We start from the raw sequence: 144,179 nt of genomic DNA on the forward strand, positions 1-144,179 counted from the left end.
GTGGCAGGAAGAAATTATTTCTTTGTTCTGCCTTCTCTCTTTCAGAAACCCTAAATAAACTGAGAACAAGTTCTTCAGGCTTCAAGCTCTAACTCATTAGCTGTAACAAAAAAATCTCAGATAATAGATAATTAAAAATAAATATATAAATATGACTAGATGCATGTTAGTCTTACAGATCTTGACCCGACAGTGGCAAGAAGGGGAACAATTAAATTAAATTTTTAGTTTGTGTGTTATATTTAGTCCCATTATTGAAGTAGATTTATAGGAAAGCATAAATATGAGTGCCAAAACTTAAATTTATAAAAAAATCTCAGACTTTACAGTGCACCACACACACTGATTTAGTATTTAGTAAAATATAAAAACAATATTCCTTCAGTCCCTCCCCAAAAAAGAAAAAAGGGAAAGAAAAGGTATAAAAAGAAAAAAATTAAAAAGAAGAAAAAAGAAAAGTGCTCTATTAATTTCAGGAAGTTATTACTAAGATTATTTTTACTCAATATAATCCAATTTTATGTAAACTGAGTTTCTTCTTCTCTCTGAATGCTATGAATAGAGTTTGAATTAAGTTTTCATTGTATAGCAGCTGTATAAGCTCTTTGTGCTTTTTCTTTTGGTGTACTGTTTTTACATTTGAGGATTGCAAGTAAAAGCAGAAATGAAGTAAACAGAGTGCAATGTGTCACATTCTGCTTCACAAAGAAATTCGCTGCTGTATTTAACTCTTTGGGATTGTTCCTGGAGTTTATTTTAGGAACATATACCTCTGGAAATTGCTTCCACAGATTTTCAGCAGAGGTACAAGTTTAGCTACTAGTGTTAAGGCATACAGTACTATCTGTGGAGAATCATTTACTTATGGAGATCTAAGATCTTTGTTTCACAGTGGAATTACCCTTTCACTCTTTGATGCAGTGTACCACTTTCTGCTGCCTTCAGAAATCTATTACATTTCCAGATATTGATTCAAGTTTCTAGGTTTAGCTACAGTTTACCTGTCCTGAATCTGTCCTAAAATGAGTGCATGGTCATGGGATATGTGTGCCTCAATGGCAGAGAGTCTATACTTATAACTTAAGGCTAAAGAATTTAAGGTAATATTATAACTGTTGGGGACTTATGCTTTCAAAAATGTTCTCTTGAAATGTTATCTTGCACAGAAAATACGGCAATATAATTATAATTACACAAACTGAAATAACAAAGAGAAAGGGAACAACTTTAACACCTGTTGACCTGTAGATGGGCAAATGTTTAAGTAAAACATAAGATAAGGATCAGATCTTAAGCAGCTGAGTTAGGTGAGAAACTGCAAAACACTTTCCTAGAAGATGAAGTTATATGCCTAAATGGAAGGTTGGGCAGGAAGTAATATAGAGAGAGGATGAATTCAAAGGCTGCACTACTTGTTTGTTTATTGTTTTGGGCCTTTGATATAAAAAAAGACAGCAGAGACACTGAAACATGATAAAAGAAGGGAGAGAAATATTAGTGGAGGAATTTAAAATCAGTTTGGCACTATGAAAGCACATGTAATTTTTTGTTTCTATTATTATTATTATTGTTACTATAATTATTGATAACTTTACTGTATAGTAATAATAATGATGATATGATGATGATTATGACAGTGATGATGATTATGTTGTCAGTAGTAAAGAAGTTTAGCTAGTAGTGCTAATTAAATCTATTTTAAATGAAATTATGCTGGCTGATTTGCTCAGTAAATTTCCTGGATTACTTAAGATTACCTTTACTCTTGCTGTAGAGAACAGCTTCCTTCTCACAAATCATTGGTGAAAAAGTCAGATAACAATAACTGGAGTGGAGGCAGTGGGGAAGAGAACATATATCTACAATAATTCATATATATTATATTGAGTGTGGTCACATCCTAAATATCATGTTCACTTCTGGTTTCCAGAGTACAAAAAAGACAAGGAATTACTGGAGAAGGTCCAGGTGGGCCACAAAAGATGATGAGGGGTCTGGAGCATCTCTCATGGAGAGAGACTGTAGTACCTGAGCTTATTTAGTCTAAAGAAGAGAAGACTGAGAGGGAATTTTGTTAATGCACATAAACATCCTGAAGTCCGGTGCTGAGAGGAAGGTGCCAGACCCTTTTCAGTAATGCCCAGTGACAGGATGAGGAATAATGGCCATAAAGTAAAACACAAGAAATCTTATCTCAACGGAAAGAAGAACTTCTTTACAATGGGGTTGGAAGAGCAGGCTGTCCAATAAAGATGTAGAGTCTCTGTCTTGAGATATTAAAAATCCACCATTGCCTTGCCTTGGCAGGGAGGTTGGATCTGTAGAGACCCTTTCCTGTGTCTGTTATCCAGTTTGGCTTATGGGTTAATAAGGTGAGGAATTCATGGATCTTTCATTTCCTCTGGAAAGCAGGTACATGGATTCAGAGCTATCACACATACTAATTGTTTATCTTTGGGGTTACTTTAATAATGGTATCTACTGCGAGGAAATGACACCGTGGAAAACTTTCTCCCAATCTTTTAACCATCTTTTTGGGTCTGCTCCACCAGTTTTCAAAGGGTTAAGATCCACTCTAAGTGCTAATGATATCATACAATGGGTGGTGTTGCTGATATGCCTGTTATATTTAGCACTCATATATAACAGAAGATTAACCTGGACAACTACCCTGACACCTACACCAGAGACTAGCGATGCTGCTCCAGAGCCTGACCCTACCCCACAGCCCACCTCAGAAATGAACCACCCAGATTAAGTGAGGGTTCTAGTTAAAGAGATACATGAGATGCTGAAAGAGTGCATTTTTCTAGCTGGTGAGAAACCTGCCCTTTGCCTTGAAAAGGGTCAGTCTAATAGTACAGCTGTGGAACCCACAGATGTTACAACTCTCCAGGTTCCAGCTGAACAACAAAGGCAGTCACAGCCAGCAGCAGTTGCCCTGGTAGAAACAAGGACGCCTAAGATGAAAGCAGAGCACCCTGCAGATAGGGACAGGAATGGAGGAACCTCACAACCCACAGGGGAGCCAGAGGTTGCAATCATCACCAAGTCCCTGATGTATGAAAGTGTCTGTAATCTGCACAAAGACATTGTGTGACAAGGGTGTGAGGCTTATACTACCTGGTTACTATGAGTCTGGGACCTTATGGGTACAGGTGTGCAGCTGGATGGTGGTGAGACAAGGAACTTGGGACCCCTGACCCAGGACTCAGGTATGAATCAGATTTTTGTAAGGGAGCCAGGATCCCTTTCTCTCTGGGAGCAGCTTTTAATGAGTGTAAGAGAGAGGCTTGTCCACAGGGAGAAAATGCAGGAGCACCATCATAGAATGCGCTGGAAGACCCTCGAGGAAGGGATCCAACAGCTGAGGGAAGTGGCAGTATTTGAGGTACTCTTTGGGAGGGATGGACAACATAATAATGACCCCGACAAGGTCAGGTGCACAGGGCAAATGCTGTGGAGTCTAGCAAATCTTGGGCCATCTCAGTACACCACTTTCATTGCAACAATCAATGCTGACACTAAACAAGAGACAGTGGGCTCTGTTGCCAACAAACTCAGGAATTATGAGAGTATGATTAATGGCCCAATGCAGGCTCATATCTCAGTTGTGATTAATAAGTTCAAAGAGGATATGAGGGAGGAGATGAGGAAAGTTAATGCAGCACCCGTGAGAGTCTCAGGCCCCAAAGTCAGAGCCTAACATTCCCAAGCTAGAGAGAGAGGGTACACCCCAAGGGCTAATCTGTCGTTCTTCCTGTGTGACCATGGGGAAGACATGGGGAGGTGGGATGGGAAACACACTTCTGTCCTGGCTACACGTGTCTGTCAACTCAAGGAGGGAAACTCTAACCGGGGGAGTTCCACCAAAGTGAAGGTAGCCTCAACCTCCCATGACCAAGCTTTTAGGTACAATCTGTCAGATCCCCTTGAAGGGACCTCTAGTATGTATGCCCAGGAAAGAAATAATAACCAGTGTTAGAGGGACCCTGTATCTAGCCAGGGAGAAGCATGGGAAAAATGGATCTTCTGGACAGTGTAGATCCGATGGCCTGGCACATCAGAGCCACAAAAATATGATGCTTTAGTTGATAGTGGTGCACAGTGTACTCTCATACCATCAGGACATGTTGGGGCATAGCCTATTTCCATTGCTGGTGTGACAGGGGGATCGCAGCAATTGACCCTGGTGGAAGCCTAGGTCAGCCTGACTTGGAAGGAGTGGAAAAAACATCCTATAGTGACTGGCCCAGATGCTCCATGTATTTTAAGCATAGACTTCCTCCGGAACAGCTATTACAAAGACACAAAGGGACTCAGGCGGGTTTTAGAATAGCTGTTGTAGAAGCAGAGGACATTAAGCAATTAAACACCTTGCCTGGACTGTCAGAAAACCTGTCTGCAGTAGGACTCCTAAGGGTGGAAGAGCAGCGCGTGTCAATTGCGACCTCAACAGTGCACCGCCGGCAGTATCGGATGGATCGAGATGCTGTGATCCCCATCCACAGAATGATTTGTGAGCTGGAGAGCCAAGGGTTGGTCAGCAAAACCCACTCACCCTTCAACAGCCCCATCTGGTCTGTGTGCAAATCTGACAGAGAATGGAGATTGACTGTAGACTATCGTGGCTTAAATGAAGTGACTCCACCACTGAGCGCTGCTGTACCAGATATGCTGGAATTCCAGTACGAGCTGGAGTCCAAGGCAGCAAAGTGGTATGCCACTACTAATAATGCTAATGTGTTTTTCTCCATTCCTCAGGCAGCAGAATGCAGGCCTCAGTTCGCTTTCACCTGGAGGGGCATGCAGTACACCTGGAACTGACTGCCCCAGGGGTGGAAACACAACCCCACTATCTGCCATGAACTGATCCAGACTGCACTAGAAAAGGGTGAGGCTCCAGAACACCTGCAATACATCAATGATATCATTGTGTGGGGGAGCACAGTGGCAGAAGTGTTTGAGAGAGGCAAGAGGATCATCCAGATACTGCTAGAAGCTGGCTTTGCCATCAAGAAGAGCCGAATCAAGGGACCTGCCTGAGAGATCCAGTTCCTGGGAGTGAAATGGCAAGACGGACAGCGCCAGATTCCCACTGAGGTCATCAACAAGATCACAGCTATGTCCCCACCAACCAGCAAAAAGGAAACACAAGTTTTCCTAGGTGCCATAGGTTTTTGGAGAATGCACATTCCTGAGTATAGATAGATTGTGAGCCCTCTTTATCTGGTTACCCGAAAGAAGAATGATTTCCACTGGGGCCATGAGCAGCAACAAGCATTCACCCAGATCAAGCAGGAGATCGCTCATGCTGTAGCCCTTGGCCCAGTCAGGACAGGACCAGAGGTCAAGAATGTGCTCTACTCTGCAGCTGGGAACAATGGTTTGTCCTGGAGCCTTTGGCAGAAGGCTCAGAAGGTGAGACTCAAGGACAACCATTGGGATTCTGGAGCCAAAGTTACAGAGGGTCTGAAGCCAACTACACCCTAACAGAGAACGAAATCTTGGCTCCCTACAAAGGAGTTCAAGCCGCCTCAGAGGTGATTTGCATGGAAGCACAACTCCTCCTGGTACCCTGACTACTGGTGCTGTGGTGGATGTTCAGAGGAAAGGTTCCTACTACCTACTGTGCCACTGATGCCACATGGAGCAAATGGATTGCCCTCATCACTCAGCGTGCCTGTATTGGAAACCTGAATCACCCTGGGATTTTGGAGATAATTATGAACTGGCCAGAAGGTGAAAATTTTGGTCTCACTGATGACTAGGAGCAGGTACAAGCGACAAGGTCTGAAGGGCTGAAGAAGCTCCACCATATAACCAACTACCAGCAGAGGAAACTCACTGAGGTCTTTTCACTGACGGCTCCCGTCGCATCATAGGGATGAACCAGAAGTGGAAAGAAGCCATATGGAGCCCCACACAACAGGTTGCACAAGCTACCAAAGAAGAAGGTGGATTTAGCCAACTCACTGAACTCAAGGCCGTTCAGCTGCCCCTGGACATTGCTGAAAGAGAGAAGTGGCCAAAGCTCTACCTTTATACTGATTTGTGGATGGTAGGCTTAGAAGGTGGAGAAAGGCCAACAGGCAATGTAGAGGAAAACCAATTTGAGCTACTGATATATGGAAAGACATTGCCTCTCGGGTGGAGAAACTAACATTGAAGGTCCGTCATGTAGATTGCCCATGTCCCCAAAAGTCGGAGCACTGAATGAAGAGCACCGAAACAATGAGCAGGTAGATCAGGCAGCAAGAATAGAGGTGTCAAAGATAAACTTAGATTGGCACCATAACGTGGAGTTGTTCCTGGCTCAAGGGGCTCATGATGCCTCAGGTCATCAAGGCAGAGATTCCAACTAGGAGTGGGCACAAGACCGAGGGGTGGATCTAACCATGGACAGTATTTCTCAGGATATCCATGACTGTAAGATGTGTGCTGCCATCAAATAGGCCAAGCAGGTAAAGCCCCTATGGTATGGTGGGCAGTGGTCCAAGTACAAGTATGGGGAGGCCTGGCAGATTGACTACCTCACACTGCCTCAGACACACCAAGGCAAGCGTTACGTGCTGACCATGGTGGAAGCCACCACTGGATGGCTGGAGACCTACGCTGTGCCTCATGCCACTGCCCGGAACACCATCTTATGCCTGGAAAAGCAAGTCTTGTGGAGACATGGCACACCTGAGAAAACTGAGTCTGACAAGGACACCCATTTCAAGAACGGCCTTATCAACACCTGGGCCAGAGAACATGGTATTGAATGGATATATCATATTCTCTATCATGCTCCAGCTGCCAGCAAAGTTGAATGGTGCAACGGACTCCTTAAGACTACCCTAAAGGCACTTGGTGGGGGAACATTTAGTGTGGGAACTCAAAATGTTTCTCAAACATTTTTAGAGGTTCCAGGCCGTAGTCAGGCGCAGTCTAGACCCCAGCAAGCAGCTGGATTTAGCTGTAATTTCGAGTTTAAACCGTGGAATGAATTACCAACTTTGTAGGTAAAACAAGCAGTCACAAAGTGCTAAATAATATAGTAAATGTAGTCACAAAGTAGAGAGAAATATTTTTTAGTAGTGTACAGGAGGGTTTTAGTGCATGTACAGGGGGGTTTTTACTTTGTACATGGGGGTCAAAAGTTCTAAGATGGAGGAAAGTGGGCTAAACCCATCCTTCTTCTTTCTTCTTTCTTACCTCCATGTTCTTAGTGATGTTAGCACTCACAGATTGGTTTAAAATAGAAAAACACTTAGTAACGTAGGTAATAGGTATTGGGAAATAATTGTAAACATGTTATACGTAATATATCTTATAAAAAATACCAGCAGCCCTAAGCGGGGAGAGAAAAAAAGAAGACACCAGACAGTCAGGGTGTCAGGAATGTGTGCCTCTCTGCCTGGGCCACTGACCAAAGGGCCGCAGCCCGAGAACTTAATCTGTTAGATAACTAGCAATAAAACATCTTAAAACCAAACAAGAAGAGACTGCAGAGTTTTCCTTTGGGAACACGGATTAGAAGAGAAGCTCTACCACCACATGAGAAGCCCAGCCAAACCCAGAGTTCTCACAATTTAGAAACTGGGAAATGAACCTGGCAAAAGCAACCTGGATGGTCAACACCCGAGGGTCCATCAATCGAGCTGGTCCTGCCCAGTCAGAACCTTTGCACACAGTAGATGGAGATGAAGTCCCTGTGGTACATATGAAAGGTATTTTAGGAAAAACTGTTTGGATTAATCCCACCTCAGGCAAAAACAAACCCATCCATGGGATTGTTTTTGCTCAAGAACCTGGTTACACTTGGTGGGTAATACAGAAAGATGGGGAAACCCATTGTGTGCCACAAGGAAACCTGGTCTTAAGTGAGAACTAGGCATAAGATTTCATTGTGATGCACATAGAAATGCAGAATAAGGGGTGTATAATGTCCTGGCTTGTAAGATAAGCATGTATTCTATTTGCCATCTGTTAGAGGTTGGGCAGTTTTCTTATCTCTTCTAAGAACAATGTCTCTCTTCAGGGAGGTATCTTCTGTTAATGGACCATTAAATGACTCACTGCATGACTGGTAAAGTTGCATCATCCCATTGTGAGATGTTTAAGGATGCAAGCATCGTTACCTGCATAAAATCAGCACTTTTTTGGGGCACCAGAGCAGCCTCTTTGCTGTATTCCCAGAGGAGCAGCTTTCTTCTCTCTGGATTCCCAGAGGAAGACCAGGCCCAACTACTCTGTTCCTAACATGCTGGCATGGTAGTGTGGAGGAAGGGTTTTAGAAAGGCCTTGGGAATGGGAAACTCAGAAAAAGATACATTTATGTATGCCCCCTTGTTTTGGGAAAGTTTCACTTCAGCATTTTTCTGTAAACCTCCTTCTCCCCACCCCTGAGCAGTTCCCATTGGACCTGGCCCCTGGGGTGGTTCTGATGTGCCCAGGCTGGACACTGTCTGTATTGTTTAGACCTTATCTCTTAATTTTGCTGTATAAAACTGTATCTGGGCAATAGCCCAGGGCCTTTGGTCCCTGAAACCATTCAGGCAATACAATCTCTCTGGACTGCATACCATTGACCTCTCTTCGTCTCTTTATCTCGATCCATTGTGGCAACCGAGGTGCACTGCTGCTCAGACTGTGCTAACCCAGACGCTGCCTGGTAAACCCAGTGCAGTGGGACCGCAGCAAACCCTGGTCCCCGGAGGGGACAGCTAGCCAGAGGGGTCCTGGGGGGCCAGGGAGGGACAGGGGACAGCTGCAAGTGACCTCCGAAAGCTGCAAGTGACGCAGCAACATAAGGGCTTTGCACCAGTTCGAGCGGGCAAGCCCCGGCCACTGCGGTCAGTTCGCCGGTTAAGAGCTTTTCCGGACGCTTTGCGGTCAGTGTCGCTGCGAGCGACAGAGCGGTGAGCGGTGCGAAAAATCGCCACACAGGCTGTCAGCTCCGCGGGGAGAAGCTCTCGGATCATGCTGGTGGTGGGGCACTCGCCCTTCCACGCAGCTCGGCAGGACTGCCGCCCCAGAGACAGAGACACCGATTTCTGTTCGGCGTGGTTTTCGCGGATGTGGATGGCACCTTCCTAACACCCGGAAGACTGTCTGCAGGAGTCGGGAACTGTTTCTGCAGTGTGTTGTCTAAAGAACAGCAGTGGTAAGTCTCGGTACTGGCAGGGAGGGGTCCAGCCAGGAGACTGGAGGTAGGCTCCCGTGCTCCCACGGAGGGACACGCCAGCACGCAGGTGTGGTAGGGGTCTCTGTCATGGCTTTAGAACTTTGGGGTTTTTTGCTGCAGTAACTGGGTGAGATTTTGCTGTGCAGCCAGCAATGGGTGTTATGCTGACTACACAGCAGAAAGAGATTTTTAAACAAGTTCAGGAACCCCTGCAAAACTTCCTAAGAGCCTTGTGAAACAGTTTGTCAAATGGGTAACAGTAAGTTTTTCGGAGGTAACAGAGCAAGAAGTGAAAGAAAGACAATTTTGGAAGCGTGTGGATGCAGTGTTGAGTGAGAGACAAAGGCAGGAGATCCTTCAGTGAAAGAAGGTTTTATGAGAATCTTTTTGTTTGTTTATGACTTTATGAAAGAAAGTACAGACACTCAGGATGTGTGGGGAACAAAAAAATGTTCAGTTGTGTCCCCTGTGACCCCCTGCATCCCGTGCTTTGAAAAAACTAACCGTGCAGATGTAGATTCAGTTCCTAACCCTTCTCCATCTCCTGATTTCGCTCCCGCAGCTCAAAATCCATGCTTTGCACACCCCACCCCCCTCAGGCAGCCACCACAAGATGGAGGTGGCCACACAACATTCCCTTCTCTCTCCCAGAATTCCTTGCTCCCCGTGCCAGCCCAGAACACACCCCCAGCCCTCGTATTCTTCCCTTTGCCAATGCCCCAATCCCTACCCCTACTCCCTTGTGGCGGTTCAGCCCACAGTCCAGCCCACGGTCCAGCCCACAGTCCAGCCCACAGTCCAGTCCACAGTCCAGCCAACAGTCCAGCCCTCAGCTCCTCCCCTCGCAGTTGCATCACCACCCCCTGCTCCCGTCCCGCTCCAAACGGCCCCGCCACACAAGCCGACCCCTCTCTCACTCCTGGTTCCCTTGGCAACGGCAGTTCCCAGACTGTCAGCATGGGGAAACAGAAACCAGTCAGAGACACCGACCCTCCGTTCCTGTGATTCCAGTGATTTATAATGCCAGAGGACAAACCCCTAGATGGGAGCCCCTTTCATATGACAGTACCAGGGAACTCTGCAAAACAAAGTGTGAGTTTGGAGAAAGGAGTGAACTTTTTAAGAGCATTTTAAAAGCTACTCTAGGCTCCAAAACATTGGTCCCTGCTGATTTGAGACATCTTTTTAGTTGTTTGCTCCCTCAGTCTGAGTTTAGATCGTGGGAAAGAACTTGGAAAAGGCTTATAGGAGATCTCCTTCCAGAGATTTTTCAGAGTCCAACCCATTCCACAGATATAGAGATGAGGAAATCACTTTAGAACATCTAGTGGGTGAGGGTGAACTGAGCCAAGCTGAGAAGCAAGCAGCAGGTATTCCCAGAGCAATGCTAGGCCTGTCCAGGGATGCAGCAGAATGTGCATTTTTTAACATACCTTCTAAAGAACCTGTCATTTCTTATACAGCTTTAAAGCAGTCTGTTACAGAGCCATTCATGGATTTTGTTGATCGAGTGTGAGCTTCGGTGGAGAAAAGGGTGCAAAATCCAGAGCTCCAAGACCAACTTACATTAGAACTTGTCACCAAAAATGCAAATGAAGCCTGTCAGCAAGTCATCCTGGCCCTACCAGCATCACCTCCACCCACACTCGATCAGCTCATTGAAGAGTGCATGAGGAAAGCTACACTAATGACAGAAGACTTGGTGTTAAAACCACAGGAAAGGGTGGTTTCTTCAGCAGTAGCAACCCCAAGGACTCCGGGGTCTGCAGGACCTCCTCCTTCACAAGAGGGGAAAGTGGGAGGGGGAGGAATATTTTTCCTTTATACTGGCAGAGCAAATTGTAGCTTTTTAGAGTTAGTTTACCTTGTTGTATGATTTTATCTTTCTTTCAGACTAGCAGAATGTCAATATCCACATTCCTGCTCATCATTTTGTTCCAGAAAATGGCCATCTACCTGTCCACAGTGGATGAGTGGATTGTTCCACAGCCCAAGAAAAATGTGTGGGTCACACTCACCCAAGCCTTGCAACAAGATCACATGTGTTTGTCTACTGGCTCAGCAGAAAATTTGATGTGCACATGTTTAGTAGGAGTTACAAGTAAGGGGGATGAGTTCCCAATCGGTCTAGTCCGTTTGCAAAATCAGGAGAATGAAAATAAAACACCTGAGGAGTGGGCAGAGTTCTACAGGCACCGAGGAGTCATAGAACAAGTTAAAGCACCAGTGCAAAACTCCCTCATTTTGTGGCAAAGATGGGTCCCACATTTGCCCACTGCCGAGGGGGAGCCCCAGGAATTAGAACTCCTAGGCTCTGCAAAAGCTGAATATTGCATTCAATTTGATTTTTCCCCAATCAAAGAAGTAAAACTAAATGAGCAAATCAAACAGTACAAGGTAGAATTCAGGGCGGGTCAATGGTGCACAGCTGTCTATAAGCTGAGATTTGCATCCACCACTGATTTCCGTCCGCACAAGCTGGACAAGGGAGTGTTTCTTATCTGTGGGGACAGAGCATACCCAGGAATCCCCTCTTGTCTTATCGGAGGTCCATGCACTTTTGGGCATCTGACTCTTGCTTCCCCCAACATGACCCAAATGCCAATTGGGCAAGAAAAAGGTGAGACAAAAATTACTAAGTGAAGTGCAAGTCAATTTGATGAACATTGTGATTCAGAAATTTACCATTGGGCAAAATCCAAAAGAGTTGCCGTCTCGGTGTTTTTACCATGGGTTGTGGAAGCCAAAGCATTGAGTGCATTAGGCAATCTAGAATGCTGGGTGACAAAGCAGGCAAATTTAACATCAGCAGCCCTGAGTGACCTCCTAGAAGACGAGGAAATAACCAGAAAAGCTACCCTCCAGAATAGGGCAGCTATTGATTTCCTGCTGTTGGCACATGATCATAGATGTAAAGAGTTTGATGGGTTGTGTTGTTTTGATCTGTCATCTAATGGTCATTGTGTCCACTTGTCCATTCAGGAAATGAGAAGCCTCATTGGGAGTGTGAAGCAGGAAAATGAGGATTGGTTTAAAAATCTATTCAAAGACTGGAACCTTTCTGGGTGGGCAGTGTCTCTTTTAAAAGACATCTTTTACTTTCTAGTTGCACTGTTTTTAGTTCTGTTAGCATTCGGAATTCTTAAGGGTATCATCTCCAAGGTCAACACCTCAAAGCCGAAGGCTTCTGCACTGGTTTTCATCGCTGCTGCCGTCACAGAAGGCGATTGGTGGGAAGACGACAAGCAGAATGACACCACAGCTTATAAGCCACAGTTTTACCTTCTCCCAAGGCAACATTCATCTTATTAAGTAAAGAAGAGGGAGATGTTGCTATCATGCTGGCATGGTAGTGTGGAGGAAGGGTTTTAGAAAGGCCTTGGGAATGGGAAACTCAGAAAAAGATACATTTATGTATGCCCCCTTGTTTTGGGAAAGTTTCACTTCAGCATTTTTCTGTAAACCTCCTTCTCCCCACCCCTGAGCAGTTCCCATTGGACCTGACCCCTGGGGTGGTTCTGATGTGCCCAGGCTGGACACTGTCTGTATTGTTTAGACCTTATCTCTTAATTTTGCTGTATAAAACTGTATCTGGGCAGTAGCCCAGGGCCTTTGGTCCCTGAAACCATTCAGGCAATACAATTTCTCTGGACTGCATACCACTGACCTCACTTCATCTCTTTATCTCGATCCCCTGCGGCAACTGAGGCACGCTGCCGCTCGGACTGTGCTAACCCAGCCGCTGCCTGGTAAGCCCAGTGCAGTGGGACCGCAGCAAACCCCGGTCCCTGGAGGGGACAGCTAGCTGGAGGGGTCCCGGGCGGCCGGGGAGGGACAGGGGACAGCTGCAAGTGACCTCTGAAAGCCGCACTACTCCATCACCAGACCTTCAGAGAAAACTATACCCTTCTACCGATCACCACTTTGGCAGCATTTCAACTGCCACTCCAGGAGGAACACCCACCATCTAACTGGATTACTACCAACTACTACTACAACTACTACTTGACTCCTCAGGATGTCCGATTTCTGACTCTATCACTAGTTTTGTTTGTACTAATTACATTTTAAAAAAATATTTTTATTTAGTTTTTCTCCCAGTAAAGAACTGTTATTCCCATTCCCATATCTTTGCCTGAGAGTCTTTTAATTTTGAAATTGTGGTAATTTGGAGGGAGGGGGGGGTTACCTTTTCCATTTCACAGGAAGCTTTTGCCTTCCTTCACAGACTCCTGTATTTTCAAACTAAGACACACATAAAAGTTGTGGTCTTTCATGAGGAAATGTTAAACCTTTAAAATTGCATTTTGAACTAAATAGGAGAGAAAACTGAATACAAAATCCACTAATTCTCTCCCCAGTGAAACACTGGCATTTTTCTGGAAGATACGCATAACCAAAAAAAAGTTACTAAGGTTTTCAGTGAAAAATAATACCTTAATTCAATGGCATAATAGCTGATAAATGACAGGTATGTAGAACACTAAGAATACTTTGTGTTTTTACTGAGAATTACAAAGCTAATTTAAGACTATCCCAAATAAGGGAATGAGCTAATACATTAACTTTAGTGATTGTTTCCTTACTGATAGTATGGGATATGGTTTTGTCAGACAAATGCCAGAGGGTCAGCAGAAAAAAGTCTTAAACACTTTTATATCAGTCTATTTTTCAGTCCGCTCACCTTCTACACAGGAAAACTTCACATGCTTCCCCATTTTAACTTCAATGGAGTAGTTATATTGAGGTATAGCCAAGTATAAATATACATATGAAGTGTGTATACATGTTTAGAGATATAAACATGAAATATGTATAGACAAGAGCTAAAGAGAACAAATATAATGTTTTTTGGTGTAATGTGATTTTGCCAGAGTGAGAATGCTTAAAACACAATTCCATGTAACTGTTAGCATCTATATGAAGTAATTGCAATAACACATTTTAATTTAAAAATTATTCCTACCTTTCAATGATCAAAGATGAAGTATTGTCTCTCTTATGCAACTAGAATTAACAAAAGCAGAAAATTAACTTGATGTTAGTAATTCAAAATATAAAATTTTGTTGTTCATCTTCGAATAGCAGCACACAGATTTAAAGCATTTTATCCAGTCTCTTCATCCTCCTCACTTACTTCCTTTTCATGTTCATCTCATAGCTATTCAAATGATAACCATAATTTTATGTCGCCCTGTTATTTTAAAAATTTTAAAGTTCCTTTAAAAGTTTTCTATGCCTTCTGACATTTACATATTTCTACTGTAGTTTCTCACACATTGTCATGTAAATAATGATTGTTTTGCATTCTTCTTTGTGAGAAGAGAGAATTGATGGACTGTTGGTTTGACCAGTGTGGTTGGAGAGGTGGCAATTTCATCCTCCAATCCACCGCCACTTTTGGAATTTTATATATTGCGAGGTCAGAAATAAAAGTTCCTTCCTTTTGCTCTTTTGATCTTAGAGGGGGGGTGTGTGAATTATTTCATGTCGTAGTGCGACATCTGGTGGCCGATGTAGGATAGCGGTGGGTGAGGTCTTTTAGCTCTTGACCCCCTCCCTGCCTTTCTGCCTTCCTGTCTGCCTACAGTGCTTGTGGTCAGGGCAACCCCTGTGATTCCTATGGAGGACTTCCTGGTCTTGGATGTGTGGAAAGCTTTTCTGGAGTGAAAGAGAGCTTCTGTTCAATTGGCATGGCTTTAAACTACTGTTTTACTGGGGCAAAGATCATGGGTTCTTTTCAGCCCCTGAGGCGGTGTTCTCCAGGGAGGCATGGGGTCTCCTGGGAGAACATCTCATGGGCTCTCTCTCTGCTGGTTGTAGTGCAGGCGTGGTGGCAATGCTGTTGAAATGGAGACAAATTGATAAACTTTGGCAGGACTCCAGCGCCCCCGCCTCTGAACAGTCTGACGCTGAAGTCTTTTCAGAGGCTGAGGTGATGTTCAGCCTCTGCGCGGATCGGAACCTTCCCCTTTCCCCCAGGACGTTGTGCTGAGCGATGTTCCGGCTCGGATCGCAACCCTGGTTCCTCCGGGACGGATTTGGCTCCCAGCCACCAGATAGGCGGAGCCCCATGGGCTTCTGGGGATCCTGCAGAGTCGGTGGTGCCGACCCCATCCGTTCCCGCACCCGGGGGTGGGCAGTGGAGTGGGGCAAGAACGCCCTTTCTCTGTGCCTTGCCAGTGCTCGGGGGCTACAAGGAGCCCCTGGCTCAGCCTCCGCCTCTGCTGGAGCCTAATTCGGTGACAACACTTTGCCCGAACTGCGGGGTTTCCACAAAGTATCCCTTGGGGGCGGTGGGAGCTCAGTCATCTGCTCCTCCTGCCCCCACTCTCCCATTCGGGGTTGACGTCATTGATTGATTCTACGTCTGCACAACCTGCCGGGCATGTGCAGGCGGAAGAAGTCGCCAGAGGCACGACGTTGGTCGACTTTTTGTCGGACCCCACCCTGGTGGGCGGGGAGCCTGGTCCGCTCCTTCCGCGTGAAGCGCGCTCTGCTGCGGGTTTCCATGTCATGGGCGGGATTCTTTTGGGTGCGGTGCCTGATGGCCCCGTCCCCGCGCAGCCGGGTCCCGAGGCCGGTGCGCGGAGCGATGGCGCGGCTCTGCGAGCTGCGTCTCTCTCTGCATGCTGCTGTCCCCCCATGCCAGGGCAGGGTGGTCCTGGCGGGGGCTGGCCAGTGTCCGCTGCCTGTTCCTCCTGCAAGTACCGGGGCTGCAGCGACTGCGGTGTTCACCTTTGCCGCGAAAGGTGGTGCAGCCGGAGGGAGACCTGTGCTTCCCCGAGTCTGTAGGTTTTCTTCCTCGGCCATGTGGACAGTTTCACTGTGTCAGGTAACTGTACGTCCGAGGGAACATGAGTGGTTTTGTCAGTAAGTCAAAGCTAAGGACGAGGATGTGCTTGATTGTGCCTCTCTGTGTAACTTCCCGGGGTGTGGAGATGGCTGCTCTGGCCCTGCTGATGCTGCAGGGGACATGATATCAGGTGGTGTTGAGCCGACTCCCAGTCAGGCATCTGCTTCTGTCCCTGTGGAGTCCGTGGGGCAGGACTTAACAGGTGCTGCCACCTTACCAGGGGGTCTCCAGGCTTTCCCTGTGCTCAGGGGTGTTGCTCGTAACGCCCATCATCCATTAACCATTGAAAGCTTTGATGGAAATCCGTGATAAGGTTGGAAAATATGGTCTGTGGTCTGTTGAAGTCATGCAGATGCGTTGAGTGTTTGCTGCTGATTTACTGACGCCTTACGATATTCGAAGTTTGGCTTATGTTCTTTTTCAGCCTGTAGAATATGACCTTTTTGAGTCTAAATGGACTCCGCTGGCAACCCAGCTATGTTGGGCCAACAGGATCCCAGACATGTGATTTGTACTGATGTACTGGTAAGCACAGGCAATTAGGTTGTTCCTCATGGGCAGGCTGGCTTTCCTCCCCTGGTGCTGGATCAGTGCCAGACAACAGTCATGGCAGCATTGTTTCAGACCGTAGAAGTGGCTGCTCCAAAGGAGTCATTTGTGACTGTTGTCCAGGGAGTCTTTGCTATGATTTGCAGACAGGCTGTCTGCCTCTGCGGAGAAGCAGGTGGGAGATCCTGAGGCAAGGAAGCTTTTGCTTAAACACCTTGCGAGAAGTAACTGCAATGCTGATTGTAGGAGAATCATAGAGGCTCTTCCTGGTGGTCCTTCTGTCCCTCAGATGGCAGAGACCTGTGCAAAGGTAGGCACCTCAGGTCATAAGATGGCTGCCTTGGCTAGTGCTGTGCAGTCTGCTCTGGCTACTGCTGCAGCCTGTCTGGGCACTGCTGCAGAGTGGGCAGCAACAGCAAGGGAATGCTCAGGCCAGCAAGAAACGGGGAAAGAAGGCACAGCAAGTCACAACTCCCTTGTTTTTTGTGGTCAGTGTGGAAGGCCAAACCATACTACAAATGTTTGGAAGGCTAATGGCCAGGATTTGCTGGGCTTGGGAAACAGGAAGCAGAGTGCGAAGCTGAGACGTACACAGACACAAACTTCTCTCCAAGCCCCGGTGCTGATGGAGGCCTGCTTAGCCAGCTTCCAGCCAGCACCCATGCTCAGCAGGTGTTGATGTCTGCACAGCAGCAACAGTTGTCATAGATTCTGGCAAAATACACAAGGTTCCCCTGGATGCCTTTGTTCCCTTTGTTGTGGACAGGCTTACAAAGAAAATTTTAAAGTAGCAATAAAGGAGGCCAATTAATTAAAAACAAGTAAGCCTGTTTATTACAAACCAAACAACTGGAAGCAAAAGCCTCTGCCTAGTCCGGAGACTATTTCAACAACTTAGTAAGTGAACCTAGGGTATTTCCAAAGAAAGTGGCTGAGGAAAGACCCATGTGTCAGACACCCCAGTCCTTTTAAAGTCTCTCTCTTGTTTCCTGATTGTGGTGCTCAGGATCCATGCTGTGATGGGTCTATGTCTCTGTTGCTGATTGGCCCAGAGTTGGTGCAGTCTTGGCCAATTGTTTTGGGATTTTTGCCTTGTATTGGTTGGTCTCCCTTCCAATCTTGATTCAAGCTGTGGCTGTGCTCCATGATGCAATACTTCTGGAAGCTTCTCTGCCCTCTCTACAAAGATTGGCATCTGCTCCCTGGTTCCACTCCCATTTTATACATGCACAACAGTACATGTAGTTTTAATATAACAGTACATGAGTTTTAATATAACTAATCACCATTTGTTCGTTGTACCCACAACACCTACCCTGTACAAACATTGTTAATTACATTTCCAATCACAACCTGTAACTTGTATCAACAACATCCAACCTTGTACATACATTGTTAACTACAGTTCTAATCACATTTTTTACTTGTACTAATAACATTTAACCTTGTATATACATTGCAAACTACATTCCCCAAAAGTTTAAATTTTATTTTTGTTTATGACACCTTGGGTGAGGACATGAGTGCTCTCCTTATCGGGAGACCTAGTGCCACCCTTCAGGGCATCATGGTGCACATGGTGCATGTGCAATGTGCACATTGTGCACATTGATGCAGATTTCACGGGACAGATTTGTGCAATGGTCTCCACACCCGCCCCCCCCCCCCATCCCTATCCCAAAAGGGATGTGAATTGCTCAACTTGTGCCTTTTAAGTCTTTTGTTCACAGGACAATTGATTGGTTACAAGGTGACAGCAGCTTTGGATCCACTGGGCTGCCTCAAGTTCACTGGTCTGCTGTCCTGACTGAAAAACATCCTGAGATGCTGTGTATCCTGTCCATACTTGGCATGACGCTGATGGAGATCCATCTCCGCAGGCTTCTTAACAGTGGCGTGGGTGTCACAGTTCTCTCCCTTGCCACCTGGCTCCCAGAGTAGCCCTTGGATCTGGTGGAGACACCTATTGTGAGACTGGGAGGAGCAGCACATTGCTACATGAGCCAGCAGCCCAGGCTGATTGCGAACCGAGAGGGACAGATGGCCATGATTCAGCCTCATGTTACTTCAACTAGTGTTAACCTCTGGGGGAGGGATGGTCTGTCCATGTGGGGGGTGTGCATCAGGATGGATTTTTATGGTGGCCACTGTGATGAAGGGCAGAGTGTCCTACGCCACCTTTACGATGGCTGGTGGACAAACCCATCTGGGAGAAACAGTGGCTCCTCCCTCAAGACAAATTATTTGCCCTTCAAAACCTGGTGCAGAAGCAGTTGGACCAGGGTCATCTGGAGCCTTCTACCAGTCCCTGGAACACTCCTATCTTCTGCATCAAGAAAAAATCTGGGAAATTGAGGTTGTTACAAGACCTCCAAAAGGTCAATGCCATGATGGAAAGCATGGGAACATTGCAGGCGGGCATGCCGTCGCCTACCATGCTTCCTGCAGATTGGCTAATCCTCATTGTGGATTTGAAGGATTGTTTTTTTACAATTCCTTTGCATCCTGATGACAGATCAAAATTTGCCTTCTGTGTGCCAGCAATCAACAATGCTGAGCCCACACAGCGATATCAATGGAAGTTTTTGCCTCAGAATGCACAAAGTTTTCCTGCCATATGCCAATGGTATGTGGCCCGTGCCTTGTCTGGAGTTTGCAAGTAGTTTCCTGATGCCCATCTTTATACGGATGACATTTTGATGGTTGCATCCACCCAGGATGAGCTGCTGAGGATACAGTCTCGGTTACTCAATGCTTTGCATTCTCATGGGCTGCAAGTGGCTCCAGAAAAGGTTCAACAACTTCCTTGGAAGTATTTGGGGGTCAAAATTCTGCAATGGACAATCCAACACCAGGAGGTGCAATTTGTGCATTTGGTGAAAACACTGAATGATGCCAAGAAATTGGTAGGTGACATCACTTGGTTACGTACATGGGACTGACCAATACACAACTGTCTCCACTCTTTGATTTGTTAAAGGGAGACTCTGATTTAAAGTTGCCTTGCACATTGACTCCTGAGGCACATCAGGTGCTGGAGGAGGTTCAGCAAGCTGTTTCTGCTTGCCAGGTTTATCACATTGATCTTTCTGTTGATGTCACAGTGTTCATTACCATGTTAGATTTGCATCCCACAGGCATCATTGGCCAATGGAATGACAAATGGTTCAATTCTTTGCACATCTTGGAATGGGTTTTCCTGCCCCATAAGCTGCAGAAAAGGGTAACCACATTGTTTGAGCTAATAGCTTGCTTGATAATTAAATCCTGGCAACAGTGTTTGCAATTGATGGGTGCGAATTGCGCAAAGATCATACTCCTAGTACACAGTATGTCCCTGCAAAGAGCTCTGGAAATCTTCTCAGGGCAGATCACTTATCATCTGCCTAGCCACAAGCTACTGCAGGTAGCAAAAATCACACAAACCTCTTTGTGATGTAAAATTAGTCAGAAGACAGTGCTAGGACCCACTGTCTTCACTGACGATTCAGGGAAAACAGGGAAGGCCATTGTTACTTGGAGGGATGGATCTGAGTGTCAGGTCCTGGAAGGTCATGAGGATGGGTCAGCCCAATTGGTTGAATTGAGGGCTGCTGTCATGGCATTTGATAAATTTTCCCAGGAACCTTTCCATTTTGTCAGGTGTCACAATCTGTGATATTTAAATGATCCCAAGATTATAGAAAGTCTCTGTTTTTCAGCCCAACTTCCAAAGAAGTTGTAATTTGTCTGTGCTGGTTTTCAAGTTTGTTTATTCTTGCTTGTCTATAAAATGTTCTGTCTGCCTGCAACAGGTCTGTCCTGCAGGACAGCATGTGCAGCTCTGCCCCTCAGTGGGACGTTACAAACATTATATACCAGAAACTATGTGTGCTATATTTACAATAACGTGGCAATATTCACCTACGTTGAACACTGTGTCACCAGTCTAAACCAATAGAAAAATGCCAACACTACCGTGAAACATGGAGGTCATGAAGAAGAAGAAAAAGGAAAAGGCACGTCCAATTTCCTTCATCTTGCCCCCTTTGAAACCCTAATCTAGAATCCTAAAATTCTACTTTTGCACCCATGCCACAGTAATTATTACTTATATCAAACACTCAGAACTTGTAATTAATCCTGTAAGATGGAAAACTCTTCCATGGACAGAGATCAGAGACAGTGTCTCTCAGGGCTCTGTACAGGGGAATTCCTGACCCCCTTGCCAGGGTCCCAGATCTTCCAGGGCAGCCAGAGGGATCCCCTGGATTCCCACAGTCAGGAATTCTTGCCTATGTTGCCGACATCGCACAGCAGCTGGGTTATTCAGTTTTGAAGGAGGTCATTGATCCTGCCTTGTTTCATTTACTGAAGACCTTGTGGTGTGCTGTTCATCTGTACTACATTCTGCATGTAAGGAGTCACACCATTTTGCCAGGGTTTGTAGCAGAAGGTAACACAAGGGCTGATAAGTTGGCTAACCCAGTGTGGGTAGCACCTCAGCCTGACACACTGCATAGGGCAAAGCATCGCATGGTTTATTCCATCAGAATGCACATACCTTGCAGAAACAGTTTCAGTTTATGCCAGCTGAGGCTTATGACATTGTTGAGTCATGTGATGACTGTCACACACTTGCTGTGCCTTTGCTGGCAGGGGTAAACCCCAGAAGCCTTAGAGCCTTGGAGCTTTGGCAGACCAGTGTCACCCAGATTGCAGAGTTTGGCTGGCTCAAGTATGTGCATGTCACTGTGGACATGTTCTCCTCTGATGTGGGCTTCTGCTCACACTGGAGGAAAGGCCCGCTATGTCCTTGCCCACTAGGAGCAGGCCTTTGCCGGTCTGAGCATACCTTCTGCTGTGAAAACTGACACTAGTCCTGCTTATGCATTGCAGAAGGTGCGGCAGTTCCTGCAGTCAAGGGGTGTGTCACGTAAGTTTGGTATCCCTCATTCTCTGACTGGTCAAGCTATTGTAGAATGTGCTTATGGTACTCTGAAGTGGGTTATTCGAAAACAAAAGTGGGGAATGCAGGGTAAACCACCTCACAGTCAGTTGGCAAAAGCTTTGTATAGCATCAATCATCTTACTGTGCCGCAGAATTCAAATAACCCTGTCATTTTGAATCATCACCTTTTGTTGCAGGCTTTGGACAAGACACATCGAAGGTTTGGTAATGGAATTTAGTCACCAAACAGTGGGAAGGTCCATATGACCTTATTGCTTTGGGGCATGGGAATGCATGCGTATCCACAGATACTGAGGTACGCTGGGTCCCTTCAAAGTGTGTTCAACCTTACCTGCGACCGCAGAGACAGAATCCGGCCAACTGGCAAAATGGAAACTGTGTGTCTTGGTTTGAAAAGACAGGAGTCTGTGAAGGAAGGCAAGAGCCTTCTGTGAAATGGAAAAGGTAAATCCCCTCCTTCTGAATTACTACAATTGATGTTTCTCCCCTCTCAGCCCCTAAATTATCAGGTTAGCCCAGAGATCCAAGGCTTTGAGGGGAGGAATATCAGGAGATAGCAGAGATTTCCAAAAGAGGCTCTTACCCCAATATGTGATGGTGCAGCTCTCTTTATTCTGTGATGTCCAAGGGAAAGAATGGGGCAAAAGAGGACGAACATGAAATGTCAGGGGTTTATCTAGGCTTTAGACAGGGAGGGCATCTTAGCTCTCTGCCAACCCTGTCAGGGCAGGAAGGAGGGGTCCAGAGTTATCTGATCAGAGTCACAGGGGTCCCAGGGAATGGGGAAAAGGCATGTCCGAGGCGCAATGTAACATCCAATTTCAATATTAAAAGGCTCTCAGGCATAAATATGGGAATGGGAATAACAGTTCTTTACTAGGAAAAAAAAAAATTTAAAAACTACTGATAGAGTCAGAAACCTGACACCCTGAGGAGTCAGGGTGTTGGTAATAGTCCAGTTAAATGGTGGCTGCTCCTCCTGGAGTGGCAGATGAAATGCTGCTGAAGTGGTGATCTGTAGAAGACTGTAGTTTTCTCTGAAGGTCTGGCGATGGAGTAGATGGGCCTGGTCTTCCTCTGGGGATCCAGCCAGGAAGAAGCTGCTCCTCTGGGAATCCAGCAAAGAGGCTGCTCTGATGTCTCAAAAAATGCTGATTTTATGCAGGTAGGGTCCACCCTCTGGGTGGAGCATCTCACAATGGGATGATGTAATTTTACTAATCATGCAGTGAGTCATTCAATGGCCCATTAACAGAAGATACCTCCCAGGAGGGAGTCATTGTTCTTGGAAAGAGATAATAAAACTGCCTAACTTAACAAGAGATATCTGCCCCACCTCCAACAGATGGCAAACAGAATACATGCTTATCTTACAAGCCAGGACACTGTGACTAAACTGAAAGTCATCAAGTGGATGAATCATTGAGTGATGACTCAGATGCAGATGATGAAATTGATCATTCCGATGATTCGTCCATGAGTGGACACTGAATGTGGTTCCTTTAAAGTTCCTTTAAAAGTTTTCTATACCTTCTGACATTTACATATTTCTACTGGAGTTTCTCACACAGTGTCATGTAAATAATGATTGTTTTGCATTCTTCTTTGTAAGAGTAAGAGAATTGATGGACTGTTGGTTTGACCAGTGTGGTTGGAGAGGTGGCAATTTCATCCTCCAATCCACTGCCACTTTTGGAATTCTATATATTGCGAGGTCAGAAATAAAAATTCCTTTCTTTTGCTCTTTTGATCTCAGAGTTGTGCGTGAATTATTTCGTGTTGTAGTGCAACAGTTTTACAGATTGGTTTTAGGGAATCTAGCCTGCTCTTAGATGAACATTTCAGTAGACTTTAGTGCCATGTTTCACTGCACAGCATATGAATGTTTTCACATAAATTAGTTGGGGGTTTTGTTTGCTTGTTTTTTAAATAGATGCTTGCACTCAATTCCATATTTAAAGGAAAGACTGCAATATGGTAGTTCAGATGGAGCATTTGTAAATTTTTCTTCTAGGCAGTATTTAGTATTATTTCAATATCTGCTCTCCCAACTATCTCCTCTTTTGTTTCTGTGTAAATGCCAGGTGATGTGACATGTAGGGAGACATATTCATGGCATACTACCAAGCAGTTTGCATACTCTGAATAAGAGATACACTGATCTTCATCAGTGTATGGAAAAAAAATCCAACCAAAAACCAAAAAGCATAATTACACATTCAGAGTACATTAGGAATTGTGCAACACATCCTCTCTGTGAGTTAAATTGGATGTGGTTTTCACTACAGAGAGCGTGTAGTGAATCAGATCCCGTTTGAAAAGTTGTGAAAACAGCTTATATCCGGGTGAGACTATAATGACATTTTTATGTATATTGAGTAGAAATCTGAAAAGGCTGAAATGTTTCTTAAAATATTGTCCTAGACTGCAAGGCAAGATGTATTCTATTTACCATCTGTTAGAGGTGTGGCAACTATCTTCTGTTAATTGGGCAGTTTTCTTTATCTCTTCCACAAACCAATTGTTCCCCTGAGGAGGCATCTGTTGTTAATAGCCTATTGAATGTCATTGCATGACAGATAAAAGTTACAGCATCTCATTGTGAGATACTCCACCCAGAGGGAGGAGCCAAGCATTCCTAACTGGATATAATCTGAGTTTTTGGGGCACCAGACTGAGCCTTTCCACTGGATTCCCAGAGAAACAGCTGGTTTGTTCCACTGGCTCGTCTGAAGAAGACTACACTTTTCTGAAACATAAATTTTAAGGAATTTAGAGATTTTAGAAGAGCTAAGATTTTGGTTAGAGATAAGCCTTACTAGAGTTAATTCAAATAAATGAGTAGGCTTTAATGAAGTTAAGAGTTAGTAGTTAACTAATAATTGATTGCTTGTCAACACAATGTTTAGTTAGCTGGGTTTATAATGAAGAATATAGAAACTGACAAATAGCTTTTAGGAACATAAGACAATTGTGGGCCTCCTCTGTTCTGAAACCAATTGAAGACAAGGAACGTGAGTCCTACCAAGAGTTCATTTGTCATATTTGCATTGAAAAGATAGAAAGGCCAGAATGAGGAAGACTTCATTTACTTCCTCAGTTTGGGACCCATACCCATGAAAGGGACCACCAACCCATTTCAAGGAACAAACTATGCATGCTTAATAGCTTTTGAAATTATTAGCATATGAAACAAGGAATGGGATGTACCAAAATTATGAATATGTATTTGTATTTTGGGTAGTCAATACTTGTATGGATAAAAGGACTCTGTAATCACTTGAAATGTGTGGTGTGTATTTGGGAGCTATCCTGCATGCTGCCTGATGTCGAATAAACATACACTTTCTATCTTTAAACTGTTAGAGAGTTTTTGGCTGTCACAGTTGGATATTGGTACTAGATCAATATCCATATTTCTTTAATAATTCACTTCTACAGGATCACTGCTCCAACAGAATGACACCTGCCACTCCAGGAGGAGTGCAGCCATTCCAATCTGGGCTGCTAGCAACACCCTGACTAAAAGAGTGTCAGGTTGTATTCTGACTCTGTCAGTGGTTTTTATTCTGTGTTATTGCATGTTTTTTGGGGATTTTTTTTTGTTGTTTTTTTTCCTTTTCCTAATAAATTATATTTCTGACTTGGAGTCTCTCACTGGTTTTGCTTTCAAACCAGAACAAATATATAGAGGCTTTGGCATTTGGCTTTGTTCTGTGTTACCCTCTCAAAATATCTGAAAAAGAAAATTCAAGGGACTGAATTAATTTTTAAAATTTTGAGAAAATACTAAATATGTAACATGAAATTCAGAACTATTTCAAACTAACACAAACATATCTTTCCCAAAGCAAGAGAATATTAAGCAATCAAAACAAGGATGATTTGATATTTCTCCTTTATTCCAGATCTTGAAAATGTGATGCTCCTACAAGCTTTTAAAATAGTTCAGCATTGACTTCTTTGCATTACTGTGATGTTCCATTGAACTCTTCTAAATTGAGTGTGTCTGTTATTGAATGGGAACACTGTTAGCAGGCTTTGCTTCTTATCCTGCCTAAATAGGTTTTAAGGAATGACACATCCCATCTGGAATTCTTAGGTTTCTTTCACCCTTCATCCTCCATTTCTATGAGCAGAGGGAATCAGTTCTTGAAAGATGAGATTACTTAGAATAGGCAAAAAAAAAAAATATATATATATTTTCCCCCTTTGCTCTGTTCTGGTGAGACCTGCCTATAGTACTCTGTTCAGCTCTAGGGTCTTTATTATAAGAAAGATATGGATTTGCTGGAGCAAGTCCAGAGGAGGCTGCAATGAGGCCTCAACGAGAGTCAGAGGGCTAGAGCTTCTCTACTATGGAAACGGCTGAGAGTTGAGGGTGTTCAGCCTGGAAAAGAGGAGGCTCTGGGGAAACCTTAGAACCCCTTCCAGCACCTAAAGGGGCTCCCAAGAGCTGGAGAGGAGTTAGTTATTGGCAGGGGCATAGAGTGACAGGACAAGGGGGAATGGCTTTAAATGTTCAGAAGGCAGCGTTAGATTAAATATTAGGAAAATATTCTTCAGTGCAAGGGTGGTTAGGCCCTGGCACAGGTTGCCCAGGGAAGCTGTGGTTGCCCCACCCCTGGCAATGTTCAAAGCCAGGTTGAACAGGCCTTGGAGCAACCTAGGATAGTGGAAGATGTCCTTGCCCATGGCAGAGAGGTGGAATTAGATGATCTTTGAATTCCCTTTTAACCTAAACCATTTTGTGGTTCTATGATTCCATGAACTGCTGAGTTAACTTTCCATTTTCTTAACAATTTTCAGTATTTCTATTAGCCTTTTATTTCATGCTGTTGCTTTTAAAAACAAAACAAAGTAGTGAGCTACAGTTAACATGAGTGACTTTCTGGATTTGGAGAACAGTCTGCAATATTAAATTTCCATAACACTAAAGATTCTGGAGAATGTTAGTACAACTTCTGTCTTCCCAGATTACCATTTGTGTTGTTCAGTTTTTTGTTTGTTTTTAAATATTTGAGGTACACCCCTTTCTACTTCTCTGTGTATTTTAAACCATGCTGTGGGGCCACCCATCTCAAGAGATACCTCCATTGGCAGAGTACAGCCTATGTGCCATATTGGATACACTTGCTTATAGATGAGCTGTTCTTCATTTAAAATAAGGATACAGAAAGATGGCATAGGTCTCTTAGTGCTGTCTTTCAATTAAAAAATAATTACAGCATGGTATTGAGTTAAGAGGAGTTTTCCTTTTGAGGCTTGTTTAATTCATAATTATACATGATTCTTAATATTGAAATGTATTTTGTTAATCTGGGCAATAAAACAGCCAAGGAAAATGTAACTCTTCATGAAGGCAGAGGAAGACATGACAAAAAATATAACTGAAGGTACAAAATATACAAGCAAAGGTACAGAAATAAAACTTAGAGAACAATGTTTCCCACCTCCCTTCTTCCCCCTCTATTGGAAGAAAGTGTGATAATGGGTTTCATTATTGTGGTGTGCTTTGTTTTAATGTTCAGTTTTGCCCCGTTCTCCTCCCTAACCCCCTCCCCTCCCCAGTTTCCAGTCTTCCCAAGTCCTTACCTAACCTCCTCCCTTCCAAGTTCTACAACCTCCCTATCCCTACCCCTTTCTCCAGAACATTCCTTGTCAATTCTCCTTGTCCTAACCCCTTCTCCCAGAGTGTCTATTTTGTAATACTCAACACTCCATTTGTTACTTTGTATTCCCCTCCCCTGTTCTCCCTGATAGGTTTATAAAATGTTATTCCCACCTTTGACCCCTCCCTAGCCTTACCCTCATTGGTTAATGTTTCTACACCCCTCCTCCTGAGTTACTATATAAAAACTTCTGTTCACACCCCCCCCCCCCCCCCCCCCCACCCAAGCTTGGTCTTTGGTTTTACTTTTGTCCTTGTAGTAAACTCATCCAGTCTTTACCCCAAGGCTCTGTGTCATTGTTACCTGTCCACGTGCTAGACCAGCGGTTACTAGGAATTGCAGAGCTAGCAGGGGGGATGGTTGTGCCCCTGCTGCAGCCATTCAGTACACCCTGCATGGCATGCTGCAACATTTCGTGACACATCCGAGTAGCCCTCCTTCCAGGTATGGTCATGTCTTAGCCCTTCATATAAATTGCTGTCACCCTGGAAAGTATTTGACATAGCAAGACAGTGGTAGGCAGTTCCTACTGCTTTAATATAGCAAATACAGCAATTTTTGCATCTGAAACATGGTATTTTGTACCCTGTGGCTGAATTAAAGTCTGTGTTAACAGGATTGCTGTTTTTCAATGAGTCTCAGCATTTTAAAATCTTAAGCAGCTGGCAATGTGTAAAACCCTTGATGTGACACTGATAATAAAGTTTTCATATTGCTGCTTATGGAATTGTTGGCACAGTACTCTCACAATTAGCACTGCAGAGCAATTCATCTGAGACCTTGCTTCTCCACTGACATGGAACTACTCTCAAATAAGCCATATTTTCTGTACCTAATAGGTAGGATTTACTTTAATTTCTTCCTAGAGTCTGATATCCATGATCTTAAGTTAGATGTTGAGGCATAGTAAAGCTCTAACAAAAATAGTGTATATTCTTGCTATGCTGGCATCCAAACTGAGGGATAGAAAAAAGCAGAATATGGCCAAACACTGGTATTCACACAAGGAGGTAATGTCAGGCATTCCTGTTGTCCAGGTACTCTATTCCCTGGGAAACAGAGGTGATGCCAATAGGTAGATTGGTTGGTTAGGACAGTAGAGTGGAAAGGTGAGAAATCAAAGGAGGAAGGCAATGCAGAATTACTAGATTGGCACAGATGTAACTAAAGAAATTTATGACTATGCAAATTTTCATTCCCACAGGAATACATTATCCAGAGGAAATCTGAGTTACAGATACATGAGTTCAGTTGTAGACTGGAACGGTATCATGTGCACTGCTGTAAATCACATACAGCCCATTACTTTTTCAATTATTATCTGTTTTAATTGAGGCATGGAATAGCCAGGCTTTCAAAGGCAAGCCCAATTAAGAGTAGTACCATAGGAGGTGATCTGTCAGTCCTCCACTCCCCTGCTAATACACAAAACCTCAGAAGTATCAATACTAAGAAACATTCTTTCTGGGTGAGAAGGGACACAGTCTCCTCTTGTGCAGATGTGCTATGAGCTAATCTGCTGCTACAGAGAGATCTCTCCCTGCAGTGAAAACCAGATTTAAAAGATGGAGCAGTAGGCTCAAATACCTACATAGTGAAGACCAGTGAAGACCGCTGCCAGCTCTAAATCTATTAGAAAGGGACTGCAACCATGTCTGAAATCTGCCAGTCTGACTTTGTTCTTTCTGGGAATTGCTGACCACCATCTGGCATGAATTTAAGCAGAAGCCAGAACCCTTTATTCCCATCATGGTGCCTCTATGCTCGCCTGTTCCTTGTGTATGCCAAGGCAGCTCCTTGTTCCCTTTTTACCATTTATACTGCAATTTCTCATTAGTTAGAAGGATACTAGTATTTAGCCTTCCCTAATTTTCTATTCACTGTGCTAAAACCCTGCTACTTTCATAAGCACATATACTGCTGTTTACACAGCACAATTTCCAAAATACAACCAAAGCTTCTTGTATTCATATTATATACTCTGTGATTGATGTACTTCTCCAAACAGCTCATCTTTCACTGTTTTTCAGAAAAAAAAATCAGAAAAATTAATGTGACATTGCTCATTATGAGGAAATGGATATCCCTGCAAATTGTGCAAAATCAGTGAAGGTTGCAAAGCTATTCACAGGTGCTGAAAAAGCAGCAAATGAACAACTATATACCAGCACATCCTGGAAAATCTTAAATTAAATTTCACTGTTAATGAGTTACCATTTAAATGTCAAATGAAACAAATATTATTGGTAGCTAACTGTTGCTACAGTATTGCCCTTGTATAGAGGTGCCATATATCAGATGCAATGTTTGAACTTCCCCTTTTTCCTAATCATCATGAATTGAATATATATATATATTCAATTCATGATGATTATGAAAAATATATATTGAAGCATATATATAAGATTTCTATACCTTTCAAAGTATTATTACCATTAAATCTTTAGGTACCTCTGATTTAAATAGAACAGTGAAATGACAGCTAGTTTAATTGTTTAATACCTTTTAGAATTCAATCCACAGTAAATTAAAATTGAATAATCACTGTGTGAGTATGTTTAGGTTATTCTAGAATGAGTTACATCACTCCTTAAAACTACAGACTACATATGTTCCTACTCCTAGTTTCATGCTCTGGAACTGATTTCAGAGTCAACAACACAAATACAACTAGCTTAAACAAATTGTTTCATACAAGTAAATTCTATCACAAGCAATAAACACAATAGTAATGGAAAAAAAGTGATAAACACACTATGTGAAAAGTAAATGTTTAAATTAACAGATTATAAGGTCAAGAAGTTTATATGTCTGGGCTGTTACATTATATAAATCAGAGCATTTTACCTATTAAATCTCGCAGTTAGATTAATTTAGTCTCTTAAGTCATAGAATCCTACAATAAAAATAGCTAAGGATCCGAGTTACCATATCGGATTTTGACAATCAATTTCTTCTTTCTTATTGAGAAACATATCTTAATGGAAAAATTCACCCCATGGTGGAAGACATATAGAAATGAAACTGTAAGTAGAACAATAGGACACCTAAACTATCCCAGTATAACATATGAGGGAACTTGTTCCGTGTGAGTATATACATAAAGAAATAGGAATCTTCATATACAGAAATGGATGGTTTAGATGTGTATGACCATAGAAAGTTACTAATTTTGCAAATACATTTTATGGGTTTTACATGCAAATACTATTTTCTGTGCAGTCAGTAAGTGCATACAGAAGATTTGATGGCATCACATGAGCAGACTTTTTAAAACATAATTGGCTTCATATAGATCTGATGTCCAGGAAATTATATCTCATTACACTTAGATAAAAAACTATCTGTTACATGAATCAGCATTTTCTCTCCTTACTTTGTTGCTGTTGAGGCAGGACAGGAATGAGAAACTGACTCAGAAGGCTGCTGAGAGTAAAACTCCGGTTTATTCAAATACACTGCTCTTTTATACAGAGCTTTGTGAGGATCAATTCCATTGGTCCTGAAGTGGAAACAACTCACACCATTGGTGCAGAGTGCTTGATGAACAGTGATAGAACTTAACTATAAACAATGTGAACAACAAGAGAGTTAAAGAATTATTTATATTCTTCTTCAACTCTTTCCCAGTCTTTTGCCTGGATAGAAACTCTCCATTTCTCTCTTTGACTGAATCTAAAACCCACATTACTTTTCAGTTTTCATTGACACAATGCATGGAAACATTAATTTTAAAATGTAGGTCAAAAAGATTTTTTTTTCCTGGTAATTTACATGAATTTTTTTCCCCTGGAAACTTACATGAAAATTTTAAATTCAAAATAACTTCCACTATTATTATTTTATAAGCTTCATTATATAAACTTGCCTTGAAAAGACCAATCTATACCTTATATATTACACTACATTATATTGCAGCTACAGTTAGAGTTTTGATCTTTAATTGTTCTATTAAGCATGACATCAATTTCTATCATCAAGGCAGAATATGATTAATATATGCATTAAAGAATTATGCTGATTTTTATGCATTATACATATAGCTGTGCCTGACAGAAATATCCTTTATTTAAATACAAAATATAGGCAGACGGTTTATATTAAGCCATTGGATCTAATAACCACAAATTGAGAAATTATTTTATTGAAATGAGTGAGAATGATGCATGAAGAAGGCCCATGGAGAGCTGGCCAGAGTAATGACACTCAAACCAACATGGCTAGATGTCATCCTCCTTTATTGTCTAATTTATCCATGTTTTATACCTTATTGCCTTACATAATACAATAGCTAATTAACATTCATTGGCTAGCGTAATGTAGTTACATATACAAGTCACTTATTGATTGGCTGTTATACTACAAGCATCTGATCAGGTTATAGTTTGTGACAGTTTTCTGTGTCCAGCATTGAGTATTGTATTTGTAGAAAGCTTATTGTCTTTTCAAGGATGTCCTGAATACTTCTAAAGTAACTAAAGTAATTCTGTAATCTGCAGGCCAGGGTTGTCCAGTTCCTGCAAAGAAATACCATCAAGGATATCATGTCCTTGTTCCATGAGAAATTCCTCTACAGATGCATTCCTCAATGGTGTTATTAACTGTTTCTTTTAAAAGTTCAGAGTAAACAGCACAAAAAATTAGCCAAATTTGAAACAAAAGACAGTCTGGGTTTATCCTGTGCAGGCTACATCACTCAAAGGAAGTTCTGTAGTATTAAAAGTATGTTATATTTTCCTGTTTGTTTGTTCTTAAAATGTTTTTTTGTTTCCCCAGCTGCTGTAGAAGCACTGTCCAAAGGATACCTAAGCAGCTGCAAAAATATGAAGATGTTTGTCAACATATAACTTTTGTCCATGAACAGCCAGAGATATACTGCAGAAACCTAAGCTCCATCATTACTGAGAACCCTTATGGAAGTTAGATGTAATTAACTAAGCATGGAAATTATTACATGCAAATATTTTATTGTTTTTTGGTTTTTTTTAAGCTGTCCTTTGCAACTCAGTTTTTCATTCCTTTTTACAGAAAAAACTCAGTAACTAACAAATCAGCTTCCAAAGTTGAGGATAATTTTAGTGTTGCTTAAAACATTACATCATTGTTCAGTGTATCTATATTTGGAGTCAGTATATACAGGCTCATGGGAGAATGCAAACATGCTTTTTATGAAGCCATAAATAATAAATATACATAAATATAAATAGTAAGGTTTCTCTTGCATTTAAACACAGACAATAATAATATGGATTTTACAGAATGGATCACAGACACTAAGAAAGACTGACAGAGCAATCATGTAGCACTTTTTTATATACTACTACAGTTAAAGAGGTGTTGGATTGACAGGGTGTCATGGTTTAAAAGCCCAGGCAGAAACCAAGCTATAGAGACCTGCTTGCTTACTGCCCCACCAGTAGGACTATGGAGAGAAATTAAATTGTAAAAGCCAGAAAACTCATGGGCTGAGATACAGTTTAAGAGGGAAAGCAAAACCCATGCCCACAAGCAAAACAAGAAATCAATCCACTGCTTTCCAAGGGAGCACAGTTGTTCAGCCACTTCCAGCAGAGAGGGCCCCATCACATGTAATGGTGACTTGGGAAAAAAATGTCATCACTCCAAATGTTCTCACTTCTCCTCTTTCTTATCTCTATTTTATATATTGATTATGATGTCACATGGTCCGGAATACCCCTTTAGTCAGTTGGGGTCACCTGTCCTGGTTGTGTCTCCTCCCAGCCCCATGCACCCACAACTTCCTTGCTAACATGGAAAGTGTATGAAAAGCAGAAAAGAAATACATGTAGCATTACAGCTATGCAGGCAGAAAGAAGCAACACTCTGTAACTGTTTTTTTTACACTTGTGGGAGTAGAAGGGGAAGAACTGGAGTAGTTGGATCATTCCAGGTTCTTCATTACAGGAAAGCTGCTTTCTTAACACTGTGTCCTATGACAGAAAGACTGAAAATTCTTCTGATGATATTGATTTCTGAAATGGGATAAAACTTTAGAAAGGTGGAAATAAAGTGTGCTCAGGCAGAAGAGGGAGGCAGGAAATAAGGACTGGAAGGGAATGTTTTGTGGTATTTGTATTTACTATAAAAGTAACACTTTCCCTTTTAATAACTGAAATATTGTGTCACACTTTATGTGGCTTTTCACCCTAATAATTAGGGTGTCTAACAGCTGTCAAATTTTGTAAAAAATCCCAATTGATTCTCTGACATATCTGTGAAATAGCTTGTTACTTTACTGATGGAGAAAGAATAACTTTGCTCAAATTACTTGCCAAATGCCATATAAATCAGTGACAAACCCAGCCTGAATACCTGAGCTCCTAATCAGGCATATACCTGCCTGCCCTGCCACTGTTCTTGAAATATGTACTATTATATTAGCTCAAACTAGGCAACATGGAAATGTACTTTTCAGGGAATCTAGCCTGATACCATTCTGACATAGCAGGGATGAAGGACTGACTATCCTAGTGTCATGTATACCAGAGATTTCAGAATAAGACATATTTGCAGAAGCTCAAGAAGTATCAAGAAAAATATTGTTATACTTTATTATATGTGTATATGATAATTTGTGCAAATAAAATTGTCATATATTTTATAATTATGTACTGTTAATATATACTCTTATAAGAAATTTTTAAAATGCACAAGTCAGTGACAGGGATTGTAACACATTGTCAAAACCACCTGGAAAAAGGAGGGAGGACTTCATTTACAATCAAATGAATGTGGCCAGCCCAGAGATGAATCATCCATCAAGGTGGTCTACCTGGATGATGAATATGCGATAAATATCTGAGATTGAGATAGCCAGAGCCATCAGGGTGATACATCTCAATACTGAATTCTGGGAACATGGTCATGGGTGTTCATCACTCTCTGGACATGTTTTGTTCAACTTGCCACATAGACTCCACATGAATATGTGCAGTCTGAAAAGGAAGAAAAGGGACTCTGCCTCGGGCAAGAAAAACCGTATAAAAATTGCTCAGACAGGACAGTCAGTGTGAAGCATAGGGGACCCTCTGCTGTTAGCAGTCAAACCTGTGTCTCACCCAGTACTGATACCTGGGCTCAGCACTGACCCTTTTTTTTGAGAGGGGCTTTTCATTGTTCTTCTCTAAATTTAAATTTGGACCATTTAATGAATTTTCTTTAATTAATAAATTGGAAAATGCATTTATAACAACTTGCCCCTTCATCCAAATACATCGATTTATAAAAAAGTCCAATAAAGGCTTGTAGCTGTACTTTTGAGTAGTACTGAGTGGGGCAGGGAGTTGGACTCAATGATCCTTATAGATCACTTCCAATCCGAGATATTTCATGATTCTAAAGAGGCAGTCAGCTTCAAAGGTTTAAGAAGTGACACAGGTTGACGTGTAGAACCTCTAGCACCAAATAACTCAGGATGGCAACTTTGCCTGCAAAGTGAACAGAAAAGGTGTGTTGGGTGCTCAGCTGATATTACTAGGAGCTCTTTCTCTGCAGAGTCCTTTTCAAATTTAAAACTGTTCTCACCAAAACAAATCTCTTGAAAGAGCATTGTAGACACATTACCCTCTCCTGAATAAAATTCTTAGTACAGCTGTCCTTCTAATTCCCACGCCTCCACACACATACTGCTGCCCTGAAAGGCACTTAGAAAACCTGCCTCATAAAGGGAATATTTTAAATATTTACACTGCATTTCTATATTTAGGCTTATTGCTACTACTAGAGTAACAAGGATAAAATTATTTTGTTTTGAAATCTGTGAGGGAAGCAAGAAGCAGTAAAAGGGAAAGCAACAGGGAGAGCAGCCTACAATATTCCTTGAAATTAACAATTTCAGAATGGTAATACTGCAGAAAAACAGCAATATATGGGTATATTACAATGGTGTAGACTGAGGGCTAGAGCCAGCTTCTCTTTTCACTGTGACCCTAGGCACAAACCCAGCATAATTCCACATGTCTTGAAATGATATGTGGAATAAATAAATAGACTACACAACTTGGGGAAGTTATGAAGTGGGTACGTATTGTCAGCACCAGGCACAAGTGAGATTGTTCTCCAAGACTTGTGCATCGAGCCTTAATCTGACTCAAACTTTTATTTACAAAGGTGTTCTATATGCAACTTTTTAATGCATATTTAACCCCTGGCCCCGCTTGTCCTCTCCTTTCATGCTAAATAAATCTACACCCTTCTAGGCATGTGTGGTTTGCTGTGGTGGTCACACAGGGGTCTCTCGGTGGTCCTGAGGCTGAAGATTGTGGTCTTCCTCATGATTGAATTTTTCTCCTTTGCACGTGCTCTGTCAGTCTTTTGGTGCTTATCTGAGTACGTCTATCAGTCTTGATAAGCTTGGAGAAAGAGCAGCTTCTTTATCTGGGTTCTTTGCATTCTTTGGTATTGTTCTTTATGTAAGAAGCTTCAGAAATTTGCATTTTCTTATGGCCTTTGTACCATGGCAGAGGTTTTTTAAGTAAAAGGTTAATATTCAACACATAATTCCACAAGCTAAAATTTAAATGCTCAATTAATTTTGTTAACTCAAGAGAACTCTAAAAATCTCTGTTTCAGTCTTAGTAGTGTAAATTGGAAGCAGAGTTTGCCCTCAGAAGGAAAGATATGAAACAATTTCAGCAGATAAAAAGAGCTTGAGAGCTGTGAAAGTGGGAGCAGTAGATTGTTCTAATTGCCTCAGGAAAAATTAACTTAATACTTTTGGGTAACACAAAGCTTTGAAAACCTGAATGTTTAGATGCTTTTTGAGAACTGCAGAGAAGCATGCAAGTGTAAACGTGCTGCTATTTGTCAGCTCTTTTAGCACTGGGAGGAAAAAAACAAAAAAATCTGAAGATAGCTACATACTGTACTGCCGGGTAAGGGCCATCACATGATGTCTTCTTGATCCCAGAGGTATGAAGTGAAGCTGATGTATGAAAGAAACCCACTTTAGGGAGAAAAATGGTTGATAGTGAAGTTTAGGTATAGATTTGCTTAAGGTGGGATTGAGAGTTTGCAAGCTTGAGTAACATGACAAAAATACAGTTTCAGAGAAGTACAGAGTAAAGCAGACTCTTAGTCACAGTTCTTACAAGGTAAACGGTACCACCAGGATGTATTTTTAAAATCCATAGTTAGAATTGAATCAAAGTCATTAAGGTTGGTAAATACTACCCATATCAAATCTAACCATGAACCTAACACTGACAGGTGCTGCCCCAGGAGCCTGTTCCAGTGCTTGTCCACCCTTTCAATAAAATATTTTTTCCTAACATCCAGTCTAATGTCCCCTTGACAAAACCGTTTCCACTTGTTCTATCAATACTTGAAGGAAGGGCATAGAGAGGTAGGGACTGGTTTCTTCTACTGTATCTGCAGTGGCAGGATCAGGGGAAATGGCTTCAAACTGAGACGGAAGAGATTCAGATTATACAGAATCATACAGAATAAGCTGAGCTGGAAGACGCCCAATAGCTTTTCTTCACTGTTAGGGTGGTCAGGCATTGGAACACGTTGCCTAGGGAGATAATGAAGTCATCATCCCTGGAGGTGTTCAAAAGGCTTCCGGATCTGGCACTGGATCATACGGGTCCAGAGTTACAGTACTTATGTTGGGCTGAGCTAGTGAATCCGACCCTACCCCCGCACGTTCCCACCCACTCGACCGCGGAACGAGCCCTTTATTTCCCTAGACCGCATAACCGTAGCTATCCGCAGCTATCTGCGCCCGGCCGGCGCTGTACCGCCCGCGCAGGCGCAGAGGTGCCGCGCAAGCGCGGAGCTCCCCAGGAGGGCGGCGCTTCCCTGGGGCGGTCGCGGACCGAGGCAGCCGCGCGGGGCCCTGTGGAGCGGTCCAGCCCCCGCCCAGCCGGGCATTGTTCCCGGCCCGTCTCCGCCGGGAAGACTCAGCCGCCTCCCGAGTCCGCTGCCTGCCGCGTCGGGGGGAGGCGCGCTGGGGGCAGGGGCCCAGAGCCCCTTTGTCGCCTCCTCCCCGGCGTGAGGCCGTTGGCGAGGCTCAACATGATGGCGGCCGAGGCCACGGGTGAGGAGGGAGTCTCGGGCGCTGTCGCCGGGACGGCGGGAGCCGCCGCAGCAGGAGAGCTGGGGCACTGCCCCGCCTTGTGCCGTGGCCGGGCGCCGGAGCCGCAAAGCCTCTTCCTTGTCGGCGGCGGCCCCCCAGGCGGGCCGGATTTGTGCTCGGTTCTGGGGCTGCTGGAGCTGGGCGCGGGGCCAGCCCCTCCAGCGACCGCTGGGGCTGCCGATCTAGGCTTCCCCCCGCTGCCGCCGCCGCCACCACCGCCCCCGCTGGCTGGGGGGCTGGGGACAGTGGACGAGGGAGACTCACTGGACGGACCGGAGTACGAGGAAGAAGAGGTGGCCATTCCGCTCAACGCGCCCCCCACCAATCAGTGAGTACCCACCGCCCCCGCCTCAGTCATTGTGGGGAGTGGGTACCGTGCTGTCGACCCCCCACCGCTAGCCGAGAAAAGTGTATGTCAAACTCGGCTGGAAGTCTCGCAGGAGCTTTGCGTCCCACCTCGTCACCTTCCCTCCCTCCTCTGGTTCCGTTCCAGCAGGAAGTTTGCTTCGCGGGGACACTGCCCGTAGTCTGCGGAGCGCAGCCCACCCGAAAGTCGGGAGAGTGAGCGGCAGCAGCAGGGAGGTTGGACTCCTTCCCCTTCACGGGGAGCTGGTCCTCCTGTACTGAGTGGGATCAGCTTACGGGAAAAGGGCGACTGAGTTAGTTTTTTGCAAGTTTTCATAGCAGTACTGCAGAGGCTGCCAGGAAGAGTGAGGTATTCTGCTTGTGGTTTAAACTACCTGTTGGGGAGACTTTTCCAGTCACTGGTATCCCCTTCACAGTAGAGTCATAACCTTAATTTCTAAAGAAAAACAAATAAATAGTAAATAGAAAAAAAAAATCCATGGCATAAAAGACTTTATTTACCATGTCATCATTTTGTATTGTATTGCTTTCTGCTGAAAAAAAAAAGATAACTTACCTTTTCGAATTTATATATAATCAACCAAAGTAATGTCCACATGTTCGATCTTTTTAAAAATTCAGGCAGTTCAATTCTCGCATCATGGATTTAAAAGGAATTAAAATAATTTCTTAATTTTAAAAGTGTTAACCGATTGGTATTTTTATAAATGTTTTAACTACCTTGCTGCTCAACCAATTTAGAGTTGTTTTTATATAGGTTGTGCTTGGAGAGAGGAGACATTTGGAATAAACTGTAAACTTATAGTTAGGTTTTATTGTATTTATCCGTACATCAGGTTAATTTAGATTCCTTTAGTGGTAGTAATAGAATCTTCCACTAGAGGCAGACTAGTTCTTTGTTGAAGTTGTGTGAAATATAAGATCGGGTAATGTTATAGAGAATCCATGAAATTAGTAAGTACTCTAAACACAGCCTTTGGATTTCACTGTAGAAGATTTACAGGTTTACTCAAAGCATTTCCAAGGTGTGTATTAGAATAGAGAATAAATCTTTTCTTCCATTTCCTTATCATATTCTCCCCAAAATGAAATGGTTCAGAGGCTTACATTTTTTCATTAGTATAATTTCTATAAATATGTTGTTCTTGTAGTTCTTACAAGTATAGTGGATAATTTAGGGAGTAACATACATTTGTATTTAAAGAGATATATATAGATAGGTCAGAAAGTTAACCTAAAAATCTGTGAAATTTTGGGTTCATTCCTTATATTCTGTCATAACTTGACTGACAGAGTTAACTTCAGCATTACGTTACATACTCTTAGGATTTCAGGAGCCATTGTCCTTTTAAGTAGGACATAAAATTGTAATAGCTTCTATAACAAGCTTCTCTGAGCTTGTTTTGCAAATTAAAAAAAAAAGCCCAAAGCAAACAAAAAAGCTCGAACACAAACCAAATACAGTATGAATTCCTCGTCTTCTAATTTTTAGGCTGTAAAGATGTTAAGAAGTGCTTTTTTAAACATGAGTATACTTTTAAATAGTGTAAAGTTGGCCATCTGGCTTTCACAGTGACTAGTATGAAGAGATGGGAAATGAAGCACCTGCAGGTTCTGCAGTTCGCATAAGGATGTTGTAATATAGTTTGCTCAGGGAGGTTTGGGGAATATGTGTTCTTTTAGTGTGTATTCTTTAATATTCAAACCATGGGAGGATATTAACATATAAGACCTTCTCTTTATTAGCAAACTCAGAATCCCCCAGTAGGGTTGATTTTTTAAATCTCTGACCTAGAGTGAAACTAACATGAGGCTTGTCTATTCAAGTGTGGCGGGGAGTTTTCATTTTTATGTAGCACAGCAGTGGTGTGTTTATATTGCAGATTAATGGTAGGTGGGACGCACAGGATACTAGGGAATAAAGTGGGCAACTGTTTTAGGTAATTTTTTCCCTGCTTTCTGCCCCATTTGCAGAGCTCAGTGACAGAGGTGCAAATAGCTTAAGAAAATGCCTTTGGATTTAATGAATAAATGAATGCTGATTGTTATGTATTTGACTTAAAATCTTAGTTGACAAAATTATTTTCTGTCCTAACATTGCATTAATGTGGCAAGAGCTGTTCTAGTATTGCAGCAAAACTGGCATTTTCATACAGTATTTTTTGAGCAGTGCTTATTAATTTGAAATGGAAATCAGTTGAAATCTGAAAGTGATCAACCACACAAAATGAAATAGACTGTCAAAAATGCTGTCTGATTAAAACAAATCTTGCCCAGAGCAGATACATATTTTTACAGTCGCTCTTGGAGCTTGTTCAGGCAGCATAGTAAGAAAAAGCACTGAAGGTGAAGAAAGGTAGAGGAATACTAAATAAGAAGGGATTGCATTAAAGTAGACTTTTCCTGCCTGATCATAGAGTTAAATTCTGATATCTTCACATGAATGTTCAAGGTGGCAAGCTGAGAGTTCTTCATTTGTTTCAGTAACTCATGAAAAAAATTTTTTCTGAATAATTGCAGGCAGCCTTTTTCCAGACTAATGAATGAATCTGTTGCACTATAAGCTATGAGGAAATAATGTAGGCATGTTTGGTTAGGTACTGTATAAAGAAAACAAAATGTCATGTCAATAGATTTTAGTGTATGAGGTTTCTTTGTTTAGCAGTTAATGTAGTTAGGATAGAATATTGTATTTTTTAGATAATTAATTTCTTCATCAATTCCTGTTGTGCGTGGAAGACAACACCTTATTTTTCAAAAGTTGGTGGGTACTCTAGCCTGCTTCCAGCTGGATACGTGGTGTTGGAAGTACTGTCTTAAATTAGTGGTTAAACACAGCAAAACAATATTGTACCTAACTTGTTAGAGGAAGTGAAGCAGTAAGTAAATGTGTTAGTTCATAGGTAAATGAAAAGTTCAGATAAATAAAACCAGGAATAGGACAGCATTTGGAGCCAGAAGTTTGAGGATGATTTTTCATTAGTTTAGTCAGTGTTTTCTAGTTAACATTAGATAATGTAATTTTGTTTAAACAGTTACTAGAGTCTCTTGATCTACTCTTATTTAGTTTTTATGTTATGTCGTTGATTGAGTTCCATAATACCAGTGTGGGACTTTGGAAGTTCACCTAGTAGCCTACCCCATTGAGAATTGTAATACTGTGCTGTGTTTTTTCCTGCTTTTTTTGTCTGTATGTTCCGTGATTGTGAAGGGAATATGAACACAAATTTTCTAGTGAGGGCTTAGGTCTCTTCAGAATAGGACTCCATATTTTGGTTCAAGCATAAATTTCTAAAATTCCCATAGTTTTCCAGTTTCTTTCATAACTTTTTCCCCCAAACAATAAGCATCTTGTAATATGTCTTGCTGGTAGGCATAGTAGAAGGGAAGGCATTGTAGTGATATGCAGAATAAATAAATAGACTCCACAACTTGGAGTAGTTATGAAGTGGGTATGTATTGTCAGCGCTCGGCACAGGTGAGATAGCTCTCCAAAACTTGTGCCCTGAGCCTCAGTCTGACCCAAACCTTTATTCACAAAGGTGTTCCATATGCAGGACATTACACAACTTTTCCATGCATATTCAACCTCTGGCCCTGTCTGTCCTCGCTTCTCATGCTAAATAGCCTCACGCCCTTCTAGGCATGTATGGTTTGCTATGGTGGTCCTGTTGGGGTCCCTGGTGGTCTCTTAGGCTGAAGATCCTGATCTTCATGGTTGAACTTTTGAACTCTTCCTCTCTGCATGTGCGCTTTTGGTCTTTTGGTGCTTATCTGAGTACCATGTGTCAGTCTTGATAAGACAGTCTTGGGAGACAGAGGAGCCTCTTTATCTGGGTTTTTTGCATTTTCAGTCCTTTTTTGGTATTTTTCTTTAAGCAAGAAGCTTCAGTAATTTGCATTTTCTTATGCCCTTTTGTACCTTGGCAGAGGTTTTTTAAGTAAAAGGTGAAAATTCAACACATAACTCTACAAGCTAGAGTATAAATGCTTAATTTATTTTGTTAACTTAAGTAAATTTAAAAAAATCTGTTTCAGCATCTTGTTTTAATATAGTCTTTGTGCTGCACATAAATATTGCAGGGTTGATTCCTCAGTGTCTCTCCAGAGTATGGTCAGTACTAGTAAAATACAACAGTGCTTAACAGAGTTTAAACACTTTACCTGCTTTATTTGCTTTTATACACTATGTAAAGACTGAAGTGGGTCTTTACTAGTTTTTATTCTTATATAAAATACATCCTCTATCAGTCTTGTTAGTAATAGACCAGAAAAAGGTTTCTGTTATTAAATTAGTTTATCTTTAAATCATATTTAGTGCTGAAGGTGGTGAGGAATAATCAGCATGGATTTATAATGGGAAAATTGTGCTTAACCAACCTAAGAGCCTTCTGTGATTGGCTTGAGGGAGAAAGGGAGAGAGTTAAACATAACTTTAGTAAGGCTTTTGACACTGTCTTCTATAGTCTTCTTATGGATAGACTGACAGAGTATAGGTTAGGTAAAAAGACATGACGTGCATAGAAAACTGGTTGGTTGACTAGGAGCAGAGCATGATGATCAGCAGCTCAGAGTCCACATAGAGGCAAATTACTGGCAGTATTCCCCTAGGGTGCCTTCCGGGCCCAATACTGTGTCCTGCTTGGACAGAGTGCATGCACCCTTTATCAAGTTCACAGATAATGCAAAACTGAAAGAGGAGCAGCTGAAAGACCAGGTAGTTGTGCTGACATCCAGAGTGATGTGGACGGGCTGGAGAATTGTGCTGTGGGAGATCTTGAGTAGTTAAACAAAGGAAACACAAAGCTTTGGCACTAGGGACTGGTAACCCTAAGCACGTGGTGGGGCTAAACAGCTGGAAGGCAGCTCTGCAGAGGAGCATGTGGGCCTGAGGATGTGAACAAAGCCACCAGTATGACTGTGGCAAGGAAGGCTGATAGTATCTTGGGTGTCCTTGGGAAGAGTGTTGTCAGCAGCTTGAGAGGGATGCTTGTTCTGCTCTGCTTAGCACTGCTGAGACATATGTAGGATATTGAGTGGTGGGCTCACCAGTACAAGAAAGACATGGAGTTACTTGAGTTACTTCTCACCTGGAGAAGAGGAAGTTAAGTGGGTCTTAAACATGAGTATAAAAATCATGTGGGAAGGGTTAAGATGAGAGTACCAGACTGACCTCAGAGGTGTGCGATGACAGGGCAAGAGGCAATGGAGACAAATGGAAAAACTTGAATTTCCATTTAAATACAACAGGATGCTTTTGTTTGTTTGTTGTTTGTTTGGATCTTTTTTATGGTGGGGGTGATAAAATGGGGATCAAGATTGCTCAGTGGTCATGAAGTCTCCATCATTGAAGATGTTCATGACCCAATGGAAGACAGCCCTGAGCAACCAGATGTAACTCATCCTACCTGAGCTGGGGGGTGCAAAGGGTCCAAGCTTGAACTAGATGATCCCCAGTGGTCATCTCAACTCAAGTGATTCTATCTATATGTATAAAGATACAGTTAGAGGTGGAGATACATGTTACAGGACCTATTTGCTGAAAACTCTTTCTGTAATGATGGATAAAGTCAGGACAGTTGCTAATAGGGGAGATATGTAATGAAAGAACAAGAAATACTTAAGTTGGCAAAAATAATATTTCATTACTTTATGTATAAACACATCTTAATTTCTCTGGTAAAATCTCAGGAATCTGCCTTTAAGAAGGTTTTTCTAAAGTAGCTAACAGGGCCTCTTAAATATTTAATAATTTTCTTGAAATATATAGCTTTTGTGTATAGGGTATGTTTTTATTATAATTCACACGTACAAATTAATGTACCCATTGTTGCTAGATTAATTTCAAAGCTCCAATCATATTTCAGGAATGGAGCATTGAGGTTTCCAGGACACTTGGTGTACACAGTGTGTTACGGCAAGTTACAGTGGTTCTTAAGAAGATCAGACCCAGAAAAGTAATTTTTGTGTTCACATTTCAGTATTTTCAGCTACTTTCCAGGCTAACTTCACACCATACCAATTTTTTTTGTTGGTGTTCAGTTTTTTGCTAAAACTGAAATAGCAATAATTGTTCATCCTCAAGTGCTAATAGTTAGTGGGTTTTTTATGAGTATAAAATTTTATCAGGGTTGGGCACAGTACTTCAGCTGCAGCTGCATAGCTGGGTGGAGTGAGATGATCACCATCTAGGTTTAGCTAGATGATAACTACTAACTTTTTGATAATTAACGTTTGATAATCAACTCAGGAATCGTATGGTAATTATGTGTATGTAGATTTCTGTAGGAAATTTTTATCTTCTTTTTTATTGTTATTATTTTGAGTCTACCTCTTGCTTTCCATAGAATTATGCATCTGTTTAGCCATATAAAAGAAATTGTGTTTATGGCTTATTAGGCTATATATGGTTATTTTATTGATAAATGACATAACATTTAGGAATGATCGTATGTGAGTCATTTTGTTGTCAGTATTGCCATCTGTTAGTAGACTTAGCACTAGAGATGTTACAAGATTCAAGGTTAGATACTTGCCTAATACTGAAAATGAAGGAATTACTTGTATATCTTATTCAAACCACAATTTTTCCCATAGTTTTTTTCTTGCATGGATTTTTGTGCTTTCTAAGCATCTGTGGATATTTTTTTTTGTCATTTTCATACCTTAAAATAAAAAAAAGATGCTAGAGAAATGTTTTTGTTCCTCTAAAAGCAGCATGTTACCAAGCCTCTATAGTAATCATCTCAACCTGTATTCCAGTGTAGAAACAGATGGGTTTTTTCTTTTTCTCATTTTTACACAGAATTTTTTTATGTTACACGGTGGGATTTGTTTGGTATGGGTTGTACTCTAGATTATATTCCCCCACTGTTGTTCCTAGTGCATGTTGGAAGATTTGAACATGTGTTTACAATTCAGGTGAGGGTTTAATTTCTGGCATAAAAATAACTGTCAGGGTTTCCTCATTGTAGAAGCAGTTAATCCATCTGTGCATTTGACACATCTCTCTCTCAAAACAGTCTAGCTTGCAGGAGGATGTGAGAATGGAGCACAAAACCAAAACCTGTGTTTGATTAAAGAGGGTGAGGGGCAAGGAGGATGAGGAAGATGAAAGAGCCTCTGGGACATTTAATGAGGCAGAGAAATTGAACAACATCTTAGAAATTCCTTCATTATTGTCAAGAATATCTGCTCATTTATATAGACCTATTAACATTTTTTATAACTAATTAATCAAGAAAGGTGTATTTTTCACCTGAGGGCAAAGATACCTAGCATGTAAAATTTTTTGCTAAGGCCTTTAATGAGTTCCAGAATTCATTTCCTATTCTGATTCTTCAGTAAGAAAAATTCCAGTTGTTTCAAGAGATATTTTCCTTGACGTTTAGCTGAATTTCACTTGCTTATTAGTGGTTCTTGCAAAAATGAAATAGGCAGTCAGTCTTTTTCTCAGTGTTGAATGGTATGCTATTGTCACTCCTCTAATGTCTCTTCTAAAATTATGGCATTGTTTGCTACAGCAGTTGAAACTTCTAGAAGCTTTCTGCCCTTTCTGAAATTATTTAAATAGGATTGTTTGTTACTCTCTTTACTGTATACTTACCTTGCTATTTCATGTTTTCATAGTCTCTTTGTTAAGACATACTGAGGTTTTCAGTTGATCCATTTAGTTCTAGCTCAGAGGTGACATAAACTCTGCTGCATTTTAATGGCTTTTTTTGTGGAGGTGTGTGCAAGGCAGAGGTGTGAGCAAGTCCCACAGCTAACAGGCTGACACAGCTAGCGTGCCTAAGAGTGCCTGTGGTGGTGACTTTCCATGTTAGCTGGTTGATTCCTAGTCTTATAACACAGCACAGTTCAATTTTCTCTGTTCTCTTTTTGAGGGATTTTGGAGCATGAAATGAGAAAAGCAGAGTGAGACTTTGTTAAGCTTACATGGGTATGCTTAAATGTCTCTTAGAAAAATGCATAGGAAAGCAAAAGGGATAAAAATCTCTCCCTCATGTTCCTAGAACTGTATGTAGAACTCAGTCATGCACATTGGACAAAGAACACTTACGTGGCTAGAAGTTAATTTCAACTGCTTGTCTTAAAGGTGCATCCATTCTAGTATATTGGCAGATCTTTTTCTGGTCGTAAATTTTGTGATGTGGAGAACTTCAGAGACTTGGTCAAAAGTCAGTAACTACTGAAAAATAATTAACAAGATGGAATAAGGAGGTCAATGTAGTAAAATCTAACTGAAACTTAGTTTAGTCTTATCTCTGCAAATTAGGTGCATAAAGGCAGTATCACACCTTACTGATATGACAGAAATGGGGAGTAAGGTGGTAAAAGGCAGAGTCTGGATAAAAATAGTAATATTCAGAGTGCGGTTTAGGCTGGGAGAAGCTACAAGACTGAAATCAAACTTCAGCAGTGAACAGGAGTATTGAATCTTATCTTGGTTTAAAATCTGCTAAGGAGAATATCTGCCAGACAAATATTCTGCCAAGGAAGATGCAAACCTTCCTGGAATGGAAAAACAACACCTCCCTCCAAATTATTGCAATTTCAAAAATTACAAGGCTTCCAGGCAAAAGTAGGGGAAAAGGAATAAACAGTTCTTTACTAGCAAATAAATAAATAAATTAAAAATATATACATATATGTATCTCAGAACAAACAAAAACTCCCAAAGTTTTCTTATGTTAAGTCACCCTTTCCCCCTTTGGTGTTGATGACCATGACTGCCAGGGGACAGTAGTGGCTCTGGTGAGACGACAGCTGCAATGACTGCCTTGCAGCCAGCAGAGGGTGCTTGTGGGTTCCAGTGAGGCAGGGAAGGGTGCAGTCGTGGTCTTGTGGCCAGCAGGAGCATTGGGATACAAGAGTATAGGACCTTCCCAGGTGATGATAGCCCTGGCTTCTGGCAGCACCCAGATGTTGGCTCTGGGCTCCCTTGCAGCAAGGAATGATGGAAACAAGCAGACAGATTTTGGTTGCGGTGCTGAAAACCATGGGTAGCAGTATTGTAGATCAGCCACACTCACTATCACCCATGTGACCCCTCTCCTTGGTTGCTGAAGAGAAGGGGCAATCCTGGCTCCACACCCCACAGGACCTCAGGCTGAGTTTACACCTCTTGTGGTATCCCCTTGGCTGTGGGAGAGCCAGGGGGAAACAGTGACAATTCTGGCACAAATGACTGTGGGATATCCCAAATCACCATGATCCACCCCTCAAGACAGTCTCCACATGGAAGGCTTGAAAAGAGGATGGTTGGTGTTAAAAGAATAAGAAGACAAAAAAATAATTCAGGATATTTTTTTTGTTGTTATTCTTATCTGTCTTCATGAAACACCTTGAGATTTTAGTGTGTCTTTTGATACTGAGGATTTTCCCGGTTCAAAGTAATTGTTGCTCTCTTTTGCCTTTAATTGAAACAGGGCTCATGGTCTGAGGTGGTAACAAGAATCTCTAATGTGTCAAAGGCACTAAGGCAGAGTCCGAGCTCATAGTACTGGAGCTCTGACCATGATTCCTACAAATTCTACATTGTTACTACAGGTTTTCTTGAAGCATCGTGGTACAGCTGAGGAGAGCCTTGAGTAAAGTGGACAGGGCATTTAAAGACTGCTTTTCCTGTTCACCATAGCATTTGCTTGATGGAAATGGAGAACTCTACAGCTGTTGTCAACATCTATATTTGTACTAAGTTGCTGAAACTCACTTTTCTTCCCTTCAGCACTTTCTCTTGCATTCTCTTCACCCTTACTTACTGTGTGCCTAAGTAAAAATTTCAGCATACGGTAAAAGCAAAATCCTTTAGTAGAGCAGCAAAACTTCACACTTGCTTTTCACACATGTAAAAAGGAAATATGAAAATAAAGATTTGGTTGTTCAGTGTGACATGCTTCCCCACATAATAGCAGCTGCCTCCTTCCATATAGTAAATTCACCATCTTCTGCTGTTTTGTGAATGGCTTGTTCCTTGCATGAGCTTTGTGGTGTTGGGGCTGTGTTGGGGGCCAGAAGTTGTACAGCTGTGCTGTGAACTTGCTAAATGCATCCGTCCTCCTCACAGTAGAAAGGGGTAGCTGTGCCTAATGGGGCTGATGTGACTACCCAGCATCTTCCTTGGAGCATGGGAAAATACAGGGATCTCTTGTTTATGTGGACCAGAGGTCACAGCTCTGACTGCAGTGCAGCTCATTCCATGACTTCTTGGAATGAGTTAATGACTTGACATATGGTTGTCAGCCACTCAGTGTGGTGGTAGTATAAGCATCATTCTTCTGCACACCTCTGTGTTTCTTGTGTGGATATAGAGGATCATTGTGATGTGTCTTTGTTCTGTCTGCATGCTGTAATTAAATTGTGATAGATAGGGTTGGAGTTTTGAACATGCTGCTTTTGAAATAAACTGGCAAATGGGAGTATTTTCATGCACAGTTTTGACAGTTTTCTGTAACATGGAAGCTTTTTACTGGTATTCTCATAGAAGCAAAATAAATAACAATTACACAATTTTCTTAAAGCATGCAAGTTAAACAGATAGTCACAGAAAAAAACCCACCTGAATTACGATCTATAATTGAGAGGACATTTTATAGTTAAATCATTTCATAACATATGCTTGCAAGGCTACTTACTCTCTTTCAATGCATGTTGTAACAACAGCTGCATTGTTAGACTACTAGCTTTGATTCAGAATGTCGTTGAATTATGTTTGCTCAGAACACAGTGAAAGGAGTGGATTGTCAGCATTTAAAAAAATGCAAAGGTAATGTTAGAAATACAGAAGTGTTCCTAGGTAGGATCAGGCAAACAAGCAGAGGTAACGGGAAATTATAGACACCCTGTGGCAATGATGGAGAATATATATCTAAGTAGTAGTGAGTTAGAATTTTGAGTAAGCACTTGTAAGTTAGTCATTTGGCAAGTTATTTATGAAAAGCTAGGCAGGTTTCTAATGTGATACCTTTCCATCCAAACTTTAATTCCTTTCATGAGACTTATAGTACAACATACATAGCAATTCCTTTTGCATCCATTGAGAATCTCTATAGTTGGCATTGCTTTGGACTGAAAACAATAAACTTGAAACTGTTTTGATTGCAAAATATTTAAGTTGTAAATCTTCACGTAGAAAACTCAGAGGGAGAGTTGGTTTCTTGTGATGTATTTTTGCAGAAATACTCAGGCTTCACTCAGCTCCCTGATTGGAGCTTAAAATCAAAGGATCTGCCGCTTACTTTATTTCATTTCAGAAACGATGGTAGCATGTTTACATCCTTCAAAGTGTTCTGCACTCTATTCTCTGATGAAATTAGTTGTATGGCTAGCTCTGTCATTTACTCATTTCTTTTGTGCTTTCTTTGGCTATCACTGACTATTGGATGGATCTTCTTTCGTAATACAGCATAAGAGATCTTAAAATCTTTAATTAGTGCTCATTAGATTAGTCAATATGCTTAAATGCGATTTGAGTACTGCAGTTTTGTAAAACAGTATTTACTGTTTTCTATCAAAGTCCTTGAAAATTATGATGGGAAGTTGCCGAATCTTTCTGTAATACTGAAAACTGGTGATAGCAGCATCAGTTACAAGACATGGATTCTGACAAGACATTGATGTGTTTCAGTACTCCTAGATTGAATATTATGTGAATAAACTGTTTTTATGTATTGATGAAACTGCTCTCTGAAAAAATGCAGTTATTTCATGCAACCATTTTGCATATTCTAAAGGTATTGTGCAAGTTTGTACTTAAGTGTGTATCCTATTTTTTAAAGATGTGTGAAATCTACAAAGGTTTTCTGAGGATATCACTTGAGCTGTTTTCTTTTATCATTGCTCAATATTGACTGCTTTGCTGTCATTTGTATTAAATTTAGTGTTAATATTTATTTCTGCTGCTAGTACTGTAGAGTAATGTGGTACATTACAGTAATTCAGAATGAGCAGTAAAATGCAGTATTTTTTTGTCATCAGAAGTTAACATTTTATATATGGGCTCAGTGACACCTAATTTAATTCCACTCAGAAGTTAACTTAATATTTTTATTTCAGAAAACAAACCTTTCCTTAAATGCTTTACCAGGTCAAAAATGTCTTCCAGTACACTTGATATAAAAGTGTTGAATGGGACACAATGTAGCCTGTTTAGTGTTAGAGAATGTAATCTCCTATGTGTGGGATATATCAATATATATATTGCCATCACCAGCAAGGAGGGTGTCTTTTTTATTTGAAGCTTCTGGACTGAGAATTGGGGCACTTAAATTTGTGCTATTGTTAGAAATTGTGGTCCCTTACAGAAAAATTATTTTATTTGTGTATGATCCTGCCTTTCTTATTAAAGTTTATTGTGGAATTTTTTTTGTTGTAATTTGCATTCTTATTAAGACTCCCACTTCCTCATTTTGAAATTGTGCCTTTCTTTAAATTTGGCATTTTAATGCAATATGTCTCTCAATAGAAATAGGATTATTTTCCTCAAGTGTGTAATAAATAGGAACAAATAAAAGCTCCGTGAACCTGTTATTAATCTAAAATAGATCTCATTAAATGGGATGTTTGTTTCTTCAGGGAAGTTTCTTGGGTCTCTGAGGAGTTACATACTTCATGAAAGTCAGTCTATCCAAGAAAGCAATGCCCAGTTGTAACGTGTTGGGAACAAACTCACTCAGGTTTCAGCTGTGCTGTGCACACTGACACACACAATATTTCGTCCTACTTACTTTAAAATCAACTGTCTTCATTTTGCTTCCTTTCCTAAAAGACCCTCCTTGTCAGGAACGTGTGACCACTTCTTTGTGGACTGTCTTTGAATGACAGTTTCTGTTCATGAAGCTGCTTTGCTCTGGAATGGAATGACACAGGCTTTTACTAATATAACTAGGCCTGCAGCAGTTTCAAGTTTTAAATGTACAGACACAACAATGCTTCTACTGGTTTAACTTGTTTTGATCAGGGTGAGGAAGGAGAAGCAAAGGGGAACAATACTAGCAAGCGCCCAGTTTTGTCAGGTTAAACAGTATCTATGCTTTTGTTTCCATTTGATTCCATTTTGTAAGAAAAAAAATTGCTTTTGTTCAGATTTTATCAGCAGCTCAGCTTTTTTTTTTTTGAATTTTTTTTTTTTTGGAAGCTGTAGGCTGTGAAAAGGTTGATATTTTTGCATATATTAGTTTAAGAGATCATTTACATATCTCCTAAATTGCATGTGTGTTAATCTTGCAAATCAGGTGAAGGATTTTAATTGTTTAAACACTGGCTATTTTGAGGCTCACAATTTCTGAGTAAAAATTAAAGGTTTAATCAACAGAATTAGGTGGAGGAGCTAATGAATTATTTCAATATATAGCTCTGGAATATACTGTGGCTTGGTGAAGGTAATGAGAGCAATGGCTGTCTTTGAAAACTGCTCTCCATCACTCCTTTCTTGAAAAAAAAAGTTATCCTTGATCATCTGAAGTAGAACAAGTGCTCTGACAAAGGCTGTGTAAATAAACTGAGGTAGGTGATTGAATGCTTGAATGGCAGCAGTAGATTAAAGATTTCCTTTATTTATCATATTTTGCAGTTTGTGATTTGCCATGCATCAGCACTCACTTTTGATTGAGGGAGTGCACATTGTGGTTAGGAGAGTTGATTTTGGGACTGGATGGTGGCCTGCTGACTGCTGTCCAGTTCTTTACTGACTTTGCTGCAGCAGCATTTCTTGTCAGCTGAGGAACAGTCTGATGGAATTCACTTCTCCGTGTGTGCTTTTGAAGTACCGAGCCTGAACTGACACATTTGTAGGCTTAAATACAATAGTCTTCCAAGTCAGGTCAGCCACCTCAGTTTTTGTTTTTTTAAAGTAAACAAATTAGGGAGGAGATAAAAACTAATGATATGTGTAGAGCCTCTGCCTCTTAGGGTTGTTCCTTGGGAAAAGTAGGTTATCAGAAAAACTCTGCTGTGGTAAAAACATTGTTTATTGGAAATAAGTAAAATAGGAAGTTGAATTTGTAACAATGTGATAGACAAAGTTTTGGAGTTATACGGGTTTTGACGGAAAGATTTTCTTCCTTTCGTGTATCTATTTTGTGAAAGTAAAAGAAGCAGTTAAGTTAGTTGTAAGGACACCCATTGTTACTCTTTTTTTCAGGTGGTATCATGGAAAACTTGACAGAACAATTGCAGAAGAACGTCTTCGACAAGCAGGAAAACCTGGAAGTTACCTTATTCGGGAGAGTGATCGGAGACCAGGTTCATTTGTGCTTTCATTCCTTAGTAAAACAAATGTCAATCATTTTAGGTGAGAATTAAGTATTTTATTTTGAATACTGTGATTTATCTACTTTTTGTTTCAGAACACAATAAATTGAACAATAATTGTATTACAATGCAGTATTTTTGACTCTTAATGGTTTCATTGTGCAGCTTTTTACTTGCGTTTGATTGTTTTAAATCATGCTACTTTAAAATTACTTCGTAGGTTGAAGAACCGAAGTGTGAGGAAACCAAAAATATCTGGATAGAGAAGCTTGCCTAAAGTGGTTTGAATAAACTTAAAGTACCATGCAGGTTTCATTTATTCAGTGAAGGAGATTGTTATGTGTCTGTTCCATAGTAATCATTGTAGTTAGCACAATTAAAGTGCTAGTTCATCTGGTTGCTTCTTTAATTCCGAGGGAGAAAAACTCCACCAAAAACAAACACCCCCCCCCACCCCCAAATCAAACAAAAAAAGCCACCAAAATATCCCAAAGCAAGAAACACCAAGAGATTATATGTTTAGTAGTGGAAAGATTTCTGGAAACAGCTTTCAGCGTATGTCCTGAGCATTGTTTTCTGATTCCCGTTGCAGTGCTATATGCTCATGAGCTTGGATTTAATATCTGAAGATTCATCTTTGTATGCATTTTACATTACTTCATGGGAGAGGCAGCTTAATTCAAATTATGTATTAAAAAAATCTATTAGTTAAGAAAATACAGAAATATTAAAAGAATAAACAATTTTGTAAGAAGTCTTCGTTTTGTTAAACTGCTGAAATGGTTGTATGAGCTTTTTCCCATTAGATATTAAATTTTTAAATTGAGTTTCAGGAGATAACTTTGATTGTTCCAAAGTAATTTCTTAAGTTTTAATTTGGATGCTAAACTAACTGTAACAAAATGACTAATTTTCAATGTTGTTTGTTTTCTGCATTGTATAGTCTTGAAGTGTAGTAATTTTTTGTTAAAGTACTTTGCTACTTTTTCAGTTTATGCCTATTATAAAAGGTATATGTTGTGCATGATACAAGTAATAATGCTGTTGTATAGTAGTGCATTATTTCCATTTTCCAGCATGTTCATGCTTACATTTTTAAAAAATTTTCTTTTAGTTCTGACAAATGTACTGTCTTTTTCTGTGAATCAGCACTTTTTTTAGATAAAAAACTGGTGGCTCATAAAATACATATATGAATATTTTTGATAAAATATTCATTAGGTTTATTTATATGTTTACAGAGAGTCTGTAATACTGCATTTTGCTGAATATAGGCACTGTTTTAAGAATTAAACATGATCCTAATCTCCTTTTCTTCAAAAAAAAATTGGTAGCAAAAATTTTTCTAATGTCAAGCTTCTGGTTTTTTTTATTAACAGGATTATTGCTGTGTGTGGAGACTATTACATTGGTGGGCGTCGCTTTGCTTCACTCTCAGACCTTATTGGGTATTACAGTCATGTGTCCTGCTTGCTGAAAGGGGAAAAGCTCTTATTTCCAGTAGCACCTCCAGAGGCAAGTAAAAAAAAAATTCCTGAAGTCTAACTTACTAAGGTGTTTGTAACTTTAATCACTATTTGCATTTTTTTTTTGAAAAAATTTCAGAAAGTTTCCTGTTTTGTATATGCGTACATGGAACTTTAAGGAGTATAAAAATGCATTTTTACTGATACAAAATAGTGATGAAAAAAATCTGTATTTAATAAAATACATAATGAGGAAGATAGAGGTATTGCAGTTATTGCACAATGTAATAACATCATTTTAAGTAGACAGTGAAAAACAAGACATTATTGAGTTCTTGTAATAAAGAACCATCATTGTTCTGTCACATTTTGGATATCTAACAATAGTTCCAAATATACGTCCTGAAGATAACCAAGGTTTCTTTCACATGCCTATCCTTAAAACAACAAAAGTAATTAAAACAAAACAAAACAACAAAAAAAACACTGCAAAATATCCCTTGTAACAGAACCCAAAACCTGAATAATGATGTTTCTGAATGTTAAAATTCTGGACATTACTTTTGCTCGAAGTGAAAAAAATTTAAAGCAAGTGCTCTTAGTCAACAGATTACACATTTCTAGCTGACAGTGGTTTTGAGCTTTGGAAATATAAAAAAGGCAAGGCGGATATAAGTGGTGTTCTTTGCCTCAGAATAGCATAAGGCCGGGGAGAAAGATTCTACAATATAGAATACAGTACAGAGTATAGAGAAAAAACCATGGCTCTTTTTCTAAACTGTAGCCCGTGGAAGACAGAAGGAGAGTTCGAGCAATTCTACCTTACACCAAAGTGCCAGAAACTGATGAAATAAGGTATGTTTGAGTAACAGTAGTAGTTGTGAAATTGTCAAGAGTATTTATAAGTAGTAATAATTTAGGTAGGTGTTCATATGCAATTTTTTTTCAGTTACATCTTAAATTTGACACAGATTAACAGATGGTATCTTGCTGTTCTTTGGTTGGAAATAAGAGTGAGACATTTTGTTCTTATTATATTTGTTTGCATTAATTGAATGGAAGGTACATAAAGGTACATAGAATTAAAATTAGTAATGTTATAATTTTGAAATATGTTTTATGAAGCCCTAGATTTTCACCAAAAGGATACATTTATGTGTCAGAGAATTCTATATGGAAATGCTTTATCTGAGTGTGTGAAAGAAATGAGCTAGGCCTTGTTCTGAACTGAACTATTAGATGTGTAGCTGAGGGAAACAATGCATATCACTGGGAAGAGAAAGTGGACCTTGACTACTTAAGGATGGAAAAAGTGAGTTGGTCAGTAGAAGACCGTTTCCTGGTTACTTGGGATTGATACTGCTTTCTTGAGATCATTGTTTTCCAGATGAAAAAATAGGAGGATTTCAAAGTGGTTTGTGGTGATTTCTAATGTCTCGAATGAGACAGGTTTCATAAACTAGTGTAACACACCAGTTGAATTGGGAATTTTCTTAGGTTTAGTATTATTACCTTAGAATGTAGAGAGGTATGAGAGCTTTATATCCTCATTTGGATAGAAATTTATTCCAAGATTTATAGTCCAGTCTGATCCTTTAAAGTATTATATGTTTTTGTTTTTGTAATTACCTGTTTTACTAAGGTGATAGGACTGGGAAGGGGCTTTCTAATGGCACATTTCAACTAAGGCTTCCTACTATGTGTGAGAACAACAACAAAAATAGAATCCTTTATGTGCCTTATTGCACCTATCAGATTAATAAGAAATAGCATTTTTTTGTTTGCTATCTTAACTAAAATTTTAGGCAATTAGACCTTTTCTACCTGTTTTAGGATAGAGCTGAAATGCAGAGTTGGTATTTGGGTTTTGAGGTCTGTATGGCTAAAATTGTTCTGTTTGTGGCATAGCTGAAAACCAGAGTTCTCAGTTTGTTCTAGATTGAATTAATATGCTTCTAAAGAAATTATGTATTTCAGACAATATTGACTTAAAATTTTAATATCATAGTAAAATATTTCTTAAGTTGGAAGTATTACTGAATTAATTTCAGCATGTCTTCCATGCAGGAACTGTACAGTGATGGAGAGTGCTCTTGTTTGTCACCTGTTAAAGCTGAATAGCAGTTGAATTTATTCTTTGTTTTCAATAGTGATTTGTTGCTGTTTGTTTTTACTGTTAGCCTACTTCAAGTGAGAGCTGTGCCATAGACATTTGCTGTGGAATTTTGAATTGAAATGGTAGTTAATGAGTTTCACTCTTTATTGTTTTTCCTGTACCTTGATGCATCATGAAACATGATCAAAAATTTTGTGCTTCCAGCAATGTAAACTCCCTTAGGCCAGGTTCTGGGTCTGCATTTTGGCCACAATAAACCCTCTGCAGAGCTAGAAAGCTGGCCAATGGAAGTGGACCTGGGGGTGCTGGTCAGCAGCTGGCTGAAGATGAGCCAGCTGTGCCCAGGTGGCCAAGAGAGTCAGTGACATCCTGACTTGGATCAGCAGTGGTATTGCCAGTAGGACTAAGGAAGTGATTCTTTCCCTGTGCTCAACACTGGTGAGGCCACACCTAGAGTATTGTGTCTGGTTCTGGGCCATTCAATTCAGGAGAGACATTGAGGTCCTGGAGTGTGTCCAGAGAAGGATAATGGAACTGGTAAAGTGTCTGGAGTACAAGTCCTATTAGGAGTGGCTGCAGGGCCTCAGCCTGGAGAAGAGGAGTCTCAAGGGACATCTCATTGCTCTCTACAACTCCCTAAAAGAAGAATGTAGCCACGTAGGGTTCATTCTCTTCTGCCAGAAAACAGGATGAGAGGACATTATCTTAAATTCCCCTTTAGTCTACAGCTTTAGGTTGAACAATGGGGGAAAATTTTTCACAGAAAGGGTGGTTAGATATTGAAATGCTGTCCATGGAGGTGGTGGAATCACTGTCTCGGAAGGTGTTTACGGAAAGACTGGATTGCACTTAGTGCTATTGTCTGGTTGACATGTGGTATTTGGTAGTAGGTTGGACTCAATAATCTCAGAGGTAATTTCCAACCTAGTTGATTCTGTGATTCTCTGATTCTGAATGTTAATGCTTCTTACGCTTGTAGCTAATTGCATGGCATATCTGGCAACTGCTTTGTATTCTCTTTGCATCACTTGTCTTCATATGTGAGAACATAATCAAAAGGTATTCCACAACTTACATTATGCAAGGTAATTTTTCAATGAAAGGAATATAATTTTCTTATAGACTACAAAGGTTATTGTGTTGCATATTTGATCTCTCTAGATGAAAGAACAATATTAATGTATTTTAATATTGTTGTGTTATTTTTGTTTTATACATTAGCATACTTTGAAGGTGACAGCACTGAAGTATATATTATATACTAAAAATAAATCAAAGTATGAAAACTTGTATATAGTAGCCACTTAACTGTGAGGAACAATACACCTGTGCTTGTAATATCAGTTCCTGCATTTTTTACTAATAGGTTTTCCCAAATATTTTATGGAAATTATACTCAAGAATTCCTTGTGTTCATTAAACTTGATATTATGAGTGTATCTCTGATTTAAATCTTGCTGTAACCCTCTTCAGTTTCCTTAAAGGAGACATGTTTATTGTCCATAATGAATTGGAAGATGGCTGGATGTGGGTTACAAATCTACGGACAGATGAACAAGGTCTTATTGTGGAAGACTTGGTAGAAGAAGTGGTAAGTAATTTTTGTATTCAAATTTCTTTAATGAATGGGATTTTATTTATAAAGTAATATTGAGCAAAGACTAGTGACATTTAATTGTTTTCTAATTATGTACTTTTCTGAACCTAGTAAATTCATCTAGTAGTTCTAAAAAACTAAAACAAACCTTTAAGCCTAGTTTGTTATCAAAAAATGTTTATTCATGTGTTGTCCAAAGATAAGTGCAAATGAATGGTATGGTAAATTTACTAGGTATTTCCCTAAAATCTACTCTCCTGGTGAAGAATTATTAAATTGCATTTCTTTCTTGCAATTGCCATGAAATGTTCACTAACTGAACATAATGTAATTTTGTATTGTGGTGGATCTTTCTCTTTATTCTAGGATGAAATTTGGGTTAAAAATTTATTGGTGAGAAAAAAAAATATATTTTTTTATAATATCTTCTTACACAGTACATGTGTTTTGCTAATAGCAATGGTACTTGAGATATTTCTTACAGATGACCTGTGTCAGGATGTGAATAGTTAAACTGAAGTGGCAGTACTAGACTGTTGATCTGTAGACTGATAGGTCAGTGGTAGTTTAATGTTAGGAAGGCTGAGAAGGTTGAAACTTTATAAAAAGTTATTACCTGTAATGGATTTGGATCATTAATGAAGTAATCATCAGAAATAACATTTTTGCTGAATTTTCACCTAATGAATGAAGAGGAAAGCTTTCCATAGAGCTGCACTAAGACCTTTAGGTCAGATGTCTAAATGTAATTTTCTTATCTACAGAAGGTCTTAACTTATGACATTTTTTTAAATTGAGTTGTACTGTTGTCACTCACATAATATGTTAATTTTCTCACAGGGAAGAGAAGAAGATCCCCATGAAGGCAAAATGTAAGAATTTTTCTTTTTTTTGTTCGAAAGCATTCATAATGGTTTGTCAAGTTGCACTGTGAGATTTCTAAGTTCTTGAGAAAGTGACCAAAACTATTTATTTTTTAATCTCAAGACTTCTTTATATACTAGTTGCTACAGATGCAGGGATAATTAATAATGAAAAAGTCCTATATCTAGTTACAACTAGTAATAGGTGTGTCTCTTGCTAATGGGTATTGCAGTACTGAAACATTAGATGATCACTTTCAGCCAAAATATGCACAACTGAGTATTTCTTGAACACAGTTGCCTTGGAGATAACAACTCTAAATACTATACCAAAGTACTATTAGAACAGTGTCTCTGTTTGCCTCTTGGGCAAGAGCATAGATTTTCTGCAGGGTAGGAGTGCTCTGCAGAGGAATATGGAGAAGCTGGATCAGTAAGACCAATAGTATGAGATTTCACAAGGCCAAGTTATGGTTTCTGCCCATGGTTCACAACAAGCCCTGCAGTGCTACAGGCTGGAGCAGTGGCTGGAAAGCTACTCAGCAGAAAGGACCAGAGGTGCTGGTCAACAGTGGCTGAATAATAGCCAGTGTGGGCCCAGGAGACCAAGAAAGCCAGTGGCATCCTGGCTTTGCTCAGCAGTGATGTGGCCACCAGGTTGAGGGCCACAGAGGGCCACAGGTTGAGAGTAATTGTTCCCCTGTACTCAGGATTGTTGAGGCCACACCTTGATTTCTAGGTTAAATTTTGGGCTGTCATGGCAAGAAAGATGCTGAAATGCTGCAATGAGTTCAGAGAAGAGAAACAGAGCTGGGGAAGGGTCTGGAGCACAAGTCTGATGAGGGAGCTGGTGGGGCTCAGCCTGAAGAAAAGGAGGCTCAGGGAGAATCTCATTGTACTCTACAGATGCCAGAAAGGAGGTTGTAGCCAGAAGAGGTCTCTTCTCCCAGATAACAAGTTATAGGACAAGAGGAAGCTTGCTCAAGTTGCACCAAGGGAGGATTAGATTGTGTATTAGGGAAGATGCCTTCACTGAAAGAGTTGTCAAGCCTTGGAACAGGCTGCCCAGGGCAGTGGTGGAATTACCATCTCTGGAGGGATTTAGAAGGTGTGTACATGTGGCACATGGGGACATTGGTTTCATGATGGCCTTTGCGGTGCTGTGTTGAGGATTGGACATGATGATCTTAAAGGTATTTTCCAATGCAAAGGATTCTGTTCTTAAAATTCTGTGATTCTTATAGCACTTAAAGTTTGAAGAAAAAGTCACAGGACTCTTTTAAGTTTCCTTCTGTTTGCTTAAATACTAAAAAAAAAAATTAAAATCAAATACAACTTAGAACCAGCAGTGTGTTGATATGTCAGTCTGTTAATAGATTATATTCAAAGTGAAGATGAATGGCAGATAGTTGTGAAAAATGTCAAGTGCCTTGATAACTCACCTGATGTTCTCATTTGTGTGTCATATTTGAGCTTGCCCTTTTTTTGCTGTTACCCACTTTTTAAGTGGCTGGTGGCAGAAAGAGGCATTTCAGTGGTCTACTTGGTTTACGGTGTTCTGCTAGTCAATTTGGCAATATGAATGTCTTCAAATGTGGAAATTTCATATTCGGAAAGGAGCTTGTAGGAGATGTGTGGAGGTTTGATTCTGTGTTTCAGCTGTTGCTTACCTTTCAGAGGAATTCATATTAGTATCTGAAGGTAGTATAGAAAGAAAGACTGAAATTATAAAAGCAGCATTATCTTTAGCTTTCCTCTAAATGCAGAATATTAAGTTGTAGCATGTCAGGCTTTTCTGAATAGTGGTAAGTATCATCCCAAAACTAGGTAGAGGGTGTGAACCTTTGTGGGGAACTACTCTGACACAAGACTTTGGGAAAGTACAAGGTATGAGAACAAAGCAGTTTATATTCATTAATCTAACAAAGCTAGGTTTTGTTTTCATAGCTCTGGGAAACTTGAGTTTGAGGTTTTCTGTGTATAACTTCTTGTTTGAGCTTCGGATTTCATTATTCTAGTACATTGCTAGTACATCAAATAATGCCTATCAAATTATCTACTTTTTGGACAATTCATATCAGTCTCCAAACTTGCTTGTATTTGAACATCAGCTCCAAATGTTTTGTTGAAAGTAATTTATTTATGTACTTATTAGTGTTAGTCTTTTTGTATTGTTGGGAGTAGAGAATCATTAAGAAACATAGACATTGTTTGTCTCATCAGTATATATTGGGTCTTTTTAAATAAAGATTAATTCACTGGTGCCAGAGCCTTGGATGTCACACAGACAAAAAAAGAGATCTGGTAGTCTTGCTTTCTAATTTTTCTCTTAATCTTTGTTAAGATGGTTCCATGGGAAGATCTCCAAACAAGAAGCTTACAATTTGCTGATGACAGGTATGTGTATTTCTGGTGTGAAATACAGTGATAGTGAAATGGCACTAAGTGATCCTGTTAATTTTAAACTGCAGCAAAACTTCCTTTTATGTCTAATCATAAATGAGTGTTTTAGATTCCCCAGTCTCTCTGGGTGTTACCTCAGTGGAATACTACATTGGAAGAAAACCTTCATGGCTATCAGTACTGAGTATGTTCTCAAGTAAAGTTAAACTAATAATTTTTGATTTAATTAGTTTTTAAATTGTTCTATGTGGAATCGGTTATTTCATAAAGCAAAATTTCTTTAAATGAAAACAGTACTTCTGACCCATATTTTTTGATACCCTTCTTTAAATACTGGAACAGAGATTTGAAAATGTTACCAAACTTCTTTTGCATGCTGTTTTAAAGAGATGCCAAAGATGTGTTTAGGTTACAGGCTACAGCTGAACCATTTTTCATTAATTTTGATGGTTTAGTACTAATTCTTCTAGTTTGAGATCACTACTGGAATTTACCTTTATGGGGTTTGTATTTCTTCAAGTGTGCAGTTCTTTCTAGTTTTATGTAGAAATAGATTTCTAAGGGTGTATATATATCACTAAGAAAAATAACGCTGTTATGATGTCTTTTCAGTTGGTCAGGTGTGCAGTTTTCTTGTGAGGCCTTCAGATAATACCCCTGGTGATTATTCACTTTATTTCCGGACCAGTGAAAATATTCAGCGTTTTAAAATATGTCCGACATCAAACAATCAGTTTATGATGGGCGGCAGGTACTATAATAGGTGAGTTCTTGTAGCAAAAAGAATTATGCATATTTTTTGCTTGCATAATTGCTTTTGATAATTATTTACTACTATGGTTTTAAGACTGTAGTTTCCTTTATACTAAATATTTTCCCTAATTGCCATAGTAGTTACTTTTAACTGAGCAGATTCTTACAGCTTAAATAGCCTAAGTGTAACTTGTTTCTCTTGAAGTATTTGTGCTTATTCTGCCAACCAGTTGCTTCACTCTGTAAATTGTGGTTTGAATGGATAATGTGGATCTATAAATTTTGTATAGGTAATTAAGAGAGTACCCTGTTTGAAGCATCTTGGAGGCTTCTACATGTGTTCTTGTCTGTTTGAAAAGCGGAAAATAAAAATGCTGATTTTATCTGAGACAATCAATAGAGTTTTCAAATAATAGAAATGGGTATTTACAAGAAAGGGTAAAAATGCTTTTGTTGTTGTAAAAAGATACTAAGTTACATTGAAATATGTGCATGATACTTGGAGCAGAAATACTGATCAGTTCGTTTAGAGTGAACAAACTTAAGATGCATTTCTTTTGCCATTGGTGCAAAAAAATAATTATTTGTACAAAACAGAAAGAGAAATTATGAGGTGTTTCCCCTTTTATGGGAGAAACTATCAGTACACCTTCATCTTTGATAGTATTTTTTTAGAGTAGTTGTATCTGGAAGATTCTTCAGTAGTGAAAACTCACTTATCCTCCTTAAACAGAAGTCATTGCCTGCCTTTAAAAAAACCAGCGTTTTTCCAGTCCTGCTCACCTAGAACCAGGGCATTCTTACCCAAATAGAGAATTTCTGTCATTTCTGAGTGGGTAGAGATTCAGCAGCTGGTGTGTCTGAGAAAATGTCAAGATCTCCTCACTAAGTTCAGTGGACTTTTTCATATGACTTTACTCACATGATGCTGTGAGGCTAAATAATTGGATCCTGATGAACCTATGCCCATTTCACACCCAGGCTGCTTGAATACTTTCTTCATTAATCAGTCTGGCCTCTAGCCATCCAGACGGAAAACCAGGCTAGCTGCAGGGGCAGCCTTTCATGAAGGTAAATGCTGATTTCTAGTTGTGAGGAGGATGATAGGCCAGGACCCCCCGACCCTTGGTGATGTCAAATTAATCAATTTAGCAGAACTCTTACTAGTCTCAGATGGGTTTGTAGCATTAAACAGTACACTTTCAGAAAGATACTACATTGTTATTGCTTAAGATTATTTTGTAATAGAGTGCTGGATTCACTTGGTGTGTAGATTACATTTGTCTGAAAGAGATTCTATACAGCTAAACAGAAAACAAGATTTTAAAGTTAAGCAACAATAAATTATGACAAAGTGCTTTAAGAATTTCTTTTAGTATTTTGGTATGTAGTTCCCAGACATCTTCCTTAGTGTCAAAGAAAATGTTTATTTTTGTTGTACGTTTGGGTTTTTAGGATGATATTCAGTTCAAATCTCTTGAGTGTATGCGGGTGGTAAATTTGCTGAATGTTCAAACATATAATGAAGAAGGCAGCCTTTAGGTGCTCTATCAAGGCTTGGAATCCTAGTCTATATGTTACTCTAACTATAGAAGGAGTTTTTAAATACAACTGAGTTTATTCTTCAGCCTGTATTACAACACTGCAGAAATTTTGCAGGCACCTGCTCCTTGCATTGAGGATGGCATTTTTAATCAAGGAAGTAGATGGTGCATTGAAGGTCAAGGTATTCGTGATTTGATGACTGAGAAAATTCATAAAATGTTGTTTGATTGATTGATTAGAAAATGTTGGTAGTAGTTATTCAGCCTGTGAAATATAATGAATGAGTTATTGTTTTTTGTAGTGTGACACAGTTGAAATTCTTACGTAGTAAACAGCATATACAGACAGCATCTCAGCAAAAATTGAAATTACTTGATTTCACTAAAACTGAAAGAAACATTAATCTCATTTTACATATCTGAAAAATAAAAGTACTCGTAGGAAGGTAACTTTTGTCCAGATCATAGCTTCAGAATAAAACAGAAAAGCCAACCAAGATACCTAGACATAGCTTTATTTATAAGTTTTTGAGATTTTTTTTTCAGTATCAGCTATTGTTCCTATGTTGCATATATGCCGTATTTGTATCTTTGCACACACAGCTGAGTATGCATGAACTGAGAAGTCACACTATATTTTTATCTATTTAATTACTTAGCTCTTTTTCTAGATGGATATTTTGCATGTAAATGATTAATTTCCATTGATGTCCCTGTTACTACAGTTTAAATTTCAGTAGTGTGAAAATAAATTAGAGAAATTTAAATGCCTTGAATTTCAGCTTGTATGTGTCGCTAATTCTCTCCTGAGCCTTCCAAGTGCAATTCCAGTCTGAATCTGATGAGTAGAATGAATACTTCCCTGTAAAGGAGTGCTGCTGATAACAAATATCAGTATGATATCATTATGATGTCCAGTCATAATCTGTATAAGCCCTGCTACAAACATTTTCTGTTTTCTATTCCCATGCTCCTAGAAAGAGATTGCACTTCACTCAGAGTATGCCCCATTCCACTTAGCTGATTACTCTAGGACTTGGACAATCATTGCCAATGAAATAGCAATTTTTCAGTGTGCTTGGAAAGCAGGTAATGCACATGTACTACCTGAATGTGGAAAGTGCCATGTCCTCATTTGACATTTTAAGAAAGTCATTAAAATACTTTGCAGAGTTTAGGATTAATACATTCTGAATGCAGTTTTGTGAACTTTCTTGACTTCAGTATATTAGTAAATCCTCATTCCTTTCAAATAAGATTATAATGATTAACACTTGATTTTATTAAAACTTTGTGGGAACATCTTATGTGGTTCTATGGAAAAGCAGATTCTCAAACAGTGGAAAAATGAGTGTGTTTAAACTTTCAATATTCTTTTTCTTATTCTATAGTATTGCTGACATCATTGAGCACTACAGAAAAGAACAAATTGTTGAAGGATATTACTTAAAAGATCCAGTTCCAATGCAGGTAGGATTTAGTCTCTGAGCCTTTGATGTTGAAGTCACAGACTGAATCACTATGAAATCAATTTATGAATTAAATTACAGCAGAGATACCAGTGGTAGTTAAACCCAGTAGACAGTCATCAACATTTCCAATGTTTTCAGCTCGTCTGTTTCTTTTATACATACACTTAATGAAGTCTGGCTTGTAGTCAACAGAAAGTATGGTAAGTTCTGTCTATGCTGTGAGGTGTTCGACTTTCACCCTCTGCCTCTAGCTTTTTTCCTGGGCTTATGCTTTGGTTTAGTCACATATTAAAGGGAACCAGTCTGCTCTTCTCTCTTCTGTGTCTGAGTTTTTCTTCTGTCACAGGAAACCTATACACACTGAAAAACTTCAGGAGTGATTGCAGGGCTGGGACTGCAGCACTTGTTCTGAAGCACACTTGCCCCATAGCAGAAGTTGATGCTAAGATATTACCAGTAATAAGTATACCACATCATTTAGCTTTTCATGAGCTTATAGCTAGTTATAAAATTTATGTGCCTATTCTTTTCTTTTTCTGTTCCCAAGCTTTCCCGTTTCAGTGGAAATCAGAAATTTGCTCTTCCTGTCCTCCCTAAAGAGAATTGCAGTCAATTCATACGCCATTGTGGGATCTTTTTTATTAGATGAAAGCATTGCCTCTCTTCACCAGTGTAAGCAACACAGAAGCTGATCCTGTCTCTTTGTAATGTTTTCATAATTGCCTTGCTCCTACCAGTTTTGGTGTGAGCTCACCTTTCTTGAACATGTACCAGAACAACTTAGAATAGTACCATGTTATGCATAATTCCCTTTCCCTGTGGAAAGCACTTAACGAATATACATGTAATTTTCTGTTGTGGGTTGATCCTGGTGAGCTGCTAAGGATTTGCACCTTTGTTTGCTCATTCCCTATTCCTATGGAATGAGGCAAAAGCAAAAAAACTCCTGGGTTGAGATAAATACTGTTTTATAAGAAAAGGAAGGGGCAATATAAAGGCAAACACTCAGCACCTCTCACAAGTAGACTAATGCCCAGCTGCTCTCTGAGACCTCCCTGTGCCCACACGCTTATTGCTGATGATGATGTTATGTGGCAGGGAATGTCCCTCTGATCAATTGTCATTGTCTGTCCTGGCTATTTCTGCTCCCAGCATATTGTCCAGCAAGCCACCTCACTGTGGAATGGGACATAGTGGGAAATAGAGAAAGTCTTGAGGCTGTGCAGGTACTAATCAACAAGAGCCAGAACACTGGTATGTTACCAATACCGTTTCAGTCACAAAACCAAAACGCAGCACCTTAGGGGCTGCCATGACAGAAGTTAAGACCATCCTGGTGAGACCAGTATGTTAGGATAGCCAACAGTATCACAGCCCAGTCCTCCAATGAGTGACTCAGCTGTTCATGTCTCATTTTCTGTAAGTATCAACAGGTGTAACTGCTGTGTTGCATTAAGAGATGTATTCCTTGTTATTGCAGTCTTTCCTATACTGCTAATTGGGTTTTGTCCTTGGTGCTTCCCCATTGTTTCCTGCTGTTAACTTGTGCTCAGTAATGTGCTTGGGTTAGAAAGCAAATAGGAATTCTGAGACTGCTCCTTGGAAAACTTAATCAGTAACTTTCTTCATTATACCTCTTTAATAGTAGCAGCAATTCTTCATTTTAACTTTTCACATACACTAAACTTACAGTTTCTGTATTAATAAACTCTGCATTGACTCATTTTCCATGTGAGAGTACTTCCGATTCTTTTAACCTAGCCAAATACTCTTGTGACTTTATTTGAAAATTTAGTGTTCAGTGGTGCATTTAATGTTCAGCTTTACCTCCCTTCCATGTAGTACCATACTCTGTGTTTTTGAGGAGGAAAAAGAATTTAGAAGTTTTGCATCAGTTTAGAGTCAATCTGATGGAATTCCTATGTGTAATATGATATTTGTTTAAAAGTATTTGTCACTAGAATGTCTTGTTTTGTGCACTACTCCTTGTGCACTTACGTTACAGACATTATCTTGCCAATCAGGTTATTATTATCATATGTGACATTATATGTTATAATTTCATAACATATGGATTGTTGGTCCTGTAATTCCTGTTAGTATTACAAAAATGTTTTTCATCTTGCTATTGTTGTTTTGATCAAAATCATAATTCTTGCAGATATATGCACAAGAAGAAAAATAGAATATTATGTAAGAACCAATTCATATGTGTCTTTTAATCACAGTGATGTCCTTACTACGTTATAGTCTTACTTTTCTTCTTTTTTACAGCTAAAGAGCTTTTGTTCATCTTACTTAGTAAGGTCACACCTGGCTTGGGTTTTGGTCATATTTATTACTCATGTTTCTAGATACTACCATTTTTGTGGGAATTAATTTTTTTTCTGTTTCTTATTTCTTCCTTTCTTCTGTTGTCCTGAATTTTGCTCATTTATAATATGTGAGTTCTAATGAGATTAATGAGAGACTGTGCCACTTTGACTCAGTTTTAATTATGATCTGCACCATTTTTGTTGCTTCAGAGTTTATCCGTGGTATCTCAGGCCTGTGAGCTTTGGTAAAAGACAGTTAGAAGCTAGATAAATTTTCAAAGACTGGCATGAATCACAGTGAAATCACAGTGAAAGGTCATGTTTTTTTGTTTTTACATGAAAAAAAGACTTTGAAGAATTTGGTCTGTATTGAAAACCCTTGTTTTCTTTCAGGTTGGGAAGTATGAAAGAGTTATAGTACATTTATAGCATGTGTATTGTATGGAAAATGAATGCTTTAGTAAAATGCATGGGAGAGCAATAGTAGTGAGTTGGTAGCATTCAGTAAGATGATCCTGATCACAACTTTATAGGATACATTTTTTAATGGCAATTTCTGAGCTTAAAGTATGTTTTTCTGACATGTTTTCTAGCACCAAGAACAAATGCTTAATGATACAGTGGATGGAAAAGAAATCTACAATACAATTCGTCGGAAAACAAAGGATGCTTTTTATAAAAATATTGTCAAAAAAGGATATCTTCTGAAAAAAAGTGAGTTATGTTTGCCTCTCTTATTTTTTTAAAGGAAGAGGAAAAGCATGTAAGGATCACAGAATCATACAGTATCTTAAATTGGAACGGAGTCATAAAGATCATGCTTCTTGCAGGTCCACTGAAAGCTAAACCACATGACTCAGAGCATTATCTAGATACTCCTTAAACCTTGACAGGCTGCATAAACTCTGAGCATTTCCTGCATACTGGTCCTGTTCCAAGGACCAGCCACCTCCTCAGTGAAGAAGTTTTTCCTAAGGTCTAATCTGAAATTTCCCTGCATCAGCTTTGTTCCATTTCCTTGTGCCCTATTGTTGGTTACTAGGGAGCAGAGATCAGCACTTTCTATCTGAATTTAGTGAATTTAGTGGTACTAGAAAGAGCAGTATTGAAGTGGGCAAAAGGTTCTAGAAAGTGTGTAAGGAGTGTGAAAGATCTCTTTCCTTAAGTAGGAGATGTAGAAAAATGTGATACATGAAATTACAGGCAGCATGAAAATTTTGGTTGGCAGTTCTGAAAAAATCAGCACAGCACAAAAAGTAGGCATGCTTGTCAAAGGTAGCATTCAAAATCATGAAATGAAATACATTTTCCTAAAGTGCTTGTACTTAATATTGAACTCACTAAGTTCTAGCTGATAGAGGTTTGAGAGAGCTAGAATAGTGTACATCTGTACATTCACTGCAGAGAACAGCTGGTTTACTTTTGTTAATCCAAGTCAGATTGTATGTTTTCAATCTTAAATTTAAAATGCACAGTCTGTCATACAAAGGATGTAGTGACTTTTCAGAGTTCTAATGCTGACACAGCATAACATATAATAAGCACATTAAAAGCTGACAGTTTGACTTATTTCAGTGTAACCTTCAGTATTACCCTGAAGAATTTTCATTGAACCAGTCTTTTGAAGTTTTGAGGAAACTGGTCTCTTCCTGGGTGTTATATTTCTACTTTTTGGAAAATCAGCATTAATGGACACATAAAAATGGTATCAATACTGAGATTTCTGCAAATGACAAGAAGTTACAGGTGGTAATCTGGATAGTGACCAAATGTAAGAAAGAAGGTATGAGTTTACATATAGCCTAATACAAGAGACATTAAAAAAACCCAAACCATCCCAAACTATACCTTCTGTATAGAATAAGGGAAGCATGTCATTTGTTGAGAAGGCTTATTCCGAGAGATGTCAGTGTTGAGGCAGGACGGGAATGAATAGACTTGACTGAGAAGGCTGTGAGAGTAAGACTCCAATTTATTCAAAATACACCGCTCTTTTATACAGAGCTCCATTGGTTCTGAAGTGAAAACAACTGACACCATTGGTGCAAGGTGCTTGACGCACAGTGAGAGAACTTAACTATAAACAGTGTGAAAACCAAGAGAGATAAAGTATTATTTACATCCTTCTCCAGCTCTTTCCCAGGCTTTTTGCCTGGCTAGAAACTTTCCGTTTCTTTCTTTGACTGAATCTGAGACCCACATAGAGAGATGTCATGGGACTAAGGAATCAAATGGGAATGACTTGGAAAAATCAGGCTAAAAGAGGCAAATTAGAATACTCTCTTGTAGACAGATGCACATAGTGTATATGGACTAAATGCAATAAAATCACTCTTCCATCTAGGAGTCATAGTATAATAAATGAGTGTTACATTTGTATTTTGAAAACAATGTTGCTACTAGTTTATTGAGGCCCCAGTGGATTTATGATGATTAAAGTGTAAAATAAAGGCTGAAAGTTTTTTCTAAATGGTACTCTGATTTAAGCATTAATTTGTTGCAGAATGCTCTTAATCTGTTGTAATTCAAAGAACCTTTCTCTGCAGCAAGCGGAACCAGCCACTTGTGTTTGCAGTTGATTCTGATTTAAGTTTGCATATAAAATATTTCCATTTTTGTTCTTCAGCTGTAAGTTTTAAGGTACTGTAATGCAATCAGGAGTAATGCCAAGAGTCCATTTCTAATGCCGAGAGTCTATTTCTTAAAAAAAAAAAAATCTAGTGACTGGGGTCCACACTGTCACTATTTGCAATCTGTATAGATACAGGCATACAGTAAACTTGCATAATGCTGTTGAAAGGATGTTTGAAGAATCTTTTGCAACTCTGCCTGAATCTGTGAAGAGGATCTGGTTTCTGGTTTTAGTCAAATGTATAAAATTGAATGTGTATTGAATGTGTACAAAATTGAATGTGTTACAACTCAAGCATGATTGATTATCTGTACACTGTTCTTCTCTTTGGAATTTGACAGAAAGTTTACTGCCCTCTTCTGTTTTCTTAATTTACAAAATTTACTTGTTTTAGACAGTAGTGTAACCATTTGCTTGATTCTTGTACAGGTAAAGGAAAGAGATGGAAAAACTTGTACTTTATATTAGAGGGAAATGATGCCCAGCTTATTTATTTTGAAAGTGAAAAACGAGCCACAAAACCCAAAGGACTAATAGACCTTAGTGTGTGTTCTGTCTATGGAGTACATGACAGTTTATTTGGCAGGTAGGACATCGGGTTTTTTTAATCCTATTGCACCAAGAGTTAATAAGATAAAGAATTTTTGCCAATTCTAAAAGTTCTACATTATTTTGGTAGGTATTTGAAGGCTAACTTGGTTAGAAGTCTGTAGGTGTTTTTCTATTTAAAAACAACTATTTTGTTTGTACTATACTAGTTCATATAAGTAAATGTCCTCAGAGATTGTTTTTGCACAATTGCTATACTCAGAGTTACTTACAAATCATATCTTATTGTAATATTTTGACTAGCTGACCACAAGGGACATGATTATCAGCAAGAAAGTTGAGAATCAGAAGTCTAAATTTTAGATATCACTAGAAATTAAGAAGAGCATTTATGTATTTTTTGATTGGTAGTTAAAAAACAACTCCACTGACCTGTATTGTAACTTTATAGAATAAATAACTATATTTACTTACATAATAAGTGATAGAGGCTAGAAATTCTGGCTATCCTACAGATCTTTATTGAAAAATTACATATAATCAACTTCCAGTTACTTTGTGAAAAAAACTAGAGACAGATGTTTAACATTAGTGGCATTTCTTGATCTACAAAGACTGATGCTTTGCTCTGCCTGTTTGTGGGTTTTTAAAATCTTTATAATATTTTGAAAAAAACTCCAACATCTAACTACTGGAATGAGGAGCACAGCTATAGATAATTTTTAAAAAGTAATGAAACGTTCCCTGTATAGTTGACAATTAGGCAGGAAGCTTTGGTATATATTGTCAATATATATCAATCAATAAACATTCTGTTTCTTTCTCTTAAATAGCTTTTAAGAAACCCTATGTTGTGGGTTGGAGCAAAGTTGGGTGCTAGGTGGTACTTAACAGGTGTGTACGAGGACATGGGTGGTTGCAGCAGCTTAGGAAGCTGTTAGTGAGGAACTGCAGTTGAGACAAAGTTCCTCCTGAACTTGAAATAGCTGATAAAAAACTGTCTCTTCCCTTTCTTCAGAAGTACAGTAAATTCTGTACTTTTGCAGTATTTAAGAGGTTAAGCATTGTAGAGGTTTGTGTCACATGCACTCAAATACTTTGTATGATATTTGTATGATCTGGTACACATTTTACTGGTCATGAGAGCTGTGGGACACAGTCATATAGGGGATTCCTTAGGTTAATACTGTTCCCTGAACGAAAAATACTTAATGTATCATTAACTGATTGTGAAATAATGCTGAACTTACGCTGCTTTTAAACTCTCTAGGAATAATCCTTGTTGACAAGTGTTTTTTTGCCTTAACTGTAAACCAGCATACATTCCTGTTGAGTATGCACCATTCTAAAAACGTGTCAATATTCTGAAGCAGGCTGCATGTACTGTAGTTCTCTTAAAATGACAGAATACATTCAAAACCAAAATGCAGTTTTTTAAGATCTGATAAATCTTGCTGAAAGTCTTCCTCTTTCCATTTGTGATGGTAACATGTAGGTGAACAAAAATTGATGTAATTATTCAATGCACCTTACAAACAGGAGAAATCTGTTAGTTCAGTGTAAACTTTTTTTTTTTGCACAGATCAAGTGAAGGTGTCTGTTAATATGTGAAGATTAAATAAACTTAATTTTTTTTTTTTTTTTTTTTTTTTTTTTTTTTTAAAGGCCAAACTGTTTTCAGATAGTAGTTCAGCACTTTAGTGAAGAGCATTACATCTTTTACTTTGCAGGTGAAACTCCAGAACAAGCACAGGTGAGAGCTTTTATTTGCTAAGTGTAAAAATGTAACTTTTAATATTGTGTCTTTCAGTTATGTTGCCCTTCTGAAACAGGAAGCAAATGTATCACAAATATTTAGTGGTTATAAAGCAGGTGTTAAAATTAACTGGTAGGAGATCTCTGAGGGGGAAGGTTGGTGCTGGAAATCCAGCCACCTGTATTATCTGTTCTTTAGGGTTTCAGTTTTGACAAATTCCAGTCAGGTCCCATGTGCAGAACTTCCATTATTTTCTGTTACCTGTTTCTGGAGAACATACATGTCTTTTGACATAGTTTGATTCAGAAGAAAAAAATTACTCTCCAGGTCTTTTCCATGCTATAAAACACAGCATAGTAAGCGAGAGTTTTACTTCAGAGTGAAATAAATAAAATGCTAATGCATGTATGTGTGCCCAGTGACCAAAGTTAATTGAACTGCCTTTTCCAGTTATTTGTCATGTATATAAACTGGTAGTCATGCATAGTTTTTGGCCGTGATGCTGCACAGTGTAAGGTTTTCTGAGTTTATATGGTATCTTTAGTTACTACCTCTCTTAACAGTTATGTTCACTGATTAAGAATTGTGGGATAGAAGCCTACTTCTGAGAAATTATTTTACTCATAGATTGTATCTAAAATGATACAGTGTTTTTGTTTAAGTTTCAAGCTGTGCAAGTTCATGAGCTCTGATGTATATGTTGCATTAGAAGTCAAGCTTTGCATTTGACATTGTTGTGAAAGCTTTTTGGAGCACTCACAACAGACTGTATTCACCAGAGCATGAAGTCTATATAAATATAATAATTTCTGTGTGCTGTATATAAAGGAAAGCACAGATTTTCTTTTTAAATTAATGCCAATTGTTAAATTTGCAGATATGACATAAGAATTATATAGTGGAATTTGTCATACAGCTGGCAGTGTACTGTCTTTGAGAAGCAGTATGCTGAATCATAATTGAGAATAAATAAATTAAATTCCATGCTCCTTAATTTTTATTATATCTGTAAAATCTTTCATTTTCTAAAATGTAAAATAATTAAGAACACACAGAAGATAGAATATCCTGTTTTGTTTCCTGAACATTTTGTTTAATTTGGTTTTCAAAGTGCTTAACAAGCTGTTCACTGTATTTACACAGAACACAGTTGTTTCAGGTTTCTTTATAATATGGCTTTGGCCCAGAAAAGTTTACAAATATTTATCATTTGAGAAAGCTCAGCTTTCTTTACTTTCTGACATTTTATAGAAAAATAGAAACTTGGTGGGGTGTAGCTGAAAGCTTTTCCTCGGAAGGATTTGAAAGCTGAAGCCTAACTCACAAAGCTCAGAATAGATGCAGTACATATTCCTGTATTTTTAAGATGTGGAAAGTGCTGTGAAAGATGATTGAAGAAGTGTTGTGAAGGTTTCAATGACATTACTAAATTGTACTTTGAGAGTTGATTGCAGATCTTTGAGATACTGACTGAAGAGAAGACTATTGGACAAAACTTAAATTTTGTGCTTTGGAAGAATTGTACAGGATTTAGTGACTGGGAGACAGTAACTAGTGAATGAGGCTATAATACATCTTCCACCTTCCAAAGACAAACTGGAGAATGTTGGATATATGCTTTATGTTTCTCTGTTAATTTGTTTGAAGTATACAGGGTTGTGACTGCCATATGGGAGTACTGGAGAGAATAATCAGACCAGTTTGGCTTTTTAAATGCAATTTTCTCAGAAGCAAACAACTTTTTCTTAATTTATATACCATTGCAATTTCATGTAGTATCACTACACTGGAAAGTTGGCAAAGGTCACACTGTATATCCATTGGTAATGCTTGATAATTCTAAAAAAAAAGGTTCAGATTTGCAAATTCTTTATGAGGTTTTGCTTAGTAATGATAACAAATTTGCTTTAATATTCAGACTTTTGTACTATGGAATTACAGAAAACTTAGGTATTTGCCAAGCTAAAATGAAAATTCAGATACTTTTTGCAGTCTGTTCCACTGCAAGAAACTGTATCTGACTTGGTTTCATTACATTCTTCTGCATTCTTCTCTCTTAGGACTGGATGAAAGCTCTGCAGGTGTTCTGCAGTTTAAGAAAAACCAGTCCAGGAACATCAAATAAACGTCTGCGTCAGGTGAAGCTGATACTGTGGTGTTGGAGGTGTATGTGGAGAAGTATTTTGCCTCCTCTGTGCAAAATGATATTATTAAGTCTCAGAATTTTTCCTTTCAACAGTAGAAAATCCTGAATAAAAGTCTAAAGAGTCAGCAGCTTTTCGAATATGCCTTATATGGGAAATTTAAAAAATTCGTATGACATGTAAACAAAAAAATTATAAAAAATTGTGACACATTTTATTTACATAAAATGTAATTGTTTAACTAATTATATTAATATTATGTAACAAGTACATGCTGAGCCAAGCTTGTTTTAATTTCTGTTGGCCTCTTGAAAGTGCCATATATGCCAGAATTTCTTCAGAGAGAGGGCAATCAGTCTTAAATAGCTATGTCTGTAATGATTGGAGAATAACAGGGAAATACTTTAAGAAATCCTGATATGATTTAATCTTATGAATATTGAATATAGTAATTTGTTACAGGATAAAATGGTGAATAAAAAGTAATAAACCCCAACTGTTTGGTTGTGAACATCGAAGAAGTTTGGATACTTCTGAATAAGTGAACTAAATTAGGTGAATTTACAGATAAAGTGACAGGTGCAGTTGGGTGCTTCAATGTGCAAAAGCCAAACAAAAAGGGAATTATTTTTTTCAAAAATCAAAGACAGTATTTATCTGCATAAAAGAATACAGTGTAATGTGTTGCACAATAGAATTTTTACATAATCTGTTAGGAAAGCACCAAATAATAAATCACTGTGTTTGGAATTGTCCATGGCTCTTAGTCAAAGTGCCAGTCTTCCATTTCAGTAAAATTTTCCATGTCTGAAAAAGTTGTTATTTGCAAATCCTAATGCCTCAAAAATTATTTTAAAATTAAAATCCAAGATGCCTTAAAAACATGGGTCTGGAAATTTGTTTTCAGTAGTTATTTGAGTTACTCTTGCTTCCTTATGCTTCTTGAATGTTCCAACACCTTTTATCTTTAGTCTTCTAATAAGGAGTTTGGTATTCAGTATTCACATATTAACATTAATCCTCTGCATAGAAGATTAAAATAATTCATTCGTGTGCTTTGTATTTTTAGCAACAAAAAATAAATAGTTTATCTTCTTTTCAGGTCAGCAGTCTCATTTTGCATGTAGAAGAAGCTCATACACTCCCAGTAAAGCATTTTACAAATCCGTATTGTAACATCTACCTGAACAGTGTCCAGGTAGCAAAAACACACATCAGGGAAGGACAGAACCCTGTGTGGTCTGAAGAATTCGTCTTTGAGTAAGTTTTAATTATCTCGAATTAGTGAATTTCACTTTTAATTTGTATTGGATTTAAGATTCTTAACACTTGTTTATAGTTTTACAGTATTTAAAAAAATACTGTATATGTCCTTATACAGCAGCAACCTTTCAAACAAATTCTGCATGGGCAGAATTTTCTGTAGTCACCTGTCTTTGTTAATACAAGTGGCTGATAATGATAATTTGGGATTGAAATGAAATTAGGAAAAGCTTAAATGCCAGCCATGTATAGTATTAATTGAGGCTCTCTGTCTTTTCTCCTAGCGATCTTTCATCTGATATTAATAGATTTGAGATAAGTCTTAGTAACAAAACAAAGAAAAGTAAAGATCCAGATATATGTAAGTATTTTTCTGTAAAAGATGCTTATACATTACAGCAATGGATACTTTGAGTGGTTATCATTGCTTTTGTCAAGGGTTGTCGTAAGAGAATTAAGTAGTTTTTTAGGTTCACCAAACTGCCTGTGTATGTTTTTGATGTCTGGTACTGGCTTTTCATTAATGTTTTTATAATGAGAACTTTCACTGATTTTAGTCATAAAATGCACTATACTCTAGTCCTCTATGTCTGATATAGCTCTGCTCTACGGTTACTACTGCTTGATAATGATTGTGCTTATGAAAAAGCAAGAACAAAGAGAAATTTTCTATATTAGTCTGCTCCATAAAATGTTAAGTTCCATGGAGTCTGACTACATGGAATTTCTTTTCAGGTTTTTGGCTACTTCCAGTGAGACAGGGAAAGGTGCAATTCTTTATTAAAAAATAATCTGTCAGTCTCTGAAGAAACCCTCCCCTTTTTTCTTTCCATTTTACCTCATCTGTCTTCTTCCCTTATTACCACTTAAATCTGAAGTTATCTCAATATCACTTTGAATGGGAAAGGATCTGTATTTTCTTCTCCGTGGGTTAGCCAGGTGCATCTTTAATGTGGTTTTCTATTCCAGCAAATCAACAGCAAGGTGGTAGAATCTTATCCGTTTCATAGAAAAGAAAGAGTTTGAAGAATGTGAATTTAATGCTGTTAGGTAGAAATTTTTAAGGTCAGGTCTCTTCCCACACCATACTTTCAGTTGATTTTTTTTTTTTTTTTTTTTTCCCCTGTTATTCAGTATATCTTGTTTCCCAATATACTTTTCTGGAGCACCCTCTTTGCTCCTTGCTGGGCAGGATGGCTCTCCCTGACCTCTTCACCTCTTCAAATTTGTTTCAAGATTTTTTTTTCCATGTTGTTCTGAGCTCTCTGTTCCAAGACAGTCAAAGTGTATATAATCTAGCGCAATTGTTTTCACTTTGCATATATTGTGTTACTGGTCTGTAACTTAGGCCAGTGCTAAGTTATTGTTTTTTGGTTTTCTGGGGTTTCTTAAGCTCTGTAGGGAAACCTTGGCCAAAGTAGGTATTTACAACTCATTTTGCATGGTCTTACAGAAACTGATTCAATTTCAGATCTCTTTCTCCTTCTCTCACTAGAAAAGTTTCTGCATAGCAGGAGGAATAAAGATACATTCTCTCTGACAGACTAAGGGGTTATAATTGTAGTTGTGAGCTTGGTTTTGAATTCATTTGAGCTGGAAAGCTGACTAGCTGTCTACACCAAAGCCTTGGTTAGGAAAAGAATCTTAAAAGGGTAATTCTTGAGAGAGATACTTCAGTAGTTTCTTTGAAGGTATTTTTGTAGTTTCCTCCTCTCTGCCCAGATTAAGGAGATGCTGTTAGTTTTGTGCATTCAGGTGATGGAAGACTTCCTTTTCTAGGTCAGTGGCAGGATTGGCTGAATTTCTTTACTGCAGTTATCTACACTCTTAAAGCATAAGCATAATCCAGCATAACTCTTTTGAGATAAAGATTACACTAAGTCAACTTGAATGAACATATGCCTCTACTTACATCCCAAGCCCTACGACATACGTGAAGTTCACCGGGGTAAAATGAGTTAAATCACATTTTCTCTGACATATGTTCTGTTGCACCACCAGAATAGACTTTTAACTCTTCAAAAGCAAGATAACCAGTTCCTTTCCTTAACCAATCATCTTTCCTTTTCAGCCACACATGTTACCTGTGTCAGTTTTGTACAGCTGATGCTATTAATCTTGCCAGTTATTAATTGGGTTAACTCACCTTTTCTGCTTGCTTTTCCTTCCACGTGTTGCAGATTAAAGGTCCAATATTTAATTATTGGAGTCACTGCTTTGTTCTTTCATTGTAACACACAAAACCAAAATACCAAAGTAATACATGAATGAAGGCTACCTTTTCAGTATTTTGAAATATTTCCTGAATTTTCAGGTCTTTACTTTTAAGTTTGTCTATTGTGAATAATCCATAGTTACTTTAGATTTTAAGCATTCCAGATAGACAGAAATGATACATAAAGTTCAACATAAATTGCATCAATTATATTCACTTTTATTTGTTTCTCTAACTATAAATTGCTTATATAAATAAATATATAATATGGCTTGAAAAATCCAAAGTCCTAGAATTTATTAGTAGACTTCCATCTGCTACTATTGACAGTTGAATTAATAGGTCTTAATGGACAACACCATAAAGAGTTGAACTGGAGTGGAGATTCTGGTTTGATTTTGCGCTATTGTGGTAATTTCAAATTAATTAATGTTGAGTAGCAGTCTGTTACTGAAAGGAGCCTACCAATTCAATGTAACATTATAAACAGGAAAAAAGTCCTCCTAAAGTAATTTAATATAAATTATGATAACTCTTCTGCAGTCCTTGTACAGTTATTTGGTATGATTTTTTTTAAATCAAGGTCAAGTCATATTATTTATATTATAGCTATGAAGTGCTACAATAACCACAGGGAAAAACTGAATCATCAATTTATTCTAGATCCTGTAGTTCATTCACCATTCCTCTCACTGTGGTACATCTGCTTTATATGTGCAAGCAAATAAGAAGAAAAGCACATTGTTTAGTTGTGGATACTGAGCTTGGATGCCAGGGAGAAGTATTCTAAGAAAGCAAATTTATTACGTAGTTTAATGACATTCCACACTGGTGATAAGTAGCAGGTGCTGATATATTGTTTTTCATGCTATTTGACTGATATAAATGCATTAACTTTTATTAGTTCATCAGCTCCAAAGAATATGAAGGAGGCAGCAGGATTGTCCTGAATGAGGCATTGTAAATATGATCTTCTTCTGTTCCAGTATTAAATATCCTGCTATGTATTGCAACACTGGGGCAATGAGAAATCTGCTGGAGGTGTTGACAATTTCTGCAAGGCAGATTGGTGTGTTGGCTTTGCAGAAATGTAAAAAAAAAAAAAAAAAAAAGCTCTTGGTTTTATGGTGGGGTTTTTTTGTTTGTTTGTTTGGTGTTTTTTTGTTTTTTCATGTGAGGAAAGTAAAAGCAAGTATCTTTGTCATGGAAAGAGAGGGTGTTTGACTGAGATGTACAGACTAAATGTAAAACTAATTGCAGACTCCTTTTGGAGCATGGTGGGTGTTTCACAGGCACAATGTTGCCTCTGAAAGTGCCTGGGCCTTTCTTTGTGGAAAAAACCCCTCCACTTAGGAGCACGTTCCTGCTCAGGATGAGCCTGTGTTCCCTCCCAGCTTCCCTAGCTGGCTAACCAGCTGCTGCACCAGCCGTCAGCTGCAGTGCAGGTCATTGCTTGGCAATTTCAGTGTACCAACATCCTGGTTAATGATTTGGCTATTCTTGTGCTGACTTTCATTATCTAGTCAGCAAGTGCTTGGGAACACTATTGAACCTAATATGCATAAACTGTTACTTAGACTGGAGTTATTATAAAAGTAATACATATGTCAGTGTTTGGGAATACTGGAGGAGCACTCTTAATAATAAATAGGAGCAGACCCTGATGGTGGTGTCAATGCAAGGCTGGAAAAGGAGTAGTGAACTCTAAAGATTTAACCTGTATTTTAGTTTCTGATTGCTGTCTGGATTTGCACGTTACAAGGAAAGCCATGTCCATATTCGTGTGGCATTTTTGAATTTATATATAGACATTATTTACAGATTGCCATATATTTCTTCTTCAGTTTACAGGACACTGTTAAGCCATCGAAGAGAAAATGAATCTGTTCATATATTGATAAAAAAACTTTTTGTTTAGTCTTGCTGGTATTTTTTTCCCAAAATAAGATGAAGTGCTGAAAAAAACCCTATTTTTTTATTTAATAGTATCAATGTTATGGTGGAGATAACGTACCTGAACAATGCTTTTTCTCCTTTAAGTGTTCATGCGTTGCCAATTAAGCCGATTACAAAAAGGACATGCAACAGATGAGTGGTTTCAACTCAGTTCCTATGTACCATTAAAGGGTATTGAGCCAGGATCTTTGCGTGTTCGAGCGCGATATTCCATGGAGAAGATCATGCCAGAAGAAGAGTACAATGAGTTTAAAGAGGTATGAATTGATGTTTACCATCCATGGTTTAGCTGTCAAAACTAATACTTTTCATTGGTTGAGAGGGATCTCAGTAATACTGGTTGATGTAATCAAATAATATTTTTAAGTGACAGCTGTATATATATAAATAGATATGTAATATAATATTTTTCCAAAGCTGTTATATGTTTTTCTTTCAGCTTATACTCCAGAAAGAACTTCATGTAGTCTATGCCTTATCAAATGTTTGTGGACAGGATAGAACACTGTTGGCTGGCATTTTACTGAAGATTTTTCTTCATGAAAAGCTCGAGTCCTTGTTGTTACGAACGCTAAATGACAGGGAGATAAGCATGGAAGGTACTGCACTAAATCCCACAAAAGTTTACTGGAATTCTGGACAGCTAGGAAGGAAAGGGTTCCGGTGCTGTCTTGTTTTTTTCTCCTCCTTTATTTGCAGCTTATGTCAAAGAGTAACCATATTCTTTCTCTATTTTTGAGGTCTCCTTTTTTCAGTTTTTCTCTTTCCAATTTCTTTTTTCAGATGAAGCTACTACCTTGTTCCGTGCCACCACTTTAGCAAGCACACTTATGGAGCAGTATATGAAAGCCACAGCAACAAGTTTTGTACATCATGCGCTGAAAGATTCCATATTAAAGATCATGGAGAGCAAGCAGTCCTGTGAGGTGATACCTTAAACTGTGTTTTTAAACATTTTTGGTTTGTTGACACAGTAATCCATTAGTTATTAACTATTATGTTTACATTAAATATTAGTTGTAGAGGCACTTAATAATTTTTTAGAACTAGACATTTTTACATCAGAAATACAGGAATTTAATTCATTAAAAGATATATTTTTTTTCCTGGATTTTGGCTTCAAACATTATTCATAGTAGCATTCACTAAGTTTTATAATCAAAATTTCTTTTAATTATTTAGCAGGCATTCTGCAGCATTTACTGAATGTCCTAATATAGGTAACTCTTGTTGAACTCAAGATACTGTAGAAGTCAGAATTTGAACTTACATTTTAATTATAAAATTCCGTATTAAATGGTTGTTACTGATCCTGAAACTTTCTTAAATGATCCTCCTAACTCCTGTGTTTCACTTTAACTTCATTGTGGAAAAGATGGGAGTCATCAGAAATTTGGATTGAGAGAGACAAAAAGTCACTCAGATGAAAAAATGGTGAATATCCAAGCTGATAAAAGCCAGATATCTATATTAGAACTTAAAACTGTTGCTTTGCATTCCCTGACAAGTTACTGAAACATGACTGAGTTCTGCAAGAGACTTGTATAGCAGCAGAGTATTTCATTTGCTTTGAAACAGTACTCAGTATGTAATATTCAGAAACAATATACATATGTAGTTCTAGATACAAGAATAAACATATTCTTTTTCTGTTTTATTTAGTTAAATCCCTCGAAGTTAGAAAAAAATGAAGACGTAAACACTAATTTGGCACATCTACTTAGTATACTTTCAGAACTGGTGGAGAAGATATTCATGGCTGCAGAGATACTGCCCCCGTAAGTTTGCACTTTTCTGTTCAAATTTATATTTGAAAATTTGTGTTTCCATGAATAACATTATACATTAAAATTATGTTCTTACTGATTTATCTTAGTATTACTGTATAGACACAGAAAAAATAGATGGGGGAAAATAACACTTCTGGCAATTAATAGTGTTTTACAAAAGCTTCTGGCTGACACATTTGGTTTTCTTTTAAAAAAGAAGCTACTAGACTCAAGAGACCAGGGACAAAATAATAATAAAATAATTAATCTCTTACAAAAAGGTAGAAGACAGTGGTAGTTAGCAGACAATGACATGTATTTGTCAATCTTTCTTCTCTGAGAAAGATGGAACTATTAACAGCATATTAAAAATACAGGTAGGTGGTAATAGTGATACCATTCTATGCCTGTTTTGGTCTGCTAGGGAAGTGCAGAGGCTATTTTTTTCCCCGCTTCTTTTAATTCATAAAGTAACTTGTTTTCTTACCTCAGATTTGAAAAATCTAATAAAAAGTGGATAGTACAGAGTTTCCTTTCATAGTGTCATTGTCTTTTAAAGTATATGAAACCCTCAATTTTGAGTCATGGCAGTAGCATGGAATTTTCTTTTGTGTTAGTGCTGGCAAGGTCAGCATTGAAAATTGCTGTCCTTTTAAGTTTATGATGCAGTGACCAACATTTTGTGAAATACACCACAAAGGTTCTTTTAATGGGAGAGAACTATTGCTGTGGTGCTTAATTTCTAATCTTTTTTTCACGTGTGTCATGTATGGAAAGAAGAGCTTTTGTTTAGTTAAGAGAGAAATGAAAAGAAAAATCAACCATCAAAGTGGTCTTTTTTTTCAAAAAGGGAATACTACTTAAACAGTTATAAAACATTGAATGCATATCCAAATGATCAAAGAATTGCACACTTTTTAAAACAACTTTTAAAATAGAATTCTTATAAATTTGTTAACTTTAACAATTTAATTATATATTATCTAGTTAATTTATAATTTAAATATTTGTCTCAGCTATTAATATAAAGTTGATAATAGTTCTGCATCAAGTAGGAGGTTGGTCTGACCAGCTTTTTTGATTCTGTAAATTTAATGGAATGAGTAATTGGCTACTGTTTCTGCAGGACATTGAGGTATATTTATGGGTGCCTACAGAAGTCTGTTCAAAACAAATGGCCAGCTAATACTACCATGAGAACCAGGGTTGTTAGGTAAGTTACTTGTCAACCTTATTCTGGAAATATTTCTTTCAACTATTGTTGGAAACATACTTCAGTGTCCTTATCTATGTTTCTTCAGTGACAAAACTGTATGAACTTGCACAGGTTACTGCAGTGTTTAAGATATTTATGATGATGAAGCAAAATGTCCCAGTTAAAGACTGAGCTTTCTGGATTCTTAGTCTTGTTCTTAGAGCCTTGGCAGAATAAAATGATGTAGTATAGAGGTCAGTATACTTTGTTTTAGCTTTGAATTTACAGAACTACAGGCCAATCATGTTGAAATATTCTACAGCTCCTCTGAAAATGCTGCTGGAGGTTACAGAACTTGGTTCTCCTGAACTCACACCAGCTATCAAAACTCCAATCTGCATTACTAAACTAGCACAATACAAAACTAACTCTAACTCTGTTCATTGCCAGGGCAGGTCAAACAAAATCCTTTGACAAAGCTGTGGTCTTGACACTTCTTCTAAACGTGGCAGGGATTTTAAGGGTATCAGAGCCTCAGCTTTCCTTTTTGTGGTGCCATGCAGTTGTATTGTTAGCAGAGGTTAATCTCCCATGGAGGGATCTTTCAGAGTATTTGTGTCTTTGGCTTGTATTTATCATTTTGGCACCAGAAGCCTTATGTGTTTCATACTGTGAAGCGGCATTGCCTTCAAATGGAGACTGCTCCTACTTGAGAGCTCCTTTTACTCTGAGGGGCTAAGCTGCTGGAAGGCTGTAAAGGTCAGTAGTGAATCCTGTATGAATCCTGTGAATCCTGTTCATCCTCAGCTCCAAAAAGGACCATGTGGCTTTCCTTAGTGAATACACAGTTCACCTTCAGAATTTTCCCAATGGTCTCCACTGGGATGCTAAAAATATTTTATCACTTGCTTTTGTGGCGTTCCATTTTCACAAGTGGATACTAGAGATTTCTCTTTGGAGTGCAGTTTCACAGCCTTCAGTGATGTTTATTACCTTCCATTGCAATATTTTTGGTTTTAGAATAATTCAATATTCAGAGCCAGATGGACAGTTTTTGGTATCTGGGTATGTTCTATATAGTATCAGTCATAATGTGCTACCATTTCTCTCTGGTTTAAAACTCCCATATAGATATTTGCTCATTCCTAATTTAGGCAGTTTGACAAAGGTAAGGAATATCAGCTCTTCCTTATCAGCAGGGTCTCTGCAAGATGTGTACCTTGTTGGCCTTCAAATTTGGGCACTTTTAAAAGAGTGACTGATGTATGTGCCAAGACTTCAAAATTAATTACTGACTTGTAGCTTTGAATTCTCACCACATATTTTAGCTTAACCTCTGGCCAAGAACTGTTTTCTTACCAGCCCATAACTTGTGAAACACAAGTTTCACCAGTGAGAATTTAGAGATAAGATACATCTATAACAGAACATATTAGATGTCTTAGACTTAACAGAAGTTGCATCAACCTCACTACTATTTTTCACTTTAAAGAAATACGGACATTTCCCTAACTGTGTCCTTTACAACAGGCAACATTACCTTCCTCCTTTCATTACGAGTTAGGCTTTGGTATTGCTGTGGTGAAATCCAGCCTGCTGGTGGTGTCCAAAGACAAAATTACAGATGTTTTAGATTGATTTAATTAGTTGGTATGTCAGTTCATTATACAGCAGTTAGCTGGAGCTGAGGTTAATGTGAGTGATGACTTTATTAACAGGAAAATAGATTTTTCTCATGCCGCTGAAGCCTATTCTGGGTTCCTGTTGAATGAATTCCTAGTTATGCAGTTAGAACAGAGCACTCTCTTTCCCCAGCTTTTAAAATGGCAGCAATTCTTTCATGGTCCCTCATTTTTCTACTGAAGTGTACTATCATCAGGATAATGGATCAGCTGAAGCTGACCTAAGGGTGTGTTCTGCTAAGACAGATCTTTGCTCCGGCTTATAGTGGCTTGGGGAAGCGGCTGGCTGTGAGATGGGTATCTTGCAGTAGCAGACAGTGGAGAATTTTTGGGAGGTCAGAGACCAAGGGTGGCTCCTTTTTGAGGCAAGCATGGTCTGGGATTGGCTTCGTTATTACTTGGCAATTTATTTCTTCCTATGTGTTTTCAACAGTCCATTCACCTTTATTGGGAAATCAATGTGCCTCTTCTTTCAGATTTCATTGCAGTTGATAGAATCATAGCATGATGATCTTGATTTATATTTTTACACAGCACAGGCTAGTTTCTTGGTGTTTGTCCCAACAAGATCCCACACTAACTTTATTCCTGAAAGACTACACAATTTAACTTTCACTTTCTAATGGTTTTGAACAAAATACAATTTTATTTCATTTCAGTGGCTTTGTTTTTCTTCGACTGATTTGTCCTGCTATCCTGAACCCAAGGATGTTTAATATCATCTCAGGTGACTATCTGCTTCAGATCAAATCTATACTTTATGCAGCAGGAGACATGAAATCACTGTAGTATCTAATGTAGCAAAATAGGAAGTTTTTTTTGAGTGCTATATTTCAAGTCAACTTATCTATGTCATTCGGCTAACTTCTTCTTAGGTCATATGCTTTTCACCCTCAAAGGCTTGATTGTGGATATCCCCAATATAATTTTAAAGTCCAAAAAACATCCATTGTGATATTTAGTAATAAAATTTTTAGTCAAGTCTAGCATTGTTTAATATATTTCAGCACTGTGAGAAATGTAATTACAGGAATTTCAGATGTCACTTTCAATACAGTGCAATGCCAGAGTTAATAGCTGAATTCAGTGGTATCTCTGAAATGTACAAGATATATAAAGTTGGTATGTGTCTACAGAGCTTGGAATGCATTTGTGCACCTAGAAATTTTTTTTTGAACAATTTGTTTGAATGTCCTGCTTAGATGGCTTCCAGCCATTAGAATGGTGTTGTGACTCATTAAATGCAGTTGATCTTAGATATACTATCTTAAAGATGAGAGAGGGATGGTCTTCAGAAAGGCTGAAAAATAGGAAATACTGGAAAAAATAAAAAAAATCTGGTTCAAAAGAGCTTTTTTCTTTATTCAAAGACAGTTTTTAAGACAATGTGGCTTGTTTTTCTATCATCAGTCTTTAAACTACTAAATGAGAAGAACTGTGTCAAACGAAGTTCCTTTCTCTCACACAGTAATCATTTCTGTACATGCTTTGGAGAAAGCATTTGAGAAACATGGCCTGGAACAAGTGATTATTTCTTTGGCATTTTATTATCTTTGGGCAGTTTGCAAGTTAGGTACCTCCTAACTTGGGTTGCACTGTGACTCAGTGACCTCAGCTGTGAAGAACTACTTAAAAATTTGAGTAATACCTTTTGAGCTTAACCATTACAATCCTGCTGAGTTACCTCCCTCTAGTAGGGTACCATTCTTGACTACTGCTAAGGGCAACTTACAGACCATATAACCCTCAAACCCTGTCAGTGGAATGTTTACAACCAGGCCATTTACCTTAACTGGAGAGAAAAGTAATTTTCCTTTTCCAACATCACTTGTTGGAAAAGGAAGTTCTAACTGACTTCAGTGGTTAATGTGATGTGTTTATAGTCACAGTCATTACAGACTGAAGTTTCATGGAAATGCAGGCTATGACTGCATGTAACATTCACTTTGTTTTCCTGCTGCCAGTAACTTAAATAACTTGTCAGTGCCCACTTATGTGAGTATAAGCAGATAAGGAAAATGTACATTTCTTTTTTTTAATTTCAAAGGTTTTAACAAGTAATCTTCTTATCAAGAAAACTCCTCAAGTTTTGAGCAAATTGTTATCATTTCACTAACTCTTAGTAACATTTATTTTGCCTTATTGTTCTGTGTGCTACTTTTACAGAAAATAAGATGATCAGATTAAGAAAAGCAATATATTTAACTTTACCAAGTGACTTCTTTCACATGCAGTTGTTTTATATTTAAAAAATTAATAAAGTATTAATGGGAAAAAACTTTATTTTAATGTGACTGCTGTTAATTTAAATGTAATGGCCACTGACTCTCTACTTTGCATTCCTGCCAGATTCTCCTTCCCCCACTGCTGCAAGAACACTGACACTGGTCGCTAAATCTGTGCAGAATTTAGCAAATCTGGTTGAATTTGGAGCTAAGGTGAATATAATTTTACATAGAGAACAACCTACAGAGAATTGTGCTTCCAGTACACCTTTCATATGGTCCTGTTCAATGCATGCAAAAAATTTGTTGCTATTTTCTCATGCAGAACCTATGACTTTCTTTTACCCTGCATTTATCACTTGTTAGATTGATGTTTTCTGTGGTAGAGCATTCAAAGCTCTCCTGTTTATATTATCATAATGCTAGACATAATGAAAGCGGTAAGTCAAGTGTACTTATTGCACTAATAAGCCCAAGCTTTCAATAAAAGTTTCTATTAAAACACTACGAGAATGCCAGCAGTGACTGGTCTCAATTTCCAGGCTAAAAATACATCTGTTGACTTAAGCATAATTAACATGACTTCAGGCTGGTGTAAGAAGATTGTTTCTCTGAAGCACAGAACTTGGAATGTAAGAGTTAATGACAAAACAGGAAAGAAGGAATTTGTTCCTGATGATACCTCTGAACAGAGAGTATCTGTTCTCTGCAAGCAGATATTTAGAAACACTCACCTTGATGCATTTGTATGCATGTGTAAGAAAAATTCTGAATCACAGGCTGTCTGTCTCCTGAATACAGGAAAACCAGATTCCTTAGTCTTTTGACTGGCTGCAGACCAGACATTAGAAATACACTTGTAAAAAAGATAATATTACTCCCATTTACATATTCATTTTGCAGTGTCATTTGCCTGACTGCACTGTGTTCACCTCAGATATGACAATTATCTTGGCACTGATTTGTTAATGAATACTTTTAAAAATTACTAGGAGCCATATATGGAAGGGGTAAATCCATTCATCAAGAGCAACAAACATCGCATGATCATGTTCTTGGATGAGCTTGGGGTAAGTGGTTAAAAAAGTATTTGCTGAAGTTACATAGCAAAATTGTAAATTAAAATGTTTTACACTTCTTATTAAGTAGCTCAGCAGGGCATCAGCTGCCACATAATTTTGAATGCTTTTATCTGAGTACTTTTTTTTAATACTTATTTAAAAATTGCTGGTCTCTCATATGGAATTAAAACCATCAAGTATCTTCTTAAGACTTTATTAAATTAGTACCTCTGTAAATGTGAGAAGCTGAAATAGGTTCTATAGCTATAAGATTACAAATATAAGGCAAAAATACAAACCTTTCACAAATATGTTTTTAAATCAGAAGTTTTTATGTATAACTTGTCACATGGTTTTGACCAGAGATTTAAAGTAATTTTTCTTTCAGCGATACTAGGTTGAATTTCAGTTAGCACTGGCAAAAGCTTCACTGTGTGCATTCTACATACTGTAGTTTGAAAGTGAAATGCTGTCACTGTGGCCTTATAAAGCTTGACTATTTTGTGTATGTGTGACTGCTGTACCAGGAGTTAGGTCATCATGTTTTATATATATCCATTTAAAATGCTATAATTCATTTTAAAAAGTGAGACAAAAAAAACATGCTAGGCATCCTGGATTAATCCTTTAGAAGTGTCCTAAAAACCATCTCAGAATACTTGGAAAGTGTGGCATTGGAGTAGGTTCCAGATGTCATCCTTTTCTGATTAAATTGCAACTTCTGCGTATTATGTTACATCAGTTTTCTTTAAATTATAGATTTTACATGAGGTCTCTGGTAACTGTTGGTTTGAAAACACCTGTTGGATTATTCTGCTGTTTTAATTGCAGCATTACTGGTTTATCATCAGTTTAATGAGTTACTTGATAGGTAACAGCAGATTTTGCTGAATTTGTTGATTTTCTTTCATTTAGATAAGAAAAACTCCTAATGGATGGATTTCCCCTTCATTTAGAGGGTTTGAGTCTTGAAATGCTATAGGTTTCTGGTCAGCTGAAAGGTACTAGATCTTGTAGTAAGAATCCTTCTAGCACTACAAATTGCAGTATACTCACAAAACACTTGCCTGTGAAGAGGAGAAAATTAGATCATTAATAATAGAAAGGTGGACTGGAAGTTTAGTAAGATTGAAGTTGGTCTTGGCACCCTAAATCTGCTGTCTTCTTCTTTATTGGAGAATGTTCCTGAGCTTCCAGAGACGGCAGAGCACTCTCGAACTGACCTCTCCCGTGACCTGGCAGCTTTGCATGAGATCTGTGTGGCACACTCGGATGAGCTCCGGACACTCAGCAACGAGCGAGGAGTGATGCAGGTGAGTTAACAGAAATCACAGGTAGAGGGTGCTGTGTCCTGAATTACTCCTCAATACTGGGATTCTTTTGTGGTATTTCTGTAGCAGTATGACTGACACTGTATTTCACTAGGGGGTTATTAGCTGTGAAGGAAATACTTAATCCATAGTTTTGTTCCCCCATGCAACAAAACCAACTAGATTTGGGTGCTTTTTAAGTTTCTAGAGGAAGCCTTAAACCCAGTAAATTACTGTCTCCTGACAGACTCTCTGAGCCTTAGTTTTCAGGTCTGGATTTTTATTCAGTTGAGAACAAAATTCACTTTCTTTAGCTTTTTATTAGTATCTCGTTTCTGCTTACTGGTTTGCCAGTACACTTGTATGCTTGGAAAACTCTGCTAGCAAATTTTAACAGTGTGTTAGGTGAACACTTCCTCTGCCTTCCTGTTATCACAAAGAACCAAGAAGATCCATGGGAGGATAGGCAAAGTCCATACCATCGTTTTAAGATTACCCTTATTGGCTAGGAAATCAGAAATTTTCTCTTTTTAGTAATATATTTAAACTTCAAGTTGCAGGTCTGATAGGCTGATGCTGAAAATGCTGCTCAAGAAAGCCTTTTCTGTCTCCAGTAGCTAATATGTATTTTTACTGATTCACTCTCTTTTACAGCACGTTCTTAAGAAGCTTTTGGCCATTACTGAACTGCTACAACAAAAACAAAATCAGTATTCGGTATCTAACAACATCAGGTAGCAGCTCTCTACCTGAATTCTGCATGAATCCAGCATGCCCAACATGGCAACTCTCACCAGTATCACTTCTTTCTTGCTCTTGCCAAAAATAGCACACCCTGTCACATTCCCAGTGATGTGTGAACTATGCAAAAAGAAAACAAAGATCCTGTTGGTGAATGATTGCACCAGCAGCTTTTGTTAAGCTATCTGTGCAGGACATTTGCACTTTTTTTTTTCCACTTGGAAACAATGAAATTTCACAACCTCTGAGCCTTGGTGTACAGTTCACCTTCGGAAGAGAAAATGCTGTGACTGTGTCTAGGACTTGGAAATTTTCAGCATCTCTGATTGCCAAAGTTTTTGCTGTCTGATTGCAAAAGAATTATCAACTGTCATGAGATGAAAAGTGTTGTTCTGACAGCCACCTCTAACTAACTGGATAACATTTCTTACTGTAATTTCTGACTAGTTACAATAATTATGACTTTTGACTGTTTCAACCACTTTTATATTTACAGTTTCCAGAATTTGATGTTATAGTAGGAACAACCTTTACTGTACACGTTTTATACCATGCTGGAATAATGTTGAAAGAGAATATGGAGAATGGGTCTTGTCAGCTTTATTTTTTTGATGTGCCACTGATTCAGTCTGAATAGTTCTTCCATCAAGAACTGTATATCCAGATAAATCACAATGCTTTTGTAAAATGTTTACAACAGTAAATAATTTAAAATCAGTAAATTTATTGATCATTATATCAGACATGCATGCATTCATTAAACCATTTTATAAAATAGGTATTGTTTGGTCTTTTTTGTACTGGAAGTATAGCATAAATATTTTTATAAATGAAAAGTTTTTAAAATAAATCAAGCTGCATATTTATAACTCTGTGGAAACTGGCTGAGTGGCTGCTCTGGAAATTTTTTAGTGTCTGAACTGGTGGCATACTTTGCAGTGTTTACAATGTGTCTTCTTGAGCATGAGTCCCCAGACAGCATTACCTTGTCCCTATACCTTAATTTGTACATCTCTGTGTGAGAAAACAGATGTTAAAGTTCCTTACACAGGTTGAGATTTAATAAAAAGAAATTCTTCCCTATGAGTGGGGTGGGGCACTGGCAGAGAACCAGAGATGCCCCAATCCCAGGAAGTTTTGAAGGTGACATTGGATGAGGCCTGGACCAACCCTGTCTAGTAGACAGTGTTCATGCCCACTGCACTGCCATAAACTGTTAAAAAAAATGAGAAGTAAAATGTGCTGTTGATTTGAAGGGTATTTAATCATCACTGTGTGTTATGTTCTAGGCAGTGATATAATAGGGAATAAAAGGATACACTGACAGGATTAATGAGATAACCACTTAAATAATTTTATCATACAAACACTGTTGTAAACCTTTACAACACCTAGAGAGTTTTTCCTGTCTATCAGAACTGCCAAATCAGTGTCACATAAAATCAGAGACTTTGCTTTTGCACCTTTGCTGTAATATTAAGTGGCTCTTGCTGTGTTGCCCTGGTCTCCAGCTGGAACAGCTTTTTGAAGGTGAAAGCTCACATGTATGGCACTGGGCAGACACGTCATGCTCCTTCATAGTGACAATATATGTGTTTGCAACACCTTGTTACAAGAGAAGTCTTTTCTTAGATTGTCCCATAACCATGTCAAGTCTATATTAAACTGCATCTCAGAGATTAAGTAATTAACCTTTCAGTGTCTCCTACTTAGATCCTTAAGAGCATGTAAAAGGAATTATTTTGTGGATTTGGTTGTTTTGGTACAGGCAATACATGGTAAAAATACAAACTGGAAGACAGAGCTGCCTACCTAATTTAGCTGTTGCACACAAAATTCAGCAAAGATACTGAAACTAGGCAATACCCAAAGGTGCATGTAGGTGTGTGTGTACTTGTAAAGCTCTAACTGCATGTATGAAAAGGGAATAAATCAGCTGGTGCTCATAGCACTACACTGCAGCCACATCAAACTGTTTCTGAACCAAAAACAAGGGCCAGATTTCTTGAAACAAATCTTGCTAGTGTTGGACTTCTAATGGATGAGGGTTTAATGAAACCACAACTTATTATTTTAGGAAAGTAGAAAGCTTTACTGCCAAGGTAAGAACTAAAAGCACAAAGACCTTAAGACACAGAATAAGGAACCTGTGACAGACAGTCACACCTGACATCAGAGAGTTGTTCCTGCAGTGGTAGGAGTTCATCTTCCTTCAATGTAATGTTGAATCCACAAGATCATCATCAGTCCACTCTTCCTAACAGAAGGAAAAAACACAGCGACATTGTGTGGTGATGTGCTCCTTATGGTCTGGCTTTAAGAACTTACAGAGAAATTCCATGAATAGAAGACTAAAAAAATATTTTAAATTGGGGCAAGTCAGGCCTTTAACTATAAAGCTAGTTATCCATACCTATGCTTACAGTCATGGACACAGAGTCATGTTAGTAGCCCCTTTCAGCACCTGAGATAAAGAAGTATGAGCTTTATGTTGGATAACTATGTAGAGATTTCCAAAATAGCTCATACTACACCTTCTACTAATGTCTTATGCTTTTCATGGCTTTGTAGACTACAGCTAACTACAGGATTAATAAAACCATTAATAGGGTATGAGCAGTTTGCACACTCTGTAAGCTTTCAAAACTTAAGCACACTTTCTCCTGAATGTCCTGGCTAAGATCTGCTCTATCATGTGGATATTACTCAGAAGTGAAATTACACAAGTAGAAACCCAATTCAGATATATTAGCAATGAAAAATCATGAGTTTCATGACCTTTGGAACTGCACAAAAGTCAGTCATGAAGTGCTGAAGGCTATGTGAATATCCTATCAGGTTACTACTTTGGAAAATAATTACAGATATTAATTAAAAAGAAGCTCCAAAATCAAAGCTGCCTCAGACCATTGCAGAATAACTAGTACAAATTAAACTGGGACAGGGAACAAGTGAAACCTCCAAAGCTCACGTGGACGTGTTAGTTCTAAGACATTCTGTCATAAAGTGAAAAGTTTTCCAAGTGCCTGTTTTATGGAGTTGCCAGTTTTAGTATACTTTTGAAGACGCATTTGGAATGAAAACTTTATTAAAAGTTTTTTCAGCAATAAAATTATAAAAAGTTCAAGGTCCCATTTTGTTAACTATACTTCCAATACCTATTTTATAATCTTGTTGAAATAATGTTTTATAATCTAATATAGCATCAACCTGCTATGATAATCTCTAACAACAAGACACAAATCTTGTCTTTTATCTTCAGATTTTGATAGGTGACCCTCTTTAGATGTTAGCATATTCTTCTAAATGCCACACTTAGTGTGTCTTAGACTATTTAGTATCAAAATTAGTCCAGTTAAAAGGTTCTACACCTCTGCCAGCATGGACTCTGGATCTCCAATTTCCTTTCTATTGTCCAGACAAAAGCTCTGGAAGGTGTTCATCTCAGATGTGAAGGACAGCCTTAAACTGATGAGGGTGACTCAACAAATACAAACAGTATTATCTCCACCTTATTTATACTTGGTCTTAAAACGCAAAGTATTAGCAACCCATCTGTAATTCACGCAGCCTTGTTATCAAATTGTCTGACATAAATTTAGTTCAACACTCTACACCACTTTGAGCAAGAAACCAAATAAAGTAAATAAAAACTTTCAAAGCACAAGAAACAACAGGAGCATGGTCTGCGTGTTCATTCCCCTTTCCACAAATACAGGAGTGTTCAAGAACACCCTTGACCGCATTTCCAAGTGCAGTCAGGTATAAAATCTGGCTCATTTAAAGTGAAAAAAAAAAAAGTTGAAAAAGGTTCAGTCAGTTTTACTTGTGAGCAACAAGTAAACTTATATTACAGATGCATAAATTTATCTTGGTAGCTGTGTCACTTTTGTCTTGGCATTAAGAGTGAAAAAAAACAGGAAAAATTTGTACAATGGGTTTACTAACCTCATCCATTTTACATTTCTTTGTGACATATTCATCATCTTCATAGCCTTTCCTCTTCTTCCTAATCCAGAAGAAAAATGAAATGCTTAGGTATTTTTATAACTTAAGACTCTCTTTATTTGACCCCAAGATTACATTATGGACATACCTATTCCATAAAAAAACTATCAAAGCCTCAGCATGCAGCTTGCTGGAAGTTCCCTATGCCATCCACATAGTTCTTAAGAAAACATTAAGCCTTTACAACATTCTTGTTTTAATCACCTGATTTTCAAGTTCTCATCACATACAACATCAAGTGGTCACACCTTAGAATCCACCTATTCCAGTTTTACAAACTAATCAACTTGCCTTGCAGATCAGCACAAAAGAACCTGTTTATATATTAGTGAGAGCACTACTTTGAGTCTTTGATCTCAGCTTCCTGTACATATAGCAAGCAGGCAAACACTGTGTGAACATTTAAGGCTTTTCATTTTCCATCACTCACACAGGTAAAAAAATATTAATGTTCCTATGCCAATAAAAAGGCCAAAGTTTACCACATGCAAGATATACCTACAGGTTTGTATTAAATGACAGGTCCAAGCTGTGACACTTCTCTAACTTCTGTTTTAGAGCAGCAACCTCTTCAGGCCTTGGCAGTTCATATTTTTTTATGAGATTTTTCATGCCTAAAATAGGAACAACACAGCTGTAAGCACACAGATAATTTCTGCTCTGTCCTTGTGTTGGGTCTGCATGGCAAGATGTTGGTAGTGGGGGTACTGGGGGGCCTATAGGGGTGGCTTCTGTGAGATGCTGCTGGGGGCTTCCCCCATGCACAACAGAGGCAATGCCAGATGGCTTCAAGATGTATCCTCCACTGGCCAAGGCTGTTACAGTGAGCTCATGGGCACTCTGTACCCCGTTCCCCAGGACCCTGTGACTCTGATCAAGATAACCCTGGACCCCTCCTTCCTGCCCCAACGGGGTTGGTGGAGAGCCAGAGAAGCCCACCCTGTCCAAAGTCTATATAGACCCCTGACATTTCCTGTTCGTTCTCTTTTGCCCCGCTCTCCCCTGGGACATCACAGAATAAAGAGAGCTGCACCAACATATCTCAGGGTAAGAGCCTCTTTTGGGAATCTTTGCCATCTCCTGGTATTCCTCCCCTCAAAGCCTTGGATCTCTGGGCTAGCCTGATAAATCAGGGGGCTGTGTGAGGGGGGGAACGTCACAAGGCCAAATGTATTAAGTGACAGTCGATGTACATCTGTGATAACAAATTTAAAGGACAAAATCCCAATGCCGGTGCAACACTAATGGCTGCTGGAAAGAAGGATGAGAATATATGAGGACATCTACACCCTGAATCTACCAGGGTCAGGGAGAAACATTAAGAAGGAAGTGCTCCAGGCACTTGAACAGATTCCCCTGCAGCTCCTGGTGCACACCATGGGGAAGCAGCTGTGCCCCTACATGGAAGACAACAGGAGTATGAAGTATGCAGATGCACCTGCAGCCTGTACAGGAGGTGACTTTGGAGCAGATAGGTGTGCCCAAAGGAGGCTGTGACCCCTTGGGAATACCATGCTATGTACCATATCATGTACAGAAGAGAAACCTACGCTAACAAGATTTGTGACCCCATCAGAGACCGGCACTGAAGCAGCCTATTCCTGAAGGGCTGCATCCCATGTAATGGACCCACATTAGAGCAGTTAATGAAGAACTGTAGCATGAGGACTCATGTTGTAAAAATTTGTAGATTGTCTCTGTGGGAGGGACTGTACACTGCAGCAAGGGAAGAATGTGAGGAGGAAGGAGCAACAGAAACATACGGTAAGCTGACTACAGACCCCCTGCACTGGAGGGAGAGAATTCAAGAGTGAAACTGAATCCAGGAAGAAGGGAGGGATGGGGCAAAGGACTTTTTAAGATTTGGTTTTCACTTCTCATTACCCTACTCTGATTTGCTTGGTGATCATTTAATTGCCCCCAGTTTTGTCTGTTTTGCCCATGACAGTGACTGGTGAGTGACGTCTCCCTGCTCTCACCTTAGCCCATGAACTTGTGATTTTCTTTTCTCTCCCTTGCCCAGCTAGGGAGGTGTTGTGGTTTGACACAGAATTTTTTTTTTTCAGAAGGAAGAGCGTTAAACTAATCAGTAGTTAGACATTGGCACTTAGGCTGGTTAATTAAAGGCTACATACATTTCTGAGAACATAGAAGTTCTCTTTCACGAGAACTAGTTCTTTTTAGTTTTATTTATTAGAGAGTATAGATTCTCCCCTGCCCAGCCCGTGGCTGGGTGGGGGAGGGGAAGTTAAAGTAGGCTGAAGAGTAAGTAGACTAGGACTAGCTCCGGCTCCCTGCAGATGCAAGGGTGGAGAAAATTTGGGATGTTTGTGTTTTCTCTTTAGAGTCTCTCTGGAGAGAGAGAGAAAAAGATAGTGACAGTGCTGGTAGTACTCTCATAGAGGAGGAAAGGGGGGTAAGGTCTTTAGTGTGGGAGTTGGAGGTTTAGGTAGAGTCTGGTGTCTAGAGAATTTGAGACTTTTAAGTCTCTTGAAAAATGAAAGCTTTATGAAATATAACTCCTCCTCAGTTTGAAAGAGGAAAAAAAAAGACAGCCTAAAACCTGAAATGTTGAGAAAAGAAAGTTAGGAGAAAAAATTATAACGTAGCTTTCAGCTGAACTATTTCTTGTTAAACATAGACTGAAACAGTTTCTCCTCTAAAAGAAAAACTGTATTTTAAGAAGATACACAGTGAGCCATGAGATCTGCCTTAACAGATAAGACAAGAGTAGAGTGAACAGAAAAAAGTTAAAAGAGACTTGTGGTAATACTCCCATCTTCAAAAAATAAGAAAAAGAAGAAGATCTCTGTTCTTAGACCCTCGGTCCCAGGGGGAAGTGGGGGGGACTGCGGTCCCAAAAATGAAAAACTGAACTGTTGTTTTCTTTTTTTCCTCTTAGGAAAGCATCCTTGAAAAAAAATCCTAAAAGCACCCTGTCCATGCACTATAGTGAGAACATTGTGCATGGAAAGGAGAGTGTCACCATAACAAATTTTCTCCGGGCAGTGCCATATTTAACACAGAAACACAAGGAGTAACAGCTGTGTATCTTAGAGAGTCTGTGACACAAGAAAGACTTCTCTCTCCCTCGATAAACTGAATACTGATTATCTGAAAAGGAAAGACCTGATTAGAAGTCCAAGTTGTGTCTCACTGTAGTTTGTTAGAATTGTGGGGGGAGGAAGAAGAATGTTTTAGAAAGTTTTCATTTTAAATTTAATGTGTGGTTTTTTTTCTTCTTTTTTTTTCCTTTTACAGTAGTAGTAATTTAATGAAGTTTTTCCTTTGTTATTAAGCTTGAGCCTACTCTACTATGTTCCTAATCGTATCTCACAGCAATCATTTGGGGGGTTGCATTTTCATAAAAGCACTAACATACCAGTGTCAAACCATGACAAGAGATCAGTGACAGGGTGACTTTGGTGGTCACTTGGCAACTTTGGTGGTCACTTGGCATCAAGCTGGGGTCAACCACCACACTTGATACTCACATAAGCTTATCCAGTCTCCCGTGTGGCTGATTATTGCTTATGTCATAATCAGGCTTCAACCAACAGTTCATCCTTCCTTTCCTTATTATAACTACACTGAAACAAGTCTCCAGGATCACTGACTTTGGATTTCCTTAAGGCAGGGTTTACATTACTCTGCTAACAAGCTTCAAAATACACAGGTATTTTTTGCAATCAACCTTGTACTTGCTGTCCTAAAAAAAATCCAGTTCCAGTCTTTCTAATAGTGCAAATTAAATTTATGAGTCTTTTTCTCTATCACCAGTACTCTGTAGAAGTAATTTACAAATTGTTTGAAAAATTTCCTTCCAACCGTCTTATGTTTATGGAAGAGTTGCCTCTGGGCTAAAGCTAGCATCCACAACAACTGAAGTGAAGAGTAAGTGATCCCAGCATTCCCTTCTACCTCAGCAATGGAAGTCTGAAGACTTGATTTGTTAGGAGACCAGAAAGTAAAGGACATCTTAAATATTATAAATTAAAGGTAAATTGAATTGGTAGACCATGGATACTTGTATGGTGCATTCACTGCTCATGTCAGCCAGCCTAGTTTTACTGCCATCACTCCCATTTTAAGTGCATGCATTAACTTAATGCATTCAGTACCTGATTACTTACTGGGAATTTCATATCACAACCTTTTCATTTAAATACAAGCAGGTAATAATCAGTGTACTATACTCCCTTTTAGCTTAGCTAAACCATGGTAGTATTCTTAATATTTGAAAAATATATACACAGATATTTCTCACACTAGTGAAGCTAAGCATCTTCTGAAACATAGACGCAAAACAAATGTGCAGTGTAAAACTGGCATATCACATTAGTCATTTAGCTTACAAAACGTACCTTCTGGTGGTAGTAATTACATGCAGACTTTGCCTGAAGCTGTAATGTTTAAGATATGGTGACATAATAAGCAATTTAGTTCTGTCCTACTGATACTGTTATATAATAGTTTTCTCACTTTTGAATCAGCTGCTAGCACCTTGACTCTAGCTAGCACTTACATTCTGAAAGCATCACGCAGCTCCTCTGCCTGGTCATTTATTTATTTTTGTTCATGTTCATTTGTTTAATTTATTTGTTCGTTTTGTTTCAGTCTTTTTTCCTCCTCCATCTACATGCTGGGTAGTTCATTCTGTCTGCAGTTTACTTATGCCTGTCTTAAGGTGAAGAGAGCTATCTGAAGCAAAACTATCTAAAGCTTTTGTAATATGGAAAAAGATGGTTCTTCCTTGTTTTGATATATTCTTTAATATACTTTTCCAGTGTTTACTTACATTTCATGTCATCCAGTAATCGGGATAAGGTTGATCTGTCTTTTTTCAGCTTAAGACTTTCTGATAAATAGCTAAAAAGAGACATTGAAAAATAAATTTTTAAAGTGTCATAATAATTTATGGTAATCATCTGTGATTAGTAAGAGTGTATTATTTATAATGAACATCTCCTAGAGCTTTATAATTAGATAAGTAAGAACACTTTGTTTACTTAAGTGCTATAAAGTAATAAAAAAGCTAATCTGTCACTGTAAGAAGGTGACAAAAATATTCCTCCAGTCATGTAGAAATGCCACTGCCAAATTAGGTATTTCTAATCCTCATGGAGCTAAGTCAAATTACATTTATGACTTTATGACACATCATACTATTGTACAGTATGCCTACAAGACAAGCAAGCACTACAGTGGTTTTCAGACTAACCAACAGCAGAGCTTGCAAGACAGGCCTGCTTCTTTTGGCAGCTGAAAGCTATTACTAAACACTGTCTTGCCTGAGCCTACGGGTTCCTTCCTCTTCCCAACCAGATGAAACTTCTCTTTACTAAGAACACAAATGCACATTGCCTGGATAAAACAGACACGAACAATCCTCCTCACTCACACCCACAACAACCAAAGAGTTCCATCCCTTCCCCCATGAGAGCAATGGGTTTTCCAATTTTCACGTGTTCTGTACCACCTTTGCAGCTCCACCTGATCACAGATACACAGACCGTCAGCTGCATCATCAGCTTCTCTCATGTCTGCAGCAAAAACTCACAAACAGTAAATGGCAAGGTACATACAATTGTATGGTGCAGACAGGTAGCAAAGACTTGAATTCTTCCTGAACATGACAACAAAGTTCAGACACCTTGAATTCCACATTAGCTATAAATTATTTTCATTCTTTTTGCAAGCATGGTTTTCTGAATTTTGGCACAAGCAGTACAGAATACAGATCTAAAAATGAGATCAAATTTCAAGTAGAAGTAAGCACCTGAATGTTTTTATACAATTCTTAGAAGACAGTGAATCCTGTAAAGAATACTCCCAACGCTCCTTATCTTAGAACTACAGAGATTTGACATACATTTAGAACAGATGGAAGATCAGAAGAACTTTTTGGGTTTAGAGCAGGTGTTAGACTCCAGATGCAAAATGCTCACAGGCATGTTATTAAAACATGCCAGGTACAGTTTCTTGCAGCAACCACCTCAGCTGTTCATCTGAACAAAAGCATACATTTTGTCCAAAAGAGAATTAAACCAACTACACATTTCAACAAAGATATCAAAGTGTTTGACAGTACCTCTGCAAACACCAGTGGCAAGGACATGCAAGATGTACTTATGGGTTTCACAGAAGGGAAAGAAAAGAGTGATTTAAAGCAACACCTTAGCCCTTGTGCATACCCATGGCAACTGAACAGTTGCAGCAATCAAACACAGCATGTTACAGCATGCCCATTAGCTGTCAGTTCAGTGTAATTTCAGTTGACTCTCAATTTCTACCATATTTCCACTTTCTTCCCTGTCTAACCCTCAAACTGAGTCTGAAAACCCTAAGCTGTTCTAATTAAGGGAAAGCTGTCAGGGTTTTAACTTCTTTTAAAGGAATATAAAAACCAGACAGCAACTAACTGCTTTCATCACCTATTTGTGAAAATGAACAGTAACACTTCCATTCTAAACCATAAAGAACAGATGAGTGCTAGCAATCAACAAATACAAAATTCTAGTAATTAAGAATGTCTAAGCAAAACAGTTTTATACAAGAAGCAAACAGATTGTTTAAACCACACATATAAGAAAATAATACTACCTTTCCATATTAATTCCTGCTCTTGAGCCACTAGATAATATGGCAGTGAGAGCAATCTGTGAGGGAGTAAAGAGCAGATACGCATCTGTCAGAGCCACTCGATTAAGGAAGTCATCAGCTGTTTTCCTTAAAACTTCAGGATTTTCCAGCACTGGATAGCGAGTCTAAAAAGTAATGATTTAGAAAAAAAGGCAGCTGTTTGTCATTCTTCTTCATGAGTTCAGAATACACAATTCAACAGTATTTTATATAGCTAAAAAGTAGCAAGTTTTTAGCTAAAAAGTAGAAGTTTTTATTCCAAAAATATCCCAAATAACTTAAAGACCACAAGTAAGACAACTGTCTTTCAGGTATTTGTCTATCACTATGAAAATTAGATTTTTTAAATCACAGGCACAAAAGGAAATTAAGTTTTTTAAGTCAATGCATGACAGACTTGTATCACTTTACTATACAAAGCATATAGCATATCGGAGAGTATTACCTTAATATCAATTAGAAATCCCTCAAATGGTCTGTATGGGTTGTGGATGATCAGATGGAAGTTCAGTTGCTGAATAAGTAGCAGTTCATATTCTAGTATTTGTTCAAGAGCCTTTTCCTGTCCAGGAGGACTTTCTCGAAGGTTACCAACAAACTGTGCACTAGATACATTAAATTCATCTACTTTACAGGCCAAAAATGTGCATGTTAGCCTTGAGGAGGGAAAAAAAAACCCAAAAAAGCAAATAATTGACATATGCAGCATCCATTCTCCTACTGAAAGTTCTGATCAGAAAATGTGTATTTTTAAATATGTTCTGAATACAGCAAAAAGATAGTGAAACTGACCATATTTTGTCTTTACTCCTATTTAAGTTCTCAGATTTTCTTTCTTAGTTTTTTTTTTTTTACGTCTTTACAAATATAAAGAAGTATTGATAACTCACATTATTATCCGAGGATGATGCTCCATCACTGAGTTATTGAGGTAAAAACGTTTAAAATACATGCAAGCTGTACCCTAAATAGAAAAAAATAGGGAGGTAAAAAAAAATGGATGAAGAAAAAAAAAATAAAATAAAAAGAAACTCCCCTCCCAAAACGGGCAAGTTTGGATATATGCTACAGGCACACAGGATACACTGAGGCACTAAGACACATACAGCCAGAAATTAAGTATTTCACACACACAGGAATGAAGTACTTCAAAGTCTTTTTTGCCTGCAAGAACCTTATACTACAACTGTAATACAAAACAATTTTCCTTGTTTTTAGACATGTTTTAGAAGACAATGCCTAAAAAGCCAAGAGTCCCTTTATGAAAATAACCTGGTATTAAAATGAAATTTAAAAATCAAAGGCTGAAAAAAATCATCCTCAAAGTTGCAAGCAATTGAAACAATTTGATTTTTTACATCAGTAAATTTTGCAGCATGTTTATCAGCATGAAAGTCGATGCTTTCCAAAATTAGACTCTGCAGGAGCTAGTTCTCAAACATCAATCTGGCTTCACATGCCATGACAGTGACTGTTACCTTTCAAAGACACCCTCAAGCACAGTACTCAACACACATGCTTGGAAAAGTGAGGACTAATGTAGGACAATGTAAATCATACATCTTAATGTCTTAATGAGTGAGGCACAATTTCACTCTGTTCAGCTCTATGTCCCCACTTCTCCCTTCTGAAATACGGTCTTCTGCATTCAAGACATCTAAGTTCAAGGTAATGTTTTTCCTTTGTAGGGTAATGTTTTCCCAGTACACGATCCAGCTTATTTTGTGGTCAGAGAAGCACTAATGCTAGAGAAACATCTGAATGACAGCCCAAATTTGGGACCGTCTCCTTCAGCGACTGGGAGATTGTTTCATTGTATCATCAAACATTAGCACCAATCATCTACAACTATTTTGTTTCTACTCTTTGCTAAGGGGAAGCAAAACAATTCAGTCACCCAAGCAAGTTTAAGAGCCACAAGCAAAAGATCACGTTGAAAAGTATCAGGTTTTGAAATGGCTCTACGTGTCAGAAAACAAGACAACAAGCTGCCACAGACTGTAATGCTAGAAGGAGAGAAGAGAGATGAAGAGATTTAAAGATATCCGCGCTCTCAAGAACAAGCCAAGAAGGCAGCAAGCGAAGGAATAAGGAAGGCCGAGGCTACGGCTCCTCCTCGCCTCGCTTACCACAACGGACCGCGGCATCGAGGGCTTGAATGCGGCACAGAAGTCCAGCAGCCTCTTTTCGTAGTACTTGCATAGCGCCAGCTCCTCGTGTGGCTCCAGCAGCACTGGGTCACCCTCCGGCACCTTGGGAGAAGCAAAGCCGCGCCTGAGTTCGCCGCCCCTGCCTCCCCGCTCCGCTCCGCCCCGCGCCCGCAACCTCCGAGCCCCTGCGCACCTTTCCGCTGGCCACCGCCCTGGCTCGGGCCCGGCGGTTCCCCTCAGCGCGGCGCCGCGCCAGTTCCTCCTCGCTATGAAAGAGCCAGTGCCGGCGCTGCGTGCTGCTGTGGAACATGGCCCCACAACATGGCCGAACCCGCGCGCGGCACGCCGGGATCCGTCGTAGCGTGTGGGGCGCGGCGGGGCGGGCGTAGAACACTTCCTCGTGGAAGAGGGATGTTTCCGTTTCCTTTTACAAACTTTTAATTTTTAATGAAGGGCCGTGGCAAAACAGTATGTTGTAAACTTTTGCATGCTTGTGTTTCCTTTTCGGTTTTATTAATGTATACTTGCAAATTTACATTGCACTTGTGCAGCCTCACGTCGAGTGCTGGGGACAGTTTTGGGCACCGCAATGTAAATCAGACGTTAAGCTACTATAGAGTATCAAGGATGATGAAGGGTCTAGAGAGGAAGCTATATGAGGAGTAGCTGAGGTCACTTGGAATGTTCAGCCTGGAGAAGAGGAGACTGAAGGGAGACCTCATTGCAGCTTACAACTTCCTTGTGAGGGAAGAGGAAGGGCAGACACTGATCTCTTTGTGGTGACAGTGACAGGACTCGAGAAAATAGCATGACGTTAAGCGTTAAGTCAGTGGAGGTTTAGGTTGGATATCAGGAAAGTTTTTGACCGACAGGGGAATTGGGCACTGGAACAAACTCCCAAGGGAAGTGGTCTAATCACCAAGTCTGATGGATTCAGTAAGTGTTTGGACAAAGCTGTCAGGCACGTGATGTGATTCTTGGGATGTACAGTGCAGGCCCAGGAGCTGGACTTTATGATTGTGGTGGGTCTCTGCCAAGTTAGAATATTCTGTGATTCTGCTCAGTAAAGTTCCTTCAGTAGTCTCCTGCTCTCCCCCAATAACCACTATATATAAAATCCAGTTATACTATTAAGGAAGCAGCATTTCATGTTTAAGCTAGAAATTTTAGATATTACAGTGTAGTATCTAATATTTGTATTTGACATATGTGAGGAAAGTATGTAAAACATAATTGTGTGGACAGTCACAGGACTTGTAGTTAAAAATGTTACCCAGCAAGTAACATAAATTCTTTTAAAAGGAGTTTATGCAGCAGTGGGAGAAAAATTCTTTTAACCTTAGGACAGGTGTTTGTGCATTAATCCTATCTACGATTAATGCTTTGTTTTGTATCATACAGTGCTTACTACAAACACTAAGGATAAATGTGGGTTTAAGTCTCTACATCTGTGACTAATAAGCCTCGTGCCACAACTAGTGTGGGAAATTATATAACTTTACTCATAATTTTTCTAATAGATTATTTTAATTATCTCTTGTAATTAATCATTTTAATTATTTTGAAGCAATGTAATTTTACGCTCTGTCATATGCCACTGTAGCTGGCATTTAGCAATGTTGTCATAAGCTGGTATTGTGGGAACATGGTTTGGGGAAATTACTGAAACTTTAAGTTTCACTGAAACAAGTGAATCAACACTTTGATATGTTTCAATAATCTCAGACCAGGAAGGATGTTAACAAAGCCTTGCAGAGACATCTATTGTTGAAACTAGATGCAGGTAATGGAAAATTCATGAACAACGAGGACATTTTGCAGAAACTCAAGATAAAGAAAAAACTAACCAAGTCAATGCATGACAGACTTGTATCACTTTCAGTTCAGCAATTGTACTGGATGTGCTGTTTGGGAAAAAGATAAAAACACTGGAGAGCTGGGCTAATTAGCATGAGACGTGAGAAAACAAATAGGAGATAGAATACTTACTAATGAAGAGAATTATGGAACTTACAGTCAATGAACATTCATTTCTTTATTTGTTACAGTGCATAAATAGTGAAAAGTTTTGGAAGTGGATATATGTGTTAGGTGAAGCTATCCCCATGTACCAAACATATTGAAAAATATCAGCTTTCTAACAAAAAACTGGTTAGAGAGTTTGTTTCCTGTTTTTTAGTGACAAAGGGGTTCTTTGTGAGCTGACATGACGAAGGTCCTTTCCCTAAACTACACAAGAAATAACTGTATTATCTGCATAGTCTGAATCCATCAATACTTTGCCTTAAATTATAGTAATCAGCACATCCAGCATATAAACAGTTTGAAATCTGACCAAATCTGAGTTCCAAGAGCCATATATACAAAAAATACCAAAAGGGTGCTGTTGTGCATCTGATTGTGACAGTTTCACAAATTAGAGACTCATAAATAGTGCATGTTATTCTAATACTCAGTTTGCTGAGTATTATTGTTAATACATTATTTTACATCATCACTCTAAGAGTAAAACGTAAGAATAGGAATGAAAATTTCTAAAGAGAGCAGTACAGAGGGTAAAGCAGATTTTTTTTTATTTTTTAAAGACTCCATTTCTTTTATGCCTTTCACTTTTCAGAATCTTTACTTCAAAGGTATGTCGGTTTAAGGATACCAAACAACTACGGACTTCACTGATTGTAGTTCTTCTGTAACTTTAACTGGTATGGTGAATTATTAGTGATTCTAAAATTCAGTCTGAAAGTGGAAAAAGGCAGATTTAGATAACATATCTGGAAAAGTAATTATAAAATACCTTTGTGTTCTTGGTCTGAGACCAAGCTATGAACAGAACCTAAAATTTACTGTTTCTGGTTCTCTGTTGTTTTTCTCACAATAGTTCTCTTTACCCACAACACAATTTTGGTATATTATCTTGTAGCCAAATAGGTTAGTAAAAAGAAGAAATAGTGCAATGTGATTTTTGTGCAAGTAATAAGGTCTACAAAGAATGGTATAGAATACACTAATAAAGTGCAGAGTGAGTATAAAAATTTTTACGACATTCAGAAAGATAATTACAAGAACTGAAAGGTTTTTTGGAAAGTGAAGCTATGTAAGTTATTAATCAGTTGCTCAACTCAGTAATAGGACTAACTTTATGTGTTATTTGGTCTGGACGTTTAGAGAAGCTCTTATTCTCTTGAAGTTGAGAAGCTGAGGAATGAGAAGTTCACAGAATTCCTATCTGTGCTGGAGGCTGGGCGGAGTACAAGAGGCTTTGCTCTCACAGATATCATTTCTGAGGTGGGCCAGCAGAAGGGAACACTGGACAGTTCAGCATTGTTGGAGAGCCAGGCTTTGAATTGTCACGGTCCGCCACTCTGATGCCAGCCTCCACAGTTCAGTGATGGACAAGGGATGTCTGTCCCAATATTCCATTGCCCCTCTGCATATGTCTTGGGCTATTGCAACTCCGCTTTCTACTTCTCTTCTTCTCACCCATGTCTTCAGCTCACCATAGGTATTTCATGCCAGTCATCAAAGGCTCTGTCTTTTCTTCCCCTCCTCAGATGCCCTTGCACTTCACTTTCTCCAGTCCTGCCTCTACTGACATAAAAAACTCCACCCCAATGACCCTTTTCCCCATTGCTTCCAACATGAATTGATCTGGTCCCAGACTTGGGATTTGGGACAGCGTTATTTAGGCAATGTCAAACTTAGATGATGTTGCAGATACAGCTGCACTGACACTTTTCTCCTAAAAGGCTCCCCTTCCCAACATGTCTAGTTCTCCTGTGCAGGTTATCTGTGCATTTTGGCCATCTCTCGGGAAACACTCCTTCATGGATTGTGAAATCCAGCCATTCCTCATAGTGTCATCTGAAATTTTTCCCTGATTTCCTGAACCCCCTGTGCTGAATTTGTGATGATCTGTGATGGACCAAACTTTAACCTTGCTGTTTCTCCACAGCCATGTATCCATTAACTCAGATCTCATTGTTTGGTGATGCCCTCCTTTCTGGGGTGCACAAGAGGGCAGAGGGCAGCCTCCAACTAGCAGTATATTTCCAAGAACCACAGGGGTAGACATCATATTGTAACATTATTGGGTTGTGGAGGTGATAGTAATTCCAATAATACTCCTAGGAATAATCATAATTGTTGGAATCCTTGATGCTGAGAATTTTCAACTTTCTGTGCTGAAAGGCAGAGACTTGCAAGAGAGCACTGCATTTGACTTGAAGCTGTGGAGAAGACTTCCAAAATTGATTAATAGCACTGGAATTCTTAGTTGGTTAGAAGTGTGTAATATCACAGGATGGAAAACTTAGAGTTTGGGGTTTTAGAATACAGAAATAAATATAAAGCAAGATACAGGTTGTAGGGAGGAGAAGGGTTGTTCTTCGCCTTCTTCTTCCTTCTTCTTCATGGGTTTGGGTGATGTTTTGTAATTAGACAGAAAAGTCTGCATTGCAGGATTTGAGGTATCAGTTATTGGGTTAGAAGGGAAAATAGTCCAGGTGTCATTTCCTAATTGGATAGTTTAGTTTTAAAAGACCTTGTAACAAGAGATAGTTAGCCATTTTATGCTTTGCTAATGAAAGACTGCAGAACTCACAGCTGTGAGGTTGTTTCACTGATAAGAAATAATAAACACGTGAGTCCGACATGAAACACCGTCTCAAGTGCCTTCAATCCCAACCTCGACAGAGGTAGAAAAAACAAGCAGAGGACCCACACATAATCCTGGTGGTAGATTATGACTGTGACCTCACATCCATTGCTCTGTAAAATCAGGTGCTGTCAGAGCCTGGGCCAACCTGTGGGAACAAGTACACATGGCCACAGGGAAGGAGTGGAGCTGCCCCATCTGCTGCAATGCACCAGATGACATTGCTTACGCAATGCCCTGCGGCCACCAATTCTGCCTTGGCTGCGTCTTGCGTTGGGCAGAAAGAAATCCTGCCTGCTCACTCTGCAGAAGATCCATCTTGATAGTGAATTTTTCTGATCATGGTGGAGATGACAACCTACACTATGTTATCACACCTCCCAGAGAGTTGCCAGACACCAGCACCAGGCAGCAGAAGCTCCTAGAGGCCTGGCTGAAAACAGATCCCCTGGCCCTGCAGATTCCCTTGTTGCCTGTCCACAAGGAATAACAGCCCCTGCTCAGCAGCAGGCTGCAGGACCAGAAGCCATGGGTGGCATCCTGCCAGAGCTTTGGGCAGAACTTTGCTGAAGACAATGGAACCTCCTGGACCCTGTGAGGCCATGGCTGCACCAGGGGCTGGGGATTATATATGGGGGCAAGTAGTATGAGGTGAAGAATGCAGAGAGCGGCATTGTGCTCACACTCTGTGTCTATGGTCCAGACAGAGAAGTCTTGGTCCAGAGATTGCAGCCCCATCTCCAGCAATACACTGCATCACTGTCCATGGCATCCTCAATATCGAGACCCAGTGCAGTGAGGAGGTTTGGAGGCTGCTGCACTCTCAGACTGCCAGGGAGGAGGATGAGTGTAGAGTTGTGTTTGCACTGCATATCCCCTTATAATGGTTTGTCCCTCCATATCCCCTCTTTGTACCTGTTTGGTTCATCCCAGCTTTCCCATCAGTACCTGTATGTCCATCAAACCCCAACCCATCCCCCTGTCTCCTCCCAGGTGATGTGTCCATCACCTGGTGACCCTTCCCCTTTGTCCAGATCCTTCCCCCAGGGTCACCAGGTAACTGGACCCTGGCTGGGACTCCTCCCCCACCCCCTCCTCAGTGGTCACTCTGAGGCCTTGCCCCCCAAGAGCCACTCCCATGTCCTTCCCCCATTGCCTGCTTGGGTTTCCCCGCCCCCCCCCTATATCTGGCAGCTCTGGGCTGGGAGACCCTCGCTCTTGCTCTGGAGGTCCTTTGAAGCCAGATGTGGCCTGGGATCTCTCCAGGCCCTCATTAAACTTTGGAACTAATCCTGAGGGAGAGCGCCTCTTTCCTTTGCTTGTGGAACCAGTTCGTCTTTGGACTCATGTGGGAGCTTCTCCAAACCCCCTGGGATCCAAGGAGAAATTCCTTCCCTCTGCCCGCTTCGCCCCACTGCCCAGCTGGCCGGGCTCCACAGGGGTTCTATCTGTTGCCTTCATGGAAGACAATGGCGACCTGGTTGCAAGGAACAGCACGGCAGCCCAGTCTCCCCTGGGCCACTTGGGCTAACGACACACGCAGGCACCAGTGTGGTGGACGGTCGAAAAGCGTTTATTATCTTATCTCATGGGTTTAAATAGTCTTGGGGGACTCTGCTATGTCAGGGGGGGTTGGCAGGGTCTCTAGGGTTAGTCAGGAGTGGAAGACTACTGGGTTAGGTGTGGTTACATTCTTTGGGGTAATGGATAACATGTTGCAGGGTGAGAGGGGGATGGGGGTCTTCCTTTCCGTCACATCCCTAAATCTTCCGTTCGCCTGTCGCTATCTACTACACTATCCCCGTGGATTTGAGGGGGAGACGCAGCAGATGAGATCCCTGCTGCCAGCTCTGATCCCCCTGACTCTCAGGAGGGTGCTCCCACCCTCAGCCAGGCCCCATCCAGTGGCATTGCAAATTTCAACACGGAGGAGGAAGCCAGCACATTGGAGAGTGCCCTTCATGGACGTCCCAGCTGCTCCTCATTTGTGTCCATCCCTGCAGAGCAGAAGCAGCCCCAGGAAGTGCTGGGGGAGACAAGAGTGGCTGCAGGTTCCTCTGCTCCTGGCCAGGGCACTGAGCCCTCACCTGTGATATCCGCCGAAAGAGGAGGACCCCTAGGTCCGCAGATGCCTCCCATTCCAGCAAGAGGCAGCACCATGATCAGCTCTAGAAAGGCCGCAGCAAGCCTTTACTCAAGAAAAAAAAAAAAAAAAAAAAAGCTATTTCCTTAATGCATGCAGTCTCAGGTTGCATTTTCCTTCCTCTTCTCCTGAAGCAGTTTTCCTTTAACCTTACACACCAGTGTCAGCCAAAGGCTTCTGGAGCCTTAGGGCCACGTTGGCAGAGCTGCCTCCCCCAGGAAATGCTGCTGCATGTTGCAGATGATAGATAGATATGATTGTTCATAAATAATACAGCTAGGATGAGAACAGTTCTCCCAGCTAGCCGGATGTCACTCCTGCCCCTGGATGAGTCCTGGAGTGAAATTGACTGTTCCATCCCACCCCCCAAAAGAGGTATGGCTCATCCCACACCTCTGTACCTTCCCCTAAAACATCAGTGTCTGTAACCCCATTGGCCCATACCTTATCCCAGCCCACCTAGGAGCCCCTGATAAGGAGGCTCCGAGAGGCCATGCGGTCTCTTGGAACTTTTTCCCCCTCTTAGACCTCTCCCCCTCCCTTGGAACCTCCTCCCCTCCTGAAGCTTCCCCTCTCCTAAACCCTCCTTTTGTCTCTCCCCTCCCCCACCCTCTTAAGCCCGGCCACGTGCTACGCCTAAGAGCACGAGGCTCGGACCTTCCTGCACCCCCAATAAACCTTTTTCCCCAAGAGCAACCTTCAGAGATCTATGCCTCCCTCCACCCGCACCGTGCTGGAGCGTGGTCTTCCCACAGCTGCAGCCACAATGATGGAAGATCTTGAGAGAAAACACTGGGGTGGATGCTTAGAGAGGAGTCAAAAGGGAAAGACTGACCAAGCATTCCTCAAGCAAGCAATGGAAAGCCGTGGAAATGCCTTGCACCATTTCTGCTCAGTGCCTTAGGGAGAAATGTACTGTTTGCTGATGTAGCTGGGGAGAATCACATTGCTTGTCTTGCTGAGCATCCTTAATTTAATACAGACCAGGGCACACAATGGCTGCATGAGATTCAGAGGGAGGAAAATAATTTGCATCCTAATTTTTGCAGCTATGTGTCTTGTTTGCTGATGAATGAGAGTTCTTTTTTGTGTGTTTGTTGATTATCTGTCTTAGTCTCAGACTAGGGGGTGTCCAATACATAAGATGCTGTGTGATGCCTTTGTATCCAAAAAATGAGTAAGGATTATAAAAACTCATTGACCGTATTTTCAAAACTGTACTTTTTTACCAAGTAATAGGAGTAACTCTTTATGTGTTATTGGTCTGGATGTTTAGAGAAGCTCTTATTCTCTTGAAGTTGAGAAGCTGAGGAATGAGAAGTTCACAGAATTCCTATGTGTGCTGGGGGCTGGGCAGAGTACAAGAGGCTTTGCCCTCACAGATATAATTTCTGAGGTGGGCCAGCAGAAGAGAACACTGGGCAGTTCAGTATTGTTGGGGTGCCAGGCTTTGGAGTTTCACAGTCTTCCCCTCTTTGACACCACTCTCCACTATCCAGTAATGCACAAGTATCTTGTTTTGAAAAGATGTGTCTGCTAAGAAAGGTAGGAGCCTCCCTTGAGATGGAAAATGTGCCCCTCCTCCCTCTGTATTATTATAATTTTGAAATTAAGTGGCTTTCAAGTGAAGATGTGGGAATAGGAATAACAGTCCTTTAGTAGGAAAATTAAAATACGAATACAATAGTACAAAAAAAACCCCAAAAACCACTGACATAGTCAGAATACGACCTGACACCCTGTTGGTCAGGGTGTTGGTAGCAGTCTGATTAATGTTGGCTGCAGTCCTTCTTGAGTCAGAAATGTGGTTCCGTTGAAGTAGTGATCCTGTAGAAAGATGTAGTTTTCCTCTGAAGGTTCAGTGGTGGTGTAGATGGGCCTGGTCTTCCTCTGGGAATTCAGTGGAAAAGAAAGTTACTCCTCTGGTAATCCAGGCAGAAAAGGCTGGCTGTGCTGTTCTATATCTCAGATTATATCCAGGTAGGAATGCTTGGCTCCTCCCCCGAATCTTTCTCTCCCTGAAATGAAAACAATCTAATGTGTGTCAAACTTGGTGTCACAAGGAGACTAAAGGAGTATGTATTTCTGGCTTATTTGAACATCTTTCATGCAAGATATATACTTAAATGTCACGAATTCACCAGTGTTGCTTGTCACAGACCATGGTGAAAAGAAGTGCTATACAGACTTTGGACTTTTAAACACCAGTGTTTTGCTGGTCCAACCTAGAACAATCCTAGAACTCTGAAAAAAGGGTAAAATAACTCACACTTGATGTTGCAAGCCTGCAGCAATGGAAAAAAGTAATCCTGAATCAGAGCTTGTTCAAGAGTGCTGAAACATACTGGGAGGCACAAATCCTATAAAACTATGTCTAAAACCAGAATGCTTGAAGCTGTGGAAGGTGAACAGGGAGATTTGCCTTGCTACCAGATCCCAAAATATACTGAGAGCTACAGTAGCCCAATTTATGACCCTCTTGGGAAGGATGAAAAAGCCACAGAGCAATTAGCAGGGCTCAGACCTGCTGGAGAGGATATGAGGCCCTATCTGAAAATGATATGGAAGTTTGATTTTTTTAAGTTTACTCTGGAAAAGTAGAGAAGAATTTAGTGATAACAGGTAGGAGTTTAATTCTAGCATACCCTTTCCTATTCCCTCTGCTCTAATTGAGGTTGTTTATTTTTAATGCTGCAAACCCAGTGAGAAGCCTTTTATTTTCCCCCTCTCCTGAGGGGGAGATAGAATCCCCTTCACAGCACTTAGTTGACTGATAATGCCGAAGCTATATAAAAGAGTCAGGTGATACAACACATTGAAAACAGGGGTCAAAGAAACACAGTATTTTTCAATAGTATAAGTTCAGGATAAATTTTCTTTTCATGTGAATTCCTCCCATTCCGAGCTGAAACTGAGAAAACAATATGTCACTAGAGAGGTCCCAGCTGTGTCAAGGTTCAGTAATGACTAGAAGTCATGAATGACCATGCCTCCACAGATGTCTCTAGGGTTTGCAGGATAGCAGTGAGATCAGAAAATTATAAAAAGGGCCCGCCAGAAACTGCTGCAGCCTGCAAATGCCTGAGGCATTTGTCTGGGACAAAGCTGTAGTACCTGTAGTAGATAGGGACAGGCGAACGGAAGATTTCGGGATGTGAAGGAAAGAAAGACCCCCATCCCCCTCTCACCCTGCAACATGTTATCCATTACCCCAAAGAATGTAACCACACCTAACCCAGTAGTTTTCCACTCCTGACTAACCCTAGAGACCCTACCAACCCCCCCTGACGTAGCAGAGTCCCCCAAGACTATTTAAACCCATGAGATAAGATAATAAAGGCTTTTGACCGTCCACCACATTGGTGTCCAGCGCGTGTTGTTAGCCCGAGTGGCCCAGGGGAGACTGGGCTGCCGTGCTGTTCCTTGAAACCAGGTCGCCTTGCCTTCCCCTGAAGGCAACATAACTGGTGCTGAAGCCCGGGAAAGATTAGCTCGGGTAGTGGGTGTCGCCTGGACAAGGGCAGCGGCCAGACCGGTGAGACTGTGTTCTCGGTGAGGGAGACGTCCCAGGAACCCGCGATCGTCATGGACGCCATCGCCAGGGTCGTAAGTGAGGTTCATAAGCAATGGGGAATTGAGTGTAAGCTCAAAGACTTTTATCTTGCTATAGCAAGGCTGCTTGAGCTTGGGGCAATTGAACGCCCTGTGGATGTTTTGCATCCAGAGATATGGGAAAAATGCACAGCCATGCTGGCCGAGGACACGAAATCCTCAGGCAGTGGCAGAAGCCTTAAGGCATGGGGCAAAGTCGAGAAAGCCCTGCGCAGAGCAATAGAAGAGCAGGAGACATGGAGCGCAGCGCGTACGTGTTTATTGGTTACACCCAAGCTAGGGGTAGGAGCGGCAACGCAAACTACCCCTGAGGACAATCCGCCCGGGAGCGGGGATCCGGGGGGGGCCCGGCGCGTCGCCCCCCTCCCCAGGCGGGGCCCGGGACCCCCCGCGGAGCCTTCCCAAAGATCCGCGGCTTCCCCATCCGCCCCACCACGGCCGGTCAATGACCCGGTACCGGAGGTGCAGCGGCGCGCAGAGTTCTATCGGCGGGGACTGGCGGGGGAAGCCAGAGGCGCGGGAGCCGCGGCTCGGGAGGAGATGCTACCCATGCCGCCACCCTATCCCTTTGAAAATGGCGCTGGCAGCCAAGGGGAGGGGCGGGGCGCGGGCAGTCTCGGCGCGAAGAGCCCAGAGGCGCGGAGTTTTGCTAATACGCGTGTGCGGGAGAAAGAGGAGGAGAGCGGCAGAGGGCTCGGAGCCAATCGGCAGCCGCGCCTGATGCCACTACCATGTAAGGGAGAAACCTCCCCCTGCAGGAGGCAGGGCGAGCCCGGGGGGCGGCAGCGGCGCCACCCCCGGGGGGAGGAGCGGGCTCGGAGCCGCACAAAACGGCACCGAGCCCCGGAAGTGCTCTGGCATTCGACTTCCGACTCTGAGTCCAGCAGCAGCTCCGGCAGCTCGGAAGAGCTGTCGGGAGCCGGCTGGGACTCTGAGACAAAGAGAATAGAGCCAATGCAATTTAAAACAAAACCAAGTAAAGCTTTAAGCCGCACCGAAAAGCAGCCACAATACAAACCAGCCCAGTTTACCGACTGGGGAGAAATAAAAATAGCCTGTGCCGAATGGTCCCCAGCAGCTACCGTACAAGCCTTCCCAGTGAGGATCACCGGCCCAGAAGGGAACCAGCAGAGGGTATATGCCCCGGTAAACCCAAAAGATGTACAGTCAATTGTCAAAGCCATTGCAGAAAAAGGAATCAATTCGGCCATGGTCTCCACATTAATCGATGGTCTTTTTAGTAATGACGACCTTCTTCCCTTTGATATCGAGCGAATAGGTCGCATGATACTTGATGGTGCCGGAATGATTGTGTTTAGACAAGAATGGGAGGATAATTGTACAAAGGTATTAGCCCAAGCATCTGGCGCAAGGCAGCCACTACACAGATCGACTTTATCCAGGCTTATGGGAAAGCACGATTATATGATCACGCCTCAGCAACAAGCCATGCAGATGCGGGCTGAGGAGGTCAGGGCGACCACTCGGGCTGCTAGAGAGGCTATTCGTGCAGCCTCCCGGGTCGTAGCCAAGCCGTCGCCGTAGTCCACCGTGAGGCAGGCAGAGAGCGAAAGCTTCACGCAGTTCGTAGATCGCCTGCAGGCAGCGATAGACTCCTCTACCCTGCTGGCAGAGGCAAAGGGCCCCGTGGTAACTGACTGCTTGCGCCAGCAGTGCAACTCTGTCACCAAAGATATCTTACGTTCCCTGCCATCCGGAGCCAGCCTGGCTGACATGATCAGACATGTAGTGAGGGAAGAACACCTGATACCCATTCAGGCAGCCGTCCACACCCTGACCAGTGCCATGGCGTTTCAAGTGTGGTGAGGCAGGTCACATCGCGGTGAGCTGTCCCCAGCCGGCACGGCAGCCCGCCGCAGCGCCTCCACCCCAAACACACCCGAGAGGAGCCTGTTGGAGCTGCGGGAGGAAGGGGCACCTTGCTAAGGAATGCAGGTCCCGGCCCCAGGGAAACGGGAGAGGGAGGGGGCGTGCGGGCTGCACTCAGCCTCCTCCCACCGCGAATGCAAGGCAGCCCATCTATGCCAACCCCCAGTGGGGCGGGGCGCCCTTATACCCCATACCCCCACAGGAGACAGCCAGCTTCGTACCCTCACCAGCGAATTTCGCAACACAGACTGCGGTACCTTCGTACCCACTACCGCCGCAAGCAGCGCCCGTGCCGCAGGGTCAGCAGGGGACGCCCCAGAATGGGACCCCTGGGTGGCCCTGGCCATGAAAATAGGGAAGGAGCCCCTGGTGCTATGGGGGACGCGCTGCCTTTATGGCAGTCAGGACCCCCATGTCATAGGGCTTCAGTTTTGGGCGACACAGGAGCAGACTGCTCGATTTTTCCCCAAGCGCTGTGGCCCCGACACTGGCAATGCAAAGAAGTCCCCCCAGTGAACGGAGTGGGAGGGCCGTCCCGAGCTTGGAAAAGCACCCAATTAGTAGCCATAACGCTTCATACAAAAAAGGGACCAGAACAAACAGTAGCGATCCACCCCTACATTTTGCAAAACTCTCCACCCCTGATAGGAAGGGACGTCCTTGCTATGTTAGGAGTCAGGATTACAAATTTATAATAAGGGCCACTGCCGTACACCCACTGCTGCCAATCAAACTGACTTGGAAATCACCAGACCCCATATGGGTCGAGCAGTGGCCCCTGTCAAAGCCTCGAATGGCAGCCTTGCTAGAACTAGTCAACCGCGAGCTGCAAAAGGGTCACATAGAACCCTCCACCAGCCCGTGGAACACCCCTGTGTTTATATACTAGAAGCTACCTTTCTAACCCTAAACGAAACGAAACCGAACCTGACTAACTCCTGTTGGCTTTGTTATGATGTTAAACCCCCTTTCTACGAAGGCATTGCTTTAGACACCCCCTTCAGTTACTCCACAGCCAGTGCCCCCCACCAGTGCAGATGGGACACTCCCCGCAGAGGAATCACCCTGAGTCAAATCACAGGACAAGGCAAATGTTTTGGCAATGCAACTTTAGCAAAGCAGAAAGGCAACTTCTGCACTAAAGTTGTCAAGCCCAACAGAAAGACCAATAAGTGGGTGGTCCCATCCGCATCTGGGATGTGGGTTTGCCAGCGATCCGGAGTGAGTCCTTGTGTGTTCCTTGCCAAATTTAATGACTCTATTGACTTCTGTGTCCAAGTTCTGATTGTTCCTAGGGTCCTGTACCACTCAGATGAAGAAGTGTACCACCTTTTCGAAGAACCTGACAGACTCCACAAAAGAGAAATAATCACAGGTATAACTATCGCAATGCTGCTCGGCCTGGGAGCAGCTGGTACAGCCACAGGTGTCTCAGCCATCACAACCCAACAGTACGGACTCTCTCAGCTGCAAATGACCATCGATGATGACCTGCAGAGGATCGAGAAATCCATCTCCTATCTAGAAAGATCAGTCTCTTCGCTTTCAGAAGTAGTTTTACAGAATAGGCGAGGACTGGACCTCTTGTTCATGCAACAAGGAGGACTGTGTGCAGCTTTGAAAGAGGAATGCTGCTTTTATGCAGATCATACGGGAGTCGTTAAAGACTCCATGGCAGAACTCCGAGATAGACTGGCTCAGAGAAAGAGAGACAAGGAAACCCAGCAGAGCTGGTTCGAATCCTGGTTCAATCAATCACCTTGGCTCACCACTTTAATTTCTCCCCTGGTAGGTCCACTGGCAATACTGCTTTTAGCTGTTACCATAGGACCATGCCTGCTGAACAAGCTAGTCTCATTTATTCAAGCCCGTCTAGAACGGGCAAACATTCTGTTTGTAGGCCAGCAACAAATGCTGTAAACCAAAAACTGCGAACACAGTCAGTTGCAAAAGCCTTCAAAACTCACCTTGCGAGATTTACTCAGATTTACCAAAAACCCTTTTTTCCTTACCAAGTTACAAGTTTGTACCTCACTCCAGTGCCTATATCTACGACTACCTCATTTTACTTATGAAAAGGAGGGGGGAGATGTAGTAGATAGGGACAGGCGAACGGAAGATTTCGGGATGTGACGGAAAGAAAGACCCCCATCCCCCTCTCACCCTGCAACATGTTATCCATTACCCCAAAGAATGTAACCACACCTAATCCAGTAGTTTTCCACTCCTGACTAACCCTAGAGACCCTACCAACCCCTCCTGACGTAGCAGAGTCCCCCAGGACTATTTAAACCCATGAGATAAGATAATAAAGGCTTTTGACCGTCCACCACATTGGTGTCCAGCGCGTGTTGTTAGCCCGAGTGGCCCAGGGGAGACTGGGCTGCCGTGCTGTTCCTTGAAACCAGGTCGCCTTGCCTTCCCCTGAAGGCAACAAGTACCCCTTGAACTCTCTCAATCGATTCCCAAGTCCACTGCCCTGGCTAACTACCATAGAGTAGTCCTCCTGGGGGAAAAAAGACAGACTCCTCCATGGCCTTCTGGCTCACTGACCCCTGGTTTCTCCTTTCCCTGTTCCTTCACTGGTTGGATACCCCTGGTGGCTGCGCTCTCTCCCCTGGAGTCCAATCCCCCCTGCCCTGCCCTTAGCCCTGCCACCCACCCCTTCACCTTCTTAAGCTGCCTGCAAGATGTTGCCTCACTTTCTTGCTGCGTTCCCCTACAGGCATGTGATATACCTCACTGGAATAAAACCTTGCAAAAGAGCCTTTCTTGCCTCTTTTGCTGAGCCAGCTGTGGCGAGTGTTGGGCAGGGGTCTGACTGTGTTATCTAAAGGTTAACTCAACCTGCTCTTCTACAGGAGAGGCTTGTTGGGAACAGATCATAGGCAGCAGCGCCCACCATCCATCTCCCACATTTTTAATGGTTCCCTTATGAAATCAGGTATTTATTGCTTCAGATGGCTTTATATTTTTCCCAAAGGTGTTTGGGAAGCAGGATTGCCTGTATGTGATCCTGTTTACTCCACTGAGACAACTTTGATTTTGCTTCCCAAAATGAAAAAGTGGAAGACTGTAGTAAAAACTAAGTATAGATAACATCTAATATATTGCTGTTGGTCTTTGCTATACCCATGCCAAAATTGTGGGAAAATATCAGTGTGTTCTCTTCCCTTCATTTTCCCTTCCTGTTTTTCTGACCTATACAGCATTTTTTTCATATTTTACACCACTTTTATGCTCCCTGAATATATTCTTTCCACTCTAGTCTGAGAATCTTATCTTGATCTCTGACTGTACTGTTAGCGTGGTTTACATACTTTGTCCTCATGGCATTTGAGAAACAGCTTTCTATTAGCTTCATCAAAGATTCTAAGTCATTTGTATATACTGAAAGTATGAAGAATTGAATTTCTACTGCATGCAGTTGTTGCTAAAATTTATTTTTAATGTGAATCAATTTATTATACCATTGATTAAAATCACTGTAAATAAATGAGGCATGGCTTGTGATTTGACTGATGGAGCTATAGGCCTATTTTGGCCAGCTAAAAAAAAACCCTTTTGAAATAGGTCAGCTGGCTCCAGAGACTAAGCTAAGAGTGGTTAAGCCACTCTTCAGGGTTTAACTTTGTTTTCTGGTTTGTTTCTCTTTTGAAGTATAAGAGGAAAGGGAGAAGGAAAGATACAAGAAGGGAAGGAGATGGAAATTGTTGGCAGTGTTTGTGGGGCTTGTCTTATTGTGTTTGCTGTTAATTAAGTCTTGTTACTGAGACTGGTTGTGAGGTCTCTAGGGCTCTTCTCATGTTCTTAGCAGCTTTTCTGGGATTTTAGACTGTGTTATACAAAACTTATTTTCCTACAGTTCAGTGTGATCTATCTGGAAATGTCTTGCTGGTATTTTCTAGTAACAAAGTGCAGATGTGTGAATTTGGAGATCATTGTTGCCTTGGTTCATTTCCTCCATTACGTTTGCATGGAAGGTGCAATGTTAAACCACAAGAGTGAATCCATTAATGCTTGTTGAAAACACATCATAAACTTATGAGCTATTTGTGAGGAAAACATTGTCTATGCTAGAATTCCCTGAAATTGTTTTAAAACTTAATAATAATCTGGGATGTCTTGGCTTTTCAAAAAAAAAAAAAAAAAAAAAAAAAAAGCAAAAAAATCACCACCAAAAAAACCAAAACAAAACAAAAAACCAAATAAAAATCCAAACAAACAAAAAACCCCACAATCAACCAACCAAAAAAACCACCAAAACCTCCCTTAACAAAACCCAAAATCCAAACAAAACAAAAAATTAAATGCTGCTTTTTAATGATTGTTTGCAATTGTCACAAATTTCCAAAGGATATATTTGGATTACTAATTTACTAATATGCTAAAATTTAATACAATTGTTCAAAAAAAGATTTGAAGTGTCTGAAGTGTCTCAGGTTTCCTACAAAGAAGGTGTCAAATATCTGCAAGGTGGTAAAAGGATGGCAGAACCAAAACCAAATAAAATACTTTGTTTCAAAATATATTTCAGTTTTGTTTTAAGAACCAAGTAATTAATCTGCTATGAAAGGGTTTTACTTAGTTTAAATGAAATTTTGAAGAAATTAGAGTTTAGATTTTATGCTGGAATAGTCTGTGCTTGATTCAAAGTTAAAGGTAAATAATAATTTATTTTTAAATGCTTGTCACAGAGATATCTCACCTAGAATATATTTGCAAGCACAAGACTGACACTATGAAGGACCTTCAGCAGAAGCAGGACGTTTTTGAGAAAATGTCTGAACAGTTAAAAGCACAGGAACATTGCTGGCAGAAAGAAAAGAAGTATCTTGAACAGCAGTACTCAAATATCCTTGCAGAAGTTCATGTAAGAGCACTGGTATGGTGCTGGGTATGTCTAATTTTTTTTATTGTAACGTTTAATGGATTGTGAAAAATGTCTATTATATGGCTTTACACAGATAGTTACTATATGTATTATGTTATATTGATTAGTTGTGCTGTATTAACATTTTAATAGTATGGTAAATATAGTTTTGTAGTTAAAATGAAGCTTTAGTGTTTTTTTTTTTTTTAAGGAATGAGATACTCGCTTCGAGGTAACCACCACAGAACACCTAAATCTTCTGGAGAAGAGGAATTTATGGATTTTTTATCAGAAGAAGCTAATTTCTTCAGGCCTTGCTCAGACTCGGAGATGACGTGGGGATTAAAGGAAACAGTTAACATGTAACAGAGAGAATTTCTTGTTTTAAAATAGAATGTATGCATAACCATGAAGTATATATATATGCAACAGTGTATTGTTTTAAAGGTTATTCCTTTGTTCACAAGCCATGCTTGTCATGTTTTAAGTGCCCAAGAGCATCCAGACATCCGTAAGTCTTTGCTTTTTATTGTCTTGTAATTGTCCTAACACAAAATTTTTATTACTCTAATTGTATTACTATTTTTATGACCATTTTATTATTATTAAACTTTTAAAGTTTTAAAAACCAAGTGACTAGCATTTTTCACAATTATGGCAGCAGAGGATGGTTTCTAACATCTCTCTGCCAGTGCCTTAGGAGAGTCAGGGTGAGGAAGATGTGTCCTGCCCAATTTAGGCAGCTTCCCTCTGTTCCCCTGGTGTTACCAACAGATGCAGGTTATGATCCAAGGACAAAACAAACAAAAGGGAAAGGAATTGTTTGGACGGGGCAGATAAGGGTGGGGGGGGAATAAAGGTGTGTGAATGAGAGGCAGGCTGGTTACCCCAGACCAGCTAAGCGAGGGCAGTAGTGTCCCATGCTGCATTTCCGTCATTTTGTGAGAAAAGCAGCCAGTAAAGAGATGAAGTGAGTAATAAAAAGAGTGAGAGAATCCCCCTGGGGAAACTGGAAAAAAAAAAAAAAGGTAAAAAGAGGGTTTTCTTGGCATAATTCATTGGGAAAAAAATAAAAGGTAAAAAGAGGGTTAATTCACAGGGAAAAAAATAAAATATAAAAAGAGGGTTTTCCTGGCATAATCCATTGGTGGAATAAAAAAAAAAAAAGGTTAAATGTGTGGTAGGGGCGCCTAAAAATTCTGCTGGATTGATGGATTGAGGGATAAGAGTGCCCAAGAGCATTCAGGATTAAATCTGCTGGTTTGAGGGATTAATATTCTTAAGAGCACTCAGGGTTTCCGGATTGAGGATATGCCCAAGATAATCTGGGGTTGGACAACACAGCTGGACTGAGGAATAAAAATGTCAAAGGGGATCTAGGGTTGAAAAACAGTTGGATTGAGGGATATCCAAGAACACAAGGACTGGTCAGTAGCACCTAAAACTATAATAGGTGTGTTAAAATTCTGCTGGATTGAGGGACAAAAGTGCCTGAGAGCATGCAGGATTAAACCTACTGGGTTGACAGATAACATCCAAGACTACCCAGGGTAAATGTAGATATATAGATATGTAATGTAGATTGTTTGAAAGTAAAAGGTATGTTGTTGTTGTATGTGGGAGTGAAAAATAAAAGTGAGTGTGGGCAAATGAAAGTATATGTAACAGTATTGTGAAGTCAAGAAGTATGAATGAACAGGCTTGAGGGTGTGAATGTGTGTGAGAGTGAGAAATAAAGGTAAGTGAATGTAGATGAACAGAGGTATATGTAATGTAGATTGTTTATTTTGAGCTTTATTTCCTTGGAGGGAGGTGTATTGTGTTGAATAGTATGTGAGGGAAAGGACTTTTTGTGTAGTTGAAAGGAGTATTCAAGTTGTTAGAGAAAGTGGGAAACGGGGACAGAGGATGATTAGGTAAGATCCTGAAAAGAAAAAAAAAAAAGGATCCAGTAAGGAGAATACAGGAAAGAAAAAAAGGAGTAAAAAATTACCAACGGAAATATCCCATGACAGTCCTCTAGTTACCCAACTGGGAAAAAAGCCCTTGTACCAGAAAAAAGGACAAGGTAAAGATGATGCAATTTTGTATGCTCGAATGGCTAACAAAGGAAATAAGATCTGATCATGCTTATTGGCCTAGATATGGCTCTTTTGAAAGTTGGATTTGTCAGGCTCTAAGTGTATTTGTAAATTAAAAGGAACCGTTTAATTTAGAAGAAAGAGAATATGCCACATGTTGGACAGGAGATTTTAGGAAATTACAAATCTTAAAAGTATCAGAAACCTCAGGAAAAAAAAAAAAAAACAAACAAAAAAACCCCCAAAAAACCAAACCCCAAGAAATAAAAAAAGGGAAAGGAAAGTGGGGGGAAACAAGAGGGGAAAAGAGAAAAAGAAAAGGAGTGGGATCCTTTACAGGTTTTGTCCCCTCCGTTCCAGTTCGCACCACTCGCGGCTGAGCCGCTTGTCCTGGGGCGCCGCCCGCTTCAGCTCCGCCTGTCCCATTGTCCCAGGTCCCGACTCGCCACCCGCTTCTGCCGCGGTTCCCGTCCCAGGTGCGGGCTCTCTGCCCACAGCGGCTGCTCCTGCCCTGGTTCCCATCCCGGATGTGAGCTCGCTGCCTGCAGCGGCCGCTCTGCCGGTCCCCGCCCCGCCGCCCGCTGCAGCCCTCCCGGTCCCTGTTTCGCCGCCTGCAGCTTCTGTACCAGTCCCTGTCTCGCTGCTCGCGGCTACCCAACTGGCCCCCGCCCCCATCTCGCCCGGCTGGTCCGTGGCCGCTCCGCCGGTCGGGCCTGGCGGGCTCCCGTCTGGTCCCGTCTGTTCCATCCTTGACCACTTCTCCCGCGTCTGTTGTCTCTGCCCCATCCCCAGCGACTTTGCCTGTTCCAGCTGCACTGGCACTGCAGCTACCGCTTTTGCCTCTGCCGTAAACCACTGACCCAACCGCCATTAACTAGGTCCATGTTCACATCGCTCCCGGCTGGTACCCCCCGGAAATGCCCCCTCGTTTGGCTGTTCTGGCAGCACACCCTGCCCATGCTCCGTCTTTAGAGGACCGAGTCTCGTCGGTGTGCCCTCCCCTCACCCCCCTTCCTGCCCGGAGCTCTGTTCCCCTGGTAACCTCAGCCCCACTTCAAAGAAACTCTCTCTCTCTCTAGAGAACGCCCCTTACAGTGTGAGAAACTGCATTGACTTGTTTGTTCATCAAAAGTATGAAATTAGGATAAAAGGGGGGGAAGTCGGGACATGGAATTTGCAGGCTAGACTGGTAACCACAAACAAAGATTGTGAAAGATTTTGCAGGACTGGCTGGAACTGATAACCGCAGTGGAAACCCATTGTTGCTGAAAACTGATAAACCTCAGTGGAAGAAGACACACCACCCCACTTGTGAAATCCATTGTTTTTGGGACTGATAACCACGGTGGAACGAGACTCATCACCCCCACTCATGCAAGATAAAAAGGGACTGAAGAGAAGGAAAGGTTGTCAGCTTTTGGCGGAGCCAGGCTCCCAGCTGAACCCAGCGCTGTTTTGCTTGCTATTGCTTGCTGTAATTAATAAAATTATTAATTGATCTTAACATGCTGAATCAAATTATTCGCCTCAATTTATAACAACAGGAACACAAGAAGCTCAGACGGCAACATTCTCTGGACTCTCTCACAACACGGGAAAAAGGCTATAAAAAAAGACCGCGATAAAGAAATTGGTCTATTTCCACTAAGAGAGGTCCCGATGGGAGGGGGTGGAACTGGGTTAGTGAATGCGCCTTTGACTTTTACTGAGGCCAGGAATTTTAAAAAGGAAATCAAAAGGATTTTGGAGGATTCCATAGGCACTGCTGAAAACTTAGACCAATTTTTAGGTCCAAACATTTATACTTGGAAAGAAATGCAGGCTATAATAAATATACTGTTTCCTCAGGAAGAAAGGGAAATGATCAGAATTGCAGGCATAAAAGCCTGAAATAAAGAAAATCCACAGGGCCCCCCCAGAGAGAACAAAATGTCAACTGCACCTCCTGAGAGGGGTCAAAATGATGAGGAGGGTAGAAAACATATTAATGAGTATCATAATTGAATAATCAAGAGAGTAAAAGGGGCAGCACCTCGAGGGCAAAATGCTAAAAAGGCTTTTGAGGCACAGCAGGGGAAAGAAGAAACTCCAACTGAATGGTTAGATAGTCTTAGGAGAAATATAAAACAATATTCCAGAATAGATCTGGAATATTGCCATAAGCTGATGTAGGAAAAGCTTTGTTAAAGATTACGTTTGTTACTAATGCCTGACCAGATATTAGGAAAAAATTAGAAGAAATTGAAATTGGCATGATAAATCATTAGATGATTTATTAAAGGAAGCTCAGAAAGTTTATGTCCAGAGAGATGAAGAAAAAGCTAAACTAATAGCAAAAGTTGTGGCAGTCACCATGCGAGAAAACAATTACAAGAAAATTCAAAAGCACACAGGCAGTACTCCTAAATATGACGGTTGTAGAGACAGGAACAGGAAAGAATAAAACCCCAATGCAAACTAAGTCTCAGGAGCATTCCAGGAATGTCTGCTTCTACTGTAAGGGCAAAGGATATTATAAGAAAGTTTGTCCTAAGAGGGTAAAAGATCTGAAAATTTTTAAAGAGATGAGCACAGAGGAAGAATAAGGATGTTAGAGACTCTATTTTTTAGGCAACAAATACCATCTGGAGCCTGTGGGACCCAATTTGTGGTAGATACAGGGGCAGAAAGAACCTGTCTGTTAAATATTCCAAAAGGTTATAGTGTGAGCAAAGATACTGTAAAAGTAACAGGAGCAAAAGGAGAGAGTTTCACAGTTCCTGTCATTAAAAATGTGGTAATAGAGGAAGAAACTAGATTTTGGATGGGGGATGTTTTATTGGTCCCAGGGGCAGGTAGCAACTTATTGGGATGAGATTTACGAGTGAAATTAGGAATAGGGGTTATCCCAAAATATGGGAAGATGACAGTTAGAGTTTTAAAATTAGGCTGAGAGGATGAAGAAAAAATTAAGAAGGAAGTTTGGGCTGGGGAAGGAAATAGGGGAGGATTAAATATTGACCTCATAAGGGTTACAATTGAGAGAGAAAATCATCCCATACATGTATGTCAGTATCCTATATCCTTAGAAGGATGGGAAGGTTTAAAGCCAATAATAGAAGGGCTAATAAAAGATGGGACATTGGAACCTTGTACATCTCCCCATAATACCCCTATACTCCCAGTAAAGAAGTCTGATGGGCGTTATGGACTTGTACAAGATTTAAGGGAAGTTAACAAGAGAACTTGGACTCGCTACCCAGTGGTACCAAATCCTTATACTCTTTTAAGTAAAGTCCCTCCCCAGCATCAATGGTTTAGTATAGTGGACCTTAAAGATGCCTTTTGGGCTTGCCCATTAGCCCAGGAGAGCTGAAATATCTTTGCCTTTGAATGGGAGGATCCACAAACTGGGAGAAAACAGCAATTAATATGGACAAAATTACCACAGGGGTTTACTGAATCTCCAAACTTATTTGGACAAGATTTAGAAACAATACTACAAACTTTCCCCACTCCTCCTGGAATACAAATTATACAATATGTGGATGATCTTTTACTATCTGGGGAAACTGAAGTTAGAGAGGCTACTATAAAACTTTTGAGTTTTCTTGGGGAAAAAGGATTAATGGTATCAAAAGGAAAGCTGCAATTTGTAGAATCAGAGGTAAAATATCTTGGACACTTGATTAGTAAGGGTAGTCGGAAACTCAACCCAGACCAAATCACAGGAATTTTATCCCATCCCCCTCCCTCTTCAAAGAGGAAAATTAGAAAACTACTCAGATTATTGGGATATTGTAGATTATGGATTGAGGGATACACACAGACAGTAAAATTTTTGTATGAAAAATTGACAGAGGGAGATGATACAAAATGGACCAAAGAAGATGATGATAAACTAGGAAAACTGAAGTTAAAACTGGCCTCAATACTGGCTTTCAGCTTACCTTCACTAGCAAAACCTTTTCATCTGTATGTAAATGTAGAAAAGCTCATGGAGTTCTGGTTCAGGAGTGGGTAGGAGTAAAGAGACCAGTGGCTTATTTATCAAAGATGTTGGATCCAGTAATTCAAGGCTGGCCATTGTGTATTCAAGATATAGCAGCTACTGCAATCCTGGTAAAAGAAAGCCATGAACTGACTTTTGGAGGTAAACTAATTGTGTGCACATCTCATGCAATAGGAAATGTGTTAAATCAAAAAGCTGAAAAATGGTTGACAGACTCTAGAATGTTAAAATATGAAGCAATCTTGATAGATAGTGATGACCTGACATTGGAAGTAAATAGATATTTAAATCCAGATCAATTCTTATATGGAGAACCAGCATGATTGTCTAGAAATTATTCAATACCAAACAAAAATTCAAGAAGGTCTTGAAGAACAAGCCCTCTCAGAAGGGGAAATAATCTTTGTGGATTGTTCCTCCAGATGTCTACAAGGAAAAAGAATGTCAGGGTATGCAGTAGTTGACAGAAAAAACATGCAAACTATTGAAAATGGAAAATTACCTTCAAACTGGTCAGCTCAAACCTGTGAATTATATGCTTTAAAAGGGGCACTGGAATATTTAGCACACAAGAAAGGAACTATATATACGGACTCAAGGTATGTCTTTGGAGTGGTACATACATTTGGAAAAAATTGGGAAGAAAAAGGATTATTTATTTACAGAGAAAAAGGATTAATACATGAGAGGCTCATTTTAGAGGTTTTAGAGGCACTAAAATTGCCTGAAGAGATAACTATAGTACATATTAAGGCTCAGCAAAAGGGAGTGACTCCAAAAATAAGAGGAAATAATTTGGCAGATCAGGAAGCTAAGGATGCAGCAGAAAATGGAGCTGAAAGAGTTATGTTAATATTAACTCCAGATGAGGAAAATTTGGAGATTCCAAAGTTTAGTGAAGCAGAGAAGAGAGAAATAAACCAGATAGGAGGTGAACAAGACGAAACAAGGAAATGGAAACTTCCTGATGGAAGACAATTACTTAATAAACTGCTTACTAGGACAATATTAGAAGACATACTTCAGAACACCCACTGGGGTACTCAGGCTTTGTGTGATCATTTTTTAAGGAATTATGGGTGTATTGGGATTTTTTGAGTAGTAAAGCAAGTAACTGAAAGATGTATAACTTGCCAAAGGATAAATAAAAAGGTATTGAGGAAAACCACATTGGGAGGTTGTGAGCTAGTTCTTTGACCATTTCAAAGTATACAAGTAGATTTTACTGAACTTCCTCAAGTTCAAAAATGGAAGTATTTATTAGTAATAATAGACCATCTAACTCATTGGGTGGAAGCAGTTCCCACTGCTAAGGCCACAACCAACATCATAAGTAAAACCCTTTTGGAACAGATTATTCCCAGATATGGAATGGTTAATAGCATAGATTCAGACACAGGAATAATTTTACATCAAGAGTGATACAACAAATAGTTCAAGCTTTGGGGATAAGACGGGAGTTACACACCCAATGGCATCCACAGAGTTCTGGTTGTGTAGAGAGGAAGAACCAGACTTTAAAGAGAACTTTGACTAAATTAATAATTGAAACCCGAATGTCCTGGGTTCAGTGCCTTATTGAGAATCCAAACACAACCCAGGTCAGACTTGGGAGTGTCACCTTATGAAATGATGTTTGGGTTACCTTTTTTGACCACTTAACATGAAAATGCTACATATGAGGTAGGGGAAAGGAGTGTTAAAGGATATACTAACACTGTTGCAAAAACTCTTGAAAATTTGCAGTTAAAAGAAAACCACACCTTTAGACTTTGAAGTCCATAATAATATTCACCCAGGGGAATGGGTGTTGGTAAACACCTGGAAAGAACAATCTTTAACTCCACAATGGGAAGGTCGTTTTCAGGTATTGCTGATGTCTGAGATTGAGAAGCAGGACGTTTTCTATTGCCATCTGTGTAGCAGTTGTCCTCTGAGTAGTTTTCCTTATCTCCTGTTAATGGGCCCATGCCAACTGAGCCACATGACTCAGAGATAACTCCCTCCAGGAGCCATTTTCTGTTTAACAGGTGATCAAGGTCCCACCACATGACTCAGAATGACATCAGAATGACCATTGTGAGATTCTCTGCCCAGGGGGAAGGAGCTAAGTGTTCCCACCTAGATATATTCTGGGATTTTTAGACAGAGAAGCAGCCTTTCCACAGGTTCCCAAGAGGACACACCTGGGGTTTTTCCACTGGACCGACTGCACCTTTTCTACAGGACCACTGCCCAACGGCGCCACATCTGCCACTCCAGGAGTATGGCAGCCACTCCAATTTGGACTGCTACCAACAAAGGTAGCCAAAAGGGTGTCAGGTTGTATTCTGACTTTGTCTGTGGTTTTCCTTTTGTATTGTTGCATGTAAATTGTTTCTTTCCCTTTTCCCAAAAAATTGTATTTCTGACTTGGAGTCTCTCACTGGTTTTGCTTTCAAACCAGAACAGCTGACAACTGAGGCTGCGATCTGGGCCAGGGAACAAAGGTGGATCAACGCCAGCAGAATCAAAGGACCTGGGGAAGAACCTAAGGAGTGGACGACAACATCTGAGCTGGGTGATACAAAACTAACTCTTAAACAGGGAATGGGTGGTAATGAAGTGGGAGGACCCAAATGATCCAAGAAACATACACAGGATCACACCTAACTGGGAAGTAAGACCAAGCTTATATCAGTGGTTTCAAATAGAGCCTGGACAAATTTTGAGATGCCTCTGATACCTTCCTTGGGAAGGAATACAGCCACTAGAAACAGGAGGATCAGGACTGTTTTGGACATAAAACTCTGATATTTTGGCCTTAGCCTGTGATTTATACAAGAGGAGGGTGAGTTACAACCTCAGTCAGTGCCACATAATATACCCTGTTTGATTCACCCAAATACTGGACATGCTAGTTGCGTTAAATATAAATGTTTAAATTGTGGAAAAAATTGGCATTGTAGTTCACACAATTGATGCCCTTGTTGCAGGAAGTGTTGAATGCCAGATAGATCTCTGATCCAGGTAGAACTTGAAGCAACTGAAACAATAACTTTGTTTTGTGGATGGGAATTATTAGTGCCTGTTGAATGGGAGATACCTGAGGAACGGTGGGAAACCACAGTTAAGGAGTGTCGAAAAACTATTTGCCTGGAAATTAGCTAAGCAAAAATAACAAAGGGATAGAGGCCAAGACCAGGTTGGCCTTCGTATCTGCCACCAAGAAGATCAAATACACCTGCTGTGGGTTGCAACCCCATAGGCATGGCAGGTGGGAGTATAAGCCATACTGGACCTCTGTCATTCCTGTTCCCGTCACTCATTTTTTTGTCTTTTCCCTTTTGAGATATCAACAAAGCCATGCTACAGGTGTCACTGAAAGCTGTATATGGAAAGACACTGAGGCTCCTTTTTTATTTCTCACACTCATGTCAACAGTCACTGTTGTAATCCATCCAAATTAGGCAATTGCATGCACAATGGATAAAAGTACTGGACAGCAGAGAATTTAGGAATAAGTGGTAACAGTATGGGAAGTGAATGCCCAAAAGGGGAGAGACAGATTTGTTTCACATACAATATTGGGAATAAAGCACCAGATTTGGTAAAAGAGCAATTGATAAACAAAAAGGCTAAGCCAGCACCACCACCTAAACCTGTGCCTGTCTCACTTGATCTGTATACAAAACTTGAACAGCAATTAGAGAAAGAAATAGATATTTCAAGAATGGGTAAAAATCAGTTTGTGGAGCTGGGGGAAAGAATAAGTGTGAAACTGCCACTGTTTGTTAGATGATTTATTTGCAATCCAAAATGTTACCCATTATTCCACAGCTACCATTTACTGTCTTTACCATCACATTCCTTCACATCTGTTTCAATTAAAAGCATTGTGAATAAAGGAAATAGATGTCCCTTGTTATTTGTGAGTTACTGCAACTTACTTCACAGAATAATGCTGTATTTGATGCAGCTTTCAGGACTGGAAGTCTTTGCATGCTGAAAAATTTAATCTGTCTAGTTTCCTGTTCCAGCCTTCCTTACCTTTTTCCTCTCACACTGGCTTTCTGCTTGGGAGAGCAGTGCTCTCTCTGAAACTGGAGGATGTTACTACAATTGTTATGTCGACTCACAAAACTGTATTGTAAGCAGACAAGTGGTGTTGGACCTTCTGTGAGCTATCATGATATTGGTGGATTATTGTTAGAAATGAGGAGTCCAATTTGCAGTTGATGATCCTGTAAATTTCCCTCCTATCATTGCTTTGGTTTCATATATCTGATTCTGTAATAGTTTACTAGAAAAGATACTTTCATCACCATCATTGCTAAGAATTTTTGACTCCTTTAATGCATCATTTGAATGGCAAAACTAAGAATTTTCTTTCTGCTCTTGTGTAGGTAAAACCAACTAGTTAATATTTCTTCCATTTTTTATTTGGTTTATTTATGTTGCAGGAATGTGAAGAAATAGCGCAGAAAAACACGCAAAAACTGTATGGCCTTGAACAAGTCTGTGAGAAACTGGCCTACGAAAACAATTTCATGAAAAGTACATTATCAAATGATCACAAGGCACGCCCATCCCTGCTGGCAGCCTGTGCACTGCTGTCAGGGGCCCTGTGTCCTCTCTATGGCAGACTGTGTGCTGTGTCTTAACAAAGAGACATTCTCCAGGAACAGGCAAACCACCACAAATTATTGACCTCGAAGATCACCAGCCTCTTTTATGCTTTCCCTACTAATGTGGAAAACAGCCAAGGCTGACATGAAGGCACGGTGCACTATCTTCTGCATACACTGTAAAAAACATGGTATAAAAACTAAAATAATTATAAAGATAAGAAAAAACACAATTCCAAAACAAATTTAATCTTTGATTCAACCAGCAAAACATAGAGAATTGAGCCAGTTATCAAACGGAATGTCTATTATGACAAGTTTCTTCATGTTGTCCCTCAATTGTGTTAACTGTTTGTAAATCAATTGAGAATGGTCAGACAAACTCATGCAACACATGCCTTCAAATTCTTCACACCCATGTCTTTGTGCTAGAAGGAAATCAATGGAAGCTCTGTTTTGTAGAACTGCATGATGGGTACTATCTACATCTGCAGCAAGCTCACTTAACAGTTTAGATGTGATATTAATTTGCTTTCCTGTCCAGCAGGCTAGGGTTCTCAATTGTGTGAGAGCTTGTGCTGAAGCAACTCCTGGAGTGAAAAATGAGGCTAGTACTACAGAACTGTGCCCCCATAATGACACTTGATCTTTACAATTGGGGTCTAGTTGGAGAACATTGCATTTGGCTCATTAGTCTTCTGAGGCAATCCAAGAACCTGATGAATGGTGGGAGCAAAAAGCATTTATTTACCAATGTAACATGGGCCTCACCTAGCATTTTGAGGTACTGCAGATCAGGCTCAGTTCCCACAAATGAGGAAGGTTCCTGGGGGTAGTTTTCCCGCACCACCTCTTGATGGTACCACAGATTGAGTCCAATTGTTACAATATTCTGAGTAATTATAATTCAATAGTGCTCTGGGAGACAACCAATGTCAACCAATGTTGTCATCTGTTAACTGTCTTTTTTCTTGAGTTGGTTTTATAGCTTAAGGTCCAAATATCAAAAAGTAATTTCCTGAGAAAGAACCCAAAAGATCAAATTCTTGAAGACTGACATCAATAAATTTAAGATTTTGCACAAATGCAACAGCTTGCACTCCCAGTGTGCTTTTTGGATTTATTTGAGCTCAGGTCCAAGTTTTAAACTCTGCCAGGGAACCCAATAGAACTCAAATTAAACAAGTACGAAAAGTATTAGATGGTGTAGCTAACGACAGCAGAATGAATCTTGCCTAGTTTGTTTGGTCCAAGTGAGCCACATGTTTTCTCTCTTGTCAATGTCAAAGATTCCAAACACTTCAATTACTAAAACATTACTTAATAGAAAGATTGTGACCCACCACATACTTCTCATGTTCTTGAATGCCTTGTTTAACATAAAAGGAACAAATTTAATTCTAAACATAAACTATAACGTATAATAAACTAACTTCTGATAAATCTTACTTCACACTTATGATAATCTAACTTATTTCTCTGTACTCTACAAAGTTAATTTTCATCAGAACTGGATTTATCACGGGATGGTCCAGGCAAAATGTCATCATCAACATTATTATCACTGCGAGTTGGTATCTTTGCCTGTGGACACGCATGGGTGAATCTGCCTGGCACCCAAACTGGACAAGTACCTGTTGAAACACACATATAACCTCTACCATTAAACAACACAGGACTTGGCCCTTGCCATTCGCCCATCTGCATGTCCTTGTGATAAATGTAAAGTCCTGGAATTGCTTGCAGTCTTCCTTCTTTCACTGCTTGGTGGTGTATTCTAACTGCAGGTTCTTCTCTGCCTTCTGCTAAACACAAATAGTTTAGAGTAAACAATACTTTTGACAACCTATTAAACACATCGGTTTCATCACTTTGCTTTTGTTTTGCTAGGTATTCTTTCAGGGTGTGGTTGACTCTCTCTACAATGGCTTGACCTGTAGATGAGTGAGTGATACCTGTAGTATATTTCACCCCCCACCTCTGCATAAATGTAGCAATTTGTTGACTAACATAAGATGGAGCATTATCAGTTTTGATTTCTACAGGTACACCCATTACTGCAAAGCAGGCAAATAAGTGCCTTTTCATGTGCAGTGCCTTTTCCCCTGTTTCTGCTGTGACCCAAATAAATCTCTAATAAGTATCTACAATGACATGGTCATATTTCAGCCTACCAAACTCTGGAACATGAGTTACACCTATCTGCCACAACTCTAAAGCTTTCAGACTGCTTGGATTTGTACCAAGTCCAAGGCCAGGCCCATAATGACTACATTGAGGGCAGGCTCAGACAATCCCTTGCACATCATTCATGGGGATCTGAAATTGTTGGTGCACGGCTCTTGCATTTTGGTGGACTCTCTCATGACTGTTGAAAGCTCTCTCAAAGCTGTTCTGTGGGGGAACACGTACAGCATAACTGACCGCAGCATCCACCAATGTGTTGCCTTCTCCTAAACCGCTGTTACATTGCTGACTTCGAATGTGCATGATACAAAAGACATGCTGGTGTTGTTTCAACACACTCTGCAGCTGCAGAAACAGTTCTCCAAGACATTGCTTCTGGGTTCTTCTGTGGAGTGCATCCTCAATTCCTTACATAACTCCAACCACATATAATGAGTCTGAAACATCGTTGAGTGGTTCTTTGTCCCAGGTGTGGAGAGCCCAACACACAGCCTTCAATTGAAGGGTTTGTAGGCTATCTTTCACATCACCTCTGATTAGATGTTTCAACCATTTCCCTTGTTGTTGCCAAACGCACACAGCTCTTTTTGTTTTATGTCCAGCATCAGTAAAAACTGTTTTTCCTTCAACTGGTTTCAATGAACACAAGGGTCTTTCCAACCGCTGATAACAACTGATGAAATACCACATCGGACCTTTTGGTTGTTTGTTGTGCACCACTCCTGTGAAACCTAACAATGCTTCCTGCAGTGCAGCAGAGTGTGTGAGCAGCCATTCTAAATCTTCATTCTTCACAGGAACACTGATGTCTCCTGGTTCCTTTCCATCCATTTCTAAAATTCTGTCTCTGCTGAAGCGATACATGGAATAAATAAACAGACTCCAAAACTCAATGTAGTTATGAAGTGGGTATGTGTGACAGCGCCCGGCACAAGTGAGATAGCTCTCCAAAATCTTGTGCCCCGAGCTGGAGTTTGTCCCACAATTTTATTCACAAAGGTGTTCCATATGCAATACATTACACAACTTTTCTATGCATATTCAACCCCTGGCCCCGCCTGTCTTCGCCTCTCATGCTAAATAGGTCCACGCCCTTCTGGGCATGCGTGGTTTTCTCTGGTGGTCTTTATGGGGATTTCTGGTGGTCTTCTGAGGCTGAAACCATAGCCTTCCTCTGCATTGAACTTTTGAACTCTTCTCTTCTGCGCATGCGCTTTTGGCCTTCTGCTCTGTTATCTGGATAAGTTCATCATCCTTGACAGAGGGGCCTCCTTATCTGAGTTCTTTGCATTCCTGGTCTTCTCTGGTATTTGTCTTTTTGCAAGAAGCTTTAAAGAATTTTTTTTCCTATGTCTTTTGCGCCATGGCAGAGGTTTCTTAAAATTCAACACATGATTCTACAAACATGATATATTCATTTTGATACATTCATTTTTGATACATTCATTTTGTTAGCTCAAGTGATCTCTGGAAGATCTCTTATTTCAGTACCCCCTTTTCTTAAAACATAGTAAATTCTTTTACTAGATTTTACTGTTATGACAGTTTTCTTTTAGCAGGATTCCATGAGTTCTAGAGAGTGAAGTTAGAATGGCCACATGTTGCGACATATTCCAATTCCACAAGAGTGTTAAAATAGACATTATTAGACTTATAGTAACTAATATTAATAAAACAATAATGGGGTGACACAGAGTGTTCATGATCCCTGTTGCAGTCGGTGACCATCCAAATAGTGCATCCCACCAGTTATGACTTCCGTCTTGTTTTATTCTTTGCAGGACTCTGTTTATTTCAGTTACATCATGATGGACTGTAACTAGAGTTCTCTGCCCATTCTTGTGAATCTCTTCTATAATTTTCATTAGATCTTGATGTTTCATTAATTGTTTTACCAGGGTTAAATTCATTCCAATATGTGTGGGTGGTAATTCATTGTAGGTTGTGTAGTTTGATTTTATTAACTGGTGGGATACGACTGGTGCTGAGTATATAAAGTCACACCCAGTAATCTTGATGAAGTTGCAAATACAGAAATTGGAATGATTTTTACTAGATAAGGGGACTTTGTTTTTATCAGTTTCTATAACGTTACACACAGTTCTCAAACACACACAGCCATTGCCTATATATACTAGTATAGTTTGTTGGTTGGTGCCTGGGTGAATTTCAAAGTGGCAAATGCCTTGATCAGTGTCAAGGCATACATCTTGAGCACTAATCAGATTACTCTCACAGATGAATCCCTGCTGTTCTCGAGCAATGCAAGGCTCTAGGTTAATGGTTTGCCATTTCCCTTGGTTTTTCCAGGCCCATGCCCTGTGTTCTGAGGGGTATAGTACTGACTTTTCATGACTCAACCCTAGAGCAACAATGGGGTGAATAGTATGAACCGTGGCATTACGAATAGCGAGCACAAAGGCAGTAGCAGTGTTAGTGGTGGGATCATATGTAAAATTTATCATGGTCCACCAAGACTGGAGGTCTCTCTTAAAGTCGGTAGCACTGTCCCAGACAACTTTTCGTATTTCAGCTGGAAACACCCCTTCACTCCCTTCCCTTATGATTAAAGCAGCTGTTGACTGTATCCATAATTGCACTTGCATACAGCTAAGGGCTAAAGATATGTTCTCTTGTGCTCCTTCTAATGCATCTACCAGTAAGCTATGGTCTTGATCTTCAAAGTCTCTCCATTTTGGCAGCACTTTTGAGACTTCCCACTGACTATTTCCTAGTGCTAATAGATATGACTGTAAAGGCTGTTTTAATTTTGTTACATCGCTAGTTGCTATAGCTAATTTATTCATTAATATTTCGGAGTCAATCCCATTCAAAACTCCCAACCCGGTCCCTAATATCCCAGTTAAATCCCTTCGCATTCTATCTCAGAGGTGTACTTGTTTTTGTAGCCACTTTGTCCATCCTTCGAAGGATGACCTTAGGAAAGGGGAGCAGGCTGGCTGAACTGTCAAGATATTAGCTTGCATTAACAGTTCAACATGTTTAAGGGACCATTCTGTTGACCCGTATTCCTTATAACATATGGCCCGATTTCATAAACTCTGGGTTCAAGATTGAATGGTATATTTTAGGTTTGCGCTTGAGTGCTGGAGCGGGTTGTAGTAGGTTTGGCTATAGAACTTATTGTAAATTTGAAAGACAGCCCAATAGTGTCACGGGCCCAGAGGCAAACCACATCAACAGTTTGTCTTAATTTGAATTTGTACCAACAGTCTAATTCACTTGGATGATTGCAGATCTTCTGGCGCTTATTCACACTGATTTGGGTTACTTTATTGTGGGTAGTCCCATTAATCATCCGACACCCTATTTCAATTACCTCTCCTATGGTCCCTTGAAGTGACCACAACTTCTGTTTTTGCCACTCTTATTGTGTATATATTTGGTTACTGTGCATGACAAGAGTTGTTAGATTTAAACCTTTTAAATCGGAAGACTTCCCCATGGATCCTGTGTATTGAGTAAAGGCTTGGGACCAAAGCCGTTTAGCGTTGTTCTGACTAGGTTTACCTTCTAATTGTTGGAATACAGCTATGACTGTAAACAACATTTCAGCAAGAGTCCCACCCACCATGATACATTCATTTTGTCCGAGTAAATTTTAGTTTCAGTTCACCATCACCCGGTATTATCTTCCAAGTGTCTTCCGGAGCTTTCTTAACCCGGCTGTGGTGAATCCAGGTGTTTTGTTCTTTAATCTTGATTGCAGTAAAAGTAGTAAGGAGTACTTGGTATGGTCCCTCCCACTGTGGTTCCAGGGCTTTCTCTGTAAGAGACTTAACATATACATAGTCTCCAGGTTGTACGTCATGTACTGGTGCGTCCAGCCCCGCACCCCGATGTTGCAGTCATGCTGGCATGGTAGCGTGGAGGAAGGTTTTAGAAAGGCCTTGGGAATGGTAAACTGAGGAAAAGGATACATTCATGTATGCCTCATTGTATTAGAAAGGCCTTGGGAATGGTAAACCGAGGTAAAAGATACATTTATGTATGCTCCACTGTTTCGGGAAAGTCCCACTTCAGCATTCCTCTGTAGACCCCCTTCTCCCCACCCCTGAGCAGTTCCCATTGGACCTGGCCCCTGGGGTGGTTCTGATGTGCCTTAGCTGAACACTGTCTCTATTGTTTAAGACCTTATCTCTTAATTTTGCTGTATAAAACTGTATCTGGGCAATAGCCCAGGGCCTTTGGTCACTGCAATGCTTCAGGCAATACAATCTCTCTGGACAAGCATACCATTGGTCTCTCTTGGTCTCTTTATCTCGAACCCTAGCGGCGACTGAGGCAGCGCCGCAGCTCGGACCGTGCTAACCCAGACGCTGCCTGGTAAGCCCAGGGCAGCAGGACCGCGGCAAACCCCGGCCCCAGAGGGGACAGCTAGCCGGAGGGTCCCGGGGGGCCGGGGAGGGGCGGGGGACAGCGGCGAGAAACCCCCGAGAGCAAAGCGGCGGTCGAAAGAGAAGCAACACCCCGAGTTCCGGCCACATATTTCTCAATTGCTCTAAGTTGTTTATTTAGAGTGATCATATAGGAGGTTAGTGATACGTCCTGGGCAGACGTTCCCTTCTGCACCCCATATGGTCTCCCACAAAGCAATTCAAAGGGACTCAGTTTTTCTTTGGTCCTGGGTTTGGTTCGAATCCACAGTAGTGCTAATGGGAGGGATTGAGGCCACGGCAAATTAGCCTCCTGTCATAATCGTACAATTTGTTGTTTGATCAAATTATTCATTTTCTCTACTTGACCAGTTGATTGTTGGTTATATGGGGTGTGAAGTTCCCAGTCTATGCCCAAGTATTGGCTCACCTGTTGTACTAATTTTGCAATAAAATGTGATCCTCTATCTGAGGAGATTGTGGCCGGGACCCTGAATCGTGGTATGATTTCTTGTACCAATACCTTAGTTACCTCCCAAGCTTTAGAAGTCCTGGTGGGGAATGCTTCTGGCCATCCTGAAAAGGTATCTGTTAAGACCAGTAGAAACTTATACCCCCCTTTTCTTGGCAATTCCGTGAAATCAATCTGCCACTGTTGCCCCGGCCCCTGCCCTTCCCAATCTGGCCAAGTTTTGGTTTGGGAATATTCTTGGGGTTTGTCTGGAGGCAAAGGTCACATTGTCGAGTCACTTGAGTGATAGTGGCTCGTAAATGTCTGGCTATGATTCTTTCATTCAGATATTTATACAGAGCATCAATTCCCCAATGTGTTTTCTGGTGCTCCTCCCTTACTAGGGACCATAATAAATAGGAGGGTATGACTAACTTTCCTTCTATGGTGGCCCATCCCTCTGGGTTGTAATTCCCTTTTTGCTCTTGAATCAATTTTGTGTCAAATTTATTGTATTTTCGCTTACCTTCAAGGGAAATTTGCCCATCTGGAATCAGGGCTGCCTCATTTATTATTTCAATTTTTGCTGCTTCTTTTGCTTTCCTATCCGCCAGCTCATTTCCTTCTTCTAATTCTGAGTTTATCCTCTGATGTGCTTTAATGTGCATAATCGCTACTTTCTCTGGCAACTGAACTGCTTCTAGAAGTTGCAGTATTTCAGATGCATGTTTAATGTTTTTCCCTTGAGAGTTCAGCAGTCCTCTCTCTTTCCAGATGGCTCCATGAGCGTGCACTACTCCAAATGCATACTTTGAGTCTGTATATATATTTATCTCTTTCCCTTTTGCCAACTCTAAGGCCCGAGTTAGAGCCACTATCTTGGCCTTTTGTGCAGAGGTATTCGTTGGCAGGGGTCCAGATTTTATAACCTCTTTGCAGGTAGTTACTGCGTACCCGGCGTGCCGTTTTCCACTGACGACGTAACTGCTTCCATCAGTAAACCAGATTTCTGCATTCTCAAGAGGGGTGTTCTTCAGGTCAGGGCGGCTGGAATAGGTGGCCTCGATAGTCTCTAGGCAGTCGTGTTCCACTGGTTCTCCTTGGTTTCCACTGAGGAAGGAGGCTGGATTGACAATGTTAGTCACCACTATCTCTACATCATCTTGTTCTACCATAATAGTTTGGTATTTCAGGAATCGTTGTGGGGAAAGCCAGTGCCCGCCTTTCACCTCCAGTACTACAGACACCGTGTGGGACACTAGCACAGTCATTTTCTGGCCCAGGGTGAATTTATGTGCTTCTTGGATGTTCATTATGACTGCTGCCACAGCCCTGAGGCACTTAGGCCACCCTTTAGCGGCTGTGTCTAATTGCTTAGAGAAATAAGCAACTGCTCTCCGGTATGGGCCGAGGTCCTGTGCTAATATTCCCAAGGCAATTCCTTGCTTCTCATGGGAGAACAAAAGGAAAGGCTTACTCACGTCTGGCAATCCCAGAGCTGGAGCTGACATGAGGGCTTTTTTCAGTTGGTTGAAAGCCTGCGTAGCTTCCTTTGTCCATTGGATGTCCCTGCTTTCGGTTGCAATTAATTCATATAAGGGCTTCACAAACAGTCCATAATTATAGATCCATAATCTGCACCACCCCATCATCCCCAGGAAAGTTCGTAATTCCTTTACAGTTTGAGGTTTTGGGGTTTGACATATTGCTTCCTTCCGGCTTTGGCCCAGGCTACGTTGTCCAGCACTGACTTCGTAACCCAGATAAATTACTTTCTGTTTGACTACTTGGGCCTTTTTCTTTGATACCTGGTACCCTTGGAGCCCCAGAAAGTTCAAGAGGCTTACCGTCCAGGCCACGCATGCTTCCTTCATTTGTGTGGCTATCAGGATGTCATCTATGTACTGTAGCAGCTTCCGTTCCTCGGGAGGGGCTTTCCAGATCTCTAATTCCTTTGCAAGTTGCTCTCCAAACAGAGTGGGTGAGTTTTTGTATCCTTGTGGGAGTCTCATCCACGTAAGTTGGGTCCTTTGCCCACTTTTGGGGCTTTCCCATTCAAATACAAGAATTTTCTGACTGGCTTCATGGATAGGAAGGCAAAAGAAGGCATCTTTTAAATCTAAAACGGTAAACCAAGTTAATTCGGGTGTTAAGCAAGTTAATAACGTGTAGGGATTGGCCACCACAGGATACAGATCTTCAGTTACCTTGTTCACAGTTCGCAGATCTTGTACTAACCGGTATGACCCATCAGGTTTGCGAACTGGTAGGATAGGGGTATTAAAATCAGACTGACATTCTTTTAATAATCCTAGACGCAAAAAGTTCTCAATTACTGGGCTAATCCCTTCCCTATCCTCCCTCTTCAAGGGATACTGTTTAACTCTGACCGGTTGCTTTCCTTCTTTTAGCCGGATCTGTATAGGGGAAGCATTTTTTGCTCTCCCTGGTACATCAGAGGCCCACACCCCAGGGAATACCTGATCCATTACCTCTTTATCAATTTCAGTTTCTCTCGTGACTTCATTAGTGGTTAATATTAAACTTAATATTTCTACATATTTTTGATCGTTCACCTCCAGGGTCATCTCCCCATTTTTAAATGTAATGGTCGCTTGTAATTGTGCTAGCAAATCTCTGCCCAAAAGTGACTCAGGGGAGTTGGGCATATATAGGAATTTGTGGATTCCCCACTGCTTTCCCAGTTTGTATTTGAGTGGCTTGAAGAAAAATGCCTTTTCAGTTTGGCCAGTTGCACCTGTAACTATAGCATAATTATCTCCTATGGGCATCAGAGCTGTATTTAGAACTGAGTATGTTGCCCCAGTGTCAATTAGGAATTTTACTTCCTTCTCCATTTCCCCCAGCTTCAGATTTATAACCAGAGGGCCTGCTGGGGTAGTCTCCTCCGGTCCCCCCTATTTTTCCTGCACATAGGCCACTACTTTGATTCCCTTGTCCATTTTGTTTCCATTCTGGACAGTCCCTCTTCCAATGGCCCTGTTTCCGATCCTTTGCACATTGATTTCTGCCCAAACGGGGGGGGGGGGCCTTGCCTGGATGGCCCCTGCCTGCTTCCATGTTTTCCTCTCTGCTCCTCCTGTACTATTGCTACTAAATTTTTCATCTCTCGCTTATATCCTTCTTCCCTGTTGCTAAAGACACTCTAAGCTTCTCCCAGTAGAGTTTCTAAATTCCGGGCGTTTTCTTCTCGAATCTTTTGGAGTTTCCGCCTAATATCCCCTGTGGACTGCCCCAAAAATAGATTAACTAGTTGTTGTATCCCCACCTCAGATGCAGGGTCTAGTGGTGTATAGTACCACATTGCATTTCTCAAACAGTCTAGGAACTCTGTGGGGGATTCCGAGGGTCCCTGTTTAATAGCATATAGAGCTGACCAATTTATGGTTTTAGGCATTGCTCTTTCCACTCCCAATACCACCCAGTCTTGATATTTCTTTAGCTTTTGTCTCTCTTCTGGTTGGTTTGGGTTCCAGCCCGGGTCTTGAAGTGGAAAATGTTCTCTTAGATCTACTTGTTGTTACCTAAAGTGATCTGCTACCAGATCTCCTGCTGTTTTTAGAATTAACTGCATTTCTGTTTCAGTGAATGCATCTAATAACAACTGAATGTCACCCAGTCTGGGTTGTGTTGCTTCATAATGTATCGTAAACGTTTGGCAGTGTTGACTGGGTCATTTCGGGAATCTCCCGCGACCCTTTCCCATGCTTCCAAATCAAGGGTGGAGAATAGTACCTTAACTAGTACTTTTTCTCCCTCTGATGTTACTGTTTCTCGTAAAGGAGCTTGCAATATTTGTCCTCTGGTTCGAGATGCAACTGGGCTGCTTATGGGGGTCGGAGCGTGTGTTCTTTCTGAAGGAAGAGAAGGGGTAGGTGGAACAAGTGGTGTAGGTGGTATAGGTGGTGCAGGTGATGCAGGTGATGCAGGTGGTGTGTGTAGTGTAGGTGTTGCAGGTGGTGCAGGTGGTGCTGATGCCTCTCCTAAGTTCTCACCCCTTCCTTCTTGCCTTCCTAAGTGAGGACTAAATAGATCGCTTGGATCTTGTTCTTGTTCTTCTAGTGCTGTGTGATAAACTTTATCTATCCTGGTGCACCTCTGTCCTATACTACAGGCTGAGCAGCACCGTTTAAGTTTCCTCATTTTGCCTCTGTTTTCTTTTTCAAGAGCTAGAACGAGGGGATCAGAGGGGGCTTTGATGCCACAGTCCCTTTGCCAATCAGGGCTATTTCAGAGGGAGAAAAACATATCACAATAAGAAACTCCCTCCCATTTCCCTTCCCTTTGTAAAAATAGCATTAGCTGTAACAAGGTATTATATTCTAATGTACCTGTAGGAGGCCATCTGGCCCCCTCCTCTAGGTGATAGAGTGGCCACCAATGGGAGCAATATTTGATTAAACTCTTTTTATTTTCCACACCCCCTTTGCCTGCTATTTCTTTCCAGTGAGCTAAGATGCATCCTAATGGACTGGCCTTGGATACTTCTGTACTTTGTTTTTCTCCCATTATGTCTCCTTAACTTATTTTAATCACGTATGTAACTTGTTGTTTGCCCCTTCCCGCACAAATTACAAATTCCTACGAGTTTAATCCAGACTACTGGGAAAAAAAGAAAAAAATTTTTTTCTTTTTTTTTTTTTTTTTGTTAGTTAGAACTCAGCAGCAGATGCTCTCGATCTTGAACAGCAGTATCACCGCATAACAAACTCTTAGGAACCAGTGATGCTTGTAAGTGGTGATTGTAAGTCCTAACTTGTACTAGCTGCGCTAGTAGCTAGCCGTGTTTAAAGCAATCTTACAAACCGTGGCTTGTGCACGCCCACTGCGCTACTGGCCAAACCGGGCTTAGAGCACTCTCGTTAGCTGTGAGCTGCGCTCTCACTCACTAGAGACAGCTCTTGCCTTGTATGCACGCTGCTCCTCAAGCAGATGTGCCCATCTGTTCTATCAGATAGTGCTGACTGAGAGCTGCCTCACCCCCACACTTTTTAGCAATATCGCAACGCCGTGCCGTGTTCAGGTATCCTAGCACTGCCACGCCTCACCCCCATGCTTTCAATATCACAACGCTGCGCCGCATTCAGGTATCTTAGCACCGCCACGTCTCACACTCTTAAACTCACACAGACACCCACATGTATGCAAGCACGCACGTCCGGACGTAACAAACACACCACACTGAAACTGGGATTTCTCCCTTTCCCCAAGCTGCTCTATCGACCACGGGGAAACCTGTCCCCCACCTCCAGCTGCGCAATCAGTTTTTTGGTGGGGGTGCAACCTCTCTCCCTCCCCGAGCTGCACAATCAGCGTCCGGGGGGAACCTCTCCTCCGCCGATCTGCTTGCAAGCCCCTTTGGCAAACCTGCACGCAAAAACGTCTTAATGCGACTTATCAGTGTCTTTCCTTAACAAAAGAAAAGAATACATACTGCTTTTGGTCTGCTTATCGACGGGCCGTAGTCTGCTCTCCGTAGTATACAGCCGAGGCACAGAGTCCCTCCGGGAAAGTGCCCCGTGGCACCTGAGGGTGTCTGCCCTCAACTGGACCCACAGATGAGCAGAGAAGTCCCTTCGTGGTCATCAAATGAAGTGATACGTGGAATAAATAAATAGACTCCACAACTCGATGTAGTTATGAAGTCGGTATGTATGACAGCGCCCGGCACAAGTGAGATAGCTCTCCAAAATCTTGTGCCCCGAGCTGGAGTTTGTCCCACAATTTTATTCACAAAGGTGTTCTATATGCAATACATTACACAACTTTTCTATGCATATTCAACCCCTGGCCCCGCCTGTCTTCGCCTCTCATGCTAAATAGGTCCACGCCCTTCTGGGCATGCGTGGTTTTCTCTGGTGGTCTTTATGGGGATTTCTGGTGGTCTTCTGAGGCTGAAACCATAGCCTTCCTCTGCATTGAACTTTTGAACTCTTCTCTTCTGCGCATGCGCTTTTGGCCTTCTGCTCTGTTATCTGGATAAGTCCATCATCCTTGACAGAGGGGCCTCCTTATCTGAGTTCTTTGCATTCCTGGTCTTCTCTGGTATTTGTCTTTTTGCAAGAAGCTTTAAAGAATTTTTTTTCCTATGTCTTTTGCACCATGGCAGAGGTTTCTTAAAATTCAACACATGATTCTACAAACATGATACATTCATTTTGATACATTCATTTTTGATACATTCATTTTTGATACATTCATTTTGTTAGCTCAAGTGATCTCTGGGAGATCTCGTATTTCACGGCCTTTTTGTGTCAATGCAGCAAGAGCATCTGTCCTGCCCATCACACGACTTTTCGGTTGAATGGGTAAAAACGTCCACTCAAGCAGGATTGCTGTTGATCCATGTTGGGACTTCCTCTTTTTCTTTTGCCATTGAAAAACAACGGCAAACGGGGAAGCATTGGCGCTGGAGAGGAACAGTGAGAACAGCAAATGTTCAATTCAACGAGCACTCCGGTGACGTAATTTTTCTGAAACCTGAATCAAAGCTTTTTGTTGTTCAGGGGTGCAGACTCGAGGGCTGTTGGCATCACTGCCATGGAGCCATGGCAAAAATGGTTGCAGATCATTGTTGGTGATTCCTACAATGGTACAAACCCACTGCAGGTCTCCAAAGAGTATCAGGGCATCATGTAAAATAGAAATGTTAACGTGTAAGGTAAGTTTCTGGGGTCGAATTTGTGCATCTGTGATCAGCCAGCCTAAGTATTTCCAGGGGGATGATTGCTGTATTTTTTCTGGGGACACTGTTAATCCATGTTACTTCAGCTGTGAAAAGAGCCAATTCAAGTCTGCATCTGCTAATGGCTGTTTGGTGGTAATGAGAATGTCATCCATGTAGTGATAAATCATCACTAAAAAAATGTTGAATTGGTTGCAGGGCCCAGTCAACAAACAGCTGACACACGGCTGGAGAATTGCGCATTCCTTGAGGGAGAGAAGCCCACTCATACCATTTTGCTGGTGCTGTTCTGTTGAGAGATGGCACGGTGAAGGTGAATTGCTGGGTATCTTGTGGATGAAGTAGAATGGTAAAGAAACAGTCCTTTAGATCGATGACAACAATGCTCCACCCTTGTGGAATCATGGTTGGTGCTGGCAACCCAGGTTGCAAAGCACCCATTGCTTGCCTCTGTTCATTCACCTTTCGTAAATCATGCACCGGTCTCCATTTTCCTGATTTCTTGGGGATGATGAAAATCGGGGTGTTGCATGGACTGACAGAGGGCTGAATGTGTCCAGCTTCAAGTTGCTCCTGTACTAATTGGTCAGCAATTTGCAGCCATTCTTCTGACATTGGCCACTGCCAATCCACATGGGTGTTTCAGTCAACCCGGTAATTTTGAGGATGGGTGGCTGCTCTGCAGTGGCCATCATGGAAAATCCTGATCTGTGGTCAAAACCATTCCAAGCTGGGAAAGCACATCTCTGCCTATCAGTCCTGGAAGGAGTTTGGGTACATATAGTTGAGTCACGATAACTTGATTGTCTTCAAAAATGATGCTGATGGGGTGTCGGAACCCC

At 40.4% G+C, this 144,179-nt stretch overlaps 2 protein-coding genes and 1 long non-coding RNA gene across 3 annotated transcripts; 2 read left to right on the forward strand and 1 right to left on the reverse strand.

Moving 5' to 3' along the window:
* Positions 1–8,534: 8,534 nt before the first annotated feature.
* On the forward strand, positions 8,535–13,298 carry LOC144248367 (uncharacterized). The gene is made up of 2 exons (XR_013341699.1): positions 8,535–9,151; positions 10,636–13,298. It is a non-coding gene; the product is annotated as an uncharacterized LOC144248367 (long non-coding RNA).
* Positions 13,299–37,122: 23,824 nt separating this feature from the next.
* Positions 37,123–89,722, forward strand: RASA1 (RAS p21 protein activator 1). The gene is made up of 25 exons (XM_021546209.3): positions 37,123–37,627; positions 51,809–51,958; positions 53,298–53,433; positions 54,169–54,239; positions 56,974–57,091; positions 57,938–57,969; positions 60,305–60,357; positions 60,976–61,126; positions 64,052–64,130; positions 67,041–67,161; positions 69,509–69,665; positions 71,294–71,381; positions 73,445–73,522; positions 74,631–74,788; positions 75,076–75,152; positions 79,047–79,219; positions 79,402–79,561; positions 79,746–79,888; positions 80,625–80,740; positions 81,858–81,944; positions 84,268–84,335; positions 85,958–86,046; positions 86,826–86,903; positions 88,073–88,207; positions 88,859–89,722. The coding sequence occupies exons 1-25, from the start codon at positions 37,239–37,241 to the stop codon at positions 88,940–88,942; spliced, it is 2,991 nt and encodes a 996-aa protein (XP_021401884.1). The 5' UTR covers positions 37,123–37,238; the 3' UTR covers positions 88,943–89,722.
* On the reverse strand, positions 89,531–102,081 carry CCNH (cyclin H). Its single transcript, XM_021546210.3, has 9 exons — positions 101,939–102,081; positions 101,725–101,847; positions 100,486–100,559; positions 100,041–100,251; positions 99,557–99,720; positions 97,752–97,822; positions 93,456–93,567; positions 92,894–92,954; positions 89,531–91,202 (listed from the first exon to the last, which is right to left on the reverse strand). The coding sequence occupies exons 1-9, from the start codon at positions 102,053–102,055 to the stop codon at positions 91,158–91,160; spliced, it is 978 nt and encodes a 325-aa protein (XP_021401885.1). The 5' UTR covers positions 102,056–102,081; the 3' UTR covers positions 89,531–91,157.
* Positions 102,082–144,179: the final 42,098 nt, after the last annotated feature.

The sequence above is a fragment of the Lonchura striata genome, chromosome Z (assembly GCF_046129695.1).
Source record: "Lonchura striata isolate bLonStr1 chromosome Z, bLonStr1.mat, whole genome shotgun sequence".
NCBI classification, from domain to species: Eukaryota; Metazoa; Chordata; class Aves; order Passeriformes; family Estrildidae; genus Lonchura; species Lonchura striata.

What these genes read in the sequence shown, in the direction of transcription:
- RASA1 (XM_021546209.3), top strand. Translation starts at nt 37,239, where the DNA reads ATGATGGCGGCCGAGGCCACGGGTGAGGAGGGAGTCTCGGGCGCTGTC. An exon ending in AAGATCCAGTTCCAATGCAG is followed by an intron (nt 64,131 to 67,040) that starts GTAGGATTTAGT and finishes CATGTTTTCTAG; the next exon opens with CACCAAGAACAAATGCTTAA. An exon ending in AAACTCCAGAACAAGCACAG is followed by an intron (nt 71,382 to 73,444) that starts GTGAGAGCTTTT and finishes CTTCTCTCTTAG; the next exon opens with GACTGGATGAAAGCTCTGCA.
- CCNH (XM_021546210.3), bottom strand. Translation starts at nt 102,055, where the DNA reads ATGTTCCACAGCAGCACGCAGCGCCGGCACTGGCTCTTTCATAGCGAG. An exon ending in GATTTCTAATTGATATTAAG is followed by an intron (nt 99,721 to 100,040) that starts GTAATACTCTCC and finishes ATTACTTTTTAG; the next exon opens with ACTCGCTATCCAGTGCTGGA. An exon ending in GCAGGAATTAATATGGAAAG is followed by an intron (nt 97,823 to 99,556) that starts GTAGTATTATTT and finishes GTCTCTTTTTAG; the next exon opens with CTATTTATCAGAAAGTCTTA.